The 144,179-nt window shown below is 36.7% G+C and overlaps 7 protein-coding genes and 1 non-coding gene across 14 annotated transcripts in view; 6 read left to right on the top strand and 2 right to left on the bottom strand.

The window, feature by feature from the left end:
- cebpg (CCAAT enhancer binding protein gamma) overlaps positions 1-1,599 on the top strand; it is a 3,731-nt gene extending 2,132 nt beyond the window's left edge. For both annotated transcript variants that reach the window (XM_051114401.1, XM_051114402.1), the window contains exon 3: positions 1-1,599. This exon is cut by the window's left edge and continues 398 nt beyond it. The gene's annotated coding sequence lies outside the window, so the exon portion shown is untranslated.
- A 50,407-nt stretch (positions 1,600-52,006) lies between these two features.
- Positions 52,007-77,378, bottom strand: abcc12 (ATP-binding cassette, sub-family C (CFTR/MRP), member 12). 2 transcript variants are annotated; one of them, XM_051114331.1, is made up of 32 exons: positions 77,227-77,378; positions 74,293-74,519; positions 74,086-74,145; positions 73,792-73,937; positions 73,398-73,544; positions 73,038-73,185; positions 71,996-72,232; positions 71,695-71,868; positions 71,450-71,597; positions 70,599-70,747; positions 70,370-70,477; positions 69,873-70,079; positions 69,710-69,781; positions 69,492-69,616; positions 66,945-67,017; positions 66,592-66,795; positions 65,748-65,882; positions 65,474-65,570; positions 63,093-63,158; positions 62,893-62,982; positions 62,681-62,784; positions 62,408-62,593; positions 61,616-61,842; positions 61,376-61,513; positions 58,997-59,186; positions 58,804-58,893; positions 58,512-58,701; positions 57,704-57,863; positions 56,526-56,604; positions 55,857-55,970; positions 55,614-55,778; positions 52,007-52,552 (listed from the first exon to the last, which is right to left on the bottom strand). In XM_051114331.1, the coding sequence occupies exons 3-32, from the start codon at positions 74,128-74,130 to the stop codon at positions 52,460-52,462; spliced, it is 4,107 nt and encodes a 1,368-aa protein (XP_050970288.1). In that variant the 5' UTR covers positions 74,131-74,145; positions 74,293-74,519; positions 77,227-77,378; the 3' UTR covers positions 52,007-52,459. The 2 variants fall into 2 exon arrangements, with proteins under 2 accessions (XP_050970288.1, XP_050970286.1); XM_051114329.1 differs by lacking the exon at positions 77,227-77,378 and adding an exon at positions 75,508-75,910.
- Positions 77,379-79,324: 1,946 nt separating this feature from the next.
- On the top strand, positions 79,325-81,612 carry LOC127167916 (arylamine N-acetyltransferase, pineal gland isozyme NAT-3-like). The gene is made up of 2 exons (XM_051114332.1): positions 79,325-79,586; positions 80,432-81,612. The coding sequence occupies exon 2, from the start codon at positions 80,439-80,441 to the stop codon at positions 81,303-81,305; it is 867 nt and encodes a 288-aa protein (XP_050970289.1). The 5' UTR covers positions 79,325-79,586; positions 80,432-80,438; the 3' UTR covers positions 81,306-81,612.
- Positions 81,613-82,899: 1,287 nt separating this feature from the next.
- Positions 82,900-85,518, top strand: cnep1r1 (CTD nuclear envelope phosphatase 1 regulatory subunit 1). The gene is made up of 6 exons (XM_051114333.1): positions 82,900-83,045; positions 84,059-84,130; positions 84,303-84,376; positions 84,472-84,581; positions 84,699-84,753; positions 84,867-85,518. The coding sequence occupies exons 1-6, from the start codon at positions 83,021-83,023 to the stop codon at positions 84,906-84,908; spliced, it is 378 nt and encodes a 125-aa protein (XP_050970290.1). The 5' UTR covers positions 82,900-83,020; the 3' UTR covers positions 84,909-85,518.
- A 3,814-nt stretch (positions 85,519-89,332) lies between these two features.
- Positions 89,333-96,839, top strand: gpatch1 (G patch domain containing 1). 2 transcript variants are annotated; one of them, XM_051116022.1, is made up of 19 exons: positions 89,333-89,450; positions 89,601-89,735; positions 89,825-89,910; positions 89,990-90,153; positions 90,237-90,334; positions 90,466-90,521; positions 90,746-90,991; positions 91,092-91,242; positions 91,351-91,430; positions 91,542-91,746; positions 92,985-93,353; positions 93,445-93,623; positions 94,229-94,356; positions 94,914-95,202; positions 95,313-95,595; positions 95,683-95,817; positions 96,089-96,183; positions 96,284-96,417; positions 96,552-96,839. In XM_051116022.1, the coding sequence occupies exons 1-19, from the start codon at positions 89,381-89,383 to the stop codon at positions 96,577-96,579; spliced, it is 2,931 nt and encodes a 976-aa protein (XP_050971979.1). In that variant the 5' UTR covers positions 89,333-89,380; the 3' UTR covers positions 96,580-96,839. The 2 variants fall into 2 exon arrangements, with proteins under 2 accessions (XP_050971979.1, XP_050971978.1); XM_051116021.1 differs by having other exon boundaries at positions 96,281-96,417.
- A 1,401-nt stretch (positions 96,840-98,240) lies between these two features.
- trnat-agu (transfer RNA threonine (anticodon AGU)) lies at positions 98,241-98,314 on the top strand. Its single transcript has one exon. It is a non-coding gene; the product is annotated as a tRNA-Thr (tRNA).
- A 242-nt stretch (positions 98,315-98,556) lies between these two features.
- Positions 98,557-117,054, top strand: lrp3 (low density lipoprotein receptor-related protein 3). 4 transcript variants are annotated; one of them, XM_051114673.1, is made up of 9 exons: positions 98,557-98,642; positions 99,127-99,365; positions 102,672-102,810; positions 106,356-106,561; positions 107,747-108,141; positions 108,222-108,443; positions 110,960-111,432; positions 112,795-112,927; positions 114,679-117,054. In XM_051114673.1, the coding sequence occupies exons 2-9, from the start codon at positions 99,281-99,283 to the stop codon at positions 115,513-115,515; spliced, it is 2,490 nt and encodes an 829-aa protein (XP_050970630.1). In that variant the 5' UTR covers positions 98,557-98,642; positions 99,127-99,280; the 3' UTR covers positions 115,516-117,054. The 4 variants fall into 4 exon arrangements, with proteins under 4 accessions (XP_050970630.1, XP_050970629.1, XP_050970631.1 ...); XM_051114672.1 differs by having other exon boundaries at positions 98,595-98,642; positions 99,105-99,365; XM_051114674.1 differs by lacking the exon at positions 98,557-98,642 and adding an exon at positions 98,649-98,726.
- Positions 117,055-119,075: 2,021 nt separating this feature from the next.
- Positions 119,076-143,544, bottom strand: slc7a10a (solute carrier family 7 member 10a). Its single transcript, XM_051114675.1, is given in 12 exon segments — positions 119,076-120,609; positions 120,697-120,874; positions 120,981-121,130; positions 123,885-123,981; positions 124,067-124,101; positions 124,103-124,171; positions 124,267-124,390; positions 126,384-126,537; positions 129,167-129,292; positions 137,172-137,323; positions 137,629-137,833; positions 143,307-143,544. Coding segments are annotated over 12 exon segments (1,536 nt in total). The 5' UTR covers positions 143,455-143,544; the 3' UTR covers positions 119,076-120,511.
- Positions 143,545-144,179: the final 635 nt, after the last annotated feature.

Genomic DNA, 144,179 nt, shown 5'->3' with positions numbered 1-144,179 from the left:
TGGTTTGCAGTGTGCTATGCTGTGGGCTGTGTGGAGGCTCTCTAGGCAAATCATTTTACTTAATCGTATTATGCTTTTCTTCCCTCCCGATCCTGGAATGTGTACTGTCCGAAGTGTTTAACTTGTGCGTCTTCAGTTTGTACACTCAAATTCGGGTTTTTTTTCCACTCGTATTATCTCATGCAGAATGTTACGATCACCATAGCAACCCAGAAACTCCAACCCACGCTTTGATTTGATGTGCTGGAGATAACTTTAATAACCGCCTTCCGTTTGTGAAGCAGCATGTTTCAGTGTCTTGAAACTTGAAAGCTTTTTCAATAGACAATTTTGAAATCTGGCCAAAGCAGGTCTTTTAACAGTAAATATAAGAATAGTAAATGTGCTCGCTCAATCCACTCTAATGTCTAAAGAAAGGATTCAGAAATTGAACTAATAGACCGTACTGCAGTCAGTTATTATGACTTGGAATTAGGGCTACCAAAAATGATGTAAGGATGTCTCCAAGTGCACCTATTTTGTATTCCTGCTTTTTTGCCTGTCAGCTTGAGTTGATTCAAACTCTTATTTGTTGACCATGTCTTATTATAGCAAATACACTGTTGTATCTATGGTAACAGACTCAAGACAGACTAAACGTATTGCATCAGACTCCAGACAGTGTCTGCATTACCAGTAGTCCTCAAATCCCTACAGTTAATCCTTCAATTTCGACAAGGGTGGAGAAGAACAGATGGAATAGAAAATTAGCTCTAGTGTACATGTTAAGGTTTTGGTAGGTAATTAGGTAAACAAACTTATTTCATAACAGTAACTCCTCTGTCTTTGTATATACTGTTAACATTCAGAATGACTGGTACCTAGACTGGTGCTGATCACTGAAAGTCATCAATCACCTGACGTGCCCTAAATTGATTAAATCATGAGTTACGCTGAAAAATTTCTTTGTCAGAATAAGCTCTGTATCTGACTGTGTCAAATTTCGGCCATTTTGTTTCCCTGATCAATCTCAGAGCAGTATGTGTGAATGTACATCTGCGGTAGCAGGTGTTATTTAAAGTTATTGGAGCAGCCACATGACCTTTGCCCTCATTGAGTCTCATAGAGCTATGTGTTCTTGGAGTCGCTGTAGATAGACTTTTGTACCTCAGGCTATATGTCATAGCCTCACCAGACAGCCTTTAAGATCTATATTCCTGTTGAGGAGGAGGATAAGAAAAGACAAGGCAATCTTGTAAGATGTCTGAAGCATCTTTAATTCTACTGTATATTTTCATTTTCTATATCTGAAGTTTTAAACATTTAAAATAAGCATGGAAGGCAATGCATGATTAGCACTATTTAAACAACTAATTAAAAGTTATGCTCTATAGAGGAATAGCGAAACGGCGACTGCGTACCTTTTGTATTGTTGTATCAGGCTGGGCTAAAATAAAGCTATTGTGTAAAAGTTCTTAAAAACGAGACTAAAGTCAATATTTCATGAATATTTGATTGGCACATTTTGCTTAAGTATGAGGGTTGCTGGGCAACTTGCTTTTTTACATAATGTATACTGGGTTTTTGTGCATTGTAAATTAAAATTGAATACAAAATACATTCCTTGTGTTTGTACTAACTGTGAAGAGGGGCACAAAACCTAGACATTCATTTACCAAGTCAGCTGAGGCGCCGGCACAAAATTCTGCTGCAGTAAGTAGAACTACATGTGAATCTAGGTAAGCTTTGTTCTAACTGAAGCCAACCTGAACTCAAGACAAATTTCAGAACTGCCAAATTCAATCACATTCTGTCTGAAGTCCTCGTCACAAACAAACCATTTTATAACTACAAATATAGAATCACAAGACCTTGCCATATAAAATAAAAGCTACTTCTCTGGTTCAGAGTTTTATATCCCATGTAGTGCTTCAACAATCAGTGTATATTAACTGTTATGCCAAAATTCTTGCAAAACCAGTCCACAACAGTAATTCACAAACTCCTGACTTAATTCTTAAACGTAGGCCATAACATGGTACACTGTCAAAAAACATGTGCAAAAATTGTACTTTTGCCCCAGTGACAAGCTAATTTCTGCACAATTTCTCAATTTTTTTGTCTGACAGTGTGCCATGGATATGAAACTGATGCCAATACCACTTCTGTAGGACATTCTGTTTTACTATACCACTGCACGTTGGGGTGATAGACCTGTTACGCAATGTTGCATAGTCAACTTAGTCAAGCACATGGTAAACTACTATATAAAGGAAGAGCTGAACTGGATCAGAGTTGTCTCAAGCCAAGATTGTTTCCTAATGGTTTCTAAGATGCAAATGGCAGGGATCTGCTTAAGCTTGCAATGCTTTCTGGGCCTGTCCTATCCTTCCAAATATCTGAGAAGAACCACTAACATTAAAAACACAGCTGACTTGAATGAAAATTCTGTCATCAATGACTCACCTTCATGTTCTTACAAACCTGTATGCATGACTTGCTTCAGCAGAAACAAAATATTTAAAGAACGCTGGGACCAAACAACATTGAACCCTATTGACTTTCATTGTGCAGACAAAAACAAACAAACAAAAATACATTTTCAGAATATCTATTTTTGTGTTCCACAGTATAAGAAATGGTTACAGGTTTGGAATGACATGGGTAAGTAAATTATAAAAGAATTTTCAAGTCTGTTTGATTGCAGGGGGAACAGAACCTCATTCATAGCAAATCAGCTATTGATAAAAAGAGAAAAGAACATGGTGGAGGCAAAAAGTTTGAATATGACATTGAATAAGAATGATGGTAAGATTTTCTGACTGACAGAAGGTGTGTCATTCTGTACTTGGACTCTGGACTGCTGTATGTGAGTTCATGCGAGTACATACCCTGTTTAGATAAGATGTATGACGTGTATTGGAACACAGACACAGTTTCCCAGTAGAGAGGAAGGATGTAGAACACCGAGTACTACAGCTCACACCTCTCTATGTTCTCCTTCCTCTTTTCAGTTTTCTATAAACTTTTTTTCTCTTTGACACATCCTCTGAGATGAACAGTTTTATAAATTATCTTTACAGCCCTTTCAGTAACTCCAGCGGGTGTACATATTTTTCATAGCACTGAATTTCTAGATCTCAAAGTTCTCTGAGAAGCCAACAGGTTACTTCTAAGGCCAGTGCAATAAAGTGGCTTTCAAGATGCTGATGTGTTTGGTGACCTGATTTAGGTGGACAAGGCCGCAGACACTATGTCATTCCAGCTGGCAAATGGATAGAGACAATAGATAGTAAAATGCTGATTCAAAAGTGAGGGACATTTACATTGCTGAGGTTACTGTAATAATCTGCCACGGCCCATTCGTTCGGTAGTTAATCTATAACTAACTGACATCAGCATCATCCGACAGGCAGCAAGGCATCAAGGTAGAAGCGAGTATATTAACAGTTGGACTGACTCCAGTTTGGATATGCTGATAAGGTGGAGAGGCATGTAGACAAGCTCTCAGGGGCCCTACGTAACCTCAAGGCCAAAGAACATAGATGTCAGGCTACAGATGCTGGTATTTACATTTCTTAACTTGAATTATTATGCTGCTGCTGCTCCCACACCCACGGGTTGTTTTTTTAGCTAACACCATTAGCTAAAAATAAAGTCTGATATGTTACATACAGGGTGAGATAATGCTTACTCTTTAATGAATGAATATGGCACATAAAGAACTATACTTACCTCCCTTACAGACATCCTCCTTGTGCAGCCTTCGCTGCAGACAGTAAAGCTTTTAGTTTAACTTCACATCTCATTAGTGAAATGGGAACATCACTAGTTTTTAAACTCTCGTATTTTTAAAGTAGTTTTTCGGTTTAATTAAATAACGGGGTAGGGATGACTAAAGTTATAACGTTCTATTTCCCATTCAACAAACTTTTCTTTCGACTGTTTCGAATCTGAACTAGCGCTGTCCGATTCGCAAAGGAATCACTATTTTGAATCAGTTCTTTACAGCGAATAGGTCACAAGGGCTAGTGAAGCAGAGTCGATTCTTTTGAATCATTCACTCTGAATGATTCGAACAGCTCACCCACACAATTCGGCGCGGTTTCATTTCGAACAACGAACAGTAAAGGAAGCTTAAACAAAACAAAGGGCAGAAATGTCGCTGAATGAAGTGAGCATTTGTTAACTTCAACACCTGCTTGTGAACAGGCATTTTCTGACCAGAAAAGTGTTGAAACACGGTAAATGCAAGCATTTTAAGTACCAAAAATAGCATGTTATTGCGTGTTTTTTTGTGTTTGTTTTACATTTACCATGTGAAATCTGGTAAAAACGTTGCATCTAGTGCCGTTTCACATGTAAGTCTATTAGATATTCTTTGTGCTGGCTAATATGCTTTTTTTTCCTCCACAATAATTCATACTTTTTCCACATGGTTTTAAGTAGGCCGTAACTAGGTACTTTCAAAACAATAGTTGTCTGCTTAATTTAGATAATATTTTTGAGTAGTTGGTAGCTTAGTTTGCCCAACACTTCCAGCCAACACAAGTAACCTGTTTAGTTCATCCTCACTCAGTGTGAATCAATCATTCAGTGCAAATAAGACGGTTCTGTGTAACAAAGACTTAGTTCAGTTCAACATTTCCATTCTGCTCAACTGCGCGCTGTCCTGCCCAACTAAACTGAACAAAACCATGATGAGGTTGGCTCAACTCCACTGCGCTCAGCACAGCTAAGATTAAGTAATGTTTATTCATCCTCATGAACTGTTTGCATCCATCATGCAGCCCGGGATAGATGAACTTTAAGTTGGCCGTCAACCATTGAAACACGTGCCATGTGCTTAAAAGTACTCTATCACACCACATTGGCAGTTCCTAGAAGGGTTAATGAAAAAAGAAGCGGGTGTTTTAAGGTCAGAGTCAGCAGTCCGAAATTTATGGCTCAATATATCTCTTTAGGGTATTTTTTTCCCCTTCTGAACAGTGTTGATTTCTTGAACTATGAATGAGTGCAGCTCTTAATCCCAGTAAAAGACTGCAGATGATCATGTAAAAGGGAGGCAGAGAACAAACAGGGCTAGAGCAGCACTGTTCTGATTCATGTAGAAGAGTGGAATTCAGTGGGTTTACTCTAGGAATTTCAGCTATGCTGAGACTGTTTACTCTGTTGCTTCTCTCTCCATCTCCTGTTTTAATATGCTCATTAATATCAGCCACCGCATCCTCCTCCCAACAGACTTGACTTTATCTGACGCTCTGGACTGACACTGTTATCTCCCTGTTTACTGCTTCACAGTATTCACCCATCGTTATACAACAAATTCATCAATCAGTCTCATTACCTCACACTCTTATTCACATACCATAGCTTAAAATTGTTTCAGTTGCATGTTACCAAACAGGAGCTTTTCTGTAGTTGATGATGTTTAGTGAAAATGCTGATTTAAACATTACATTTAAAAAAAGTCTTCCTTTTTTAATATATCAGGGGATATTGTGTTTGTCGTATGCATTTAATTGTGACCCTGGACCACAACACCAGTCATAAGAAGCATGGGTGTATTTTTCTTTAATGCCAAAAATCATGTTCCATGAAGATATTTTGTAAATTTCCTACTTAATTAAAACTTTTTGATCAGTAATATGCATTGCTAAGAACAGAACTTGGACAACTTTAAAGGCGATTCTCATTATTTTTTTTTTTTCTTCTTTTTTGTTTTTTCACCCTTAGATTCCAGTTTTTCAAATAGTTGTATTTCAGCCAAATATTGTCCTATCCTGACAAACCGTGCATCAATGGCAAGCTTATTTATTCAGCTTTTCGGACAGTGTATAATTCTCAATTTCACAAAACTGGCCCTTATGACTGATTTTGTGGTCCAGGGTCACAATTAGTTGTACTGATGAACATATTTGTATTTATCTTTGTATTGAGTTATTTAAATGCAATTATTCAAGCAATGGTTGTTATTTATTTATTTATTTAGTTATTTTACTTTTCTTCGTAAATATGAATCTATATTTTTTTGGTGGGGTCCAAGGTTTTTCTATTTATTATTTGATCTTCAATAATAAATGCATATATAAATATTTTATTAATAATAAACTATTTACTTAATTATATTAATATTTTATTATACAGTAGTATAAATGTATACATTTACTTCCTGATAATTTAATTTATTTGTATTTTTATTTCTATTTTTTAAATGCCGTAAAATCCAATTGATTTCTTCTGCTTCACCAATTTGTCAGATAATTGGAAATTGATACACAGCCTTGTGTTTGTAGGATGGCTTGTTGGCTATCTGAATGCAAAAGTTCATTGGCTGGTTCAGGCTGGTCAACAAAAGGTCATTGGCTGTTGGCCCCTGTCGGACGATATTATTGGCTGTTAGCCCGCGTGGGAGAAGGTCATTGGCTGGCCATGGTGTTTTGGTTGCCAGGTGTCTCTGGCAGAATCCTCCCCTGATAAACAAGCATATCAGATTCCTCTTCAATCTTCTGCACGTCGCACAACTGCGTTCAAACTTGACTTAACACTTTAAAGCACCACGTCAGTGCTCAGGGAACCTCATTCAGCTATTCTGTTCCTCAATCCTAATATTAAGACTGGGATTCCTTTGATTTACTTGCATTGTTAGTACGAAAGCACATGTTTTGCTTTGACAGCCATTAATGACCCCATATGTCATAATAATGGCCTGGGAAGCAGTTTAAACAGTCTTTGGTATTCATAAATGAGTGACAGTGGTTTCCGCATGCTAGTTGTAATGGAAAGAAGACAGCATGAGTAGTTATGACCGTAATACAGATTTTCCTCAGCAGAGCAGAATAAAATATATTTTTCCCACAAACTGCAAATATTGACATTATGTTTCACTTCGTGTTGCACGTTTCCTAACAGATGGACGGTCGAAAGCATCCAAAACCTCCACATAAAAATGAGCGATGAACCTTTTGTAAAATCACCCTCCTTTTCCTTGCTGAGCAAGCCAAGATACGTTTGTTTAAAGTAAACCTCCTCGAAGAACTTGGCGAGAAACGTCCTGCAGCAGCACATCTGGAAAACATGCCCTATAGAGAGAGATTTTATTGTTTGTCTTTTAAGCACCAAAGCCCCCTAATGGTTTTCATAATTTAGCATAAAGTAAAGGATATTAGTTTCAATAATCTCTTATTCATACAATCTCCCCATAAAACACAGAGCGGCGGAGATGTCAGCTGTGACTGAGCACCGCACATGCGCCAAGAACATTCAGCCTCATTACGACAGGTCAGATAAGGCAAAAGAGAGAAAGGGAGCAGGAAAAAAAAAAAAAAAAACTTGCGCTTTTTCACTTTTCCAGATTTTGTGTCATCACACGCGATACAGAGTTCAGATACGCCATGCAGCCTTCCATATTTCCTCAGGGTGTGTGTGTGTGACGGAGAGAGACTTTGTGAATCTCTGTGTGAGGCTAGTGTTCTCACTATGCTTCTTTGTTTTTTTCCCATGGTTGTTCCTAGTTTGTGCATGTGTTCACATTTTCCACGGATTGGATGACTACAGAGTGACTGCTGCCCTTCAGAAACACCAGACTTTCAAAATGAAGCATAAACAGCTCTTAAATAGAGAGATCCTTTATAGTATGCTGTCAACATGCATACTGTAGGTATACACACAGTCCCTGTGCTCATACATAATCATCTGTCAAGAAAACACTTTCTTTCTCACACACTGCACGGACGGACACACACACATTCATTGATGTGAGGAAGAATATGTGCACTAAGACACACACCACTGGGCCTCTCCTCCTACTGTTCCACTGCCAACAATGTAAAATTTGTGCAGGCACAGCAGAAAAGTTTGGGAAGGATGGATAAATCTGATGCAAGCTACTTTCTCTTTCCTTTGCTGTTTTTCTCATGCTTTCCTTTCTTTTTATCTCTCTTTTTGTCCAGGTTTTGACAACAGAGAAGAAAAAAGGAGTCTGATCTCAACACATGAGAAAAGACAGTGAGAGAGTGAGAAACCGAAAAGGGGAATACATCTGAAATGACAAGAAGCATGGGATCGACATTTCACATCTGCTCATCACCCCCAGGCGAGACTAGCTTTTTTTTCCCAAATATCATTTTTGAGTGTGTTTGTATGTAAGGCTGCGTGGAAGTACTACAGTCTGTGTTTGAGGTCACCACATAGACTGTCTAGTGCTTAAGGATCTGAGCTGCTAATTAAGTGGATTAAATTAAATGTAACATTAAGGAGTTCTTGACGTTACGTTATCCTTTAGTTATTGGGTGCTGTAGAACACAATTACAGAAATGATTTATGGTAAAAATAAATGCAGCTGGAGTTGTCAGAAAATCACAAAAAATACAATGCCATGTTTGAGGTAATATGGTATGACATATTGGTGCTTCAATATTTTAATTAAATATTCAAATATTCAATAACTGAATATTTTATTATTAAGTCATAATGTATGTATGAATATATCAGTCTACTTGCATTTTCAAAAGCTGCTTTTTGCATTAACCCTGTAAAGGGTTAAATAGAACAGTTTATTGAACCTTTTGACATAATATAAAACAAAATTTTTAAAAAGTACAAAAGAAGAAAGTTAGTACAACATAGCGAGAATATGGAGCTCACACATCAATTTAATTCAGGCTCTGTGTACACTAGTGCGTTTTCGTTTTAAAACGACCCTTTTTAAAACGGCCTTTTAGCATTTTCACTGCGTTTTTAGAAACGATCATCGTCTACACTATATAACCGAAACGAAACGCAACCCCAGAGTTTTTAGAGTAAAACAATGTCTGCAGCTTTTTCGAACGTCAGTAGTGTAAACGTTAGGCGCAACCGTAGCAAAAGTTATGTATTTTAAAAACGAAAACGCACCAGTGAGCACAAATATGCAATTTGGTGGAAATGTTATTTATGTGGCCAAAAAAATATTTTTTTTAGCAAAAGGGGAGAAGACAGTAGATTTTGATCCGGTTGATCATTTAGAAGTCCTAAAAAATCATAAATCAAATGTTACAGTTGACTTTATATAGGCTTAACCTTTTACCTGCTGATAACCACCATTATAATGCAAGTCGAAAGACAGAAGGTAACAGTGGTGGGGTAGAGTTCATATAAGTGGCCTGTTTATAAAACGTGGCCAATACTCGTGTAAAGATGGTGTACAGGGTCATACACACAAAGAGAAACACAGTCAGGGAAACATGCGTGACACAATAATGCAATAAACATGAACTCAGTAACTAAATATAGAATAAATTAAATTATTTATAGAATATGTTATGTGTCATGCAGGGTATGACTTCTGGGAATGTCCTTTTACCTTTTGTCACTGTAAGTCTTATGTCTATTTACAAGTTACTTCTGTTCTATTTTACATTATTTTACAATAAAATAGCATATAATGAAATGTTCAACCATGTGCAGTTTTTCACAGCATATTTAAACAATTAACATTTTTTGTGTAGCATTTTTATTTTTTTATTTTTTTCTTTAATTTACATTCCTTATGATGCAAAGCTACAGAATCAGAGCTCTTTGTTGAGCTTTTTCCTGTAGCATCGGACTGTAAAAACATCTTCTGGTTCTAATCTTCTGTTGCTCTGTTGTTGTGTTGTACTGTTAGGTGCTCCAGGATAAATGCTGGTTGTTTTTGATTGACTGTACATTTCTTTGAAAAATCACAACAATATCTTATCGTTTATTATGAAATCAAAAGTGTAGCGTAAACACGCGTGGGAGTAGTAGACCACTATTATACGAGTGGTCCAGCTTTCTCATGGCAGTGGTCCTGACTGAGTAATGTGTTCACAAAATTAGGAGACAGAGTTTCAAATGCCTCAGCTTCATTCAGCAATTCAGCTCTTCTTTTTTTCTGGCTCTCTCAACTTAAATTGAGAAGCTGGAAGCAAATTATTTAGAACAGCCAATACCTGCCAGGAAATAAGAAAGTACATCTCTCCAGACAGGCTGTGTATATGAGCGAGAGAAATGAAAGAGAATCCTATTTCTGTTAAGTTCTTTGTAGTTTCTTGTGTGTGATGCTGATGCTTTAGTGCCGCAAACACATTCTAGCCATTAGTGTGAAGGACAAGATAAATGGGTGTGAAATTAATATCAATAAGACAGTTGACTGTGTGTCGAAATTAAAGACTTTTCCTTTACAAGAACACAATGTATTCTCCTGTGAGTAAATTGCTTTAATCCATGAGTGTCTGTTCTAAATGTGCTTTAGAAGGAAACTACAAGTGAGAATCTTTTAAAACAAAAGTTTGTTCTCAGGGTTTGTCCCAGCGACAGGAGAAATGAGTGCCAGTATTGACGTCATATGTGAAGTCTCCTTTGTGGTCCATTAGAGAACAGAGAGGAGAGGCCAGAAAAAGTATTTTGGATAAGTAAAAACATTTTAAAGGAGTCATGACAAAACCTAATAGAAACTGCACTGAAAACACTGTATTTTATTGATGTGATTAAGAAAAGCAGACAAAAGGGAGAAAAAATGAAGTGGCAGCAGTTAATATGCAAGGTCATGAATCAATGCCAGTAGATGTCAGTATAAAGTCCAAGACCACTGGGGAAAATAAGATCTGGTGTGCTTCAGAAAGCAATCTAAATAATTACCTTAATAGTTTAGTATGCCATTAATCGAAGTCTGATAAACTATAGATAAACAAATAAATCACTTACTTCAGAATGGCGTGATTCTACTCTATATATTTCTGGCACATATGGCCACATATTAGCATACACTTCTTATTACTGTAACTATTTCTGTAATGGTAAGGCTCTACACTTACTTGTCTTTTTAGGAGCACAGTGAAAATTTCAGGAGCACCTTCTAATCAATAATCAAAAAATCTGATTAGCCTGAAAAATTAGCCTTTCCATTATGAGGTGATTTACATGGGAATTTTGTTTTTACCTTTGTAATGTCATTTTTCTAACTTTATTAAAAGTATGTCATCTTTTTAAAGCTTTTTAAAATTTCTAATTAAAACAACAGAATAAGAACATGTAGAATAAGAATCAAATGAAATCAGTATTAGCAAAACTAATTTGTACTACAGAGGTGGCACAGAAGAACACAAAAATGGCTTGTAGGTGTATTTTCATACGTTTAATGAGACTCAGAGGTGGCATGAGTGCAATCAAATTCATAACTCATGTTGAGATTAATATTTTAAATATAAAATTTTGAATAGAGAAATACTAAATGATTTAAATAACTGAAAAGATACTTTTAAAATTAAACTAAAACTGCCAGTAGGTGGCAGCAAGTCACTGATTTAATTACGAAATCATTCATTTATTTCATTCGTTTGAACGGCTTATTCGTTCAGGAATAAAGCAAGTGACTGTCTTTATGAATGGGAAATTGAATCATTGACTCACTAGATTCGTTTAACAATGCACATTCACTCATAAACGAAACACAGTTGTAATTGAATGGAGATGCGCAGCGGCTTAGTTGTAACTTGTATCAAATATTTGATGATGAAATAGAGCAAAATCAGGCAATAGTGTTATAGTCAGAAAATGTCACTTAATATTAACTTTTTGTTTATTTAACTGTTGTATTAAATCAATATTTCATTTACAAACTCCTTTAAAAATCATTAAAATGAGCTGTCAATCATCTCAGTTTATCGCAATCGCACAAAGTTCCATTATAATCAGTGAAGCTCTCTACACTGCAATGATCATTATTACTGCAGAACATCACAGTTATATATGATATGAGAACAGTAGGGCCTGTAGATATGGAGTATGTGTTATTTAATAAAAATATAATTATATTTTCAGATTGACATATTTTTTTTCTCAAACATAGTGGGGTAAAATGCCCCACAGAGAGCAGTGAGCAATTACTGTAGTTACTCTGTTCTGAACATCAAATTCTTTGCTTTTCCATCAAATGAATTCTAACTTGTTGGTTGACTGTACATATTTGGATTTTATATTTAAAAATTGCCTCAAGTTAGCATCAGGTAGCTAGTTAGCTAGCCATTTAACATCAGCTAACAAAATGTTTCAAATTGGCTATTATAATTTTGTAATTAATAATTATTAATTATATTCTTTTTAATTTTAAGATAAAACTGCCTGTACTTTGATTTTGCTTGGGTGGGGTAAAATGTCCCCTTGGTACAAATTAAATGTTTGTTAAAAAAAAATATAATAACATGAAAACTCTGGACATTTTTCAAACTTTGTTTATAATTTATGTCATTGTCATCAAAACTATGATAACTTTTCTGAACACATTTACCTTTTGTTTCACAGAAAAAAAATTATTCAGTCTTTAAGAGGGGCGTTTTCCTCCACTCTACCCTATAACTGAACAATTAAGCGTAGAATACATATACGTATATGGCTGATATGCTAAAATAAGGTAAATGGCCAAATGGTTTTCATTCATTCAAAAAATATTTTCACATAATCAAAGCACACTTTGAAGAGTGCTTTTTGATCAGGCATTACAAACAACTACTTATTACTTTTGGGCAGGATTTTGCATGACACCAGTGAAACAGCTTACCTTAAGTGCACCTTTAAAGGGTTAGTTCTGTCATTAATTACTCACCCTTATGTCGTTCCAAACCCGTAAGACCTTCGGTCATCCTCAGAACACAAATTAAGGGTTCCATGGGTTTTCTGACCCTGCATAGACAGCAATGCAACTACCACGTTCAAGGTTCAGAAAGGTAGTAAGGACATGGTTAAAATAGTCCATGTGACATCAGTGGGTCAACCGTAATTATAAGAGAATACTTTTTGCACGAAGAAAGCAAAAATAACAACTTTATTCAACAATTTTTTCTCTTCCGGGTCACTCTTTGACATACATTCGTGTACCACGGCAGAAAGTACTCGTAGCTTGAACCACTGTCACATGGACTGTTTTATCGATGTCTTTACTACCTTTCTGCGCCTTGAACATGTCAGTTGCGTTGTTGTCTATGCAGGATCAGAAAGCTCTTGGATTTTATCAAGAATCTCTTAATTTGTGTTCCAAAGATGAACAAAGGTCTTATGGGTTTGGAACGACATGAGGGCGAGTAATAATGACAGAATTTTTATTTTGGGGTGAACTATCCCTTTAACATATCACCTTTGTTTGTCACTCTCAGTAAGACAAATAGTCAAAGGCTATTCTCTCTTCTTCGTAACAGTGCTAAATTTTTGTGTCTGTTAGTATATAATGTGCTAGCGTCATATACCTTGGGGTAATGGACTTCTAATCCTTCACCCCCATTTCAGGGCTAAGTCAAAGTTTGTGTTGGCTCTACTCCTTTGTACACCCCCAATGGATGCATGCACATTAGCATTGACAACCTTACCAGTTCATGACTACTTGTTCAGTTTTTCCAGAAAAGAACCACTCCCAGAACTGAAAAAAAACCCAGTGGCAGAAAACAACCAGATATCCAGCTACACTAGTCTTACACACACACACACACACACACACACACACATAAGTGAACAAATTAAAAATAAAATATATTCATGCACATCCAGCTCATGGCCTCACACACAACATGCATGATGTTCTTCCACACCCTGTGGTTGTGCACATGCGAGTATAATTAGAGATGTACCCTGGAGATTTGAACGTTCCAGAGATAGCGAGATTTACTGTTTGAAGTGAATTTGGCCAAATCGGGGCTCTTAACCCCCTTAAGAGGGAAAGAGTGAGGATCTAGAGATGCAGGGGGAGGGGAACTTCGGCCACCCCAGCCAAAATCGCATCAATACTCGATGTTCTCCTCTGCTTTGTGTGTGCATGTCCACAGGACGGGCCGATCTGGAACCTAGCTAACCCCGGCGGCCGTCCAAGTGTCTGTAAGCAATCACATCTGACTTGATTGACATGCCAGAGCAAAACAATTCATGCTGATTGTCAGAGTGAATTACAATACGATTTTGGGGTAGGTAGGGGGGTGAGAAAGAACATGAGCAAGGGAGAGACGTATACTGCTGTCTTTAATCATTAAAACACGCATGTTTTAATGATTTATATTAGCTCATAATGAGCTCTGATCTGGTGCTGTGTGTTATCTCTCAACTCCGTATGTGTACATCTCTTTCCTGTGATTTACACTGCAAATATACTCTAAAACATGCATGGACGCGTTCACTTACACTCTGGCACGCTTCCATTAGCCAGCTGCTGATATGGTCCTCCTCGCTTGCGTTGTGCTGAGGTTGTTTAAGGTTTTGTGCTTGCTGTGTCAGTTTAACTGTAAATAAACTTCATTCTCAGAGCTCCATGTTTAAGAGCTACACCACAATAATACACACACTTGGTCTGTTTTCACAGAGTTTCCTTCTAAACTTTAATATCCGTTCTCATGAGCGTCATATTCAGTTAACTTAAGCAGATTACTTCAGGGTCAAAGGTCATTTGTGAAGCATTTCGCTTTTTAATCATCTGTGTCTTGACTGGCAGTGACCGTATCGTGTTTATCTTATCAGTTCATTATTTTTTGTGATAAGGAACCGCTCTTGGGTTGGTTTATGCTACTCTTGTGATGCAGATTGTTCACACTGCTGCACTTGGCATGGCATCTTAAAAGGCTTCTCTCTGGCAGGTTAGCCATCCCGGATTTCTCTGGCAAAGGTGGTGGTCTCCTTGGATTCACTAAACACTTTCACTGATCTGCTTTCACATCTTGGCCTGGCCTGGCCTGTCAATCTGTCTTTGTCAATGTGAACTCATACACATGGCGATATCTCTCAACGTCCATTTTTTGCAAGTTAGCTTAATATTCAGAAAATCACCAAAATTACTGATATTATTACTATTATTATTATTATTACTGAGTTATGTACTGAGTTACACACCATAAATATAAAATTAATTTCACTTGTCCCTGGTCTACCCTAATTTTTATGAGATTTATTTTTAATGAATATTTTGAATTCACTATTCACTTTTTTTTTTTTTTTTTTTTTTTTTTTTTTTGTGTGCTTTCAGTTATTTTGAGGTTTCATATATGTTTTGCGCAGACTTCTTCCTTGCTGTTCCTTCTGGCTAGAGAATTAGGTCCCAAATTTTGGTTTTGTGTTTTCCCCAATTGCACTATATGTAAACACCACATATTGGTCATGTGGCCTTTTATTTATGTATAGTGGCCATTGTGGCTAAAAGAAAATAAACTTGTCTCCAGCAGAGGATATTCCCTCTGTGTCTTGTAAAAGGCCATTTGTGTTGAAGGCAGTTTCAGTTGTCACGGATACTGTTTATAGTTCATCCCCCTGAGTTTGATTCCACATAGAGGTGATGTGATCAGCAGCATAATGACACCCAGCTGACACACACAAACATGAACACAAGCTGCAGCTGGAAGAGATCTAACACAGCCTGTGAGGAAATAGAGGAGTGGGTTTTGCCAGACCGAACTGACCAAACGAGGGCAAGAGAAAGAGGCCGAGAATAATGTGTGACCTTACTGAAATCTGTACAGACGTGCAGCCAAACAGACAGACATAAAGAGCGAAAATGGGAGTGAGAGGTTGAGGATTCAAGGGTCTGTAATTGATAAAGATAACAGCTGTGAGAGAAAGCAGCCATGTCTGGAAGATGGGACGTTGTCTGTCTGTGCTTTTCTGACATAAAAAAAAGTATTGATTTAATGGCTATTGAAGGAACAATAATCTCAGTATGTTTGAAGAACATCGTTGGGTCGTTGAACTGCTGGACAGTTTCTTGAACTGAAAATGCAATGCTTTTTTACATTTTTAAAGTTTCAAGACCATATTATTTTGCAGTAAAAGCAGAATGCTTTAAAAATCAAAAACATGCTTTTATGGCAGTTGTCTCTCTCAGTTTGTTATCGCACACTTCCCCAGGCACAATCCGCTGAGAACAAAGCATGTCAATGGCATTACGTCACTTCACATCTAGTCACAAATCAAATAATGTCATTTATATTTGAATTCCAGCAGGCCGCAATCAGCCGCCAAATGTCAGAAAAATTATCACCAAGTGACAGACCTCAGTGTGATGATTTTCTTACTGCGGTGTGTGGTGTGAAGCAGCAGCTAGGCGTGTGGCCCAGAGGATCCTGCTTCTTATTTGGCCTTCCAGCGGTGTTGGAAATATCATTATTTTAGGTTTAGGCACATAGAAAAAAACAAGAAGTGCTGCATTTCAGTACAGTTGGGTCTTGTATACAACAGAACTTTTAATCAACTAATTTAAAGCTAATGACTTACCTTTTGTGGTTTGCTAAATGCAAAACTAATAATTCATTTTGAGGTTGTGTAAAAGGAATGCAGGTGTATAGGCCAATTTGGAGCACATATGTGCACCTGCAGCCGTTTGTGTGATGTGGTGGCAGAAAAACACTGGTAACAAGTGGAGGGAAATCCATGAAATATGAGAAAAACTTTTTATAGAATACTTTCCTCAAAGATCCCATTTGAAGCTAAATGCAGACGTTTAAAAAGACACTATGAATGAAACCTTCTGTGATTGCCCTATTTTTAAGGAATAAATTTGATTTAAACTGTAGGTCTACATAATATTCACATATGCTGTTCATTTAGGGAACATATTGTATTAGCCCTAAGTAAGCCCAGTTAAAACATGAAATACTGTTGAAACCTATAACATTTTGCATAACATTTACCTATTTTATCTCACAATTCAGACTATTTTTCTCACAAATGCAAGTTTATATTTCGTATTTTGGACTTTATAACTCAATTTAACTCAACAATCGTAAGTTTGTCAATTCTAAAGAAAAAAAGGCAGAAGTGTAATATGAACTCATCAGCCGAAAGGAAAAGAGAAAATGAGGAGTTGATTTTACTTATCAGAATTGTGAGAATAAAGTCAGAATTTTGAAATATAAGATATAAAATTCCTTTTTTATTCTTCCATAGGCTTGCTGCTTGAAAACTATTAGTTTCTGCCACCAGATAGGCTCCGCTCACATAAAACAAGTCATCACTGTTTGCAAACACAAAATTGGTGTATTCAGTTGTCTGTGTTCATCCTTGTAAATCCCTTTTCTTGCACTGTTTTTTAAAATGACCAGATTTTCAACTTTTTCAGCATGTTGTTGTATTGTTTATACTTATGACAAAATCTTTTATCTGTGAGTGTTTATGTCACTGATTACGTGTTTGTTTTTGTTTTGGCGAAATCCGTACTTTGTTTCCTATTTCAATAAATGACACGGCATAATAATGAACGACTGCTTGCCAGATGGACACACATTCAGTATTATTCTCCACCTCATTTTTTTTTTCTTTTGGTCATGTTTTTTCCTAATAACATCACAAACATTGTAACTTCTCTGGTTAACACATAATTTCAATCAAGAATGTATATTGTTTATTATAAATAAACTTTTTTTTTTTTTAAAAAACTATCATTGATAGAACCTTGGAGTAACCTGAAATGAATTCTTGTTTAGCAGCAGCAGTGATATGGTTCTCCCTGTAATTCCAGTTTAGTCTCCTCTCAAACCTGATGTTTGCATCATTAGCCTAAAGCCTCAGCCACTATGCAAACAAAAAAAACTTCAAGAAACAAACTATTATATAGCATTTAAATAGCCACTCTGAAAAGTGTTTTCTTTGTGTCTTCCACATTGTCAGCATTTTATCTTATCAAAAGTGTAGTAGTATTATGTAACATGCTTTCAGGATTTTTTTATTTGTGTGCCTTAAGGGTGATATACTAGTAAATATGAAAACTCTGGCAACCGGATTTTGTATTATCGTCTCTATCACAGTTATGCTTTTTTTAAATGGTTCTTTGGCAAGTCAGTCTGATCCTTTAATAATCATGCTCTGTTGATCGCTTTTGTTATTGTTAAATCTTACCATTCTTTTCATTAAAGTGCAGCGTGATCTCATGTTGGGCTTGAAACTAAAATCTTTTTTTTGCATTATTTCATGTGTCAGGAGAATTAAAGCAGCTTTAGATGCACTTCTGCTGAATAAGATATGATCCTGAGACTAAAAGTAAAACAATTTACAGTTAATGTGTAGGTGACTTTTTCACACGTTACAGTCTCTTATCTCAGCAGAACTTCAGATCTAGGTCAGAGAACCCTCTCCTTGTGTCACAGGCCTGGTAAAACAGTCAGCTGCTGAAAGTGTCCAGGCCATGGAGTGCATGTGCATTATCTGTTCCTCTTTTGACTTTGTTCACACGTACACACAGTTAGACAGCCACCAAACAAATGCACTCCTGTCAAGTTTTCTTTTGAGGCGAGATAAGTAAATTGTGCTCTCAGAGGTCTCAGGGAATAATTAAGAGGAACAAACACACACTGAGCACACACATGATGTCAGTGGACAAGCGTATTTCAGTTTAATCATGCACATACACGTGCACTCAGGCAAACATGCTGAACGCACTCACAATGTTCAACAGATGAGTAGTTTTAAACTCCTGGCACACAAATTAACACACTGCGTTAAACAGAAAAGTTCTATTCAGATCTCTTTCATATCACATATCGCTATAATAAACATACACTGACCTCAATGATTTTTCAGTGTGTTTGGACTGAGTAAAGCAGTGAAAAAAGGAGAACTGTGTGTATTATGCATTATAATGTCCTGATTTCATGCCTGCCTGGAATCACTAAAATAATGACTTAACTGTTCAGATGACTACTGCGAGGTTTCAGTTACATCATAAACTTTGTTTTCAGAAGCCTGTCAGCTGCACAGCCGCAACTTATTGTTACTTGTTCTTGATCTCAAGAGAGGTGCAGGACACTTAATTACAGAAACGACTTCCCAAGAGCAATCTGGTGTGTTTTTTTTCACTGGCATAGTGAATAGTTAACATGCGTGATTGTGATTACAGTTTCTTTTGTCACCCTAATTGCCCTTGAGGCTGAAACCTTATGGTTAGCAGCGAGGAAAAACACCTATCATTTGATTTCAAAATTAAATACTATTTTTTACACAATTTTTACTTTCAAACCTGATATACAAGATATTATATTAATGGCTAATAGAAGTTATGTAAAATTAGAGCTGTTCTTCTAGTATTTGAGGATTATGACTGAGTTTATGGAAGATAAATATTTTTATGTATTTAATTTTATAAATTACAAAAAAAATGTAATTTTATATTTGGCAGCGATAGAGGCTATTTACGCCAAGTGCAAATAGCGATTAGATGCTATTTACACTGTTAAAATAGCAGGATTTTATACCTCAGTATTGTAGTACATTAAAACAGTTTGCAGTAATTACGTATTGAGTGTAAATTATAGTTTTAATTCAATTTATTAAATAGATTCTGCCTTATTGGGACAGTAAGCCCTCCCTACAAATACCCTAACCCTAACCGATAATTCATTTTCAACTTTTCGATTATTTCTTTTCGATAACTTTTTCGAAAATAAATTCCTTTCCAATATGATATGAGATTTGCAAAAGGGATAAATAAAGTTCGCCAGAAGGCGGATTCGAATCCATGTCGATCAAGTCGAAAAGAGCAGAACATGCACTTTATCCTCTGCGCCACTGGAACTGACGAGAAATAGTTGTCTTTTGTAGTGTTGACTATCCCAATCACACGTTAGTTAGCGTAAGTAGCCTCTGCTAACAAGCCAGGCTGTTTTCACTTAATGTAAATAGACAGTCTAAATATATTTTATATTTGTGTATTCTGTAACTTGATTCTGGAAATCAAAGTGATTACATTACAAACATCACAAGTATTTGCAGCGAGGGCTGTTTCTTTTACGATTATGGAACTTGAGGAAATGATTAGAAAGATTCAGTCTGTGATATATGCAGAGGAAAAAAGCGAAATGAATCGGAATATTTGATTACAGGATGCTGGCTATGTTTGCTCTTTCATCACCAACAAATTCCACAGCCAAAAGAAGAAACAAAGCGTTGTGCTCTTGGCCTCTACTACCCCTTTAGAGTCCCCTCAGTCTTTCCACCCCGATGTTACACCGTAATCCTCAACTTACTTGAGGAAATCTTTAAGCCAACTGGACGACCTCATCCTGCACCTCCCACCCCCGTGCCCCCAACAGGCCCGTTGTGAGAGCTGATTGGGTAATCGGGATTTGTGTGTCTGACAGAGTTCACACATTATCAGGAGAGTCTGTGGAGGATTCACATTATTAAATGTAATGTCATAGTTACCAAGAAAAAAAATTGTTATAGAAATGCTGAATCAGGACTGTTGAGACCTGGGTAACTGAAAAAGGCAGGGTTATGGGGGACAACAGGGATTGAGGTATGGGATATAAAATAAAAAAAAATCCCGACATTTACTTGCGCTAATGTCATTCCTAAACGGTATGACTTTCTTATGCACCTTTTTACATTCTTCACAATAACTAAGTTATACAGGTTTGGAACGACATGAGGGTGAGTAACTGATGGTGAACTATGCCATTAACCAGACAAGACTAGCATATACTAGTGCTCTCAATAATCATGGCTCTTCAGTAGGAAATCAAGAAAAGCCGAACCACTGATGTTCCTAGGATCAGCAGTCCTCCGTGTTGTCATTTATCTTATTGGTTTTAGTTAAGCAGGAACGTGTAGACCCAGCTTTTGACAAATGGGCTACTGATTGAAGCACTCCAGAACTGGGTGGTTAGTGTCAGTGTCACTCCTTTCAGCCCCTGCTGGTAGATGACATAACTACACCATTATGATGACAAAAAGTCTGTTTTGTTTTGGGGTTTTTTATGCAAGAAACATGCAGATGAGTTCAAAAGTTTACATACACCTTGCAGAATCTGCAAAATCTAATTACTTGACCAAAATAAGAGGGATGATACAAAAAAAGAATGCGCGTTTACATATTAAAAGAACACGTTTACATATAATCCAAAAGAAAATAATAGTTGAATTCGAAGAAATGACCCTGTTCAAAAGTTTAAATACACTTGATTGTTAATACTGTGTTTTTACCTGAATGATCTACTGCTGTGTTTTTAGTGATAGTTGTTCTTGAGTCCCTTGTTAAGCAGTTAAACTGCCTGCTGTTCTTCAGAAAAATCCTTCAGGTCCCACAAGTTCTTTGGTTTCCCAACATTTTTGTGTATTTGAACCCTTTCTAACAATGACTATGATTTTGAGATTCATCTTTTCACACTGAGGACAACTGAGGGATTCATATGCAACTATTACAGAAGGTTCAAACATTCACTGATGCTCCAGAAGAAAACATGATGCATTAATAGCCGGGGGGGGGGGAAACATTTTGAATTTGAAGATCAGGGTAAATTTGACTTATTTTGTCTTCTGGGAAACATGTATCTTCTGAAGGGCAGTACTAAATGAAAAAAATATCATATATAGGCAATTTAAGAAAAATGTACACATCTTCATTCTGTTCAAAAGTTTACACCCCTGGCTTTTAATGCATCGTTTTTCCTTCTGAAGCCTCAGTGATCATTTGAACCTCCTGTATTAGTTAAGTATGAGTCCCTCAATTGTCCTCAGTGTGTAAAGATGGATCTCAATTTTTTTTTTTTTTTTTTTTTTTGAAGAACAGCAGGCATTTTAACCGTTAAGGACAAACAAGAGATTCATAAACAACTATCACTAAACAACAACAACAACAACAAAAAAACACAGCACTGGTTCATTCAGGTAACAACAAGAATCAAGTGTATTTTGAACGGTGTCATTTTTATAAATTCAATTATTATTTTCTCTTGTGGACTGTATATAAACGTCTTTTATGTGAAATATCTTATTCAGGTCAGTCCTAAAAAAAAAAAATGCATTTTGTATGATCCCTCTTATTTTGAGAAAAAATTTTTTTTTTTAGCAGATTCTGCAAGGTGTATGTAAACTTTTGACATCAACTGTATTTGGCTCCTACAATTTTAACTTAAGAACTTCTACTAGCCAGAACAAATCAGTAGTAAGAATAAACCACATGATCAAAATTACAACATAGATTTAAATATATTTCTAATCATATTGAAATATTTATTTACGGCACAACACCAACTGAGTAACTGCCATGAAGATGAGATGAATAAGAATGCTAATGGGTAGCAATCTACAAGTATTATCAAACTGATTTGTCTTTGATGCCTAAGAAATAGTTAAAAATGTGCAAGACCTGGCTAACAAGAGAGACAGAGAAGAGAAAAGAAACTTGGAGAAAGAGAGACAAAAAGTCATGTTTTTATGCACATTTTGAAGTATCGCATTGCCAAATTTCAGGGGGAAAAAATCCCTTAAATTGCAAAAAAGTTTTTACGCTCACTTGAGGTGGTTTTTGACTTGTGTGAAAAATGATTAATCCGAACAATGGGAGATGGAAACGCATTTTGCCGACGGCTTGACCTGACTAACCAACGGACAGATCTTGTTGCACAGCATCTGAAATGTTGTTATGGTCATTCTCAAATGCCCAAGCAAAGTCTGCCGTCAGAAGTATTTCTGTATAATTGCCTCCCAGAACTCTTACACGACTGCGTTCCCAAACAGCAGGCATCCACCTCCGAAAGCAGTAGCCGCATTTATTTTTTTATCTGCTCGCTCTGAGGTGCAAGTTATTTATTATATATGAAAACATTACATTCAGTGGCTTCTCCCACTTTTCTTAGTGATATTTAGTGCCAGTTTATCAGGAAGTAGTGATTTTGTTCTCTTTGGATGAAAACGGTTCTTATTCACGACTCTTTTATGCGTTAAATTCACAACTTTACAAGGAAACCCAGCTAGTGACATTCAACCTATTATAACTAAATAAAAAGATGCTATATTTGTTTGAGAGCTAGGTTAAGTGAAAGGGAAGATTTTCATTTAATACCAATTTAAATGTAGTCGTCATGTTTCAGAAGATAATACGTGAGTCGTATTGATTACTGTAATGAGGGTTGTATTTTCTTCTTTAGTGCTTGACAGACAGGGAGTGAAGATTGAAGTGAAGATACTTCAACAATTCTCATGTTCAACGGAAAATCTATTAGCATAAAGGTTTGCAACAACATGAGGTTAAAGGATTAGTTTACCTCCAGAATGAACATTTCCTTATAATTAACTCTCCATTTCATCCAAGATGTTCATGTCTTTCTTTCTTCAGTCAAAAATAAATTAAAAACATTCCAGAATTTTTCTCCATATAGTGGACTTCAAAGGTAATCAACGTGTTAAAGGTTGCAGTTTCAATGCAGCTTTAAATGGCTCTGCACAATCCCAGCCAAGAAATAAGGGTCTTTGTGTGGTCATTTTCTAAAAAAAAATAAAAATGTATATACTTTTAACTACAAATGCTCATCTTGCACTAGCTCAGCTTCACACATTACATAGCCATGTTGGAAAGGTCACAAGCTGAAGTACCAACCCAGTGTTTACAAAGTGAATGTGCAAAGAAAGTCAAACGCCCTTTCCAAAAAAAGGTAAAACAGCAATGTTGGATTTTGAAGTTATTTTTAATAAAATGACCAATTGTTTCGCCAGATAAGACCCTTATTTCTTGGCTGATCGTGTAGAGCCCTTTGAAGCTACATTGAAACTGCAACTGGGGTGTTTTCCTTAAAAATCTTAATTTCTTTTTGACTGAAGAAAGACAGACATGAACATCTTGGATGACATGGGGGAGAGCAAATTAGTGAACTAATCCTTTAAGTGATGACCATTTTCCATTTTGGGGTAAACTATCACTTTAACAAATGGTAAAATGTATATACTAGTACAAAATGAAAGTTCATGCGTAATGTAAAGAGAGAACATAAGAGCATCTGTTGGAGCATTTATATAATTATAACCAAGTTCACAAATTTCGCCTAGTTGGGCTAGAACTGCTGCATGGCTAGACAGTGTCTGACACATGCCAGAGACCAGAGAAGGAAAAAAATTCAAGAATTCCCCACTCTGGTTAGGGTCTCCAACATGGTGACCTTTGACCATGGTAATGCAGATATAAGGGGGAGAAGCAATTATAACAACATCCAAAGTAATTAGACAGCTTGGGTTGGGTCTTGCTATGGTATGTCTGGCTGCAGAGCCAGAACAACGGTCAGTTACAGGACAGTGAGTGCCTTCTACAGCAAACACACTTAGCCAGGGAGGGTAGAGTGTCTTTGGGGACAATATTGTCTAGGCCACAGACGTACTTAAATGGGGAAAAAGTTCAGCACCAATCCTCAAAGCACGCAGTACAGGCACGACTCGCACACGCCTATATTACCCAATAGAGCAAAGGAGAGAGGGACCGTGTATAAGAGAGGGAGAGAGAAAGAGACAGACTGAGAAGGGAAAACGCTGGGCTCTTTTGCAATGCTTTTGTTTGGAATGAAGTGCATGTTTGGTCTTTGGATTGTCAGCCCAAATGCTTCAGCTGGCATGATGCAGATGCACGCACACATCAGCCACTAAAATGTACTTAATGGTACCACGCGCAAAGGTTACACAGTTCAGCTCAAACACAGGTGAACAAGTGATGTGTTTAATATATAGTATAATAAACTGTAACTGCAAAAGCAACTTCTTACGTTCACTAGCATTAGCATTTCAGTTAGAGGGAGAGCTGAATGACCAGACTTCCAAACAATGAAACAATTTTTTGGAAACTTTTTCTTTTTGGCAAGTTCAGTTGGAAAAAATGGAAACGACAGACAGTTGCTCACCATGCTGAAAAAGGCACCTGGCTAAAAAAGCAATGGCTTGTAGATGTGTAAAAATTCATGTAACACTGCATTTAAAGTTTAGTAAAAAGAATTTTTAGTGAATTTTAGTTTTAATTCATTCAAACACGCATGCAGACAAAACCAAAATAGCAACAAATACGAATTCCAGTAACTTTAAAACCAACTTTCTCATCACAGTTTTTCTTTTCACTCTCACATCCCCTATTTCATCAGATTAGAAGAGGTATTAGATATTGCAGCATTCTTGCAATATCTTACTCTCATCTACTATAAGCTTTATGCTGTGGAATATGCTCCATACTCCAGTCTTTCATGTTTTTGTGAACTCTTTCTGTGCTATTATTCCACGACACAGGCCAGAAGAAAAATGTGAGAGACAGCTGACTTCCACACATCCTGTGAACTCTCCTCAGTGTTGCATAATAAAAATATGAAACTCCACTGTCAATATAGCACAGGAATGCAAAGGTGGGAAGGCAAAGTAAAAATAGCAGAGGGAGATTAAAAAAAAAAAAAAAAAAAAAAAAAGAGTCAAGGGAGGAATAGTAAAGATGGGATTAAAAGTGAATGAGGAACTAAAAAATAATTGGAGAGGGCAGTAAAATAAAAATGTCCGAAAGGGAGTCAACGAGAAATGAAAACATTTCAGTTCTTCTACAGGAAGACAGAACAAATGTTCATGGATTTGTGCTTCCAGGAGATGACTAAACGCAGACAGTGGGATATAATCCAAACAAGCCCTTTCCCCTGCTCTGGGCCATCTCTCTGAAACAGCACACAGAGCCAGAGGGTGCTGCGATGTGCCACAGAAACTTCAGAAACTAAACAAACGCTGTCACTGTATGCATAACACACCATTTACACCCACAGTAAGTGCAAGATATGTTGATCTTTTCCTTCAAGGCTCGAAGGATATGCTTAACCCCTCGGGTTTAGGGTTTGAGGCACTGTTGGGGTCAGTTTGAGGCAGCGTTAACCCTTGCGTCAGGCGTAGGGATTGAGACAGTGGATTAAGGTTAGGGAGGAGTCTGAGGTTACGTTGGGGTTAAAGATAAATGATTAAAAAGGAGGAACATAAAGTTGCATTAGCAGCAATATACCGTGTTGCATCAGCATAAGCTTGGTTTTAAAAGTTGTGGCTGGGATTGATAGAAAATAAAAGATAATACCATCTCTGTTTCTGTTATTGTGGTTTGTATGAGATTTAACATTCTGTCATGATCAGTTCTTCAGCACAGAATGGTCATAAAAAATACACCTACACACAGAGGTCTTGCATATATCTGGTAACACACCATTGAGGTAGATTTTTTTTTCAGTGACTGTGAGGACAGTTCTTAGTCTATCTTGTTTTATTACACCAGCAGGAAAAGAATATTTCACTCATTCTTGCATTCTGAAAGGCAGAGGTCATCCAGAATGATCCATCTTTCTTCTGAAGAACACGAAGGACATTTTTAAGAATGTACTACATTATAAGTTTGTGTGAGGAGCAAACCAGTGTTATTGTTAACTAAAATTAAAACTATTACAAAAAGACTAAATGTACATATAACATAAACAGCTTAACTTTGAATTGGAAATGTTGCCTTGACAACTTCTGAAATACGTTTTTTGAAGTACTAAAATAATTAAAACCTAAACTGAAATAGTTAAATAGAAATATTTAAAAACGAATAAATAAATAAATACTATAATAGTATGCAAATAACATTCAAATAATACGAGGTGTTATTCACTGTTAATCTTTCCCCACAGTAAAAAAAAAAAAAATAGAAATAAAAGTACATAATTCAAATCTTCTTTTGTGTTCCAAGGATAAAAGAAAATCACATTTTTTGGAATGAATTTTGTGAGCAGGGCCTACAATTAACACTCCCCAGGCTCCAAATGCAAGTAAAACTTTGTGTTGGCAAGCATATGAAGCAGTATTACTCACCAGTTGGCTGGTAACTTTTTTATATTAGTTCTAACAATGCCTGAAAACGTAATATGTTTCAGTGCAATTATCAAATCACAAAGATTCTGTTGTAATTATAAAAACATGTATTCTGTTTTCAGCGTTTCAGAGCAGCTCCATTTGCAGTAAATGCTGGTCCGCATAAACAACTCCTCTGCAACTGCTACAGATCAATAATATTTACACTGCCATTCAAAAGTTTGGGATAAGTAACATTTTTAAAGATTTTTTTTTTAAAGAATTCTCTTCTGCTCATCAAGGCTGCATTTACTTGAGCAAATATACAGGAAAAAAGTAATATTGTGAAATATTATTACAATAATGTTTTTTGTTTTAATGTACTTTAAAATATAATTTATTCCTGTGATGCGAAGCTGAATTTTCATCAGCCATTGCTCCAATCTTCAGTGTCACAAAATCCTTCAGAAATCTAATATGCTGATTTATTACAGTTGTGCTCATTCATATTTTTTGGAACCTGTGGTTCCATTTTTTTTTTTTTTTTTTTTTTGCAGGGTTCATTGAATAAAAAGTAAAAAAAAAATAAAAAAAACAGTGTTTATTTAAAACTGAAATCTTTTCTAACATTATAAGTCTTTGCTATCACTTTTTATCATCCTTGCTGAATAAAAGTATTAATTTCTTTTAAAAAAAAAAGAAAGAAAGAAAGAAGAGAACTTTACTGACCACAAACTTTTAAATGGTAGTTTATATTATATAGTTTATACAAAAGATTTCTGTTTTAAATAAATGCTGTTCTTTTTTTTTTACTTTTTGTTTATTAAGGAATTCTAAAAAAAGTATCACAGGGTACAACTAAATATTAAGCAGCAATGTTTCCAACATTGAAAATCAATCAGCATATTAGAGTAATTTCCGAAGGATCGTGTGACAGTGAAAGACGGTTCAGCTTTGCATCACAGGAATAAATTACTTTTTAAAATATATTCACAATAAAAAGTTATTTTACATTGAATTCATATTTAACAATATTACTGTTTTTTTTCTGGATTTTTGATCAAATAAATGCAGCCTTGATGAGCATAAAAAACTGAAAAAAAAAAAAAAAAAAAACATTAAAAATCTTATCTTACAGTTAAGTGGCATTACAGTGTCTTTCCTTTACTGACTTATTTTTTAAAATATAATAATATTAATAAATTATAAATATGATCAGTGGTGATAAAAATTGCTAATAGATGTTTTTCCCCTATCACTGTAAAAAACAATTTGTTGAGTCAGCTTAAAATAATTTGTAACCTGGCTGCCTTAAAATTTTAAGTTCAGTCAACTCAAAAAAACTTTATTCAACTTGAAATGTTAAATTATACTAAGTGACAACTTAGATATTTGAGTTGAATCAACTTAAAATTTTAAGGCAGCTGGGTTACTTACCCATCTGTTAAGTTTAGCAAACAAATATCTAAGTTGTTACTTAGTACAACTTAACATTTCAAGTTGACTAAACTTATTTTAGTTGACTGAACTTAAAATTTTAAGGCAGCAGGGTAACAAATTATTTTAAGCTGACTCAACAAATTGGGTTTTTTATTTTTTACAGTGAGTTCTGCCTGTTTTTTTTTTGTTGTTGTTTTGTTTTTTTTAAAGAAATACGGCACATACAGTTAATTTTGTCAAGTCTCTGGCAGGTGTGCAACAATGTTACATTTAGACCCTGTGTGCACATAATGACAAAATGATGAGTTTTGTAAGAACAATCATTTACTAACCTATTTTGAATTGAAAACTGCAGTGTTTAATCAAGTTTTTGCAGTTTAAACTGTTTTGTGTGGATGTAGTAAGTTCTGCTGGATTTCCTGTGCGATCTGCACATCCCTTCCCTAGGCCGCTGTATTTCACACATCTCTGAAACTGTCCTTTAACTGTCCTAACTGACCTTTATCCCCTTCATGGGTCTTTCCATAGCAACAGCCCAGGAGTGAGCAAACTTTATTCTGAATTATTTTGCACCAGAGCCTCGTTTAGGATAATTCAACACAGAAATCATGACATTTTGAGAATTCCCCTAGTCTGAACTCACCAACAAGATTAAAATTAGACATCTTTTTTCACTTTCAGACTGAATTGCACACACGGTTGCATAAAAACAAACCGCAATCATCTTGTTCGGATGATTTAGGATGATATTTAGTGCCTAACTGGAAGATGTTTAAATATGAGATATTATAATATTGTGAAATTCTGAGGACAGAACAGCATTCCCAAACTACCAAACATCTCATAATTTAAGAGTACTAACTACTTCAGGGTGAATCATTCACATAGTGGAATATGGCCTCGAACACACTGAAACCGTAAACTCTAAGAGAAACATTTATCACGTTCTGTCGCATTTTTCTTGCTTTATGCAGACTAGCAAGCTACTGGAGTTTTTAAAACTCAAAGCCAAACGTTATCAAAAGTAGCTGACTTTGGGGCTTTCCGCTGACTTAAATAATTGTCTTTTTCAGCTTAAAAGAGATATTAAAAATGACTAACAGCCACTCAGACTGAACCGTTCAACCATACTTTGACAGAGATGTTCTCGTCCTACATCTTCTGTAGATTTAAGATGCCAGGAAGCTTAATCCATGCTGCAGCGTTGCTGTCAGAGCCACTGATTGCATATCATTTAGGAGATGCCTTTTTAACAAAGCTATTTTATAAAAACACTTCTGAGAGTTCCCACAGAGTGTCCTGGGGTTACGTGTCTTGTTTGATGGCACTGGTGATAGCGTTCTTGCCACTTAACGTTAACACAATCCAGACAGCAATAACCAGCAACGGATGAAGGATGGCAGTGGTTAAGTGAACATGGAAAGGGAGGGTGGACAGACATTAAGATGTGAACACTGAACCACTAGTCCTGAACTACAATAGCTACAGCTTATTCAACAGTTTTTCATCACATGACTAAAATGTAACTGCTGATATTTTAATTCACAAATCACTTAAAGCCATGACAAATTCTCCCATTTGCTTTTATGGTGCCTCTGTGCTTTCTCAGTGTATTCTGTTTAATTCTTGCTGTGTTGATTGCCCAGTATGGGGTTATGTACATATATAGTACTGTAAGATTTTTGTCATGTTTTGATAGTCATTGCATTTATTTAGTAAAAAATATAGTAACATAAATATAGTATTGTACAACTATTTTTACTGTAAAATATTTTAAAATGCAGAGTTATTCCTGTGATGCAAAGGTGAATTTTCAGATGCCATTACTTAAGTCTTTTGAAGGGATAATTCACCAAAAAATGAAAATTCTATCACTCACCCTCATGTTGTTCCAGAAGTTCTGCGCCGCATCCATCTCATGCCTCATCCACACTATAGTCACTGTCCTGTAGGACATATGCTATTTTAATAATACTGTTCAAAAGTCTGAAGCTGTAGGATTTTTTTTTTTTTTTTTGAAAGAAATGAATACTTTCGTTCAGAAAGGATGCATTAAATGTTTCAAAGCTGACATTAAAATCTTACACTATAATACTTTTACGAAAGATTTCTATTTAAAAGACCTTCGTTCATCTTAAGAACACAAATTAAGATATTTTTGATGAAATCCAAGAGCTTTCTGACTCTGGATAGACAGCAATGCAACTACAACTTTCAAGGCCCCCATGTGACATCAGTGGTTCAACCTTAATTATATGAAGCTATGAGAATACTTTTTGTGCACAAAGAAAACAAAAATAACTTCTAATAATCTTCTCTTCCATGTCAGTCTTCGACACATGTTCACGAGAGTACCACGACGGATGTGTGTGGTGCTACAGACACAGGAGCCGGTGTTCTGACGTAGATCCTGGATGTGCTGCGCCTTGTTTATAAGTAGAGGAAGATGCACGGTAGAGCTGCATGATTTTTTTTTGTCTCAAATAGAGATCATGATTATCTAACGATTTTGAACAAAACAAAATAATGCGGGACATAATATTGTCTATTTAATAGTGTTTAATTAATTTGAATGAATTAAACATTTTAATATATATGAAGATTTTATTTGCAAAAACAGATAACACCATTTTTTTTATTTTCAAAAATCTTTTTTTTTTTTTTTTTTTTACTGTGCATTCCAATTAATCTCAATCAAACTGCAGTTGGGTTATTTTGATCAATTAAAAATAACTCAAAAATACAGCTGACACAATAAAACACAATAAAAACATAAGAAAAGTTTTAAAAAATGGAGTTATCTGTTTTTGCAAATAAACTCCTATGTATTTAAAATATAATATATTTAATACACCAATATATAATATTAAAATGATGAAAAAGTGGTTTCAATAAATGATTCAATCAATGACTCATTCGTAAATACTTCACCTGTTTCCTTACTGGATGAATCAGCGTTTTTGAACGAATCTCTTGAATGAATGATTCAATGTCAAATACTTAACAGTTACTTGTTGCCACGTAGTGGCGAAACAATGCAATCGACACAACCATTATTTGAAGTGCCAATTACTTTCAAAAGATGACCTGCTCTGTTTAGATCACTACCATTTCAATGTTTACATCCGAAACAAGTGTGGCGCACAAGTCTTGAAAAGACTTGAAAAGCCAGAACGTTTCGATCGCCCCCAGGTGGCTGGTCCCAGTATAGGCCATAAACCCTGCCCTCTCCATGTAATCTAATGAGACGTGAGACAAAATAAATAAATTTCACTTCTAATAATTTTTTTCCAAAGATGTTTTTTGTCATTTAATGTAGTTTTTAATCACACTGATGTAAGTTAAGTGTTTTTAAAGAAGTTTGGTTTTAGTTAGTTCTGTGATGCTAGATCGGGATCTTCAGGAGGAGATTGAATTTGTATTTACTTTATTTTAACACAAGTATCTTGTATGGCAATCAGCAGACAAAAATTGGAGCAGCCAGGCAAATTGAAGGCATGTGTGCGATCGTCTCTGCGAGAGTGTGGACTCGGCTCCACTTTGCTCGTTTCTGTGCAGATTCAGGTCTGAGTTCACTACTGCTCAGACTCTGGTCCCAATTCAGCACAACTATTGGAACATTGGCGGCCTGAGTGAAGGTGCGTTGTCCATATTTTATTTTATTTGTTTTTTTTACAGTCTATGATCCAAACTATGACCTTTAATCCCAGTATTTCTGTGACAATGACTATATGACAGAAATAATACTGGGTAGTTACATCAGTGTGAAAAGGCTGTTTGTGAAGCTGTTTCTTACCTAAACATGGTAACTGTCTACTCTCTGTGGCAGCCATTATTAAAATTAACCATGGTTTTATTATAGAAAAAATGTAGTAACCATGGTTTTTTGGCATATTGCTTACCATTTAGAAATTAGATTGCGTGGGTGTTAAGATCGCAATCTTTTAACAATTAATAGTGCAGCTCTAATGCACACTATACATAAAACAGTCTTCGTAAACATGTCTGAATATTTTGACAGAGAGGATGACTTTCAATTTTTTCCAAAGCATTAATTATTTGACCTAGAATATACAGACAATGAACTAAGATAGATGGATGCTCTACGTCAGAACGCCAACTCCTGCATGAACGGTGGCAGAGGATGACACGGAAGACAAGACTGTTGAAAAAAAGTCATTATTTTTGTTTCCTTTGCGCACAAAAAGTGAACTTGTAGCTTCATAAAATTACGGTTGAACCACTGATGTCGCATGAACTATTTTAATATTGTCCTTACTACCTTTCTGGGCCTTGAACGTGCTGTCTTTGCAGGGTCAGAAAGCTCTTGGACTTCATCAAACTCTTGATCTTCATCAAATCTTAATTAGTGTTCCGAAGTTGAGCGAAGGTCTTTGAAGTAGAAATCTTTCGTAAAAGTCTTATAGTGTAAGTTTTTAATGTCAGCTTTGATACATTTAATACATCCTTTCTGAATGAAAGTGTTAATTTTTTTCAAAAAGAATTTTAAACAGTATTATTAAAATAGCATATGTCCTAAAGGACAGTGACCATAGTGTGGATGAGGCATGAGATGGATGCGGCGCAGATCCCTGAGGGAGATTTGCAATGCAGTGCACAGTAGAGAGTGAGTGCACCCTGGATTTACAGCGTCTGGCACTCAGTCTGTGGCCTTCACAGCTGCCTTATCTGTTTCCAGCACTGAGAGACTGCTGGGGTTAGTTCAGGACAGACACTAGCACTTGTGCACGCATATGAAAGAACACACTTTCATGTAAGGACATACACACGTGCTATCATCACATGCTCTTACAGTGGAGTACAAAAGTCTGGAACTGCTAATAATGATGCTTCTGTTTTATCTGTTTTATCTGTTTATCTGTTAAATTACAAATGTGCTTTGTATTTAAGTGTTTTTGTTATTTCTCTTAAATGACAGTTACACAAGAGCTGTATAAACTTCACAAGTTTGAATAAAACTTATTTAGTGATCACCTAGGGATCATGTGATTCAGCATGATTAGAGATTGTCCAAAGAGCATCTTGTCCTTCAGTGAATGCAACTGACCTTTTGTACAATTAACATGGTCAATGACACAAATGTGGTTATTTGATAAGTGCTCTAAAAATAGTATGTTTTATGTCATCATTTTTTTTCCAGTTTAATCAAATCTTAAAAATTGTACTTTTGTATATATACTGACAATTATTTATATATATATATATATATATATATATACAGCCCTATATATATATATACATATACAGCCCTATATATATATATATATATAGGGCTGGACAATAAGGAGTGTCCGATGGCCTGCTGCGTCGTCACGAAAGTTTATAGTTTGCATGTGTTTTTAAGCCTTGTTCATTTAAAATTTCAAGCGATCACAGAGAGGCACGTCTCTAATGGACAGATAGCCTATAAAAGTATGTCAAAACACCCGTCATGACGAGTAACTTGATTTTTAACAATGACTACTCTATATTTATACAGTGGAGTGCAGATGCACCAATCGACCAGACATATTTCAACCATCTTCCGGGCTTGCACACGAACTGCATGCAATAATTTTTCACAGGGAAACACTGTATAGTCATTCCATAAGCGCCACCTGCTGACAGAGACTAAAGACGTCCATTCAGTCCGTCTGCTGTAATAAAATAATAATAATAACAAAAGTTTTGAACAAACAAAATTTTTTGAACTTTATATTTGTTAGGCTAGTAGATTTTGCTGTGATATCGAATTGGAATCGCGAATTGTACAATTGAATTGGTATATAAAATTTTGATGTCATATAAGCTTATTTATTAAAATAAAAGATAACATGGCTCAAAAACAATGATAACAGCAACTGTTTAGCTTTTTTGTGGCAGGGCCAGTGAAAAATCTTTAGTGTTGAGCCCTATATTTAAGTGTGTTAATTTAATCCAGAAAAAAGCTCCATGGCTTCATCGCATACTGTTTTTGTTGCTATTATTAAATTGCAAGTAGTCATTTAGCAGACACTTGCTGTACATTACAATTGTGGCAGGAACAATTCTGCCTTAAGCAACCTGAGTGCACTGTTCAAGGGTGCAGTAATGACTTCATGACTACTTCTTCATGACTTGCTCCTTGTGGGTCTTTAGTGTGGTTTCTGAGGTTTAGCAACTATGCCACATTATTCCACCATTATCAAAAGGCAGAATCATTGTACTAAACATCCTATCTTCCCTTTTTCCTTTTATTGTCTTTCACCTGTCACAGTGATCTACTGGTTTGTGTTTCCCTGAGTTTCATCCTCGGCCTCATGCTGTTACCACCCTCTGCACACCCACTGTTTTCTGACAGCTCATTCATCGATTTTGAAACTTCTTTAGGGATTTGGGACACAATCTAAGGGAGAAATTAATGCCAGAAATTAATATTTTCCAGTGTGTTTGCTGAAAGAGCACATACAAGGAAAATAAACCGCTTACAAACTGATGTTCTGATTAGTCCACAGAAGAGATGGGGGTCTTCGGTGAACCTTGTTGCAACAGTGAAAAACTTTGGTCCACTTTGTCAGTTTATGAGGTTTTGCATATGCGTATATACTACTGTCTTATTATATGGGGGAATTTGTTAAAGGGGACATAACGCACAAAATTTCTGTCAATCTCATGCTGATCTTGAGTACCTATAGAGTAGTATTGCATCTTTCATATCTCCAAAGAGTTTTTAGTTTTAGCAGATTTCTTAAAGGAAGATACAGCTGTACCCCTTCTCTCAAAAATAGTCAAGCTTTTGGAGGCATAAAGAGTCACGACCATGCAAACCTTTCTGCATAAATATTTCTCTTAATTCTGGTTTCTTTGGAAAGCTGAACAAGGTTATCTTTCCCTCACAACCAAAAACGCACTTCTTTGGTGACATTGCTGATTTCATGATTTGGAAGCAAAATGACAAATCCTTCTCGAGGATGCAGACAACTTCCATAACCCAAATAAAGCAGTTTGATGGGCGTGCTCTTGCTCTTGCTCTGGTTGATGCGTGTGCACGAATTCCACCCTTTATGACATCATACAGAGCAATACATGGGAAAAAAAAACGTTCCGAAACTTATATAAACCCTGAACGAGTGTTTTTTGCACAGAAATATGTCCTAATCATGTTTTGAAACTTTGGCCATGTTTAGCATGAGAATCCAACTCTTTAAAAGTGCAGATAAGTCAGAATGCATGAAATAGCGTTAGACCTCCCCTTTAAATGTTTGTTTTTCTTTGAAACTGGGAAGTTCAATGCAAGTCTTTATTAATATAAGAGGTTATAGATAGAAACATCAGTTGAGACTGCAAAAAGATTACTCAACTCCAGTTGAGTCCTGATTCAAATTCTTAAAGAATTTTTACTAGGATCTTGATATGGAAGCAAACCCAAAACTGATCACAGTGTGAGCAGCAGCACTGATTTGTTTTTAGCACTGTTCATTTTAAAGAAAAATAAAGTTACACATAATGATTTGTTAGAAGGCATTGAGTCTGACCGTTCTGTTTGACCTCTTGTTAACTACAAAAAATGACATAAAAGCAAACAGTCAAAGATCAGACAGGGCAGGACCTGTGCCTGATATAACCAGACAGTCTTACCTTCAGCCCTATGCGTGACGTTGCCATGAGTGCAGTAGTTTTCCATTGGTTAGTGTAAATGTATATCATCTGAGTTGTCTGATTCTGAGTAAAGTCTGTATGCTGTCAGGAAGAGATAAACTCTAATGGCCGCTTATTAAGGTAATTTGATAAGTTGAGAGGATCAGTTCCTTTCACACTTTATTTTTATTGCATTATCTACATTATGGTGATTGAGGACTTTTATGAGTCTTAATGGCTGATCTGCCATCTGATGTCATTGTTTCACACTATATTGCTTTAAGGGCCACATCACAAGATTTCTGAGTGTCATTTGAGCTGGTTTGGAGACCTTAGTGGCATCAGTTCAACATTTTCTGCATTAACATAACATTTTATGTGAAATGAAAGTATGAAATGAGCAGAGAAGCAGCAAATGGTAGGTCCTGTCCATGAAGATGGAAGTCTTTTATATTCAATTTGAATTTTTTTATCTGAATTATTTTATCTTTAGTATATTAAAAGTCTCTCATCTTACTGTGTTGAAACAAATATATATATATTTACAGTTGAGGTCAAAAGTTTACATACCCCATTTACAATGTTAATTATTTAAAAAAAAATAAATAAATAAGAGGGATCATACAAAATGTATGTTATTTTTTATTTAGTACTGACCTGAATAAGAAATTTCACATAAAAGATGTTTACATATAGTCCACAAGAGAAAATAATAGTTGAATTTATATAAATGACACAAAAAATGTTCAAAAGAATTACACTTAATTCTTAATACTCTGTAGTTACCTGAATGATCCACAGCTGTGTTTTTTTTGTTTAGTGATAGTTGTTCATGAGTCCCTTGTTCGTCCTGAACAGTTAAACTGTTCACTGTTCTTCAGAAAAATCCTTCAGGTCCCACAAATTCCTTGGTTTTTCTGCATTTTTTTGTATTTGAACCCTTTCCAACAATGACTGTATGATTTTGAGATCCATCTTTTCACACTGAGGACAACTGAGAGACTCATATGCAACTATGACAGAAGGTTCAAACGCTCACTGATGCTCCAGAGGGACACACATTGCATTGAGAGCTGGGGGGTGAAAACTTTTGAACAGAATGATGTGTACATTTTTCTTATTTTGCCTAAATATCATATTTTTTCATTTAGTTCTGCCCTTCAGAAGCTATAGAAGATGCTTACATGTTTCCCAGAAGACAAAATAAGTTATATTTACCCTGATCTTCAAATCCAAAAAGTTTTGACCCCCGGCTCTTAATGCATTGTCTCTTAAGCATCAGTGAGCGTTTGAAACTTCTGTAATAGTTGCTGAGTCTCTCAGTTGTCCTCAGTGTAAAAAGATGGATCTCAAAATTCTACAGTCATTGTTGGAAAGGGTTCAAATACACAAAAATGCTGAAAAACCAAAGAATTTGTGGGACCCGAAGGATCTTTCTGAAGAACAGCAGACAGTTTAACTGTTCATGACAAACAAGGGACTCATGAACAACTATCACTAAACAAAAAAAACACAGCTGTGGATCATTCAGGTAACAACACTGTATTAAAAATTAAAATCCATGTAAAATTTTGAATGGGGTTATTTTTATAAATTAATCTATTATTTTCTTTCGTAGACTATATGTAGACATATTTTATGCAAAATATCTTATTCAGGTCAGTACTAAATAAAAAATAACATGAATTTTGTACAATCCCTCCTATTTTGGTAAAATAATTACAATTTTACAGATTCTGCAAGGTGTATGTAAACTTTTGACCTCAACTGTATATAATAAACTCCAGTGTTCAAAAGTTTGGGATTGGTAAAGTTTAATATATTATATATTTAGTATATTATTTTTGCTCATCAAAGATGCATTTATTTGATCAAAACACAGTAAAACAGTACTAATGTAAAATGTTGTTATATTTTAATATGACTGTTTTCTATTTTTATATTCTTTTTTTTATTGAACTTATTCCTGCAATGACGAGGCTGAATTTTCAGGAGGCATTTCTCCAGTCCTGTTCTGTGTGTACTGTATAAAGTAAAAAAAAAAAAAATTGTCTAAAACGTAGTTTAAAGATGCAATAATGAATCTTTAAGCTATATTTTAATATTCTGTCTTTATTGCAATAATAATATGGTTCATTGGTACAGAGGTCTGATGGACTGCTCTGTGCTAAATAGTTATGAAAAACATCGCCAGAAGGTAAAAAGTACAGTGAATGATCATGAAATTTGTGGGGGGAAAAACAGTAATGGCTTTCTCAAGGTCATGTTTCACATATTTAATCTATAATCTCCTTGCATGCACTCCCCCACCTGTATGAATGAGGTTATTAAATCAACTGCCATGATCTGAGTTGTGTTGAGCATTTCAAGTTTCATGAGAAGCCAGTTTGACTCAAGCAGAGATCTTACCAAAGTGACAGGTTTATGGTGATGCAAGCACACATACACACACTCATACACTCATTGCTCCTTAATTTCCCTGCACAACACATTTATGTTCCACAAAGGATGAATGAATTTCTGTGCTGGAAGCAGAACGCTAATGTATTCTGTGGAGTGTTCACTAGGTTTAAAACATAGCCAAACTTATCTTTGAATAATCCAAATTCAACATTAAGTATATTTGTTGTTATCCCAGTAGGTTTAATTTTATATTTCAAAACTAGTTCTACTGCTGAACACACTAACTGCAACTCTTGCCCTACATAGCTGTTAACCATGTGTGATGGTCATTTTTTACACTATTACAGAACTGACTATTACTCATCAGACCTTTATCTCTAATGGGACTCAGTTTGGCCGTCATGCCAGCGTTTCTTAGAAGCTTGTGCCATGATGCCACCCCCTGGCCTGTCTTGCCAAGCCCCGCCCCCATCCCTCAGAGGCTTTCAGGGACAGACCTTCAGGTCATATGGGCTCTGGCTCAACTGCTAAACCATCATGCAAAAAAAAACTACAGTATTCATGGTTGTGTGCCCATTTTTTATGTGTTCTTATAACGCAATAGAACTGATGTTGCATAACACGCAAATAAGACCCCTGACAGTCATTAATCTAGACCACACTCTCCTGATATGACACAATTTTTAAAAATAATTTTTTGTTGGTACTTTTTGTGGTTGGGTGCTGTTATTGTGCAATGGCCCAGTTTCTTGATAGTGCTGATAGTGGGCTCAGGATACTGATATTGTGAGGCAGAGAGACTGAGGTGGGATCCAAAAAACGGAAGAATTGGATATTGTGTCCAGGTGGTGCGCATTCAGTTGTCAGGGTTTTAAACTTGATCAAACAGTGTGAATGAAGACCAAAGTCCACACCCGTGGCTTGATCAGGAAACAGCTCATCATAAACTGTAACTTTTGATGGCCAATTCAGTCTCAGTGAAACAGAGCATGTCAATATTTTAGTCTGATCCATTTTCGTAGGCAGCTTTTGATGCCTATACACTACATGACTTTAAAAGTAAGTGTTGTTCTAACTGTCATCACATTTCACACTACAGGACTTGGATCACAGACAGGTCAAGATATTTCATATATGAAAAGTTCAGATGCAAAACCAGCTAAAAGCCATCTCGGTCAAAAATGAGATAATGCTACTGAGTGAATGCTCCTGACACACAGTATACGTCCATCAATTTTTTTTTTTATTTCAAACTCGCAAAATTCCAGCCTCAGCCCAATCAGAAGTACCAGTACTTACATATAAACCTATACAAAGTAGCCAGAAATAAATGCTAATTTTAAAGAAAATGCTAGATGGATTTAGAGGCTTTTGCTTCTGAACTCTTCATATATAACATCTCTCAGGCATTGTCGATGCCTTTGCTTCTCTCAGCACCCATTCGATTTTGGGCTTTTTGTGACAATCTCCATGAACTGTTGGTAAAAGGAAAACCAGGGCCAGTATGTGGGTGGCATTAAGGACATTTATTTATATTACTTATTAATCTTGATGGTAGAGGTATAGGACATTCCGTATATATATGGAAGTATATTATACTTCTTTAAATGGCACTGTTGAATAATTGAATCTGATTGACTGATGAACATTCAAAGGTGTGCTGTATTTTCAGGGAAATGCATGGCAAAAGTAGATCCAGGCAGGTCTTGACCGCATTACGTATTCATATCGCTTCACTAAATTATTTCAGTTATTTCAAAGGTCCTCACAGCCTACAACAGCAAAAGAACCAAAGCCCGCAACGACACTGACCAAGCAAATAAATATAGTAAACAATAGAATAAAAACGCCAAATGTCTTTGCCACAAATTACATTTTATTATGTATATAAAGCATATTCTATTTCTCCCACTCTCTCTCCTTACAAATGCGCACACATTATAATATATACACAAACACAAAAACGTGTCAGTGCTGTTCTGTTTAGCATAATTTAGCAACTTACTCACTAATAACGGCGCTGTTCTTGAAGATAATGAACTTGCAGTTTCGCTATTTTTTGCTATTTTTGGAATTAGCAATGGAGGTGTTGGCATGTCCTGATTTTGCTGAGTTAGATGTGTTCCTGGGTCAACATATTTTGTTGACCCTGGAACAACATTTTAATCCAAAAATGTAATCTTGACCACATCCCTACACCTAAACCTAACCTTACCCATGAGTAATCCCTAAAATCAGAGGAAATAATAGATGAATGACACTGATGTACAAGAACCAAACACTGATTGTAAGCCTAAACTTCACAAAAACTATAAACTGATTTGTCAGATCTGATTGGTTAATCACAGTGTTGTTCCAGGGTCAACAAGATGTTGATCCAGGAACATGTCGTACTTGGTAAAATCAGGTTCTGCGGAGGTGTTGTATGAGATGCGTAACAAATGAATCATACTCACAACAAAAATTAGGATTGCGATTAATTGCACACAAAATAAAAGTCTGAGTTTGCCTAATATATGTGTGTGTACTGTGTGTAATTATTATGTATATATAAATACAAGCACATTCATGTATATATTTAAGAAATATTTACAAGTATATGTTTATTATAATTTTTATATAATTTATATTATATATAAATAAAAACATTTTGTACATAACATATTTCTCTTAAAGTGCCCCTATTATGCCATTTTAAAGGTTGCTAATATTGTTTTAATAGACTCCCAAAACAGGTTTACATGTATGCAAGGTCAAAAAACACTTCAGTTTTCTCCAATAATAGATAATTTTACCCCATTTCTAAATGATTCATAAACAACTCGTGCAAAGCAGTTCGAAGAATCAGTCTCTCTAAACCCCTCCTTTCCGTGAGCCCTCACTCCTGTGATTGGTCAGATGGCGCAGTCCTTTATGATTGGTCTACCGCGTACAGCGTGTCGGAAAACGAAACGCCCATTGCCATAACTGACTGACAGCACTGGATACTTGTCAATACATAGAAAAGATGGCATTGATTTTACCATAACAATTCCAGCCAGAGTCTGATGATGAAACGGCTGAAGTGACTGATCGACAAGTTAGCACGGACTACCGTGGAAAGTGCTCGCAATTTGCTTATGTAAGTGAACCGGGCACACCTTTATGTTGTAAACTTCAACACTGTATAGTGCATTAAAGCTATGTTTACACTTGGCGTCTTTTTTTCAAACTGCCAACTGTTTTTAAAAAAGTCCTGAGCGTTTTTTTAAACGCCACCGCCGGCGTCTTTTTCTGCAGCTCAGAGCGTCTTTTCAAGTTGAAAAAAAGTTCAACTTTTCTGAAAGAAACGCCCTACGTCAAGCGCCTTTTTGACAGCTGACCAATGATAAGCGAGTAGCCAGAACTGATGTTTCCATAACAACATTGTTGTTATGCGCCATTGTTAACTTTTTCTTGTCAAAAAAGACGCCAAGTGTGAACATAGACTAAGGCGGCTTTTACACCGAACGCAGAAAGCACTGCGCTGTGTTCAGTGCAGCCCTTCAGAGCGCTGCGGCAAAAGTTCATTTGAACAACTCATTTGAACTTTGTCTGTGGCTTTGGTCGAGGCAGAAACAAGCGTCCTCGCGCAGCGGAAGCAATTGAAACGAATGGGTTTCATAGCGCAGCGCTTTCCGCATTCGGTGTGAAAGCCGCTTCGTGGGCCATCCTTTATCATTACTGCAACTAATGAGACAGACAGACAGTCAAGCTGCATCAATCACAAATTGTCAGAATACAGTGGGTCCACAGCTGAACAACAGAACTACAGAAGCGTGGTTTAGCCGGTTAGCAAGACACGTGCAGGGTTGTTACACAACATAACATACACAACTACATATTTTGAACGATCGCTAGAAAATACAATCTTTGTAGATTTTACTCACAGCAAAAAGTTTTACTCACAGCGTAGGATACAGCGTCTTCTGTATAATGTACATGTAAACTTCCATGTGACGTAAACCACATGGAAATTTTACCGTTTGTGGGCGGGCAAGTTGTTCGCGACGTAGAATGTGGGCGGACATTATGCAAATATGTTACTTCGTGACGTGTGGCTGTAACAGACAAAGATTCGAATTCCTGACGACTCCTTCAGGCAAATGTGAGCCGACTCTTTTTTTGATAGACAGTAACTTTATTTATCGTGCACTGTCGACTTCACAACTTTGCAGATAGTTTATGTTCACATACAGCTACATGACACACTGCATGAAAGACCATATTTGAAAAGCCATAATAGGAGCACTTTAAATATATACATTAATTTGTGTGTATTTATATATACATAATAATTACACACAGTACACACACATTTATTAGGCAAACTCAAACTTTTATTTTGTATGCGATTAATCGCGATTAATCGTTTGCCAACCCTAATAAAAATACAATATAAATGGCACATAGTATGGCTTATACACCACACTCCATGAATTTTTCATTTATTTGGTTTATTAATTTGTCAAATATAATAATCTTGTTTCCTAAATATAATGCAGGTACAGTTCCACATTTGTAGACTCTTTACCTAACAAGAAGGTTGCCTGAGCGCTGAAGATGAGCATACATCTGCATTCACTCAGAGGTGATTTACACAGCTTATCTGTTCATATGGAAGGTTTCAGTAGGGGAAAGGTTATTGCATTGTAGTCAATCACTTCACACTGTTAAGGGCGCCAATATGTCATCAAATCTTGCAATGTAAAAGTCTCGGGTAGGTGAAAGGGTCTCATCAGACCCTGTGATTAAAAATGCGGTCACTGAAATATTCCTGCTTTACTGCCTAGTTAGACAATGACTTTACAGGCCATAGTTTTTTGTATGAAGGCAACTTGTAAGGAAACTCATGTCTAATGACCTAGAATAGCTTAGATTAAGCATTAGACCAAACAAGTACTTAGCGATTACAATTAAAATTTCTCTGTTGAGTCAAAGTTTAGAAAAATGGGCTTTAAATAAAGTAAATGAAATAAAATAACTAATTTCATTAAGTCAAGATAAGATTTGGTTGTGCTTTGATGTGCCTTATTTCAATATGCTGTTGTATTGATGACCTTAAAGTATCATTAAGGCTTTATGATACTTTATGGTGTATTGCATCCTTTTTGGTGCTAGAAAGTTTCAATCCTATTGTAATTATGGAAAATAGTGACCAAAATTGTCTTTGGAATTTCTCCTTCATGTTCTGGCATATGATGAGTTTGGATGATGTTTAAATAATGACAGTTTTTTTTATTTTTTGGGTGAACTAATCCATTAAGGGAACCCGGGACAGATCTTGTGCTTACACAGGAAGAGCGGCCTCACAGAAGTAGAGATGCTATGCTGGATTTATGGCAACAGTGACGTCATTAACTTCAGGTGCTCGTCCTTGCTTGCTGCCAGCAGTGTTGCGCTTTCAAATGGCAGTGGTGCAAAAGCATACTGATGCTTTTGTACCTTTGCCATTTACATACTAAAGATCCAGCCAAGTCCCGGAAGGCCAGTCTGTTCGAGTGCAGAAGAATATCAGTGGATTAGCTTTATCAGACACATACTCAGCATAAGAGCCGGTGATATATTATCACCATCAAACTTTGAGTTTAAGATTCAGGAGCAAACCACAAGAAAAAAGAGATAAAGACGAGGGTAAAAGAATGTCCTTTGTGTATAAAGTCCACAGAACAATCTCAGTCCTTGTTAGGTTCAATGGTCTAGTTTTACAGCTCACTGACTACCATATCTTATCCAGAGAGAGCAAAAATGAGAGAGCGAGTTTTTAGGTGTTCTTAGAAACATTCCTGAGGATTAACAGGTGTCGTTCATACAAAGCTGAATGTGGCGGTATGAACTCTTAATACTATTTGGTCACGGTCGTGAAACCTGTCAAACAAACGTGTCAAAAAATCTGATATCTAATGTGAGATTTAATCATAGGAAATTTTCCTGGTGTAGCAGGTAAACAACCTGGTTCCAGATATACCTGATTTAGCTGACTCAGATTGGGAATTCTTTCCTCGTAAAAGGGTGAGACAGGAAATGCCGTGTTACCGCAAGTACATTCTGCTGCTGCAGAGTCATGACACTGGATTTGATTTCATACTTTGAATCCACCTCAATATATCCCACACATACCACACCCAGTATAGCTCTGTGCGTATTCAACTGGCTGAAAGGTAATGTAAACCAGGACTTGTCATTTATAAGCATCTTCTGTAAATCACAATGTGGGACTTTTTTTTTCCAGTGAAACCACGTGTCATTATCACCACCACAACTGGTTGACAGAGATGGGAGTGATGTGCCTTTTAGGCTGTTGTTGTGTGCATGTTGATGTGCCCACGTGTGTGTGTGTGTGTGCGCGAGAGAAAGAAAGAGAAGTAGAGTAAGAGCGACAGGGCTAATTATGAAAGGAGACAGTCTGAGGGTGTTTATGCATGGAGAAGAAAAAGCATGAAGGACAAAAAAACAGAAGGCATAAACATACTGGCAAAAACCAAGAACAAACAAATGCTAAACAAGAGCTAAACAATGTCTGCTCCCATTTAAACAGCTTTTAAATGCTAAATAATGCTTGATGGGTGTGATTTGTCAGTATTATCCTCTTCTTCCAAAGAGTCTTGAACAAATACTCGTGGAATGTGCATGTCTGTGATGGTAACATCTAATGTTAACATTTTATTCTTAGTTGTTAGAAGCAATGTAGCAATAACAACAACCCTGATTATCACCTAGTATCCAGATGCATAACAATTTTAATGTGAATTAAAGGGTAGCTGACTTTCATTCAGTAGATTGAACTAAGGATTCTGGAGTGTGATTAGCCAACAATTCAGAGAATTGTTTCTAAACACATTTTAAATGTATTGCTGAAAACACGTTACAAAGACTGTTAACTGTGTAGTACTGAATTGTGGAGTTGAACACATTTTCACCATTTTTGTCCAATGGTGCTCCCCAGTTTGAACTTCCAAAATGCAGTTTAAATGCGGCTTCAAATGGCTCTAAACAATCCCAGCAGATGAAGAAGGGTCTTAACTAGCAAAACAATCAATCATTTTCAAAACAAATTGACAATTTATATACTTTTTAAACTCAAACGCTCGTCTTGTCTAAGTCTGTGTGAACTCTGTTTTTTCCATTTTTCAATACGGTCAACACAGTTAGGGTATGTTGAAAAACTCCCATCTCATTTTCTTCCCCAACTTCAAAATCGTCCTAGATCGCTGCAAAAGTACTGACCCAGTGTTTACAAAGTGAACATGCAGAGAAGATGAAACGTCCTTTACAAAAAGGTAAACAGCGATGTAGGACGACTTTGACGTTGAAGAAGAGAACGAGACAGGAGTTTTTCGACATACCCTAACTGTATTGACCCAGATTACAGAGACTGTGCATCGCAGAGACGAGACAAGACGAGCGCTCAAGGTTAAAAAATAAATAAATTGTCAATTTGTTTAAAAAAATGACAGATTGTTTCACTAGATAAGATTTTTCTTCTTCGGCTGAGATCGTTTAGAGCCATTTGAAGCTGCATTTAAACTGCATTTTGGAAGTTCACACTTGGGAGCACCATTGAACATATGGAGAAAAATTCTGGAATGCTTTCCTCAAGAAACATAATTTCTTACTGACTGAAGAAAGAAATACATGAACATCTTGGATGACAAGGAGTGAGTAAATTATCTGTAAATTTGGACTTCTCTTTTAAAAGGTTCTTCACAGCAATGCCATAAAAGAACCATTTTTGGTTCCACAAAGAACCATTCAGTCAAATGTTCTTTAAAGAACCATCTCTTTCTTACCTTTTTATGACCTGAAGAACCTTTCACCACAAAGAACCTTTTGTGAAACAGAAAAAGTTAACGATTCTTTATGAAACCATTTAGACAAAAAAAAGTTTGTTCTAAGCCATTTGCTTTTCACTTTAAGACCAGGTTGGGTGCTGAAGCCGGCATTCTGGCGTAGAACCCAGAACCCAGGTGTTGCACCTTATTTACAAGAGGATTGTTTATAGAGAATTGCACACTGTACATAAACAGTGTTCGTAAACATGTCTGAAGATTGTGACAGAGAGGATGACTTGCAATGTTTTGCCCAGCCTTAGTTTTTTGAACCAGAATATACAGACGATGAAGTAAAAGAGATGGATGTTCTACTTCAGAACGCCCCCAGCAAACAGGGGACGTCCCCCCGGACGTTGCGAACGTCGGTTTAGGTCCACAGTACGTCCGCTTTGTAACGTTCGCTGGCGGACGTTTGGAGGACGTCCGTATTTGGTCCGCTTTATAACGTTCGCTGTCAAACGTTCTGATGATGTCCGGATTTGGTCCGCTTTGTAACGTTCGCTCACGGACGTTCTGAGGACGTTCACTTACGTCCGCATTTGGACCTCTTTTTGACGTTCGCTGGCGGACATTTGGAGGACATTCTTCCGAACCAGTTTGTGAACGTCCCTGTTTCGTCCCTTATCTGCCATTTCCATAAGAACACTTGAAAAATCCAGTCGCCCATGCTTGGACTTTATCATCAGACCTGACACCTTGCAACTCAAGAGTTAATTAAATTAAAGACAAATAAACAAAAAATAAACCCACATTGAATTTTAAAGGGTATTATTCCATAAAATAAAATCCCTTTTTTAACTGTGATAATGGAATGCAAAATGCAAAGATTGACATTATTATTATTAGTAGTAGTATCATTATTATTATTATTACTACTATATTATACTGTAGTATAAACAATAGATTTGAATTCATTGTAAAATGATGTTAATATTAATAACTTTCATTACTGCAAAAGAAAAAGTAACTTCTGTAATTCAAGATGTCATCAAATCACGAGTCTGTTTTCAGCATTTAAACATCAAAAACAAGATACACTTCAATAATGTAATAGGCTACAATTAGGCCCTATGTATTCCACATACATAAGTAAAATAATGTTGAATCCCTGAAGAGTGATGAATGCAGCCAAGGAAAACATGACGAATAGAAAAGAAAGTGGAAAACACAGGTAAGACAAATAAATTAATTCTTACTTTTTAATATTTACATATCAAACTGTTGGTAAGCTGACAAGAAAAGTTATTTAGGAAAATTATTTTTTTAGTTGTTAAATTTAAGACTGGTATAGGTGCAGCGCAAAAATAAAAGTGTAATATAGCCAATCAAATGAGCTCGTGATCGAGTGACATCACTTTAGTGTACACGCATGTATCCATGGCAACGCTGAGCCGCTGAGTGACAGTTAACGGTCTTACCGGTGATTTCCTCAAACACGGCCTGAGTTTTCGCTTTTGTCCGGTCAAAAAGGTATTTATAATTTTATATTTGTAGACATTAGCTACCGTAACCACTGCGTATCTCGTAATACTTGTATTTTATTTAATAAAAGTTTATCTTTTGCTGAGGCTGTCCGTCGTATACGGCTGCTGGCCGTTAGCCTAAACACTTTTGCAACTAACGTTAGCACGTAAAGTTGAAACGATTAAAGGTATATAATACTGACAGATATTTAACCAAAATATTGAATTTCCATATGGTAAAAACACACACTGAGACTCACATGGGGCAAAAAGCCCATTTGGTACGGATATCTTCCTATGTGCGCTAAATTTCAGACCGCATGGTCTAAATCCAAATTGTCAGCAGTATTTGCAAATCTTTTGCAATAGATAAACGATGGTAGACATATAAAATGATACTACTACTGAATAAGTTCATTTTGTTGTTTTAGGTTAGAGGACAAGGGGAAGAATTGTCATCCTAGCAAACGGACGTTGCGAACGTCCTATTAGGTCCGCATTTGATCCGCTTTGTAACATTCGCTATCGGTACAAACAAACATAAAAACACCCTGAGCTGAAATTGTAAAAAAACAAACAAAAAAAAAAAACTAGTAAAAAAACCAAAATTCTACTGAGATACAACACAGCATGCAATCTGGCAAAAATGACAATTATTTTGATCTGTTCATCGGTTAATTTACTTATTACATTGGGAACTTCCCTGGTACGTCCCACGAACGAATTTGCGACGTCCTCATGACGTCTAAAAAACCCTACACGATGACATCCAGGGGACGTTCGCAGATGCCATTCAGGGGACGTTGTGGCGACCTTTTTTTGTTAGCTGGGCCGGCTCCTGCATCAGCATGGAAGATCACACGCACAATCATGATACTCTCATGAACGTGCATTGAAGACTAATAAGGAAGAGAAATTGTTATTGAATAAAGTGATTATTTGTGTTTTCTTTGAGCACAAAATGTATTGACTGGACAACTAGTTGTCTGTCACGTCATTCAGTGCTATAGAGCTGCTCTGCCGCACAAACGCGCGTCTACCGTGTGCTGCGTTCTTTAATTTGTGGTTTCGGTAACTTACAGTGACGGAGAAATGAGCTGCGTGTCATCTGAAAGTTTTATATCCAGTCTCCACCAGAGCCGCTCCCTCCTGTCAGTTTTGTGTTTCCACGCGGCTCAAATGCTTCGCTCTGCTCTCAAATTTAAAAGCGGCTGTTGGTTAATGATGATTTGATGGATGAACTCACGGCTCGATCGGACTCTTGTCGTGTCAGAAAGTGATAAGACCTTCAGTTTTATGGATTTCTCCATCTTGGATATTGCTTTGGTCTCTTTTGCTATGGTTAATTGTAAGGAATGCGGGCTTAACTCCTGTTGCACATTCATACCCACAGTATTCGAAATGTGACTGTAAGCTGCTGTGTGAACGGGACATTTCGAGACTTACACCTGTGAGTAAATGCGGTTGTCAATCCCAAAAACTGACAGTGTAAACGTGGCCTTTGTTTCTTGAGGAAAACATTTCAGCATTTTTCTCCATATAATGAACTGATATGGTGCCCCAATTTTGAACTTCCAAAATGCAGTTTAAATGCGGCTTCAAACGATCCCAAATGCGATTGTAAACAATCCCAGCCGGGAAAGAAGGGTCTTATCTAGCGTAGCGATCGGTTATTTTAATAAAAATAATACAATTTACATACTTTTTAATGCCAAACGCTCGTCTTGTCTTGCTCTGCTTGGACTGTTTTTGTTCCAGGTCATGACAGTTAGGGTATGTCGAAAAACTCCCATCTCATGTTCAACTTCAAAATCGTCCTATATCGCTGTTTTAACTTTTTTGTTAAGGGTGTTTGATCTTTTATGTTCACTTTGCAAAGACTGGGTCAGTACTTCTGCAGTGATTTAGGGTGATTTTGAAATGATTTTTGAAGTTAAGGAAGAAAATACGATATATACACAGAGTTCAGGGAGAGAAAGGCAAGACGAGCGTTTGAGATTAAAAAGTGTTTAAATTGTATTTTTTTTAATGAAAACAACCGATTGTTCTTCCTCGGCTGGGATCATTTACAACTGCATTTGGGATCGTTTGAAGCTGCATTAAAACTGCCTTTTGAAAGTTCAAAATCGGGGCACCATACCAGTCCATTATATGGAGAAAAATGCAGAAATGTTTTCCTCAAAAAACATAACTTCTTTACGACTGAAGAAAGAAAGTTATGAACATCTTGGATGACAAGGGGGTGAGTACATTATATGTGAATCTTTGTTTTGGAAGTGGACTTCTCCTTTAAAGACGATTATAAGGATTTAAACAAAAAATTTCTTAATTTGTGTTGCGAAGATGAACGAAGGTCACACAGTTTTGAAACAACATGAGGGTGAGTAATTAATGACAGAATTTTCATTTTTGGGTGAACTGTCTCTTTAAGCCTTCCGCTATAAAAAATATTGTGCAACAGTAGTCTAACTAAATTAATCAGCTGTTCAACAGATTTAAGTGTTTGCCTGAAATAACTGTCCTTCACGATCATCGCTCATAAGCGTCTGGTTTAAAATAGACTTGATGAGTTCAGCAGAGCCTAAAACGTTCCATTACATTTTAAACAAATGACTATGATTATGATAATGATGATGAGTATTATTATTTTTTTGCTAATATTATTTTATAAGCAGAAAAATATTTAAAGTTCCATCACGTCAAAGCTGACAGATCACAGCAGGACTTCACAAACAGGCTGAGAGGTGTAATGATTCCTTTTTTTTCTCGTATTGAGGAACAGCTTCACCGCTGAGTGATTGAAGACTTCCTCTGCTAACATCACTGGGCCAAATTCTCCAAAAGGGAAAACACAATAATGTTGCGATCGCTGTGCATGTGCAAAGCTTTAGGGACTATTACAGGCACATCTGGTGTTACCGAGCATGTCTGCTTACTGTCTTTATCATCTTCAATTAAGCCTTGGCCTGATCAAAGATCCCTTTCACTGATCAGAAACAATGCATTCAGCTTTGTCCAACAGTGTTAGGAAAGAACTAGTTAGGGCCAACTGTAATACAAGGCTAAGAATAGAGTTCACATTTGTCAATGATTTATTGTTCTTGCAAACTACCAACCGGATAGGAGAGAGAGAGAAGGAGAGAAACAGAGCCTTGTTATAACCTAAATTAGTTTTAGTTCAACAAACGTTTGTAAAACAACTCCAGATCTTTACATCATTGGTTAGTCTTGGCATTGGTCATCATATTTCCACTATTTTGGATCCTTTAGACACCACTTTTCTGATGCAGATTAATCTTGAGTTTTATAAATCTCCCAGCATGCTTGTACGTACAGTATGTACAGTGGACCCAAAAAGTGTTGGGACATTAAGTCACAATTAAAATATCAAACCAAACAACATCTGCAAACTATTAACTATGGACATGCTCCACTAAGTTTGTTAACAAGGTGTCCAAATGCTTTATTTAAACAGTATCGAAACGGTTAACAAACTTGTTTTGCCTGAAAAGTACACTCGGCTGTCTTTCTTGAAAAGAAACGCCACTTGGTTTGTCGTTTTATCAATAAAACAAATACATTTTAAATCTGACTTAAGTGTCCAAATACTTTTTGAGGCCACTGTATGTCTTTCTATGCCAAGATACTTGTGCTTTCAGTTTGTGCGGTAAAGTTTTCCACTTTTTCAGACAACACTGCGCCCTAGTGGGTGCAAAACATCTCAAAGTTGATGGAAGAAACTTCCGTACACCATCATAAAAAGTTACCTTGTATTTTTATTCCGTGAAGTTGCAATCAATCGCTAAAGCTTTGTATGTTTGAAAAGCCTTTGAATAAAGCCTTGAATGTTTAAAGGTTGAAGATTCGATACGTGGTTGGATTCTAGGTTAAAGGGAAGTGAAACTTTGGCGTTGTGTCAAAGAATATTTGATTAGATGACTCATATACTGACACAGGTACTGAAACCGTGTTGGTGTGCATGTTCCCATGTTTTTAGAGTACAGTTTGTTCACTAGTGAGTAAATCTGCGGCTAAAGTGTAAATCATGACTAATGCTATAGTTAAACACGATCCGCAAATGACGGGAAAAGTCTTTGACAGGAAGTTAAAGGGGTTGGTTTATCCTGATGACAGAGTGACAGAACAGGATGGCAGTACAAAAACAATAAGTGCCAATGGAAACTCAGTGTACTCAAACAAGACTGTGTGTGTGCGTGCGTTTGTTAAAAAGGTGCTGGCCTAAATAAGTGTTGATGGTGGTGCACTGCTCAAAATTGCTCTGAATACAAAAATATGATTTCAGATACAAAAGCGTCTCTGAAAGAAATTGTTTTAAATGACGCGTCATATGGGCGCATGAGTGTCACTGCAGAAGTTGTGCTTTAGAATATTGGACACAAGCAATAAAAAGTCACTGATATCTGATTAATGTCTTTCACGCTGTCTCTTCACTGAGTTAAAATAATTCCCTCAATCCCTCATCAGTCTGAGATGCACGCTGATGCTGAAATTTCAACACATTTCATCAGTTAGTGTCTCCACTGATGCAACCATGGCCCAATAAGCTCTGGTACTGGAGGAGGAGAGAGACACCCAGTGTCCGAGATGAGAAACACACACGTCAACTTAACCAGAACATTCTGCATGCATTATTTACATATCTACTATATAACTCATGGTATGAAGTGAAATAAGAGCTTACAAGAGAGAAACAAGGCTTTATTTGTGCATGTGTTGTCCTTTGATATTACATCTGTTTCATACGTATAAAAATCAAATAAATATTTTAAATATATACATTTGATGAACCTATGAAAAGTCTCATGCATGGGAAGATACAAAATATAAAGAACACAGTAGACATATAAAGCACATGAATGAAAATGTGCAGAGCCCTCGGAGGTTTTGCAAGAAAAATTACACTAATAATGTGAAGCGCAAATAAAAAGTGCAATGTGTTTTTACTTATAAATGTTGAAAGGCTTTGTGGACCTGTGCCCCAACCATCCCCCCGCACCTTACCGATTTCTATCGAGGTCCCTTTTAGAAAAATAAATGCCCCCTAGTTTGTAAGCTCTGGCACAGACTCTGCTGGTAAATTCTGCAACAACGTGAAGGTCTGTGAGTTTGTGAATGTTTCTGAGTGCCTCACGAGTTCACTTTATTAGCTGCTGCTAGAAGTGATGCAAATAAAGAGTTCGGCCTCTGTACCAGGTCCTGTGGTGGATCAAACTCAACCGCCTGGAAGAAAACAGAAAAGAGGGCTTATACTGAGTACGATAAATTAGTGCTGTCAATTGAAATGAACTAATTAATTAATTTTTTCTGAAATTTATTGCGATTATTCTCACCTTACAAAGTTTTTAAATATTCTTTAATATTGCAAAATTTCACATTCAATCTTTACATTAATGTACAAACACCGAGGCAGTATATTTTTAATATTTGTTTAATGGCATCTTTTTTTTTTACGACTAAAGGGGAGCATCACTGATAGCAGTACTACTCTAGGATTTTTTTTTTTCCTAATATTTAACCATTGACTATAGCCGTTCAACATTACAGTATAATTGAGAACTATCGATTTTAACATTTATTAAAAAAATAAATAAATTAAAAAAATAACTTCATAAGCAAACTTAAAACTATCTTTACATAAACCCATTTTTTACCGGTGCCCTTCAGCAAGTAAGAAATATACAAACGTTCAATGAAGTTATCACCAAATACTAAATTATATACAGTTGAGGTCAAAGGTTTAAATCCCATTTCAGAATCATTAAAAATGTTAATTATTTTACCAGAATAAGAGGGATCATTCAAAATGCATGTTATTTTTATTTAGTACTGACCTGAATAGGATATTTCACATAGAAGACGTTTACATGTAGTCCACAAGAGAAAATAATAGTTGAATTGATAAAAATGACCCCATTCAAAAGTTTACATACACTTGATTCGTAATACAGTGTTGTTACCTAAATGATCCACAGCTGTATTTTTTTGTTTAGGGACAGTTGTTTATGAGTCTCTTGTTTGTCCTGAACAGTTAAAAAAATTCATTGGTTTTTCGGTTATTTTCGGTTATAATATTTTTTGGTTTTTTTGTGTATTTGAACCCTTTCCAATTTTGAAATCCATCTTTTTACACTGAGGACAACTGAGGGACTCATGTATTCTCATGTAAAAGATGGATCTGAAAATCATAGTCATTGTTGGAAAGGGTTCAAATACACAAAAATGCTGGAAAACAAAGAATTTGTGGGACCTGAATGATTTTTCTGAAGAACAGCAGGCAATGTAACTGTTCAGGACAAACAAGGGACTCATGAACAACTATCACTATACAAAAAAACAGCTGTGGATCATTCAGGTAACAACACAGTTTTAAGAATCAAGTGTATGTAAACTTTTGAACAGGGTCATTTTTATCAATTCAACTATTATTTTCTTTTGTGGACTATATGTAAACATCTTTTTGTGAAATATCTTATTCAGGTCAGTACTTAATAAACTTACATGCAAGAATGTATTTTGATAAAATAATTAACATTTTTACATTCTGAAAGCGGCATGTAACTTTTGACCTCAACTGTATAGATGAATCCTTAAAGCTACAAAAGTTATTGATTTCCTCTTATTTTCTTTTACTCTTTGACTAAAACGTTCTGCAATCAATCTCAGTATAATGCAGGGTTTCTGCAGATCTTAAGTCTTAAATTCATATGATCATGGCATTCATTTTCGTGAGGGATTGTTTTTTCATGTGTTTAATTTTACAGTGAAGCTTAAAGCATAATTGCTGTGCTACATGGCTTAGGTCGCTCAATATTTATTAAAACAATACGGGGTGGATGGCGGTATGTGCTGCTGTTAGTGACTGTTAGTTACCCGAAGAAGAACTTAATTATAATTTTGTTCAGTTAGGGAACAGACAATACAATTTAAAACTGGAGGCGGCTGCTCAATGCAGTGTGCCGAACGACAGTCGCATCACATTTCATTTATCCCTTGAAGAGAGTGAGTCGAGATGACTGACTAAGAGTGAAGTGAGAAAGACACAACTATGGCGGAAGAATTTCAAAACGAAATGCAAAGCGCCTGTTTTAAATATATTTTGGATTCTGAAAAGCCTGTTGACTTCTGCTATTTATCTAAGCTGATAGCGGAAGTTTCAAATTTATTTGGTTCTACAGTGTATTTTCTTTATTTAAACTGTGCAATTTATTTTTTATTTTATGTTACATCAAGGTGTATGCCATGCTTCCAAACTTTCTTATTCGTTTTGCTAATAAACATTTCTTATTCTTATTTATGTTTCTTATTTATTTGGTTAATGTACAAAGAGTTTACTGGTTTTCAGTTTTGCATGCCTATTTAAAGCGTTACTCCACCCCTGAATGAAAATTTTGTCATTAATCACTTAGCCCCATGTCGTTCCAAATCCGTAAAAGCTTAGTTCGTCTAGCTTAGTTCGTGTAACCCTTTAAACTTGGTATAAGTTATTATTTTATATTAGGCATATAACATGGTGTATTGTTATTCATTTTGTTAATAAAAGTTTGTTACGTTATGTTAATACCGCTAATTTAAAAGTAAAAGTAAAATGTGCACAACGCTTTTACAAGCTACGTAAAACCAAAGGAAAGTAAAGAAAAGAGGGAAAACTCAAATTAACTAATAACAAACCATTGCTTTACGCTGAATTGAAAGTGAAAGTAAAATGTGTACGCGCTTTTACCGAAGGAAAAGAGGGAAAAAGAGTAAAACTCGAACTATACTTAGAGAACATACTGCTGCATTGTTTTTCCTACGATTTTTTTTTTTTCTTAAATTTTCTTTAGTTGGTCTTAAAAAGGTCTTTAAAAAGTCTTTTTTGCCCTCATAAAACCTGCAGAAACCCTGTAATGGCTGACAGGACAGGAAAATTTGTATTTACTGGCATATGGCCTGACAACATTTCATCTGACCACAGTTCACTGTTGTTCCACCCAAGCTTCCTCGTCACCTTGAGCTCATTAGACAGACTAGCGCCTGTCACTGAAGTAAAGTTGGAGTGCACGTCTGAAAAGTCTCCTATTTGATGTGGTCATAAAGACTTCTGCGACTAAATTATTGCACTTCTTGTCAATTAAAAAAGAGGCAGAAGCAGCAGTTTTTAGGGGGATGGCCAACCCCAGCCCCGCCACTGCATTATTTTTAATGCCGTTAAACTGGAAAAAGGTTTTCACCAGAGTTTTTCAAAATATATATATTTAGTTACTTTCAATGTCAATTTATGTATAGGAAAGTAGTGGATTACCTTGCCCTGGTCCATTACGAGTATCCGGTCACTCTCTAATACCGTGTTGATTCTGTGGGCGATTGTGAGCATAGTGCAGTGCTGGAAACCGTCTCTGATGGTGTGCTGGATCATGCTGTCAGTCTCTGAGTCTATGGACGCTGTCGCCTCGTCCAGTATAATGATCTATGACCACAATTTTATTAGACTCTCTAAGAACAAAAACTATTTTCGAGGGGATTCTGGGTGTGTTTTCGTACTTACTTTTGAATTGCGGAGCAGCGCTCTTGCCATGCACATGAGCTGCCGCTCTCCAACCGAGAAATTCTCTCCATTCTCCACAACTGGAGCTTGCAACTTCTCTGGCAGCTTAGAAATCTGAAAGAGGGAGAGCAAAAGAAAGAGAGGTGTGGATGATTTAACACCTGAATGCCTGAGTGTTTCTTTCATATTCTATGACTATTATATTCTATTGCTGTTTCTCTATTCTTTTTTATGTTACCGTGGCCCAAAGTGTGAAAGGTACTGAGAGGAATTTAAGCAGATGTTACGTCTATGTTTCATCACTATCGTGCAGCTCACAGTAACATGCCCACTCTTATATTGTGATTTTTCTTTGCTCTCTCAATAAATTATATCCTCACATAAAAGGCTAGATTAACTTAATGATGTTTGAGCCGCTCCTAGTAGAAACCGTGACTGGTGAAATCACAATGAAATCTTGGCACCCAACTGATCACCTGAAAGCAAACTTTATCATAATGAGTGAATGGACTGAAGCGCCAATTTATCAAATGCCGACTACTTATACAAACAGGTATTGTTCGTCAAGTCTGAAACTTCAGAAGCCTGTAGCTTAAGAAGCGTGAGCATTTAAGGTGTTTTCTACTATGTACAACATGCATTGCTTGTAGGCCTTGTTTAAGTCTTTACCGTTTCCTTCATGTAGGTCTTTTCTAAAGCCAGCCAGAGCTGCTCGTCTTTGTAGTTGTTGAAGGGATCCAGGTTATACCTGTATAAAGTGACCACACACTGAAGTCACTATGAAATCTAAAACAACAATTCTTGGAAATTGGAAATGATTTATGGAATGCTGCAGTGTTTATTATAAATGACTTATCTGTGCAAATCATATATATTTTTAAACCTATTAAAATAAAAAAAAATGTAAAAATGATGAACTGAAAAAATTATGAAACGTTTATTTAAAAAAAAAAAAAAAAAGTGACACAAACTGAGCTAAAATAATTAACTAGACATTTAACTATAACGGAGAAAAAGAAAATATATAACTAAAATCCAAAATATTAATAAAAATTATAATACACTCTCAGAATTAAAGGTAAAAAAAGCACAAAATGTACAAGAATATTTTTTTCTTTCTTTCTTTCTTTCTTTGAAAGAAATGACTTTGAAAGAAAATACTTTTATTGAGCAAGGATGTGAAATTGATAAAAACTAGTGATAGTAAAGACTTATTTTGGTAGAAAATGTTTCTATTTTGAATAAATTGTTTTGAACTTTTTATTCATTAAAGAATCCTGAAAAACTATCACAGGTTCCAAAAAATATTAAGCAGCACAACTGTTTCCAACTTTGACAATAAATCGGCATATTGGAATGATTTCTGAATTTCATGTGACAATGAAGAATGGAGTAATGATGCTGAAAATTCAGCTTTGCATCACAGAAATGAACTATATTTTAAAGTATTTTAAAATAGAAAACCGTTATTTTAAGTTGCAATAACATTTCATAATATTACTTTTTTCCTGTATTTTTGATCAAATAAATGTAACTTTGTTGAACATAAGAGACTTCTTAAAAAAACATTAAAAATCTTACTGATCCCAAACTTTTGAATAGCAGTGTAAAATAAGGTTTTGAGTGTCAAAGATAATAGCCTTTTTTTTTTTTTTCATAACTGCAACTTCTTGTAATTGCAAATTAATTTTTGCAAAAGTGATGTGACTCACAATGGCTGTTGCCAGTTTCAGTTTAAGTAATTTTTGAACAAAAACGTAATTCAGTGAGGTGATTCACTGGTGGAATAAGTACCTATTTTAAATAAAACAGTAGGAGAGTAAAAGAGTTGAAAGGTGAGAGGTCACCTGACAGTGCCGATGAAGAGTACAGGATCCTGTGGTATGACGGAGAGTTGGCTGCGAAGATCTCTCAACCCCAGCTTGCAGATGTCCACATCATCTATAAATATAGTGCCCTCAGCCGGCTCTGCCAAACGGAACAGTGCCACACCCAGAGAGGACTTACCTGAATCAGAATGAGAGGGACAACGAATGAAACCAAGACAAAGAAGAGACAAACAGATCTGACATTCGTAGTACAAATGCCTTTACTGATTTCCATCATTAATTACTCTCCCTCATGTTATTCCAAACCCACAAGGGTTCATCTTTGGAACACAAGTTAAGATTTTTTTTATTAAAATCCAAAAGCTTTCTGACCCTGCATAGACAGCAACACGCCAGAAAGGTAGTAATAGACATCTATAATATAGAGAGGCAGAGACTAACACGGAAGAGAAGAAATTGTTGAATGAAGTTATTTTTGTTATCTTTGCGCACAAAAAATATTCTCGTAGCTTCATAAAATTAATTTGGAACCACTGATGTCGCATGGACTATTTTATCAACGTCTTTACTACTTTTCTGGCCATTGAACATGGTTATTACATTGCTTTCTATGCAAGCTCTCAGATTTCTTCAAAAATATTTGTGTTCTAAAGATAAACAAAGGTCTTTAGGTTTTCAAATGAAATGAAGGTGAGTAATTATTGACAGAATTTTCATTTTTGGGTGAACTTTCCCTTTAACTGACAATAATAAGAGAACATTAATCTTAAAATGTAAATATAAAAACATGAATTAAGCTTTGCATGAAACATATAGTCTCTCTCACCAGAGCCAGTGCGTCCCACAATGCCAACTTTTTCCCCTGGTTTAATATTTATGTGGAGATTATTGAGGACTATGGGCGTGTTGTCCCTGTATCTCATACTGTAGTTTGTAAAGGTAATGGCGCCATCCTGTGGCCAGCCGCTGGAAACATTTGCGTTCTTGACACTTCGTGGACCCTCTGATACACAAGTCTACAGCACACATGCAAGCAGGGATAACAAATCAAAACTATATTCTAAACGGAATATGAATGCATGATATACTGAGGTAAACTTAATGTTTATGTCTCTTACCGTAATGTACTCTTGCAGCCTCTCCACACTGGTAAACTTCGCTTCCACCTCAGTGGACAGTCTCACCACAAACTGAAGGATACCAGTCAACTGCAATGACAGAAATGCAGGAGATGTGCTCAGACTTCCAGCTGAATTTGACATGATATAAACTTTAATTTGTTAACCTACTGTTGCAGTCTGTGAGAGTTACCTGTATTGTGTAAGATAAAGCCAGGCCCTTCATAGAAGGGTTTATGACCTCATTGGAGCTAAGCGCTACAAAAAGTCCCACTATCAGAGTAACAGTAGCTGACAAGAAGTCTAACCAAAACGACAGCCAGCGAGTCCCGCAATTATACAGCATAAAGTGGTTTGAGTTGGTGTCGCTCAGAATCTTAAACCTGTCATTGGAAACAAACAAACAATATGTGATTTTTCAATTCATTGGTTTGCTCTCTACATTCTTTTAATGTGAAGTCAACATACAGTCAGTTGGACTGAGCTATTAGTGACTACTGAGTTCACTTTAAGAGCCACAGATCTTATGGCCTACATTTTATTCCAAATTACACAACAGTTAGCTCTGGTCTTTTAATCTTTTTTGGCCTTTCTGTAGGTCTCTTAGTGTCTCTTTCTGTAGGTCACATATTACACCAGTAGGTGGCAACAAGCAGCTGTCTTAACTGATTTGTTTAGAAAAAAAAACACCTATTCTTTTCATTTTTTTGGCCTAATTGGTGGAGCACAAAGAGACAAATAAACTGGCAATATTGTGTCTAAAATGTAAGTTACAAGTTAATTTTGGTTTCAGTATTAACTTTGGACTGTTGCATAAAAGCAGTGTATCACACTTGTAATCATGCTGTGCGTCTAAATATTAACACTCATGCTTGCCTGCTATTGGTTAGGTATGCTGAATAATGCTAAGTCATTCTGGTACCTGGTTTATGAGGGTCATAATGATGTATCATGTTAATTTAAACGAGAATTAAAAGATTAGTTCACTGCTGTTCAACCCCATATCATCCAAGATGTTCATGTCTTTCTTTTTCCTCATTTGAAAAAAAATCGAGGTTTTGGAAGAAAACATTTTTTTTCTCCATATAGTGGACTTCAGTGGTGGCCAGTGGGCTGAAGGTCCAAATTGCAGTGTCATTGCAGCTTCAAAGAGCTCTACACAATCCCAGACGAGTAAAAAGGGTCTTGTCTAGTGAAACAATCAGTCATTTTCTAAAAAAAAAAAATTTAAATACATTTTAACCAGAAATGCTTGCCTTGCACTAGCTCTGCGATGCACATGCACTTTTTCAGCATTATGTAAGCACATTGGAAAGGTCACACGCGGTTAGTGTGTACTTAGGTTCAAAAAGGTAGGGTAGGGCAAAAAACTCCATCTCACTTTCTCCTCCAACCTAAAAATTATCCGACGTCGTTTTACCTTTTTTTTTTTTTTTTTTTTTTTGTACAGGGCATTTGACTTTCTTTGCATGTTCCAGTGTTGATATTGACAGCGAACTTTGATTTAGTCTTACTCTCGACTAAATAGCCATTTAGTTTTAGTTATATTTTAGTCATCTGCATTGTTTTTAGTTTTAGTCTAGTTTAGTCCAGTCTAGGCTAAAATCTAATGGGGATTAGTTACAGTGTAATGCATTTATTGAGCATTTCTCTAAAAATTATGCTGCTGTCTGAATGCATGGATACAATGTATCAACACACGTCCGATATTCTCCCTGCTGTTTACGTTCACCCAAGATGTAACTAAGTGTGTTTACATATATACTTGTCAAAACGGACAGTTCAACATCATTTTGTGTGTATTTCTCCGTTCATGAGATCTGAAAGAGTACTTGTGTACTGTGTGAGAGGCTCTGTTTCAGCGTTTGTGCTCAGAAACCAGACTGAATTGAGTTCTCTTTTGTGTTGTCAAATGTATCCAAATGACTGCTCTTCTCTTATTCCCAGATAATCACATTTTTTAATGTTTTATGAGACGTACAGCAAATGTATGCTAGCTTATGTCCCGCCAGATAGATTGGTAGGCTATGATACAGTTCGAATGTAGGCATCTAAACTCCTAACCACGCAGCAGATTCATTCTGAATGAATCTCTTCTCAAATCGCCACTCCCTAACATTTTTATACACTGACGAAACAGATTTTCATCAAAGTTTTTGTCATTCAAAACGAGTTTTTGTTTTGCTATCGTCTTGTTTTCACCTGTGAAAAAATGTGGTTGAGTCAGTACTTACAGTTAATTTAATTAAATTTTTTTTTTAGAAATTAACTGATCATTTCAATAGAAAAGACCCTTATTGCTTAGCTGGGACAATGTAGAGCCCTTTGAAGCTGCACTGAAACTGCAATTTGGACCTTCAACCCGCTGATCCCCACTGAACTCGACTACATGCAGAAAAATCCTGGAACGCTTTCCTCATTAACCTTCATTTCTTTTTGACTGAAGCAAGAAAGTCATGAACATCTAGGATGACATAGAGGTGAGTAAATTATCAGCACATTTTAATTCTGGAGTGAACTAATCCTTTAATATATTTTCATAGATCCAAATACATTGATGGTACTATCTTACTGTTCAATATACTGCTTCCTTTTGTCATAGGCGTGGATGGTGCTGAGTCCCTGTATGGTAGAGGTGGTGAGAGAGATCCAGGGAGAACGACTCACATTCTCCATTCTCTTCATCTGACGAATGCTCCTTTGGAAAACACTAGGGCAAATAGAAAACACAAATGGTTTGTACATTTCAAGGCATTAAAACCTGTTTGGTGGATCTGTCTTATGATGTTAAGGTGTAATATTTATGTCTCACTATAGGATTGTGGCAAAGATGACTGCGAGAACTGCCACGGCGATCAGGAGGTATGGGAACACTATGCAGATGGTCAGAATGGTGAAAGCGGTGATCAACACGAACTGCAAAAAGTTCTCCATGTTGAATGGCAAAACTGCATCAACCTCATCTTGATCTTTACTGAAGCGGTTCACCAGGCGGCCAGTTGGAGTTGTGTCAAAAAAACTCATTGGGCTGCCAAGGATCTGATGAAAAGTACAGTCACATGGTTTCATAATGCTGCAGTTCTCATTTTACTGAACAAATAGTAGCACAATGCTTGCATTCAATTACTAAACCTACTCTTTCATATTACGCTTGATCACTCACATTATAAAAAGGAGTTTCTTTGCCATTAGGAGGGTTTAGGTCAACCAATAATAATATGTTATTAATATAATAAAATAATAAGTCTAATCTAAATTAAAACTTAAAAACTATTGCTTTTGCTGAAGAACAGTACAGTTCTTGAAACTTCTGGAATCATAAAATTATTCTTTTTTTTTTAAAGACTTATTTTTGGCATTTTTGCCTTTATTACAGTAGGAAAGTGAATAGACAGGAACTGAAGAGCGAGAGAGAGGGAGACAGGATTCAAAGTCAGGACGCTCAAACTTTGGCACTGACATAAAAATATTTGACAAAATGAATCATGGTTAATTAATCTACTCTATTACTAATATATTCTAATAAATCCCAGTTTCTTTAAAAAAAAAAAAAAAAAAAGCAGCTTTGTCATTAATTACAGCAGAAATAGTGGAAATATCTTACCCGTTTGAACATGGTGTCATGAAGTTTAGAAGAAGCATGCAGAGTTACTTTAGTGAAGGCGTAGCCCTTGGCAATACTCAGCAATACCATAATAACAATAATAATGCCATAAATCATTTGGTAGAATGGCAGGTCTGGATTCTCTGAGATATTACCACTGCTTGAAAAATTGGAACTGGAGCTGTTCTACAGGAACACACACAGAAAAAAAGATGGTAAGATCTTGATGTATCAGGTGTGTGTGTGTGTGTGTGTGTGTTTGTCCATATTTACCCCTGATCCCTGGTCTAACCAGTAACTCAGCCACCAACTGCTAAAAACAGTCGATCCCACGAGAAGTATGAAGAGAAGAAGAACAATAAACACCAGTATATACCCTATATAGATATATAGACAGAGAAAGATATAATTGAGAAACAGTGTTACAGCATTTATAAAGTACAAAAAGATAAGGGTGGAGAAAAAAAGGAAAAAAGGACAAAAACCTCCAGCAGCTTTGCAGTATTGGTGGTAAGTCCTCCACGTAACTGAACCTTCAAGCGACGCTTCCCGTGTTACTAATTGATTCTTTTTCTCTGTAACACACATACACCATTGTGTAAGTCATATTTAAACAGTGTGAATGTAATGGATATTTTCTTGATTATATTGTGATTATATATTGTGTATGTGTTCATTTATCTACCTTTTGTTTCTGTGGAGTCTTTGGGTAATTCATCTGTTACATCTTTCTCATCAGACATATCAAAAGCTAGAAAGAGAAAAGAAGAGAAAAGACATCCATTTTACCAAAAGATTTAAGGACATGAATTGCTTAAAAATGCATGATCATTAGAGTTCATAATACACTGCCCACACACTGTAATATTTCATCGGACCCACACATTCGCCGTGGCATCATTTCGATAAGCTTCTGCAATGTCACAACATTTATTCCCGTCCAGAGTTGCATTAATTTTTCGCCAAGATTTTGTATTGATGATGGGAGAGTTGGACCGCTGCGCAAAGTCTTTTCCAGCACATCCCAAAGATTCTCAATTGGATTAAGGTCTGGACTCTGTGGTGGCCAATTCATTTGTGAAAATGATGCTCCCTGAACCACTCTTTCACAATTTGAACCCGATGAATCCTGGCATCGTCATCTTGGAATATGCCCGTGCCATCAAGGAAGAAAAAAATCAATTCATGGAATAACCTGGTCACTCAGTATATTCAGGTCATCAGCTGACCTCATTCTTTGGGCACATAACATTGCTGAACCTAGACCTGACCAACTGCAGCAACCCCAGATCATAGCAATGCCCCCACAGGCTTGTACTAGGTATGGCACTAAGTATGATGAGTGCATCACTTCATCCTCCTCTCTTCTTACCCTGATGCGCCCATCACTCTGGAACAGGGTAAATCTGGACTCATCAGACCGCATGACCTCCTTCTATTGCTCCAGAGTCCAATCTTTATGCTCCCTATCAAATTTAAGCCTTTTTTCCAATTAGTTCACTGATAAGTGGTTTTCTTAAGGCTACACAGCTGTTTAGTCCCAATCCCTTAAATTGCATTCGCACTGTGCGTGTGGAAATGCTCTTACTCTCACTATTAAACATACCCGTGAGTTTTTTGTTGTATTTTTACGATTTGATTTCACCAAACGTTTAAGTGATTGCCGATCACGATCGTTCAAGATTTTTTTCCCGACCACATTTCTTCCTTGAAGATGATGGTTCCCCACTATCCTTCCAGTGTTTTATAATGCATTGGACAGTTCTTAACCCAATTTTAGTAGTTTCAGCAATCTCCTTAGATGTTTTCTTTGCTTGATGCATGGTGCCCAATGGAATGAAGGTCCAAACTGCAGTTTCAGTGCAGCTTTAAAGTCCCCAGTCTCTCACTTCCGCCAATATGGATCAACGATTTTGATGACATCATGGTGAACTTCAGCTTCTCATCAAACCTTCTGTCCAATCAAATGCTCTCTAGAATCCGTCTATAAATAAACGTTGAATCTGCGGCTGAGATCAGTTGCTTGTTCACAATGTTAGTGTTTACTGTGTGGTGAATGTCATGTAGTGCACAATGTAGGAGATAGGGAAAGATTCAGACAGTGTAAATATGCTTTCCATTGGGGCAAAGGAGTTCTGGATTCACGTTGTGGCACGCAAACCGCAGCAGCCGTCTACTCCGGACTTTGGCTCCGGTCCAGGCACAGACGCGATTGCACATAGCAGATCATGTGCGTGAGTCGACATGAATTAAGCTACACAGCCTCAGCATGATTATGATCACTATTTTGTTTTAGTTAGAGTTTAATATTGAATCTGTTGGGTAATCTATTAGACTGTGTCTGTCATAAGCTGTCAAATGAGGCTTTACCGAGCTCAACGGCTCTGGCCAGAGCAGATATAAATGGAGTGCTATTGGCTATTTTGAAGGCGGGGCTGTTCAATATGTCCCGCCCTGTTTTCCTGTTTCAGTTCAAATTACGTCACCGCATAGAATAACGCTGCATGTTTCAAGGCACATCAGTGGACCTTTAAAGAGCTCTACACAATCCCAGCTAAGAAATAAGACTCTTGTCTACCGAAATTATCGGTCATTTTCTAAAAAAAAACAACAACAACAAAAAAAAAAACTAAAATTTATACACTTTTTAACCTCAAATGCTCGTCTTGCACTAGCCCCACCTCACACATTACTTGATCACGCACGTGTGATGTAGGCTGAAGTACAAACCCAGTGTTCACAAAGCAAAAGTGCAAAGAAAGTCAAACGCCCTTTACAAAAAAAAAGGTAAAACAACGATGTCAGTCAATTTCGAACTTGAGCTTTTTGCCCTATCCTACCTTTTTGTACCGAAGTACACAGATGAAGAACTAACCATGCGTGACTTTTCTAAATGTGTGAAGACATGCATGCACATTGCAGGGCTAGTGCAAGACGAGCACTTGTGGTTTTAAAAAAAAAGTATATCAATTTTATTTATTTTTTTTTTTAAATCAGTAAATGACTGATCGTTTTGCTACATAAGACCCTTATTCCTTATTGTTAATAACGTATTTAACCACTAACCTGGGTTTTCGATTCCGTTGGCTTTGGGCTCATCTGGATTGGTTTCTTTAGAGTCATTGTGTTCAGTATGTGTTTTGGAATCAGACAATGCATTTTCCTATAGAATCCAAAAATGAAAATTCAGAAGAAATTTAGTGCACACAGATTATTCTGTTTGCAGTATTTGTTTATGATTAGTATTGAAAACTGGTACATGTCAACAGAGAACAATAAGTTGTATTATTTGTATTATAGTATGGCCCATTTCATTTATTTGAGAAGAGTAAGTGGTTACATTGCTCTGTTCCAGCTGGAATTTGTTAATCAGGTGAGCGTAGCGGCCTTTATGTTTCATCAAATCACTGTGAGTCCCTGCCTCCTTTACCTCCCCATTATCCAACAGCAACACCTGATCACAAAACTCCAAATACTGCAAACGCAAAAGAGAGAAGCAGCTGAAGACATAGGTTGAGATGAGCACACAAAACAATCTGGCAATAAGTTGATTTTAAAATCATTATGTAGAGTTATACATTAAAAGGCAGCTGTGCTGAGTCAAACTGAATGACTAAAGCATGCTGTGTGACATGAGTAAGTTAAAGGTTTAAGCTTTCTCTAATGTTAAACTTTGTGAACGCATGTGAAACAAAATGTGCTCCCACCATTACATAATCAGTGAGGGAGGCATAGATAACCCTTTTCCAACCTGAGGAGGTTGTACATTATATATGTTACGACAACACAAATTAATCATTACTGTTTACTTCATGAAACTGTCAACGTGATGTTTATGTGCATCTCCATGCATTTTTTTCTATTGTATCAACCTCTGGGACACCGGTTATATTAACTGCACATACACACAACTACAACCTCTTAATCTTGGAAACCTCTGTTGACAAAAAGCAACTTATAACTCAATCCTTTTAGTGCAAGTCATCTTTAGCATTTTTCTTGCTTTTTTATTAGATATTATAATGACTCTAAAGATTTTATTGATATCCATGACTTTTCCACAAACCCTGTTTAAAATTTCCTGATATTTTCATGTTTTCAGAAGCTACTAGGAATCACATATCTATAAGTTATCTGCAAAGCAAATAAACAGAATGTAATGGAATAATGTTAGAGTAAATTACCTGCAGCTGATGAGTGACCAGAATGACTGATTTGCCCTTCAGCTCTTTCTTGATGCATTCTTCAAATATGTGCTTCCCAACATGTGCATCAACAGCAGACAAAGGATCATCCAAAAGGTAGATGTCTCTGTTAGAATACACCGCTCTGGCCAAACTGACCCTCTGCTTCTGACCACCAGAAAGATTAATACCCCGCTCTCCAATCTAGACACACACACACACACAAGTAATATTATCATCCTCATTTGCTATACAACTGTACTCCTTAGTATTACGTTACTGGTTCAATTGAAAAAAAAAAAATATTAACATCTAATCAGAATACTGTATGTTGTCAAAATGTGGTAACATACCTCTGTCTGGTCTCCATATGGAAGTATTGCCAGATCAGGTTTCAGAGAGCAGGCATGAATAACCCTGGCATATCTATAACACAGTAAACACGTACCACATTTTTTAGGATGCAGCAATTAAGTACAAAGGATCAATGTTCAACAACATTTTTACCTTGATTATAAAGCAGCTGTGACTGTGACCTAAACCAGAAATGTACCTTATCCAATAAAATTCATTACAAGCAATAAAAAACACCATAAAGCAGTTTACTGTCTTCTTGGCACTAGAACATGACCTGGTATATTACATGTGTTAGAAAGGTGAGCGTCAGCTTCCTAGAATGACTAGTCTGACACTGAGGTAAATTACTACTTGCTATATCAGTTATTTCAAGATGAATGGGTTAGTGGTGTCTAAACCTTTCTTATTAAATTTGGCTGTTTAGGCTAGTTCACTATGGAGTTTCATACTAAACTATTCTTTTACACTCCAGTTGTGATGGTCTTTCTGTCTTCCAATCCGACCATCTAAAATTTAGATCTGACAGACTAAAGATACAGTCACGTTTGCCATTGTCTTTCTGGGCCTTGAACTTGGTAGTTGTGTTGCTGTCTATGCAGGGTCAGGGTCATTTTGGATTTCATCAAAAATATCTTAATTTGTCTTTTGAAGATGAACAAACGACTAATGGGTTTGGAACAAGATGAGGGTGAGTAATTATTGACGGAATTTTCATTAACCAAGAGAAAGCTGCTCAGTGCTGTGCTAAATGCATTGCTACACTGTTAACAACAGGGAATTTACCTTTTCTTGCTGCAGTATTGTACCAAAATTGTGATCGCACCTTAAAGAAGAAGTCCACTTCCAGAACAACAATTTACAAATAACGTACTCACCCTCTTGTCATCCAAGATGTTCATGTCTTTTTTAAATTTATTTTAAATCAATTTTTAAATCATTTTTAAATCATTATATCAATCAGTTTTTACATTTTACATTTTTTGTTTTATTGTTGTGATCATTGTTTTTATGATTGTTCTACTTCCTTTTTTGATTATTGTTTTTATTATTGTTTTTATGATTATTCTACTTCCTTTTATGTAAAGCACTTTGAATTACCTTTGTGTATGAAATGTGCTATATAAATAAACTTGCCTTGCCTTGCCTTTTTTTCTTCAGTTGTAAAGAAATTATGTTTTTTGAGGAAAACATTTCAGGATTTTTCTCCATATAATGGACTGATATGGTGCCCCGAGTTTGAACTTCCAAAATGCAGTTTAAATGCAGCTTCAAGCAATCCCAGCTGAGGAAGAAGGGTCTTATCTAGTGAAACGATTGGTTATTTTCATAAAAATAATACAATTTATATACTTTTTAATGTCAAACGCCTGTCTGGTCTTATTCTCCCTGAACTTTGTGTATTCTAGCTCAAGACAGTTAGGGTATGTCGAAAAACTCTGACCATATTTTCTCCCTCAACTTCAAAATCACCCTATATCACTGTTTTACCTTTTTTGTTAAGGGTGTTTGATCTTTGCATGTTCACATTGCAAAGACTGGGGCAGTACTTCTGCAGTGATGTGGGATGATTTTGAAATGATTTTTGAAGTTGAGGGGGAAAATACAGTCAGAGTTTTTCGACATACCCTAACTGTCTTGAGCTAGAATACACAGAGTTCAGGGAAGAGTAAGACAACACCAGCGTTTGAGATTAAAAAGTATTTAAAATGTATTTTTTTTAAGGAAAATAACCAATCATTTCGCTAGATAAGACCCTTCTTCCTCAGCTGGGATCATTTACAACTGCATTTGGGATCGTTTGAAGCCGCATTTAAACTGGATTTTGTAAGTTCAAAATCGGGCACCATATCAGTCCATTATATGGAGAAAAATCATGAAATGTTTTTCTCAAAAAACTATTTCTTTACGACTGAAGAAAGAAAGACATGAACATCTTGGATGACAAGGGGGTGAGTACATTATCTGTAAATTGTTGTTCTGGAAGTGGCTTCTCCTTTAAGACTATGGAATATTTTTCATTCATATACAGTATCAGCTAAATTTGTACGTTACATATGCTAATCATTTGAGATTCGATCATCTATAAATCACTACATCTTTATGAAGATTTCCCTCTTCGCCTTTTATGTAGGTCAGGCTGTAGAGGTTTTATCAAGATTTATTGTAGCTAAAAAACTCATGATAATTTATAAGGTGAATGGTTGTGGTCATGAGTAATTTCATTGCTTCAAGACTTCCTTCTAAGTTCAGTTTAGTGTTGTTTACTACCCTAAATCTTCCTCTGTTCTACATTCATCTGTCTGGCCAATAAAGATGTTGACATGATACACTTGGTGTTGGCATTTGGCCTCCATTAAAAAGTCTCCATTAAAACATTAAAAATGTGGCTTTGTGGTTTAGAAAAGCTCTGGCAACCACACTGCCTGTTTTTGACTGCAAATTTTACAAAGCAGAAATGAGAAATGAGTTCTAGTGATACAAACAGGAAGCTGTTGACCAAAGTCTATGACCTATTTAGTCTTTGATGTTCTTCAATAATTTACCTGGTTTGGTCAAATGGTTCTCCCATGAGGATGTTGTCTCTTACAGTCCCGTGGAAAATCCAGGCTTGCTGGGAAACATATGCTAATGTTCCATTAGCTGATACAGACCCGCTCAGAAGATGCATCTGCAGGAATAAATCATTGCACTGTCAGTCACATCTCATCACATCATATGTGAAACTGTTCGTTAGGATGCAGAAAACACAGAGGCACCACACCTGCTCGAGAATACTTGATATCAGAGATGTTTTTCCACTTCCAACATTGCCACACACCCCAAGCAGACTTCCCTATAGATTAAAAGAGAGATTTATTAGTCACGTTGTAGTGCTAGAACACATCCTGAATGTTATCAACTATCAAAATGTAGTCATATCACACCTTTGCAAGAGTGAAGCTGATGTTTGTGAGTGAAGGTTTGAGGTCTGATTGCTGTGTGGTTTTTTCAGAGGGATCCTGAGGCTTCTCAGTGGCGTTCATGGCATCTGGCAGGCTCCAGGAGAATGAGGCCTTTTCCATGGCCAGCGCCAAGTCCATATTCTTATCCTGCGTGAGATAGCCTTTGGGGTTCTGTATCAGCATAAGCTTCTGTAGAGATAAAAACATTAAATGTGTTTTTATATGCATTGTACTGGTGAGTAAAATGTTCATATACACAGCATGTGTATAATACTCTTAAAATATGTTTTGTACACACTTATCCTTATGAGTAACTTGTATAAACAATATTTACATCTTCCTCAATATGTCCTGAACTAATGGCAGATTGGAGCAGATAATGGGGCCAAAGGTACAAAATCATGAGAAGGAGAAGACCTTTTCAACAATGGTTTAGGTATGGTTTTGGATAAACTGAGAGAAAAGTGAAAGAGTCCAACCCTGAGTCGTGTGAGAGCCACTTTTCCCTCAGCCACTGCTTTAACAGAGAATGGTAACAAGCCCAGAGACATCCTCATGCAGTTAAATACAGCGATGATAGTGTAGGCCTGTAGAGAAACAATAATGGTTAGAGTAAACCCCACAGTGCAAAAGTAATGAAGTTGAAATAATCACATTTATATTAACAGGAGGCAGAATATAAGCATATTTTTGGTTTTTTGGACTCACAGTAGAAGGTAGAAGAGGCAGTTTCAGTGAAGTGTGGACAATGAAGGTGAGGATGGTTGCTAGTGTGGGAACTATTGTTGTAAAGGAAGCGTTCAAACTCTGAACATAACCAGCCTTTTGTAAAAGTAACTTCTCATTTTTCCTGACATCTAGGTTTGGAAAAAAAAAAAAAGGTAAGAGAAAATATTGCATTTCATAGAATCAGGAGTAAATACACTACCAGTCAAAAGTTTTTGAACAGCAAAATTTTTTGTTTTTTTAAAGAAGTCTCTTCTGCTTATAAATGTAATTTATTCCTGTGATTTCAAAGCTTAATTTTTAGCATCATTACTACAGTCACATGATCCTTTAGAAATCATTCTAATTTACTGATTTGCTGCTCAAAAAAAAAGTTGTATTATGTTGAAAACAGCTGAGTAGAATTTTCAGGTTTCTTTGATGAATAGAAAGTTAGGAAGAACAGCATTTATCTGAAATAAAAATCTTTTGTAACATTATAAATGTCTTAATCTTCACTTTTGACCAATTTAAAGTATCCTTGCTAAATAAAAGTATCAATTTTTTATAATTCTATAAAGGTTTCTTGAACAGCAAATCAGCATATTATAATGATTTCTGAAGGATCATGTGACACTGAAGACTGGAGTAATGATGCTAAAATTTTTCCTTTGATTTTAAAATATTTTAAAATATAATAAACAGAAAGCAGTTGTTTTAAATAGTAACAATATTTCACAATATTACTGCTTTTGAGCAGAAGAGAATAATTTAAAAAACATTAAAAATCTTACTGTTCAAAAACTTTGGACTGGTAGTGTAAAATAAAATGGATGGATAAAAGGATGGGCAACCTGTGACTGTTTTCTCAAAAGACTCCTCCCATGCATACATCTTGATGAGTTTGATGCAGGTCAGAACCTCATTCATAATGCGAACCCGTTTGTCCGTCACAGATACAGCCCGCCTTCTAAACACACCAATCAGTTTGGCAATTGAGAACTACATAAAGACACACAGGGAAAATCAACAAAACATTACTGAGACAAGCAAATATCAAATGCAATCTCAAAACTCATTATAGAAAAGACCAACGCACCTGTATTGGTAGAAAGATCAAGTAGACCACAATTCCAACAAGTGCTGTGTATCCCAGAATGATGCAGGAATAAATGATACATATGATTAGCAGGAACGGAACACAAAGCAGAAAAGTTCCAAACATGGCTGCCTCGAACATCCGATAGCCATCACTCGTCAACACGTTTATTGTCTACACCATAGAGAAACAAAGCATGAACACAACAACATTAAAACATGAAAAAGTTATTGGTAAAAGAGAGTAAATAAATACAAATAAATCCTCTATACAGATTTAGCGGCATTATAAAGGAGCTTACCTCTCCTATACTAATGCTGGTTAGACTCCTGAGAGAGATGATTTTGTTGAAAGCGAGCATTGAGAAAGCACCCTTCACTCTCATAGCGGTGCGCAAGTTCACAGCCCACAGGCACGATGCAAAAAATGCCTTGCTAAATTCAGTCAAGAACAGGGCCACACACAAACCGGCCCCATGTAACACTGTAGATGACTCAGGCTGCTCAACGTAGCTCAGGATTTCATTCACTAAAATAGACTAGAATACAGATAAAATGTAAAAAATTAACATTCAAAACAAAAAAAAAAAAAAACAGTTTATAATACATCAAATCATGCAGTAGGTTAGGGGTTTTCAAACTTAATTAGAATTTCAATCTACTTCATAGATGGCTTTAGTACAGTGACAATATGCGACCCTTGACCACAAAACCAGTCTTAAGTAGCACGGGTATATTTGTAGCAATAGCCAACAATACATTGTATGGGTCAAAATGATAGATTTTTCTTTTATGCCAAAAATCATTAGGATATTAAGTAAAGATCACGTTCCATGAAGATATTTTGTAAATTTCCTACCGTAAATATATCAAAGCTTAATTTTAGTAATATGCATAGCTAAGAACTTCATTTAGACAACTTTAGATTTTTCGCCCCCTCAGAGTCCAGATTTTCAAATAGTTGTATATCAGCCAAATATTGTCCTATCCTAACACACCATACATCAATGGAAAGCTTATTTTTTCAGCTGATGTATAAATCAGATGATGTATAAATCTCAATTTCAAAAAATTGACCCTTATGACTGGTTTTGTGGTCCAGGGTCACATATAATGATCTAATTTAAGTAACAATTGTACAATATTGCAGTTGGGTTTTTTTCTCACAAAATATAAATGGGTATTTATACATAAAAATATACAGTTGTTACTATATTTTGTGGGTCCCTCAAAAGGGGATTATATTCAATATAAAATATAGAGCACTATAAGGAACATGAAAGTAATATGTTTTATTTATTTTTTAACTGATTGATGCTGTACCAGCTAAGCCATTTTACATACCGGACCAACAAATGCTCCGAAAGCAAACAGGACAGAAATGAAGAATGACACTATAAATCTTGTCCTATGGAAACGCATGACCACTGCAGAAAGAGATGCCTTCTCTAGGCCCACACGGGCGACTTCCTCATCCCACAGTCTTTGAAACCTGAACAGAACAGAAATCACAACTTATTTGAGAAAAATAATTACATTTTCCCAGACTCAACCTGGATATGTGACAAAAACATTAGACAATGACTTGGTTTCATGTTCTCCAAGTGCTAAACTGGAGCTACTCTTTCTGCTGAGACTTCCTAAACTAAGTGAAGATTTGAATGGAAACCTTATGAAAAGTTTCCAACTTGTTGTCATATGTACCTCTCTCCATTGATGTGCGCTCCATCATAAGGTGAGATATAAAGCGAGTCCTCATCTAACCGATTCCTAAAGATCTTCCACATCATGGGTGACATCCATGCAAATGATGTGAAGGAGAAGAAACCAGCATCATCGACTGGGTGTGAGCTGTAAAAAGTTAGAAAACGAAATTTAAGATTACATTATGAATTTAGCACAAATTTGAAGATGATACATGAATTACGGACTTGTTGATTAAAACAGAAAAACTGTGGCACTTTCATTAGCTATGACAGAAACAAACTTTTACATTTTTCTCTGATCTCTTAATGAAATGGACAGATCACTTTCATTATTGATATAAAACTTAAGTAATATGCTTATAATATGTTCAGAAAGCTGGTGAATGTCTTACTTTGAACTAAAACGTAATGGGATGAGGGTTTTCAAGCTTTGCTGGTACTTGTGCTTCTTAGGAGGAGGTTCAGGTTCCCTGTAATCTAGAACCGCAGGACCTTCAGGAAATGAACTCATGGCTGAAGCACTATCTCTTCTCTGTTTCTGAACAATAAGAGAGGAAAACAAAGAGATACGGATATCATAAAATAAAAGTGACTTTAAGTCAATTAAAAAAAGAGAGTCAAAAATATCTAGAGGACAAATGCTTTAACAGAAGAAAAGTAAAATATTAAGTCAGCATCTAACTTACAAAAGAAACTGCTTCTACATTCTGTTTCTCTGTGGAGTTCCTCATTTTTTTCAGCTGTTTCTGTAGGTTATTAATCAGAAACTTCACATGAACATAAGGAAAAATAAAATATAATGTTTCACATGAACAAATGAATAAAAACAGTATGATTTACATCAAACACTGTAATACTGTTATATTAATAGTAGTTATATAGTAGTTACTTACCCTGTAGCTGCTGTTTAAGCCTGTGTACTGGTCAGTGCAGTTGTCACGCTAACCACGAATGCTTTAATACTCTAAACCAACGTGCTTTAAAGTCCTGACACTCAGTTACATCACTGTTTTACCAGGCTCAAAGGTTAAGACGAGCAGAGGTCTTGACACTCCTCCTCTGTCTCTCTGTCTCTCACCACCTGTTGGATGCTACAAATCCAATCTCTTTTTTCTTCAGCCTGTAAAATAAACCAAATTCAGTTTATAACAGCTCTGAGGAAACTAGGTGAGAAGGCAAAGGAACAAATAGCTTCTTTCACCTCTGATACTACTTTTTAGGTAGATGTTATGTTACTGTTTATGAGTGTCAGTCACCACATTTAAGGCCAAAATGAGATTCAGTTTTGACGCAAATTTTAACATCTAATTGGCATCTAACTCGACAGCTGTTATTTCTCTCAGCAACAGAAAGGACACTAGAGCAAATAATGTTACAGGACAATAAATAACAAACTGGTCATTATTTGCCTTAAAACATATTTCTACAGCAATCTTGACAACTTATTGAATCCTTACAGCTTTTTATCAATCAAAATACAGGGTCTGTTCTGTTCGTCTACATATTAACCATCATCCTTAGTAGGTGATGGTGCACCTGACCTCAATACTGCTTTAAAACCCTTCTGACCTTTGAACTCCTGTTTCTGTTGAGTCAGTTTTGTTGACATGACAGTTAGCAAAGTTTACTATCTATTAACCTGCACATACCCTGCGTCATTAAGTTACATTTATCATAAACACGGTCTAAATAAAATAATATTATCATTTTATAATTTCTTATTATCTTATCTTTGGCTTGTTCATGCGTTTAAAAGTTCTGGATTATTATTAGCTGAATGCAACAAAGCACAAAAGGGAAGCGCAGCAGTCCAACAGTACTAACTACACAACATTTCGTAAACTGTGTAGCAAAAGGAAAATAAAATCAAATTCGAGGTTTTTAGACCATCAAGCAATAGCCAAACCAAATATCGCCAACATTTATTTCTGTAGATGAGCGACAACACGCTTAATACCAGATTGTTTTAGTATGTAAATATTTCATAGTATGTAACAATGCTTTGATACTTTATTTAAATTTTAAATTATTTATTATTGATTTACTTAAACATTTTTTTAATTACATTACAAAAACAAACTGTTGTACATTACTGTTATCATAATCACCTTTTTTCTTAAGATTCGTCAACAAATCCTCCTGCGCATGCGTTCTTGACATAATGTAATTTGTGCAGCAGGTCATTCGATTGAGAGCGTTCAGAAAGCTCTTATGTATTAAATTCAGCCGTTTTGACTCATTCCCCCTCAACTGGAAAATCAAATGTATTGTTCAGCTCCTTTTGCGAACAAGTTCAAAAAGATTAACCGAAAAGTACCGATTCAAAATAAAAATAAAAATCATCCACGTAGGCTATTAGATATCTAACGTCACTTGGATCGTGGAGTAATGAAAAATTATAATTAAAAAACTGAAAAATACAAGTGAAAATTGGGTTGCATCTGTCTCAAAATGAAGAGAATCGCTTCAACCTGGCAGTGAATAAATGAACAGAAAAAGACTCAGCATAAGCTGTGGCCACAGACATCAAAGCACGTCCGAAATAATGCAAAACTTGCGTAACATCCTGTCTCCTTGGCATCCTGTCTAAAATCCCTTTATCTGATGTTTTTTTGAAAAATGAACCCTTCGCTCCTATGCAGTAAATGATTTCATAAATGTCCCATTTATAAGCAGATACAGCCAATAAATAGGTCTGTTTGCTCAGTTATGACCAAAACTCACTGTTATAAACCATTAGTGATTTTATGGTGCTGTTAAAGCTTTTAGAAATCAGTTTCAGAAAAAGCTGTCTGGCTGTGTAAATACATATGTATGGACATTTATGTTGTTAATTTTAACCTTTGTATAAGCCAAAATATCATTCTCATACATGAAACTCTAAACACTATCATTTAACATGCTCATTATCAAACATTAGCAATATAACATCATCTTATTTATATAAAATTTAGGTTTTTTTTTTTTTTGTTTTTTTTTACTTCTCATTGTCTTGCATACAAGCCAGGAGCAGATCCTATTTTAAAGAGAGAAAATTAAACAGAAAATGGAAAATACCTTGCGTGACTTAAAACTTCTCATTTTCTGTGCAAGAACACAGGAAAAGGGAATTTCCTCCTTTCTTTTTGTAACTCCTGATACAGCACGTTTGTCCTCTAATTCAAGCAACAAGTGCTTCAGATACACAAGCCTTGGAGTTTGCTCAGTGATGCATGTTTTTCCACAATAACAGCTCTGTATCTACTGACCAAACCATGTGAAACTCTCGCTTGCTGTTTCTGCTTTTCTTCAGTGTGTGTAACTATAACAGAACATGAATGAAGATTAAAAAAAACTGTCTGTGAGTTCTATGCGCATGAACTGTCTACCACCCCTTTTCTTGATTTGTGCTTGTATGTGTTATAGACATCCATGATCAATCCAAAAAAAAGAAAAACAGCTGAAAAAGCAAATATAATTGAATGAATTAGGATGATAGTATTGGCAGAATAATTAAAACTGCTGGATATGCTGTGTAACTGTGTTAATATACAGCTCTGGAAAGAAATAAACAAGACCACTTCATTTTTTTCTTAAATCAGCATCTCTACATATATGGCAGCCATTCAATTCCAGTATCTGTTGAATTCCAACACAGACAAGCCTCATGCTGCTTAATAAAGTATTAAGTCTTATTAGATGATCATCTCAATCAAATCTTACTTAATGAGGAAAAGTATAAAAACCCTGCTGTGGCCATCATTATCCTCTTGCAATAGGACCAGCTGAATGGCAAAAACAGTGCTAGTATCTCAAAAGTAACTGTAAATCAAATAATCACCACTTACCATGCCAAAAGACTTGAAAAGAAAAGTTTTGAGTAAGAAAAAGAAGGGTTCAATTCTGGCTTTAGTGGCAGAAGGATACAGTGAACGTCAATCCTTACAATTTCAAGCTGCAGGCGTTGGGGACAACAATGCTACAGAGTCGCAGAGGGCGAAAACATGACTCTCCACTGAATGAATGCCAAGTCATTCAGTGTCACTCAACAACCATAGGATGACATCAAGTGACCTACAAACAGAATGGCAAACAGAAAAGCAGCTGGGGTGAAGTGCATGCCGTGGATGGTTCGAAATATGCTCCTAGGGGCAAGGCTGAAGTCGTGCAAAGCTAGAGAAAAAGCCTTTTCATGATGTGACGTTTTATACTTATGCTTAGGTTACAGAATACAAAGACAATATTGCAAGATGATAAAATACAGAGAGACAATAATAACATGCAGACAGTCTACACCGGCATATATAAAAATACAGACAAAGTAATCCAGAAACACACTGTCAGATAAAAACGTACAGTTCTGTCACTGGGACGGTACCTTAAGGTACAAAAGTGAAAAGGTACATCTTTGTACCTTTAAAGTACATTAAAGTACATTAAAGGTACATTTTAGTACTTTGAAAGTACATATTTGTACCTTTTCACTTTTGTACCTTAGGGTCCCGCCCCAGTGACAGAACTGTATCTTTTTTTTCTGCGAGTGCAGAATAAATAAAAAATAGACTAAGGGAGGTATTCAACATAAAATTGTATGAACAATATAAGTTTCAAATAGATTCAGGCTGATGTTTGGTGAGATTCATCTATGAGTAATAAAACCATAAAAGTTATAAATTTACAGATAAGGGATGTGGTCATCTTTTGTATCAGCCAGAAGATGCCACTGAAACCATTTTAATCTGATGCACACTGTGTTGTACAATCATCACAGTCTGCGTGTGATTCAGTTGCAATGTCACACACTGTTGGAAACGGTTAATATCAAGTAAGTACTGCTCGTTTTCTTGTTCATTTTATAGAGGTTTACACATATATCATGCTGTTATTTGCACAGTAAGGACAGTAGGACACAAGCACTTAATAATATGGTTTGATGGAGATGTCTGATTTATCATAGAATTGTATTTTATAGCACATCATAATTTGGAAAATGCACTGTATATATTATAAAAGAGCTATTTGGGCATTGTGTCAGGAAAAGAGACAAATTTAAAGCATTTTCCCTCAAGAACATTACTAGTTTGTTCATGTTTTTTTGTTAGTTTGGATGAATATCAAACTGGTGTTGCTTGAGAACATCAGAATGTATAATTATGGTCACACTTTACAGTAAGGTTCATTAGTTAACTACATTAGTTAACATGAACTAATAATGAACAATACTTCCACAGCATTTATTCATCTTAATTAATGTTACAGCATTTACTAATGCATTATTAAAATCACAAGTTGTGTTGGTTAACATTAGTTAATGCACTGTATTTTTATCAACCAACATTTAAAAAGATTAATAAATACTATAAGAAATGTATTGTTCATTGCTCGTTCATGTTAGTTAATACATTAAGTAATGTAAAGTGTTAACATATTTATTAATTGCATATGGTACACTGGTGTTATTTTGTAGCAGTTAGACCTTTTATAAGCTGTTTTTTGAAGTATGACACTGCTTCAAGTATACTGAGAAAACTTTCTGAATCTTATACATTGGCTTAATTTGACCACTTGAGGACGCTGTAAAACATTAAAAAAAGGCTTCTGATTTTAGCCCTATTATTATTGTACTTCTACTGGTGTTCATAAGTGCCCTAATATACATTTCTAATTTAGATATCATAAGTTTGCATGACATTATGTATCAGTAACATGAAAAGTTTTGAAGTAAACATAAACTTTTATATTTTGTGATGAAATTTACATCTGGGACATTATTTAAGGTAGTAGACTGTGAGCAAGTCAAGAAATTTAAGAAACACTATGTAGCTATTCACAGTCTGTTCTAGTAGAGACATTACACTAAAAATTACGGATCGTACTGTATCTGCCAAACTCATTTTAGCAACAGTCACAAGACAGGAAGCATGTTGTGTAATGGGCGCCAGTTAAAACAAACAGATAAGCATTCCAGTATCGGTGACCAGACAGGCTACTCTGTGAAACAATCATTTGAATAGCAATAGTAATGAACACTGTGTGTTGACTTGTACAGACAGGTTCGGCTTTGTGGATTTTGCCCTGTCTTTATCATTTATACTGTAGTTAATTTATTACTCTGGGGTTCAAGGGTGTGTTACTCAGTTCCCTCATTTTGCAGACGTTCTTTTTGAGCATTGCTGTTCCTTCAGCTCTCACTGGATTCATCTTAACGGTATGATTTTCTACATTTTACAAAATAATTTTGTATTTAGGACACTTTTTGCAGTTGAGATGACTGGGAAATATGTCTCAGTTAGACTGAATGTTTTGTCTCAAAACAGAACCTGAAACTAAATTATGTATGGCAACGATATATACATTTATCATATTTACTTATAAATATTAATACATTAAAGATATGCAAAATGACTAAAACATAAACTAAAACTAATTTTTAGAGCATATTTTCAATACATTTTAGTTACCTAAAAAATCTAGATGTACATGTTTATTTAGATGTACAGTTTATTAAAGAATTTCATTAATCTGAAAAGTATTTTAAGATTTATAAAATATTCTCTTGCTACTTGAAATATATTTTGGCTTTTGGAGGAAATTACATGTAATAATATTTTTTGTTATATGGGTATTCTCCTCTATTCATAAGTTTTATCTGCTCCCACATGCTTTGCTTTTCCTAAATCTTTCTTTCTTGTTCTCCTTGGCTGCAGTTTTCACAGTATGCTAAACAGTTATCACTTTCAAGTTACTTACATTAATATGCTTTATTAAATTGGAAGTCCTGATTTTTTTTTTTTGTTTTTGTTTTTTTTCATAGAGTTCCTGTTGAAAAAAAAACAGTGCTGGTCCTAAGCTGGTCCCACACATGAGCTAGTTGTTTATGACCAGATAAGGATGATCTTAAACCAGCTCAAGACCAACTAAGGACCAGCTTAAACCAGCTCAATCCAGCAGCTATGCTTTAAAGGCAAATGCTGTTTTTTTTTTCAACAGGGGTATAACAATGTAAAATGACTGCATGATATATGTTAAAACTTTGTACGTTGTTGCTTGTAGGGATATAATGGACCTGAAAGAGTACTTGAACAGAATTAGGTTTACTGGCCAATATGACAAAGCCGACCTGGACAATTTGTTCACCATTCACAAACTGCATGTTATGAATATTCCGTTTGAGAACGTCGGCATCCATTCTGGCGAGAGGAACACTATGGACCTGCAGATTATCTATGACAAAATAGTCAAGAGCAATCGAGGAGGCTGGTGTTGTGAAAACAATCTCTTGTTCTCATGGGTTCTGAAGGAGATGGGATACAAATTCACCATACTAGGCGCCAGAGTGTACAACTCTCAGGAACAGCAGTTTCTCCCCATAGACTGTCATTTCATCAATCTGGTAGAGATTGATGGAAAGCAGTACATTGCAGACGTGAGCTTTGGAGTGTCGTGCCAAATCTGGCATCCCTTAGAGTTGATATCGGGTAAAGACCAGCCACAGCCTCCAGGCGTATTTCGCCTCATAAATAACGGGATGAAGTGGGTTTTGGAGAAGACTAACAGGAAGCAACTGGTCCAAGATCAGGCCTTTGCCAATTCCAGCCTCGTTGACAAACGGCTCACCAAAACATTATACTCCTTCACATTAACACCCCGTGATGCAGATCATTTCCAGGAGGCGTCAGATTTGCTGCAGACTAGTCCAGAATCTCTGTTCATGCTCAAATCCATTTGCTCCCTTCAGACACCCACAGGCTACAGAGTTCTGATTGGATGGACGTACAGTGAGGTCACATTCAAAGAAGACTCAGACTTGGTGGACATGAAGATTATCCCAGACTGTGAGATAGAGGCTTTACTGAGAGAAAAGTTTAACATAGTGCTGGTTAATAAATTCACACCCAAAAACAACAAAGCTGATTATTGCATCTAGTACTCAGATACTCCACTCATCTAATACTTTTAGTAATCAGTGTGTTTTGTTTTACTATTAACATTAAAATTGTACTTTGTAAAGGCTCTCAGTCATTTATGTTTTATCTTTCTTTTATTATTTTGTTATCGAATCATCTTTAGATACATATGTTATATAGACTGTAAAACCGATGTCTTAATGTTACAAATGTCACAGGACAATGTGGAGCAATAATTTTCCACTGTATTTGTTTGACATAATACTTGTTGGATTTGTACTTGTCATGACGTAACCAACATTATTCAGTAAACTGTGCTCATGATTACCTTTGTCTACTTTGTCTCCAGATTCTTGTGCTGGTAATATACGATAATGGTAATTGTTTGAATATCAGACCAAATGTGATGTTTAATGATAGAGAGAGAACTAAAAAATAGAATAATCATCACAGTCATCAATTTTTCCTGTTTGTATCCACCTTTTTTCCATAAGAGTTGGCTCCATTTGTCAATTTTATGGGTGTAATCGACGTCTAGCTATTTTTAGCTATACAAAACTTGTTTTGCTGCTTGATATTGCAGAATGGTGTGTCTTACCATATTATTTTAATGTATTACCTTAATTATGAACACACTGGTATGTAGTACAAACAGTTTTACCGTTTACTGCACGTTTTTATTATTCTCGTCATTTCCCTATAGCAGATAATGAACCAGAAGTCCCATAGGCTTACTTTTGCATTAAAGAAACAGGTGGATAGAATAATAGCCTAGTTATTTATAATATTCAGGGGCAAAAAAAAAAAAATCTACAGACAAATTAATAAATAAAGTATGATGTCAGATCCATTTCTTATGTTGATCTCACGAAACACGACTATGAAAGAGAAAGATGCTGAGATAATTAAGTTTCATATTCATCGCTGTAAATTTAGTAATCAGAAACCTCTTTTTCTGTGGTACTTAAAGAATTAGATATTTATAGAAGTACTAATAAGGAGAGTACAAACAAAAAAGCTATAAAAACTCTGTGTTTGTTTGATTCATTTAAGTTATTGTGATTTAGCAAGGCCTGTCATTTCTTTTTTTTTATTTATTTATTTTATTTGTTGGTTCTTTTTATTATTGTATAGTTTATGTATTTATGTTCATAATACATGTAAGTACTTGTTATATTTTATATGTATACCCTTGGCACTTTTGTACATGTTGTTCAAGCATTAATAAAAAAAAAATAAAAAAAAGATGCTGAGATAAAACTTTTAGAGGAGGGAGAGAGAAAAAAGCCAAAATTTTGTTTTCACAACAATATACTTTTGGTAGCAAATATCCTTTGAACACATTAGACATGCAGTGTAAAAAAAAAAAATCTACCTACATGAAAATGTAAGTTTAGCTGCATTACATTTTTTTTATTATAATCAAATTGGCTGTCATTTAAACTTCATTTTTTCAGATCATGAAATGTAATTGTAACAGCTACAACAAGAAATGTAAACGACAGTTTTGGAATTTATTCAACTGAATGAAGGTGTCTGGTTATTGAATATACTAAAAGAATGGTACACTAAAACATCGAAGCATGCAATAAATAAAAGTATTTCTTTAAGATGACGCCCTCCTCTCTAGGAGCCAATGAGAAGAGAGCTTCCGCGGTTGGCTCGCGCACGCTGACGGCAGCTGCGTGTGTTTGCAGGCCTAAACTGATCAGCTACACCACTTGGGGGAAGAGCAATGAATTCTTTAGAACAAGCCGAAGGTATTTTTCAATAGATCAATTTTCACTTTAGTGTACTCCTCTCCAAGTGTCATAGCCAAATATTAGCCCAGCGTACATGTGTTTGTAATGGCAAGTTAGATGTATAATGTTGACACCGGGCTGCTAGCATCTTAGCTAAGTTTCTAAGACTCTTCAGCTGTTAAAACCGTGGTTTATTTTGCTGACATGCTTTGCAGCAACATCATGAACTTGAGAAAGTTACGTGAAACGAAAACTCGAAAGACTGATACGTCAACAAGGAGCGCAGCTCTTCTGTCATTGTAAAACCCGGGTCTTGGCTTTTAAACATCGTGTTGGCCAATCATAATGTCATCGTATCACACTGACGTGTAATACATGCAAAATGGTGTACATCTTCCACAAAACGTAAAGCCTGTGCATTGATATACATGGTACAGCTATTGTTTCTGACCTATAAACTGAGTCGATGTAATTGAGTCTCAAATCAGTGTATTGCCCATCTATATGTTTAGCTTTTCTTCATTGCGCACTTCTCAGAGTGAAACATAGCAAAATAGTGTCTTAAAGGGGTAATTCACCGCTGACACTATGGTCTTTTAATAAAACTTGGCTGTCTATACAGTAGAAAGGCGAAATGTTTTTAAAAGAGGTGATACATGGACTAAAATAAAACGGAGAAAGGGGGCTGTAGCGTTCTAGTTTGCTAAAAAAAAAAAAAAAAAAAGAAGTAGGAAAACTCCAACACCCATAATGCTCTGGGCTCGATCCGCCTGTCCAAGATCAGGAATATAAAAATGCGGAAGTACGATGTGTAGTTTTAATAAAAGCGCTGCAGCTGTCAGAAAATCACTTTAGCTGATAAAAGAGGCAACATGGGAAATACACATTGTTCTTTTATATGCACTAACAACAATGTAATGATACAAAGCTGTCTTTTAACTTGTCCCTTAAGTGCTGGTTAAATTATAAAATAGATGTTGCTTACCACACTGCCAGTCCTGTGCTGATACAGTTGTCTTGCTCCTCTGCAGACCTGAAGGCTTTTGAGAGGAGACTAACAGAGTATGTGTCTTGTTTGCAGCCGGCTACAGGTCGTTGGCGCAGTAAGTCTGGACAAATCTTTATTGAATCTGTTTCAAGCAGTTTGAAATCTGAGTTATGTCTCTGGTCTAAGGCAAGATCCGTACATGCTTATCATAATAATCAGCAAGGACTGAAATTAAGCTTATTGTGAAAACCTGATTTTATTTTATGAATTCTGTCTTCTTTTTGCAGTGATTCTGATCGTGGTGTCTGTATGCACAGCCACAGGCGCCTGGAACTGGCTGATAGATCCAGACACTCAGAAAGTATGAAATTTAGAGGTGCCAGATTGGCGTCAAATGCTGCATTCTGCTTGTTTGCACTTATAGTTGTTTGTCTGTTATGTCCTTTTTTCCCACAGGTTTCTTTCTTCTCATCTTTATGGAATCATCCGTTTTTCACTATTAGCTGTGTGACGCTGATTGGCCTTTTCTTTGCTGGAATACACAAACGAGTTGTAGCACCATCTATGTATCCTTCTTAATACAGGAAATTTGTACTGTCTTCATTGTTTTCAGCCAATCTGTTGACTATTGACAAAACTGCAGATGATCAGTGACTACCGAATCCGTCCTTAACCATTTGCAGTATTGCAGCACGCTGCCGGACAGTACTAGCAGAATATAACATGTCCTGTGATGATGTGAGTACTTGTGTCCTTTGAATTGCCCTTTGTGATCTCTCAGTTTCACTGCTTCAAGAATCCAGAGTAACTTTCTTGTGCAAACATTTCTATTTTTCCCTTTCACATACTAGACGGGGAAACTTATCCTGAAACCACGGCCTCATATCCAATAGCACCTTGAAGAGACATAAGTAAAAAAAAGTATTTCATATCAACAGTCATAAAGATTGCACATAGGCCTCAATGCCAGGAGATTACCCAAAGTGTGTGAGGGTCGACCTCCCAAAAAGGACTCTAACTTCCTTCTGCAATTTATGAAGAAGCAATGGGAGCTCAAAAGGAAATCCCCAACATTGTTTCTGTTATTTTTAGATGACATCCTTGTATTTCTGTTGGAAATTTTTAGTTTTATTTGATTGTGGAGTTTGATATCCTCATTTGTAAAGCTGTGTCCTATTTTAGATGCGTATGGTGTATGTATTTTTAAGTAAATTGCTGAACACATAATAAATATTAAAGTGTAGATATTTGTTCACCTTAAGTTGACTTTTACATATGTAGGCAACATTTGTGGAATGTTTATGCCTCTGACATGATGCGCTGCTTTTTGTTGTTTTTAAAAGTACTTTTATGCGACCAAAGGCTGCACTAGTAAAGGGAAACAGGCAAATGCGTCTTTAATGAGTGTCATGGTTGGTTGAGATTTTATTTACTTTAACAAAGTCTACAAGAAGATCTTTCAATGAGCTGTGTTGGCAATAATAAAAGTTGTTTGTTGTATAACATTTGTTGCTATTATTATTAACTTGAAAACCAGTTAACATGAAGGCCAGTGTGTGTGCTTATCAAATTCCTGTAAGGTAGGTCACTGCCAAATGCATAAATGTGAAAATATCATGCTGAATTTACACTGCAAATGTACCACAGATGCTTCTGAAGTGGTATTTAGCCGTCTGTTTCAAAGGTGGTATAAATGCATTTACACAGAAATTGTAATCGTGTACTATGATACTGGGGGCTGAGCAGGCATAATTTTGTCTGGCTTTTACACAGAAATGTTAAACTTAATTTTGATCAGGCACAGAACGGCCTTATCTCGGCCGCGTAAATATATCTCTGAAAATATCAGTTAGGAGATTCATAATGAGTGGTTTGCGTGATTACAGTACTGAGCCGCTGCAATGGAGCAATTTCATGTTATTAAATTGAAGATGATGTACCATAGAGCAAGAAAAAAACAGTGAAAGTAACAAAACACATTTTAATGGGCTTAATTAAGTGTAAAAATAAAAATAACTGAGGGATATATAGTCAACCCAAAAATTATTCAGATAGCAGATATACACCATCTTTTGATAATTTTTGATTTTATTTGATTTTTTTATTTTTTTTTACTAGTGGGTGCAGGACACAGTTTATGATAATGTGTTCTAAATACATTTTGGTTTGACTATCTATTTGATAAATGAAGTTGACCAACTAACATTATACATATTCTTTTAGTTTCTTTACCCTATATTTTACAAATCCACTGGTAAATTTTAAAATATCGGCATCGGTACTCTGAATCGGCAAGTACCAAAAATAAAAGTATCGGTATCGGGCGAGTACTGGAAAAAGTGGTATCGGTGCATCCCTACTAAAGGTGATTTGAAGTCTAAACGTCATCACGTCTTCCTAGTGGTATATTTTATATTTAAAAATGTTCCACATGTATGCTCACTTTAATGTTACAGTAATAATAAAATAAGTAATTTAATAAGAGGTTGGTATTATCCAACCAGGATAATATGTTAGTTAATATACTAAAAATATACAAAATAATAATAATAAAACGTAATCAGTCAAATGCCTTATCACTGCTCTTACCATCGGCTCATTATAAATCCCAGTAGGGGTTCGATCTTCAACTGGCTGGCAGGAGCCGCCACTGACAGGTCATGTGACCTGTCAGTGGCTGGTGGCAGCTGCCAGTCTGATTCTGGCAGGTCACGTGACCTGCCAGTGGCGGGCTGATGGCTGGCAGTCTCAACCGCTTTAGATCTGTGAGTATCACGCGTTCTCTGTCACTCTCGCTGCAAGGAAATACACTATTTTATTGTTATGAATGTATTCTTATGACTCTGTTCTTTAGTATGATTGACGTTTTAGTTTTTTTTTTCACAATTAAAAAGCTCAAATGAACGTGATCACGACTGGTTGCTTACTGACGCTTCGCCTAAACTCGGAGCGCTCTCGCGGCTGTTAGAGCTGCCAGTGGAAGCTACAATAAGCTGCCAGTTGAGAACACGGCCATTTGAACACTTTATTCATAATAAACCTCATAAAATGTCGACAAATTAAAAGACTAGACCCATAAGAATATATTAATGATCATGAAGTAATATATTTCCTTGTAGCAAGAGTGGCAGAAAACGCGTTACCTCGGAGCGCTCTCGCGGCTGTCTGACTGACTGAACTAGTAGTGGAAGCGACAGTAAGCTGCCAGTTGAAACCACGGCCATTTAAATACTTTATTCTTAATAAAACTCCATAAAAGGTGGATAAATTAAATGACTAGACCCATAAGAATATATTAGTGATCATAAAATAATATTCTTCCTTGAAGCAAGAGTGGTAGAAAACGCGTTACCTCGGAGCGCTCTCGCGGCTGACTGACTGAACTGCCAATGGAAGCGACAGTAAGCTGCCAGTTGAAACCACGGCCATTTAAATACTTTATTCATAATAAAACTTCATAAAATGTGGATAAATTAAAAGACTAGACCTATAAGAAAATATTTATGATCATGAAATAATATATTTCCTTGTAGCACGAGTGGTAGAAAACGCGTTAACCGCGGAGCGCTCTCGCGGCTGAATGACTGAACTGCCATTGGAAGCGACAATAAGCTGCCAGTTGACATCACGGCCATTTAAACACTTTATTCATAATAAGACTCCATAAAAGGTCGACAAATTAAAAGACTAGACCCATAAGAATATATTAATGATCATAAAATAATATACTTCCTTGTAGCAAGAGTGGTAGAAAACGCGTTACATCGGAGCGCTCTCGCGGCTGACTGACTGAGCTGCCAGTGGAAGCGACAATAAGCTGCCAGTTGAAATCACGGCCATTTAAACACTTTATTCATAATAAAACTCCATAAAACGTGGATAAATTAAAAGACTAGACCTATAAGAATATATGAATGATCATGAAATAATATATTTTCTTGTAGCAAGAGTGGTAGAAAACGCGTTACCTCGGAGCGCTCTCGCGGCTGTCTGACTGAGCTGCCAATGGAAGCGACAATAAGCTGCCAGTTGAAATCACGGCCATTTAAACACTTTATTCATAATAAAACTCCATGAAATGTTGATAAATTAAAAGACTAGACCTATAAGAATATATTAACGATCATAAAATAATATACTTCCTTGTAGCAAGAGTGGCAGAGAACGCGTTAACCTCGGAGCGCTCTCGCGGCTGACTGACTGAACTGCCAGTGGAAGCGGCATTAACCTACCAGTCGGAATCACCGCCATTTAAACACTTTAATCGCGCTAAAAATAAAGAACTGAACAGGTTCACAATAAGAAATTAAGCACAAAACACAAAATCTGCCGAAAATCTGTTGTCGCTGAAACTTGTTGAGACATACTGCCAGCTGGCAGCTGCCAGTCAGCCCGCCCAAAATCAGACTGGCAGCTGCCACCAGCCACTGGCAGGTCACGTGACCTGCCAGTGACGGCTCCCGCCAGCCAGTTGAAGATTGAACCCCCCTCTCATAAATCGTTTATGTCAGTGAGTTGACTAGAGAGAACCACTCGGACCGATTTAGTCCGACTCCTGAAACAACTGTTCAGACCGGTGAACCGGTTCAATTGAATCATTTGAAAGATCCGAGTCAAAAGAGCGATCGGTTCACAAATCAGACATCGCAGGCGCTCAGTGAGTTGACCAGACAGAATCGCTCATACTGATTCAGTCCGATTCGTGAAACAATTGTTCAGACCGGTGAACCGTTTTAAATGAATCATTTGAAAGATCCGAGTCAAAAGAGTGATCGGTTCACAAATCAGACATCGCAGTGAGTTGACCAGACAGAACCGTTCGGACCGATTCAGTCCGATTCGTGCAACAATTGTTTAGACCGGTGAACCGGTTCAGTTAATTCATTGAAAAGATCCGAGTCAAAAGGTTCACCAGTCAGACAACGTAGGGGCTCAGTGAGTTGACCAGACAGAACCGCTCAGACCGATTCAGTCCGACTGTCAATTGATTGAATTAAAAGATCTGAGTCAAAAGATCGATTGGTTCACCAATCAGACTTTGCAGGAGCTCAGTGTGTTGACCAGACAAAAACGCTCAGACCGATTTAATTCGACTGAACCGATTCAACTGATTTATTGAAAAGAACCGAGTCAAACGAGCGATAGGCTCACCAATCGTACATCGCAGGAGCTCAGTGTGTTGACCAGATAAAACCGATTGAACCGGTTCTTGATTCTCAGACCGATTCAGTCCGACTCGTGGAACAATTGTTCAGACCGGTGAACGAGTTCAATTGATTCATCGAAAAGATCCGAATCAAAAGAGCGAATGATTCACGAATCAGACATCGCAGGAGCTCACGCGGCCACCGTACTTGTTGTAAACATGGCGTCTGATGAAGATAGTGACGAGGATTTCGTGACTTTTGGAACTCCTTTAGAGCCTCTGGAAGAAGGTACTATATGTGTGCAGTGAAGCTGGCATTTTGCGTCTATTTGCATGCTTTTGATGTATTGGAGCTGTGAATGTTTTAATGAAAACTGCAGGCGCAGAAAGGGCACACTCCCCTACTCAGTTTCACAATGTTCGTATATGTGTATTTCAGATGAACCCATCAGAAAGCCGGTACCTGTGCACGAACAGACAGTTAAAGATGAGAAGGGCCGTTACCAGAGATTTCACGGTGCTTTCACTGGTGGCTTCTCTGCTGGTTACTTCAACACAGTTGGCTCTAAAGAAGGTCAGTGTCAGCCTTGATCAGTGCACTAATGCTTTTAATTTTGTTAACCGGTTCTGGTGGTAGTTTAACTAGTCTGCTGTGGTCTTTAGGCTGGACTCCATCAACATTTGTATCATCACGACAGCAAAAGGCAGACAGACAAAATGTTAGACCAGAGGACTTTATGGATGAGGAGGTTTGTGTCTGTGCTTTGATACCTGTAAAGTTCTTGGCATGTAAGTTTTTTGTCTAATAAAGAATATGTTTTCTTAAAGGATTTTAGTGAGCATGGTATTGCCCCTCGAGAGATTGTCACTACAGATGATTTTGCATCTGAGAGGAAAAATCAGTTAAAGGACAAGGCACGAGCAGTCAGCTCTCTTGCTGCTCTGATACCTGGAGACACTGGACTGCTCGAGGAGCTTATTGCCCCTGCAAGGTATTCATCACTCTCTAACTAACGTGGTCTAACTAAAGTGTAGTTGTAAGCTGAAGTTTTTGCATTGCATTGTGTGATTCCAGGTCATCTATTGGTGTGGAGCTGCTGAGAAAAATGGGCTGGAAGGATGGCCAGGGAGTCGGACCAAGACTCAAGAGAAAGCAACGCAAGCAAAACAGTGGTGATGAGAACTTATCATAAATGTTTTGTTTCAGCTACAGTGGTATTTTTAAATTTTAGATCTCAGAAGGCTCATGTGCGGAGCACCATGTTAACACTTCCAAAAGCTTAGCTTTACTCTTTCTCGTTCAGATGCAACTAAAGTTTATGGCTGTGCATTGCCACCCAATGGATCAGAGGAGTCAGAGGTACATTTTTCAGCTTTTCATCTGCTGCCTTATGAATACTGTGAATTGAGAAACGCTGCTGTTTTCACATGCTGTTTTTTTCCCCTACTGTATAGTAGGAAAGTATCTGGCTACAGCCTATGTGATTTACTATGGGAAGAATAGACTTATTTACTGCTGATTTCAGTTCAGTCAGACTGAAAAACTTATATACCTGTTTTTATTTTTATTTTTTTCTCCCTTAGGAGGATGATGATGAATTCGCTCCAGAGAATGTGACCTTTGCCCCCAAAGATGTGGTCCCAGTGGACTTCACCCCTAAAGTAGACTCCCATGGTCTGGGTTACAGAGGACTCAACCCTCTTCAGGCCTTGGGTGGCGGATCAGAATTAGGACATTTAAACCTCTTCACGCTTCAGTCTGATAGAACAGCCAGCTTATTTGGAAACAGAAATTCAGGACAGCAACGCAGGGGTGGGATTGCAGGACAGGTAAGGCCAAAGTGCCCTACGAAGTATAGTAATGGCCTAATTTAATTCAAACACTTCTGTTACGATACACATGCTGACAACAAAGCATGCCTGTGTGTAGGCTTTTGGTGTTGGTGCAATGGAGGACGAAGATACCGATATTTATCACAAAGACTCCATGTCCAACTATGATACTGTTCTGGGAGGAGAAGAACCAGGGGATGGACTCTACGGATGGACCGCTCCCCAGCAGTACAGCAGGAAGAAGAATGGTTGGTGACAGGAAATACTTTGCAATTGCATCAGGATGTCAGAACTTTATGCTGTTAGAGTGTCTTGGCATGGTTTCTCTATGACATATGTATTTGCTTTTGCTCCAGCAATAAAAAGAGATGTGGCATATTCGGGCAGGATTCTAGATGGGTTTACATTGGCCTCTGAAGTCACAGAGATCAAAACGGTAATGCACTCTTTATTCACACTGACAATACTAAGCGTCACTTCCTTTATGACTTTATTTGCTGTGAATAAGTTGTGCAGTTAAAGTAGGCTCATTGGTTTTGTTTTCTAGGTCTATCCTCCACCTGATTTGCCCCGCGATTATCGGCCCGTACATTACTTTCGTCCTCTGGTTGATTTATCCACCGTCAGCCCCATCGTTGCCCAGGCACTGCAGACTTCACGTGGACACCTATCACAGGATGCACCACAGCAGGGCCGTCACAGCTTAGACTCTACTCAGAGACGTGACATGCTGGGAGAAACAGCTCTACAGGGTAATGATGTCCCTGCATATGTGTTGAGGTTGTTTAAATGGTTAGTTCACCCAAAAATAAAAATTGTCATTATTTACTCACCCTCATGTCGTTCAAACCTGTAAGACCTTTGTTCATCTTCGAAACACAAATTAAGATATTTTTAATAAAATCTGAAAGCTTTCTGACCCTGCATAGACAGCAATGTTATTACCATGTTTAAGGCCCAGAAATGTAGTAAGGACATTATCAAAATAGTCCATGTGACATTAGTTCAGCTGTAATTTTATGAAGCTGCGAGATTATTTTTTGTGTGCAAAGAAAGCAGAAATATCAGTAGTTTCTTCTTTTACGCATTTCTTTGCATTTCGCATTTCTTCTTTGTCCTAACTACCTTTCTGGCACTTGAATGTGGAAATTACACTGATGTCTATACAGGGTCAAAAAGCTGTCGGATTTCATCAAAAATATCTTAATTTGTATTTTGAAGATGAATGCAGGTCCTACAGGTTTGGAATGACATGAGGGTGAGTAATTAATAACAGAATTTTCTAAAGGTTGTCATTACACAATAACCAAGTGTGAAAGTGTTCACGATAATAATCTTATCATGATATTTAGAGGAATAATCAGTCAGATATTTATTTCATACTTTATTTTATAATTTTTGTATCACTCAAAAACGTGTGGGGAGGGTGAGAGGGGAGTTTGTAACCATAACTGTACAAAAAGATCTTGCTTCTTGCAGACTTTGGTGTTGAACAAATGTGACCCTGGACTACGAAACCAGTCATAAGTGTCAGTATTTTGAAACTGAGATTTATACATAAAGCTTTCCATTAATGTACGGTTGGTTAGGATATGATACTATTTGGCCGAGATAAAACTATTTCAAAATCTTAAATCTGAGGGTGCAAAACATCAGAATATTGAGAAAATCGCATTTAAATGCATATTACTAATCAAAAATTAACTTTTGATATATTTACGGTAAGAAATTTACCAAATATCTTCATGGAACATGATCATGATTTTTGGCATAAAAGAAAAATCAATAATTTTGATTCATACAATGTATTTTGGCTATTGCTACAAATATATCTGTGCTACTTAAGACTGGTTTTGTGATCCAGGGTCACACATATGAATTTCCGTATGTTTTGAATGTGAGAGAATATGAATGATCACTTCTTTTTTTTTTTTAAATACAGTTTGTAACCCAAACTTCATTTAAATATGTGTTTGTTTATGTTGCGTAGGTCCAAGTTCTGTGTTTGAGCTGCTTGACAGTAAGGACAGAGAGCGGCTGAATGAGATCCGCAAAGCAGCCGGGGAACAGAAGAAGTCAGTGGGAAACCTTTCCTCAGCTGAAGATCGAGCTGCGGTGGTGGCTTCAGCTAAAGCTGCCGCTCTACAGGCCATGTCCAGCCGTTTCCAGTCAACTACCTCACAACCTGATTCCCACACCCTAATCAAATCTCAGGCTTCCTCTGAGACGCAGATGGCTTTGAATGCTTGGTCTGGCCCCACTGCAGATGCTGGCAAAACCTTTAAACCTTTTGCAAAAAATCCTCAGAAACAGGCTCGCTATGATCTGTACATCAACAAACTCAAACAGGGTGATAAAGGTGAATTGGATCAGTTATGTTTGGTGTGATTTATCCTAGACTTTGCTCATTTGTTCTTGGCTAAATACCTCATTTTTACCTACATTTGTAGATGCCCTGGAGTTGAGTCTAGACTCTTCTATGACGGAGTGGGAGAGAGGAAGAGAAAGGGAGGAATTTGTGCGTGCTGCTTTACTTTATAAGCCCAGCAACTCTTCTCTCTCCTCACGTTTTACACGTGGCAAACATGAGGAAGATACGGACAGTGTAGAGGTCACACGGGATCAAGAAGTAAGGAGTTACTTACTGTTTGAGTAGTCATCTTTTCACATTTGTGACCCAGGACCACAAAACCTTAAGTAGCATGGGTATATTCATAGCTGTAGCCAAAAATACATTGTATAGGTTAAAATGATCAATTGTTCCATGAAGATATTTTGTAAATTTCCCACTGTAAATATATCAAAACTTATTTTTTGATCAGTATTATGCATTGCTAATAACTTAATTTGGACAACTTTAAAGGTGATTTTCTCTATTTTTTTTTTTTTTTTTTTTTTCTTTCTTTCTTTCTTTCTTTCTTTCTTTTGTTTTTATGAACGCCCAGATTCCAGATTTTCAAATACTTGTATTTTGGCCAAATATTGTCCTATCCTAACAAACCATACATCAATGGAAAGATTATTTATTTTGATTTCGGATGATGTATAAATCTCAATTTTAAAAAAATTGACACTTACGACTGGTTTTGCGGTCCAGGGTCACATTTACATTTAGTAATATGTTTAAGAAATTTTTTTGGCTGAAGTGGAACTAAAAAGGTGCTTATGGTTCAAGTATAGTCATCGTGTTTATTATAATTGTACTTTCTTTGTGATGTTCACTTTCTTTTTTAGAATGATGTGGATGACAAGCAGGCCGCTGTGAAGATGAAGATGTTTGGAAAGCTGACCAGAGACACATTTGAGTGGCACCCTGATAAACTATTGTGTAAAAGATTCAATGTTCCAGACCCTTATCCAGGGTAAGACACAGATTTCCGGTTTTAGTGGATCAAATCATATGCTGTATCTGAAGGTATTCCTTTACTACTGGAGTAGTAAATAGTTCACCCAAACATGAAAATTCTGTTATTAATTACTCACTCTCCTGTCGTTCCAAACCTGTAAGACCTTTGTTCATGTTCGGAACATAAATTAAGATATTTTTGATGGAATCAAAGAGATTTCTGAGCCTGCATAGACACTAATGCAACCGCCATGTTCAAGATCCAGAAAGGTTTTAAGAACATAGTTAAAATGTGACATCAGTGGTTCAAACATAATTTAATGAAGCTATGAGAATACTTTTTGTGCACAAACAAAACAAAAATAACAATTTATTCTTAAGATTGTAGTAAAAATAAAATAAAATAATTATTTTATTATAAATAAAAATTACATGTAGTGATTTTTGCACACATATTTTTCAATTAAAAAAGTGTAATTGGATTTTACATTTTTATCATTGGAATAATAATTTTTTTTAATAGATTTTTTTTTTGCCTTCATTTGTATCATTTATCTTGTCTGGCTTTTGCAGGTCCAGTACTGTGGGAATGCCTAAAGTAAAGAGAGATAAGTACTCAGTTTTTAACTTCCTTACAATAACGGATGGCAACCAGGTCAGCAGGGAGGCCCCGAGTGCTCCCAAACCTCCAGAAGTCTCCAATAAGAAATCCAGGTGGGATGTACCAGGGCAGGTATCTGAACCTAAAGACCCACTCAGTGCATTCCTCAGTGAAACCCGCAGTGAGGTTTCAGCAGCTCAGCAAATTGAGGCTGAGACCAAGACCCAGACAGACTCTCCACATGCTTCTGCTACTCCAGAGGTACCAGTGGATGCTTAAATATATTCAGTAAACTCTATTTATTAAAAATTCTCCCTAAAGAATACTATATACAGCAAAACTATAATGTAGCAATCGCTCTTTTTTTGCAGGTAAAAGTGGTGCAGTCCGATGGGCAGCCGACTGAGCAAAAGACTGAAGAGGAGGAGAAGGAAGAGGATGAAGAAGAAGAGGTGAGGCCTCCTATGGATCTTTTTAAAGCCATCTTTGCCAGCTCGTCAGATGAGAAAAGCTCATCTTCATCTGAAGATGATAGTGAAGAAGAGGAAGAGGTGGCCCCTCCACCATCTGAACCAGTCCAAAGCAGCGCAGAGACACTGAACCCACCCATCTCAGCTCAGATCACTCCTGCTCCTGACATCAGCAAAGTGCCAGGTATAATCTAAAGATGTGAATCTTTCATTCAGATGTTAGTGTCAAATTGTCATAATCATTTATTGATTATTTTTCTCTTCCCCTCAGATTTACAGCAGCTTACAGTCCAGAGCATGTCATCTGCTGAAACTACAGCACAAAATACTCAGTCCTCCCATAGTGCTCCTGCTAAATCTCAAGGGCTGGATGAGGAGGAGTTTGGCCCCAGACTGCCACCTCCTGGTCAGTCAATCAGTGTAACCACTACAGTAGCCACCCCCCCTTCAATTTAAATTTTTACTTCAATAAATGTCTAAAGCGTGAATGTCACTAGACATCTTAAAATGATGGAATTCATTTTAGCTAAATCACACAAGACATAGTTTCTTTATTACTTGATGGTTTTGAATAATATTAGTAATATTAGAGTTATTATTTTTCTCATTCATCCAGGACTTTTCACTAGCCTGTCTTTTAAATGAACAAAGTTTTACATTGTGTGTCTCTTCATCAGGGTTTATCCCGTCTGCACACTCACCGCAGCTGAAGAAACAAAAGAAGAAAGAGAAAGAGAAACACAAAGCCAAGAAACACAAAAAAGAGAAAAAGGTGAGGTTCTTCTGGAGCCGATTGACCCAGTCTGAGTACTAAACATCTTTGCAAAAGTAGAAATTACAATTCATTTAACTTTCTTTTTTTCCCCCAGAAGAAAAAGAACAAGAAACACAAACATAAAGGGAAACAGAAGAAGAGGGTTGAAGAGACTAATAGCAGCTCAGATGACACAGACTCCGACAGTGAAGATGAAAATAGAGTTGTGTCTGCTAGTGAACTGCTCCAGAGGTCAGAGCTCATATTTTTAAGCATATAGCTTTTTACAATGCATCTTGTAAGTGGTAAAGTTATCTTGCTATACATGTTTGTAACTTAAAAGCTTGAAAGATGATTATTTCTCTTTTTCTCTTTCTCTGGCTTAGGTTAAAAAACATCAGGAACAAGAGATAAAACATATCTGAAGAACCGAGGGCGAGGGTTTTGTCTTACAGAAGCTTCAAGATGAATACTAATTGTGTGTATGTGTGCGCGCATGTGTGCTGGTGCATTTATTTTAGAGTACCTAATGGCAAATGTGTTATGATTGCAGATATTTTTTAATAATAAATGAATAAAAACAAAAAGATGGGTGATTTATTATAATAAAATGTCAAGCAGCTACATTAACCTTATTATAATACAACAATAATTTGACAGAGTTACTGTAGAAAATAAAAGCAATTACACCACAACAAACAAAGTGTGAAATAATTCTGTGCTTTGCTTTATTAATTGAAAAGTTGCTGGCAGTTAGGGTGCCATAAGTGGAGCAGATAAATTATTCCAGATGCAATGAATGAACTAAAGAAGGACAGCTCAGAAAATCAACTTTAATTTTAAAACCCTGAATTAACTGTGGGTCAGAACTATACTCAGTTTGAGAATTGTTTAATTAAGGGGATCAGGGTGTTTAATCAAAACAGTTTTATTTGTTTATAGCACCCCACCCAACCACAAAAGAATATAAGAATACAGATCTGTAATCAAATGCTATTCTTTTTAACTTTTTACTTATTAAAAAATCCTGAAAAAAGTATCACAGGTTCCAACATAATATTAAGCAGCACAACTGTTTTCAACATTGATAATTAGAATTATTTCTGAAGGATCATGTGACAATGAAGACTGGAGTAATGATGCTGAAAATTCAGCTTGGCATCAAAGGAATAAATTACATTTCAAAATATATTCACATAGAAAACCGATATTTTTAATTGAAATAATATTTCACAATATTACTGTTCTTATTTTTCCAAATAAATATAGCTATGATGAGCATAAGAAACTTAAAAAAAAAAAAAAACATTAAAAATATGAATGATCCCAAACTTTTGATAGGCAGTGTATGTACTTTGCGATTTTTGGGGGGATTCTTCGTCAGGATTAGAAAAGAATCCACATGATGGGATATGTAAAACTATTTAAAATCTCTCTAGATCTGGTCACGATCTGCTTTGTGTTCTGTCAGGACGTATACAGTAAAAGTGACATGGATACCCTTACGAAAATTAACCATGGCTTTACTATAGTAAAAGTGTAGTAACCATGTTTTTTTTTTTTTTTTTTTTTTTTTGGTATTGACTATCATTTGTATAACTACTGTTTTACTACAAATACCACAGTCAAACTTTAGTTAGTGTGACAGAACCATTGTTTGTGGTTACCGTGATTTAACTATGGTAACCATGTTTTATTATTATTATTATTATTATTTTATTTGTAGTAAAACCAAGGTCAAGTCTTGTGTCTTTAAGGGATATAATTGACACGCACACACGCAAAAAATACATTGTCAATTATTCACCATCACATTTGTAAATTACAGTGTTCTCTGTGAGCAATCGATACCAGATCGTAGCGCACATTTTGATGCGCAAAAATGTTAAAAAATTAAAAATTATACAACCTAAACAAATGACCAGAAATAGTGTCAATGCTACATTGTTTCAACGCGCTGTGTTCAAAACAAAAACATATTTGCAACCTTTCTGTCTTTTCCTATTTTACATACTGTAACTTTACCGTATATTAAGTGACGTATATATACGTCAACTAATGACCAATCACACAGCGGCGCCGTGGCTTAGTTGGTTAAAGCGCCTGTCTAGTAAACAGGAGATCCTGGGTTCGAATCCCAGCGGTGCCTTTTGTTCTACGTAGGCACAGAAATATTTTAAGGACATGACACTAAATAAAACAACAATTTATGCAATAAAAATCGGATTCAAACTGCACTAATGCAACAGGAAACGTATCGCAAAGAACATTCTATTCGAACGTACGTTGGAGACAATGAGCAAAAACGTTTGAATGTTAAAACCAGTCGGTGCGGAAATCTTTAAAAATGACTCCAACACGATACATTTTATTGCTAAGTATGTAAATAATAAAATGGTGCACACGCCATGGTTTCCAGCGATGCATCCCTCCGTCCACAAGAGCGCAGGCTTTCACTGCCACAGTCCTTAGAGCTGGTAAGACTCTCAACCATGAAAACAAACCAAAGCAAATTTACGAAAAAAAATTCTGTAAACATGATTACATCAAAACATTTACACGTGTGTACCCACACTTTTGTATTAAGATGTTACATTTAAGTAAAGCAGTGTGGCGTTTGCATTAGCATCATGCTAGCTTTGTGTTTTGAATAATGATCTCATGAGATGCGCTCCATCAGTCTTCGATGGACAGAAGTCCACTGAGCTGCATTGCCGCGATTACTTCACCATACATAAGATATCATTACATAATTAGCACACTGTGTAACTATATGGAAGTAGTGGAATGATATATTGCGATAAGTAAACGATGTGGTGATTAATAAGTGAATGTCGCAGGCTTAGTGATCTCCTCTAGAAAAGCAATTCATTGATGAAGAATCAGTGTGTGTCCTGTGTTGTCCCCACTGAACCTCCAATCCCGTCTCTCCTCTGAAGGTCTCTCTGCCTTTCCCTCCAGACAGCGCAATGAGCCTCTCGGAAAGAAGGAGAGACGTTGCTTTTGATGCTTGTGGAAGACGTTAAATCGAGCGTGAGCGTGAAACCGACATGAGATGCGTTGCAAAATCTGTCTGGATTGTGAGGAAATGACCTGAGCTGAGAACAAGAAGAAGATGCTGGTGATGATGGAGAGAATCGGGGCGATTCGGCTTTACCTTGTGAAATGGATTTGTCTACGCTGGGCTTGGGTTTGTGTGGGTAAGTAGACTTCTTGAGGATTGTGATATTGTCACATATGTAATTGTAATTAAACAAAAGAGTGAGGCGCACGACTGGTTTAGATTAGACCAGAAGTCAAGCTTTCACTTTTTATTGCATTTTACCTTTTTCAGCCCACGTGTCAGAATAATATCACGTATGATTTCATTCAGACCTATGGCAGGTGATTATAGGTTTAAGTATGCAAATGGCAGCGATGACAATGAAAGGTTAAGCGGCGAGGGCAGGTTTTGCAGCATTCATACAGGGAGAACCGAGGAGGACAGATCCGCGTTTGGCTTGTTGCCATGGCAGTTATAAACACGGCAATATCAGTCTGATCTCCTCGAAGACCGACTGGCAGATTGCGAATTTTTGTAACAAATGTGTATTATTGTGCAGCCTCTCATGGATAAAAAGAATTAAGTTGTTGAAGTGCAATTCTACACTCCTTGTCCTAATGTAAACATTACATGTTACCACTTACCAACTATGCTAAACTGGTTTGCTGGTTTCCCAAGCTAGTTGGTTTTAGAAAGGTTTGGGACACTTTTAAGTCAGTCAGGGTGATAACGCACGTGAACCTAAGCACCAGCATCTTCCAGGCTTGTAGACCAGATTAAACCAGTCCAACAAATGCACAGTGACTTTTTCAACTTCATCAGAATTCTGAGCATCAGTTTTGAGCATAAAATGTATGTTCACGACTAGACCGTATCAGAACTAAAACTAAAGCAGTGCTTTCACCAGGCATTGGGCATCTGATCTCACCCGTAATCTGTTCCTAGATAGCACTCTAGGCTTGTTTGAGTAACACATGATCTCTTGAGGTCGGCTGAATGCTCAACAAACAACCGCAGATAGAAAAGAGCGAATATGTGAGAAAGAGACGCCTGCTTTTACTCATATCAGAGACAGAAGCACGGAAAGAGAACGAATGGCTGTTGTATTGGAGGTGGTCTCCAGTGAAGGGGTGGTGACAAAAGAGGGTTTGGTTGGGGGTGGGGACATGTTGATAGTACCAATAACACCTAGAGCTCTTCATCTCTCACACACAGACAGACAAAGGGACCTTGCTCTGTCTTTCTTTATCACTCCCACACTCCCAAATACAAGCTTTTCCCTTTGACTAAGGATATTCTTTGTCCAGACATGTTTTCGCCACTAATGTGAGTGTGTATCGCTGATATTGTCACAGCCTTTAGAGGATGCTCCATCTGGTTAACAGCCATTGTAGACTGTAGTCTATCCCTCACAGCCTTATTTTTATCTGTGTAAAATTCAATATGGCATCCACCCTGATTAAGGTCTATGTGTGCTGTATGTATCTGGGGAAGTATAAGGATGTCAGTGAGGTGAGCTTTCAGGCTCAACATCATAAAATGTTTTGTGTGTATATGTTGGGATTCCCCTCATCTCTGTCCTGTTCTTTCACACAGAGAACAGGGTCAGTTTCTTCTTTTTTAGCTTTGCCTAAGGCATTCAGCCACTCATAGGCATCATCATATTATCTGTAGAGTAAAAGCAGTCCTTGGGCATATAAGAGATGCGTTCTTCACAAAAATCTTTCAGGTTCCACAAATTCTTTGGTTTTTCAGCATTTTTGTGTATTTGAACCCTTTCTAACAGTGACTGTATGATTTTGAGATCCATTGAGAGCCATCTCACACTGAGGACAACTCATATGCACTCATATGCAACTATTACGGAAGGTTCAAATGCTCACTGATGCTTTAAAAGGAAACACAATGCATTAAGAGCCAGAGGGTCTTAATTAAATCAGGGTGAAGATGAGGGTAAATTTAACATACTTTGTTTTTTGGGAAACAGGTAAGTCTTCTGTAGAGAAGGGCAGTACTAAATGAAAAAATGAAAATGTACACACCTTCATTCTGTTCAAAAGTTTTCACCCCTGGCTCTTAATGCATCGTTTTTCCTTCTGAAGCATCAGTGAGTGTTTGAACCTTCTGTAATAGTTGCATATGAGTTGCATAACTATTACAGAAGGTTCAAATGCTCACTGATTAATGCATTAAGAGCCGGGGGTGAAGACTTTTTGAATTTGAAGATCAGGGTAAATTTAACTTATTTTGTCTTCTGGGGAACATGTAAGTATCTTCTGTAGCTTCTGAAGGGCAGTACTAAATGAAAAAAATATGATATTTAGGCAAAATAAGAAACATGTACACATCCTCATTCCGTTCAAAAGTTTACACCCCTGGCTCTTAATACATAGTTTTTCCTTGTGGAGTATCAGTGAGCATTTGAACCTTTTGTAATATGAGTCCCTATATTGTTCTCATTGTGAAAAAGATGGATCTCAAAATCACAGTCATTGTTGGAAAGGGTTCAAATACACAAAAATACAGAAGAACCAAAGAATTTGTGGGACCTTTCTGAAGAACAGCAGGCAGTTTAACTGTTCAGGATAAACAAGGGACTCATGAACAACTATCACTAAACAAAAAAAAAACAGCTGTGCATCATTCAGGTAAAAACACAGTATTAAAGATGAAGCGTATGTAAATAAATTCATCCATTATTTTCTCTTGTGGACCATATCTGAATGTCTTTCATGAATATAATTTTCCTGTTCAGGTCAGTACTAAATAAAAAATAACTTGCGTTTTGTGTGATCCCTCTTGTTTTAGTAATATAATTTACATTTTGCAGATTCTGCATCAGGTGTATGTAAACTTTGACTTGACTATATATATATATATATATATATATATATATATATATATATATATATATGAACTTCCTAGACATTTCCAATATGTGTGTGTATATATATATATATATATATATATATATATATATATATCTAAGAAGTTAATGTGTCTAAAGGTCCATAAATAGACAGTTCTTAATTGTCTGTCATTATTTCTCTTTCAATAGACTTTAGCATAGATGAAGGGAGGAAAAAGTGACCAAAAAAAAAAAAAACAGTGAAATGTTTATACGCTCACTTGGAATTTCTGGACTATTTCGGTTGCTTCGTAGGCTATTTCTTCCTTGCCTTATTGTATTTCTATTGAAATTCATAATCATTAACACACACTCTCACACACCTCCCCACTAAACTGAGTATCATGTGTCAGTGCAGTTCCACAGGCTCTCCCTGATGCTTCTTGAGTGAGTGGATCAAATTCTCGTCATATATACCTGGCCTGCACTCAGGAATCCATAAAGTCTGGTGTGATGTGTTGATGTCATCTCAATCACAGTCTGATAGCTGTGGTCACTCATGAGTCACTCTGCCACACACAAACAATGCACATGTCTTGTGTGTGTGTTCCTCAGCTGCCTGTGGCGGTAAAGTGGAGTTACACACAGAGAGGAGAGGAGTGATCTACAGCCCATCATGGCCCCTCAATTACCCGGCCGGAGTGAACTGCAGCTGGAATATACAGGGAAGCCGCGGAGATGTGATCACTATCAGGTAGACGCACACAAGCAGTGTCTCACAGCGGTGATTAAATGAGTGCTGACTTATTTATTTCTATTACCATAGTACATAACAAGATGTCCTACCGTTTAAAGCCTATTCAGCATCTGTCCTGTTCATGGTATCTGTCCTTTTTGTATTTCTCCACTGTTCAAGCATAAAAAAATGCTGCTTTTCATAAACAACAGTTAGTCACAGCAACTTTCACACTGTTAGAGTCTCCAGCAGCTTTTACTAGTCAATTGTGTGAAAATATGATATTTCCAAACTAAAAACCAGTGCAAGCATTTTCCAAACTAATTAATTGTTTTTTGCATTTCAGTGTTTATGAGCCTGTTTGTGAGTGTAAATTGGTTTGCGCATTCCTCCGTATGAAAGCGCTTAGACTGCTGTATGACTAGAGCTGACTGTAGGGATTTTATAATGTACTTGTTCTTGCCTCTCTTGCCACTGTTGTGCGTGTATGTGTGTGAGTGGGCTTCGTCACCGCTTTAATGATATTATCTAAAAGCATGACATCATCTCCTCAGAGATTTGTTTTTAGAGGAAACCTTAAGGTGGAAAAGGATAATAGTTCTTATAAAGAGAATTTTAATTTATTTTCTTTTGTGGATCCAGTTTATTTTCCTGCTAATATTTTCTCTATTCCCATTGCAAGAAATGTTTTATTTGATGTTTTACAAAGAAAAATAATAATATTTTTAGTTTTTAAAGGTAACTAATGGTTTTTGATGTTTTTTAAGTAACTAATAATTTATTATGATTTCAACTTAGATTTTTAATTTGCAAGAATGTAAACTAGACTACTATAATGTAATCCCATGTATCTATCAGTTGAAGGAGACCTATTATGCCGCTTTTTACAAATATGTAATATAAGTCTCAAGTGTCCCCAGAATGTGTCTATGAAGTTTCAGCTCAAAATACCCCAGAGATCATTTATTATAAAAATTTGAACATGCCTATTTTGAGAGGAAGCAGAAACACACTGTTTTTGTTCATGTCTCTTTAAATGCAAATGAGCTGCTGCTCCCCGCCCCCTTTTCCAGAATAGAGCTGTGCTTTTACAGCTCGTATCTCAGATAATCTGCCAAAAAACATCTGTTTAGTTTTGATTATCATGTCTATCACGCTAAAATCATGCGTTTTAAAGTCGTCTTAGTTTAAATTTCTGACATACGATTTTCTGAACGCACACATCCGAAGCACACACACTTAAAGCGGCTGTCACATGGCATATGAGTACTAAATTAAATTCTCTTTCATGTCTCATAGCGCTTAAACAGTCAAATACATGCAAGTTGAAACTGGCAATTAAAATGGCATTAAAACAGGCACACTATTGTCGCTTACAAAAATAAAATGACGCCATTCTGGGTGGAGACATGCAGATTAAGGGGTGGTAATATAATACAATCTCCTTCCTACGTCACAGGGCCAGCGAAATCTGAGCGGCTTTCCAAAACAAAGTTACTGGGTTGTCCTTTTTCACATTTTCTGGGTTGGTAGGGACCCAATTTTAGCACTTAAACACAGAAAAAGTCAGATTTTCATGATATGTCCCCTTTAATATATTTTTGCTGGAAACTGATGGTACTGGATGATTTGTTTAGAATTTTCTGAATTATTTAATGACTATCACAAGTTATTATTTGCCTAATCTTGCCAGCCAGCCAGTGTTACCTTTATTTAGTTCTGCCAATTTCACAACAATGTGTGATACATCACAAAAAGCTAAATAGTGATCACTGAAAAGAAGACATTGTTGCAATGCAGCAGTGCTTTGATAGGTGACAGTGACAGTTCTGCCAACTGACCCAAAACTCTCTGGCATTGGCCTGAGGCCATCAGGTCATCCTTAATGCAAGTCCTGTTGGAAATATTCAGAAGCTTTGCATATTGTGTCTGTGCTTGTGCATTTGACTGAAAGCCAGAAGAGATTTGAATGTCTGTATTTTAATGACTATCACTATACTGCACAGTTTAATGTGTATTTTATCATATAAATTAAATTAGATTCTGCAGAGCTATTGGGTCACACAGTAGCGGTGAAAGTCATATCTTCTGCATTCTGATGAACAATCTTTTACCATTTATTTTTGCACATGCTTATTCTCGCTTATGGCTGAAATATATTTGTTTTATACTACCTCACAAATGTAAAATCATTAGGAGAAATCTGTTCAAGAACACCTGAGTGTGTCTGCATCTGACATGTTTTGGCACTTAAATAGTCATGAAATATCTTAAAAAAACAGTAGAGGAGCCTTTGTTTAAGCAGCGAGATTTGGCGAGTGTATGGGAAAAAGAAAGATAAGAAAGAGAACAGACCAATAGATGTGTAATGTTGTCAAGTTATTGGCTGCAAATAGCCTGCTCTTCTGTAATGGTACTGGATGCTGATTTTATCTCTCACTCTTGAGTATTTGTGTTAGTGTGTGTGTGTGTGTGTGTGTGTGTACTCTGATAGTACTGTGTAGTCTGTGTAAAGTGATAATAGTTCCACTGCAAATATTATTAGTTTCACTTATGGTCTCCCACATCTTGGTATTGCTGAAATATTTTAGGGCCATTCCTATTATGTGGAAAAATGAATGTGAATGTGTAATTTAAGAAGGTATCACAATGGAAACCACAATGAGTATCGCAGGAAATACTATACTGATTAAAACTATTTCCAAGGAGAGATATTAAAGGGATTGTTCACCCAAAAATAAACAATTCTGCCATTAATTACTCTCATGTCATTCCAAACCTGTAAGACCTTCATTCATCTTTAGAACACAAATGAAGATATTTTTGATGAAATCCGAGGGCTTTCTTATCCTTCATAGACAACAACACAACTACCACGTTCAAGGCCCAGAAAGGTAGTAAAGACATCATTAAAATAATCCATGTGGTCTGCACCAGCTACAGGCGCCCCCTAGTTCGAATCTGACCTTTCTAGATCCTACCCCCCTCTCTCTCTCCCACTTTGCTTCCTCAAAGCAAAAAAAGCAAAAAATATACTGCTTTGTGAAAATATAAAACTGATTATTTTTACAAATAATACAAATATCTTAATATTAACATTTGAATATAATGTAAATATCTTGATATCAAAATGTAATAACTTACATTCAAATAAAAATGATGGGGAGATGAAAATGGCTGCAAAGTAGAAAAAAATGAGAAAAAAAAATAGTCTTCCATTTCATTCTTTTAATATTTTCCAATTTACTGTTCAGCTTTTACACAAACAGAACTGTCTTATATTGTCATAGCAGAAACCTTGAAAAGAAAACAAAAAAAGGTTTACATAATGAGAAGAAAAGAAAACAGAGCTCTGCTATGTTCGGATAAAAGCTGTTGTATTTTTTAGAATGTTAATTAGACATTTTCTGCTAATCTTCTTTTCTATTGATTTATTGTGGCTCTGACATTTCTTTTGATAATATTGCTCTAGAATACTTTATGTAGTATATAAACTTTTATACAGTGGTAGTGCTGAAACAGCAGAGAATGTGGATTAAGCACTATGTGTTTGCTGTGTCCAGTTTTCACAGCTTTGATGTGGAGGACACGGGGAACTGCAGGGGTGACTGGCTGCTGCTCGGCCCCACATGGAAAGCTGAGTATCGGTTATGTGGCTCTGTTCTTCCTCCTCCCTTCATCTCCTCCAGAGGACGAGTCTGGGTCTATTTCCACTCTCAGGCTAACAGCTCTGGACAGTCACAAGGCTTCAGACTATCTTACATACGAGGTGAGTGAACTTAGAGCGTGCATATGTTCATTAGAGCCTCTTTTGTGTTTTGTAGTAAAAGTGGTTAAAACTTGTGCCCTGTATTCCAAGTCTTCTAATATTATAACTACACTACCAGTCAAAAGTTTTGAACAGTAAGATTTTTAATGTTTTTTTAAAGTCTCTTCTGCTCACAAAGCCTGCATTTATTTGATCCAAAGTGCAGCAAAAACAGCAACATTTTGAAACACTGATACTATTTAAAATAACTGCTTTCTATATATATATATATATATATATAGTAATGATGCTAAAAATTACATTTTAAAATATATTGAAATAGAAAAAAAGTTATTTTAAATAGTAAAACTATTTTAGAAATGTTCTGTTTTGCTGTACTTTGGATTTAAAAATATAAAAAATCTTACTGTTCAAAAACGTTTGACTGCTTGTGTATGTCATTTTCTATCATTTTCATTTTTTCTCATTTTCCGTACTGCCAATACAGTTTTTTTCTTTTAATTTTTGAGTGAACAAGACTCCAAACATGTACATTGGGGATACCATGTTATGTTAGTGTTCTACGGTTTAATACCAGTTGATTGATATTTTTATCATACTTTATGCATTTCCTTTTGAGTTGTAATGTTTCATCTGATTTAGTTGTTTTCCTACATTAGAGAGGCACTAAATCATAAAGACTGTTTCCGTGGCATATAGATTTACTGTAAGTACAGATTGACCAGGCGAATGCAGGCTTAGCAGATCAATAGTGTATGGCCACAGAGCCGTGATGAAACGCTAATGCTTTGCAGCACTTCTTACATAATGTCCTGTGAAAAGTGATGCGCATATTTGGATTGCACTACTGTCAGTGTGTACTAGACAGATCTCTGCTGTTGATTATTTAGTTAGATCTAATATGTAACTAATGAAGATGAAGGAGATAATTGGCTGTCATTACTCAACTCCACGGGTTGTGTGCATGTCACTGAGTGAGTGCGTGTGAGGGGTGAAATGCTGTGTTTGTGCGTTTTCCTCAGAGGTGCAATTCAATCAATAATACTGAACGGCTGTGTTTGTTAAGCTGTCACCAGGCAAACACCATCTGCAGAGTGGGTAGATTTGATTAGCTTATTTCAGCAAACTGTCAGTGTTACGTGTGCAAAAGACTCTCTTTGTCTCTGTCTGTTCTTTACTCATTAGGTCGACTGGGTCAGAGCAGTTGTGAGAACGATGAATATTTATGTGGAAATGGTAAGTGCATTCCACGTTCCTGGCGCTGTAACGGATTGGACGAGTGTGGAGACAATACTGACGAAAGAAGCTGTGCTGCCCCACCAACACCCGCCCGGGTCAGTCTGTGTCCGCCTGGTACCTTGCAGTGCTCTGATATTCAATCTACCCGCTGTCTGCCGGTGTCTCTGCGCTGTAATGGAGCCCGGGACTGTCCTGATGGATCCGACGAGGCCCACTGTCCTGACACGTCCTGTGGAAAACGCTTAGTCAACTTCTACGGGACGTTTGCCTCACCTGATTTTTTCCGTCCGAACAGGAGCGCTGGCACAGATCTTCACTGCACGTGGTTCCTAGACACACAAGTATGATAAGAACCTCATTTACTTTCATTTTGAACGCATTAAATCACTTACAGTGTTCTGTTTAATTGTTTTCACTTCAGGACCCAAAGCCGCTAGTGCTGCAGGTGGACCTTCAGCTGGGTGTGGGAGACTCTGTTCGTGTTTACGACGGATTGGGAGAGCGTGCAGAACGTCTTCTGCAGAGTCTCTCTCATCATAATAACCACAGACGAGCCCTGCTGGAGTCGTCCCAGGGACAGATGAGCATCTTCTACCGCGCAAAACCACACAGCCCTGGACACGGATTCAACGCCACCTACCAGGTTGCTAATTCTTGGTGGTTTGTACACTTCCCACTGATATGCTCTCCATTTTGCATTGACATTGTGTGTTTTGTCTGGTATCAGTACAGTGTAAAATTGTCTTTTAAGACACTGTTAAAAGCTTGGTTTTCTTCATATGAAGATATCATTAAGTTAGTAGTTTTTGTGTTGACAAGTTTGGGTAAGAAGATTTTGAAAGGTGTTAATACTTCTATTCATCAAGGACATATTACATTAATTTAAAGTTACAATAAAGGCAGTTAGGTGTGTGTGTGTGTGTGTATATATGTGTGTATATATATATATATATATATATATATATATATAATACATGAAAGGAGGTAATACTTAAATTCATCAAGGACATATTAAATTTATTTAAAGTTACAATAAAGGCAGTTATGTGTGTGTTTGTATATATAAACAACTTGCTTTATTGTAACTTTAAATAAATTACACATACACACACATGCATATATATAACACAGAACACACACACACATATATATATACATATACATATGTGTGTGTACTGTGTATATATATATATATATATATATGTGTGTGTGTGTGTACTGTATATTTATGTGTTTGCATGTGTACTGTGTGTACATATAAAGAGTTCAGATGCAGAAGCCTCTAAATCCATCTGACGTATTTCTTTAAAATGAGCATTTCTTTCTGGCTACTTTGTATAGGTTTCTATGTAAGTACTGGTACTTCTGATTGGGCTGAGGCTGGAATTTAGCAAGTTTGAAGTAAAAGTATTCGATGGACGTATACTATGTGTCAGGAGCATTCACTCATTATCATTATCTCATTTTTGACCGAGATGGCTTTTAGCATTTTTTTTTTTTTTCAAGAGATGTTGTTATTTTGAACTTTCAGTTTTTTGTTTATTATATTATTAAATATGAATGTTACTAAATCTTATTATATATATATATATATATATATATATATATATATACATACACACGCACACACACACACATTTAATGACTTTAGTCCAATTAGGACCAATTCTCACTATTAACTAACTATTGACTATGACTTTTGCCTCAATAAACTCCTAATTTTCTGCTTATTAATAGTTAAAAGAGAAGTCCACTTCCAAAACTAAGATTCACATATAATGTACTCACCCCCTTGTCATCCAAGATGTTCATGTCTTTCTTTCTTCAGTCATAAAGAAATTATGTTTTTTGAGGAAAACATTTCAGCATTTTTCTCCATATAATGGACTGATATGGTGCACCGATTTTGAACTTCAAAATTCAAACGGTCGAGAAAGAAGGGTCTTATCTAGCGTAACGATCGGTTATTTTAATAAAAATAATACAATTTATATACTTTTTAATGTCAAATGCTCATCTTGTCTTACTCTGCCTGGACTGTTCTGTTTTGGTTCATGACAGTTAGGGTATGTCGAAAAACTCATGTTCTCCCTCAACCTCAAAATTGTCCTATATCGCTATTTTACCTTTTTGGTAAAGGGTGTTTGATCTTCTTTGCATGTTTACTTTGCAAAGACTGGGTCGGTACTTCTGCAGTGATGTAGGATGATTTTGAAATGATTTTTGAAGTTGAGGGAGAAAATACGATTGCATTCTTTCAACATAGCCTAACTGTCTTGAGCCAGAATACACAGAGTTCAGGCAGAGCAAGGCAAGACGAGCGTTTGGGAATAAAAAGTATTTAAATTGTATTTTTTTTAAAATGAAAATAACCGATCGTTTGGCTAGATAAGACACTTCTTCCTCAGCTGGGATCATTTGAAGCCGCATTTAAACTGCATTTTAGAAGTTCAAAATCGGGGCACCATATCAGTCCATTATATGGAGAAAAATGCTGTATTGTTTTCCTCCAAAAACATAATTTCTTTATGACCGAAGAAAGAAAAACATGAACGTCTTAGATTAGGGGGTACATTATATGTAAATCTTTGTTTTGGAAGTGGACTTCTCCTTTAATAAGGTAGTAATTAGGTTTAGGTATGGGGTAGGATTGAGGGATCCAAAATATGGTCATGCAAAATAAGGCATTAGTATGTTCCTTATAAGTACTAATAAACAGCCACTATGCTAGTAATATGCATGTTAATAAGCAGCTAGTTAATAGTGTGAATTAGTCCTTAAACGTACGTGTTACAAACAATCTTACTAACCTCCAACTTTTTAAAAGCATCGTATACCAAAAAAAAAAACTAATTCAAAAAGTGAAAAATGCTTTTGTCTCGTTGTTTCGCTATGGTATTAATCAACAAGGCAAGAGGATAACAGCACAAGGTATTTTAGGAGGGCTACATCATTCGTTCTTGCAGTGCCGAAGCATAACCAACAAAAAACAACTATTCAGTTTTTTAATGTTTCCAACACAGATGGTGATAGAGTCCAAAGTTCAGCAGTGCAGCTTTAACTAGATGTCCACACGCAAAACTGAAGTAATCTGTACTTACTACAGTTTATGATTGGGACTGATACACTGTGATAGCAACAGTGTTCCTTTCTCTGCAGGTTAAGGGGTACTGCTTTCCAGGTGAGCATCCATGTGGCACAGACGAGGGCTGTTATTCTGAACTGCAGCGCTGTGACGGTTACTGGCATTGCCCTGGGGGACGAGATGAGGAGGACTGCCCGCTGTGCCAGCCGGGAGAGTATCCCTGCGAGGGTGGCAGTGGGGCGTGTTACTCAGCTTCTGAGAGGTGTAACAACCAGAAGAAGTGCCCCGATGGCTCAGATGAGAAAAACTGCTTTGACTGCCAGCCTGGAAATTTTCACTGTGGAACCAACCTGTGCATCTTTGAGACGTGGCGCTGCGATGGGCAGGAAGACTGTCTCGATGGCAGTGATGAAAGAGACTGTCTTGCATCCGTGCCCAGGAAGGTGATCACAGCGGCTCTGATTGGCAGCTTGGTCTGTGGGCTGCTACTGGTCATTGCACTGGGTTGTGCCTTTAAACTCTATTCGCTCAGGACAAGAGAGTACAGGTGAGGTCATTCCCATCTTCTTCCTGCCTGGAATTACACTGAAAGCAAAGTGAGTCAGGAAATATGTAGAGATTCAAGACTTTTTCTTTATTTTTTCCCAAGGTATACAGGTTTTCATTACTTAAAAATCTTCATTACTTAAAAATCAAAATTGTCTTTATTTTTTTAAACTAATTTTTGTTTTTGCTTAAAACAAGTAAAAAATGGCTATATGACTGTAAAAGAAGTATCTTATGCTCACCAAGGCTGCATTTATTTAAAAAAAAAATACAGAAATAATAATATTTTGAAATATTATTACAACTGAACATAACTGGTTTCTATTTTAATATATTTTAATGTGAAATTTAACAAAAAAAGCTAAAATAAGCAAAAAAGACATAAACAAAAAAATATTGATATCTCTTTTGTATTGCTTAGAATTTTTTTTACTGGAAAAATAAACAAAATGTTAAAGGGATAGTTCACCTAAAAATGAAAATTCTCATTAATTTTTTACCCTCATGTCGTTCCAAACCCATAAGGCCTTCATTTATCTTCAAACCACAAATTAAGATATTTTTGATGAAATCTGAGAGCTTTCTGACCCTGCATAGACAGCAATGCAACTAACATGTTCAAGGCCCAGAAAATTAAGGTTAAACCACTGATGTCACATGGATTATTTTAACAGTGTCCTTACTCCCTTTCTGGGCTTTAAACGTTTCAGTTGCATGGCTGTCTAAATATCAAAAATATCTTCATTTTTGTTACGAAGATGAATGAACATCTTATGGCTTTGTAATGACATGCGGTGAGTAATTAATGACAGAATTTTCATTTTTGGGTGACCTATCCCTTTAAGAAATTATTATTTTTTTCTTTTTAAAGCTTGTCAGTCTTAATAGTTTCTTTCCTTTTTATTGGTAAGTTTCCTTATATTCTGCTAAATGGATTCACAGTTATCCAAATAATTTACCTCCATAATAAAACTATTGTTCAAAGCTAAAAAAGCACAAATTTATTCCAACGAGATAAAGAAAGAAAACACGATGTGGTGTATGACTTACTCTTTCTTGTTTCACTTTAAACTTAATTGGATCTGCATTAACGGCCCATATGCTGCTCTGGGAGGTGATGCACAGTTTTTCTCCAGTTAGCCTTGTAAAGACACAGCAGCACCCAGAATACCTGCACTTCATCAAACTGTCAAAGTACTGCTGGTTAAGTAACAGCTCTTGGAGATTCTCAAGAGATATCCTGCCTGGATGTGTTTAGTAGTTCCCCTTTTTAAAAAGCCATTGTTTTTAATTCTTACTTTTTTTTAAACAGCATCAATCAGCAGCTTTATAAAGCTCTTTTTATGTTCCTCTTTCTCACTAGAGCTTTTGAAACCCAGATGACCCGGCTAGAGGCAGAGTTTGTTCAGAGGGAGGCTCCACCCTCCTATGGTCAACTGATAGCTCAAGGTCTCATACCTCCAGTTGATGACTTCCCAGTGTACAACCCAACACAGGTGTGTGAATATGACATTGAATTTGAATTGAGGTGGCAATTAGGATTGCAATTCAAATTTGTAAACATAGCTGCAAGCAGCGACTACCAGGGTTCAAGAGCTTTAAGGCATTTAAGCACATAAAAAAAGACATTACATATTATTATATAACAAGCCTGTAACCAATGATTAAAAAGGCATTTTTGTCAAATCCAGAAAATGTACTATAGAAATATGTTTTTAACATTTATGACTGTTGTAGCACCAGCTGTGGTCTGATCTCCCTAAAACTTTGCATGCTTGTTTAGAATCACCTGTCGTATGTGCTCACTAGGTTTTGTGAAGTTTTGAGTTTTAATTTTGGCTTTATAGGATTTTAGGTATGTTTTGAAAGGCCCATTTTTTTAAGTGACCCCGTTATAGCTTCCCAAAGGGTAAATTTCAACATTTGTTTGATAATTATTGACCTAGAGAAGTGTACTGCAGTGTTGCAGTGTCTAGTCTGGAGAATTGTACTGCAGTGTTTTTTTCCAGATTGAGTGAAAAACCTAGGACTAGTTCGCAAAAGTAGGTTTTTTACATCTTCTTAATCATTTAACTAATGGTTTGATTGACAGCAGTGTTTCCAAAGGCAAAGTTGTTCAGAATGAGGAGGTCTATTGTACGATACAAATATCGTGCATATGTGTGAAAACCTCGCAATGTACAATCGTTTACAGTCTTAAAAAATGAGATATCACTCCCCATCCCAGTGGCTGACTTCTTTAAAGTCAAACAGGCCCACCAAGTTTAGTTTCTGATCGACCTCCGTTAACCTTGTCTAACTTTGTTCATCTGCCTACGGCAGGCATGTTTTTTGTGATACGCAAATGTCCTTATAGCTTGTTGCACTTTAGACCAAGAGCATGCGTACTGATCACGTCGATAGGACAAACAGTTGCATAGTTATGGCCGTTTTTATGTTTTTTCCTCTAATAGTGCCACCAAGTGGATGAACTCTGTCTTTTTTCATGTGACCTCAGATTCAGCTCTTACATATGCATTGTGAGTTTGGCGAAGATATTTCATACCATTCAAAAGTTATAGCTGTTTTAGTGAAGGCGGCCCTGCCCCTTTCAAATGTTTTGGTGTCCCTTTGCAACAGAGAGTCGAAAGTTCAACTTTTTGTTTTATTATTGATACTCAGTCTTTCTGCGCTGGTTTGGTTTCAGTGGGGAGAAAAACCTAGGAAAAACTAGGTTTTTCAAAAAATGCAAAATACCCGAAGATTTCACGAAAATCTAAGAGCGGTGATGAGCGGTTCAGGAGTTATGAGCAATTTTGTACTTTCACAGTAGCGCTCCCGTCAGGCCGATTGGGGCGAGCCTTGGTCATGTTATAGACTGTGAGTACTACCATCCGTCCAAGTTTCAAGTCTCTACAACTTACAGTTTGGTCTGCCTGATCAGTTTTACGTGGAGATTGCTGATCCTCGCCATTCTAACAATTACAATAGGGTTTCAGCGCTACACGCTTGAACCCCTAATTACAATCAACGTACAATTAAACTGCAGCAAAAACAGGTCTGTTTTCCATTGTTGGTAGTGTAGAAATGCACGTAGCGCTGCTGACACAGAAATCACTTTAAAGCCAAACAACTTTGCATTGGTGAATGCAGTGAATTTAATTGAACACAAGCAAATTCTGCATGGGGAACATTTTCGCCCTCCTATCCCTACTGAAATGAGAGGATTTGTGAAATTTTTTCTGCTTTTTACCTCTGTCTCTCTCAGGCATCTGTTCTGCAGAATCTCCGTTCAGCTATGCGAAGGCAGATTCGTCGTCACTCTTCGCGTCGCTCCTCGTCACGCCGGCGACTTGGCCGTCTGTGGAATCGCCTGTTCCATCGCGGCTCTCGGTTACGAGGTCAGATACCTCTCCTCACGCCTCCTGGTCACACGCACACAAACACACACCCTGACCTGAGCCTCCACAGCTACAACACGACAGAAGATGGCATTGAGGAGTCACGTGAGAGTGCGGGACAGACTCCGCCACCTTGTTCGACAGTGGCGCTGGGACTGGCCTTGCAGGCTCACACTGAGGCCCTCTGTCTACCTGACAGAGAGTCTCCATCCTCTCCTCTTTCACTACCCTCCCCCAACTCACCCCGCTCCAGCTCTGATACCCTGGAGGACGAAGATGATGAAGATGACAGAAGTTTAGAGGGGATACGAATGAGATCCAAACAGGGCATTTCCCCAAAACATAAAGATGATGACAGTCCTCCTGGACCCCCCGATAGCCCCAAACGCAGCACGAGCCGGTCGAGATCCTCCAGACGGCTGGTGCAGGAACTGGCTGCGGAGCTCAGAGGAGTTTCTCTATTACGTTACACCTCTGTGGGCATCTCGCCGCTTTCCTCTCCTGAGTCGCCGACGTCCTCCAGCGGTCAGTCTGAGGAGCAGAGAAGCTTTTCTACAATCAGAAAATCACATACAGACTCGCTCACAGATGCTGACGGGCACACCGGGAAGTCTTCAGAAGCAGAAGATGTTCCTGGTGACAGTGTCAGGCTTTGTAGACTCACAACTAGTGAAGAAGAAGATGATGAGACTCTGTTGCACTGAGAAGCCTTTATCACCCTCCCTGTTCTGATTTTGTGCCAACACAGTGAGCCTTACTAGGTTCATCCAACAGCCTTCCATCCAGAGTCATAAAGTACTGTACGTTTACATGCGCAGTTATAATCACGTCTTTTGTTGTCAAGCTACAGTCTTTATCTAGGTATACATGATGAAATGCGTACGCAGATATTTGAAGGAATAAATAGACAGTTGAGCACCACCTTATTTCAGTTAGACTAAAGCATTTACATGACATTTTAAAAGAAAAGTAATTGCTTTAGTTAGACTGAAATTGATCAAAGTGTATGTAAATATACACTACATTCAAAGGTTATACCAGTAATATCCTCAGACTACTGGAGCTGTTGGCTGATTTAGTTATAATCTAAATCAACTTTTTTTTTCTTTGTATTTAAGGTTTGTTTTGTTAGTCTGGCTGCCAGACTGTAATATCATTGCAGGTCCACCACTGACATGAATTAATGTTAAGAAGCTTTTTCCCCATGTAAAAGACAGTGAGTCTTTCTTGAAGGGAAGCAGAACTCAGGGATTGTATAATGGTTCATGAGAGAGAAGCAGTTAACTTGGATTTCCTTGTTAACAGCTGTAGTCTGTAGGTGTACTGAGAAGTACTGCTGCCTCAGTTGAGTTCTGAAGCCATCAGGACATCAAAGAGTCATGGGAAAGTGACTCAGTAATCACATGTGTGTTTGAGCTCACACTGTTTCATTTGCATTCATGCATTTGGCACTTGAGAGACTTATTTGCCAGTAATATTATGTTGCTCTCCTATCCGTGAATGTATGTATGTTCTGTTATTCAGTGTAGTGCCACATCTTCTGTGCAAGTCATACTTGCTGCTTTAGCACACTTGGTCTCGGTCCAAGCTTGGAAAGAAGAACTAATCAAACTAAAAAGCTGGTTCCATCACTGAAGGGTCAGTCTGTTCCTTCATTTCATTCTGTCTGCTGGCCGACTGCCTGGTTTTTCACACATTTCCATTGTCCATGCTCAGACTGCAGGATCTCTTGTCTGATCCCATAGGTTCAAGAATGTGCCATTTAAGAGATTGATGGATTTTATTGAATCGCAGATGTTTTAATACACTGTGAAGCCTTTAGATTCAGTGCCATTAGAGAGGTCATGCACTTTCTGTCTTGTCATTTGTTGGGTTTAGTTGAAATGACTGAAGATTAAAGCACTGCTGAGAGACTTAACATGCGGCGTACTTGTTTGACCTTTTTCATAGTGTCCTTTATGTTCTGTGGAATTCAAGTGTTTCCCATACATTGAATTATCAAAAACTGACCGCCACAAACAGATTTTCCAAAGGTTTTTGACTGAGCACTGCACGTTTTATAATCAAAATGCTGCGCAGGTGTTTTATATGAATGTATCTTTGAATGGAAACAACTACTCAGAAAAGCTTCAATGTCATTTTCAATTCATCTTACCTGATAAAGTAGCATTTGTGAGCGTCACCTGCTGGCAGAGAATGATTTTGCATTTTCAATCAGCCCATCTGCTGGTTTTGTTCAGTCCAACAGGAAAATCAACTTAAATATACAGTGCCTTGCAAAAGTATTCAAACCCCTTCATATTTTTTTTGTTTTGTTATGTTGCTGCCTTACGTTAAACTGCTTTAAATTATTTTTTTTTCCACATCAATCTACACTCCATACACCATAATGGCAAAGCATAAAACAGGTTTTAACATCTAAGCAAAATTATTAAAAATAACAAACTTAAATTATTCCATTGCATAAGTATTCAAACCCTCATCTGGGACAGTTGAAATATTGATCAGGAGCATTCATATTGGATGTAGATGTTACTACACTTTAAGTGGAGTTAACCTGTGCCAAATTCAATTGAATGGGTATTATTTGGAAAGGCACACACACCTTAATAAAAGGTTTATCAGCTGAAATTGCATATCAGCGCAAAAACCAAGCCCTGGTGTCAAAAAAACTGCCTGTAGAGCTCAAAAACAGGATTGCATTAAGCCACACATCTAGGGAAGAATTCAGAAAAAAATGTACTACATTGAATGTTCACAGAAGCTTGTCGGCTCTGTTACCCTTAATGGAAGAAGTTTGAAACAACCAGGACTCTTCCTAGAGCTGGCGTCCTTGCCAAACTGAGCAACTGATGGAGAAGGGCCTTGGTTAGAGTGGTAACCAAGAAGCTCATGGTCACACTAGTTGAGCTCCATGATCATATGTGGGGATAGGAGAAACCTACAAAGGGACAAACATCACTGCAACACTCCACCAATTGCCAAATGCTGATGTGCAAAGCTGGTCACACCATACCAAAAAGATTTGAGGCTGTAAAGGTGCTTCAACAAGTACTGAGTTAAGGGTATGAATACTTATGCAATGTACTTATTTTATTTATTTATTTTTTTATTTGTAGTTTTGTTTAATTTAAGTTTTGACAATTCTGTTTTTGCTTTGTCATTTTGGTGTATGGAGTGTAGATTGATGTGGGGGGAGCAGTTTGAAGCAGTTTAACACAAGGCAGCAACATAACAAAACGTGAAAATGAAGGGGTTTAAATACTTTTACAAGGCACTGCGTATGTATTTCCCCTAGGGTAGTGCCACCGCACACAGAGTTTAGGTCTGTAGGAAACACTGAGATCAGTCGAGAGATAATGCCAAAGGTCCAACACAATACTGGATCACAACAATTAACCACAATTATTGTGTTTCCAGAAGTTTGTTCTTGGAAAAAAAAAAAAAAAGGTTTAATAATAATAGAGACAAAAATAAATATTATTTTGATTTTAGTTTTTTCCCTACTGAAAAAAAAAAACGGCTAAAACCAGCCTTAGCTGGTTGGGTGATCTGAGCTGGTTTCAGCTGGTCTTCCAGCCTGCTGACCAGCTATGAACAGGCTGGATGGCCAGCTAAAACCACCCAACCAGCTTAGACTGGTTTTAGCTTTTTTTTTAGTATTGTTAGCATTTTAATTTTCTATAATATCATTATTTTAGTCATCACATGCCCCTCTTGGAAGTTTACTGAGAACCACTGCCCTAATGCTATGATTGCCTTGAACATATTTTGTAAGTATGTTTAACATTTTATTTTTTTCCCCTTACAGTCGGTAGTGTATGGTTGGTAATGGTCAAGGTTGCTACATGTTTTTTTGAAAGGTTTTGATGTATTTGATGGAAGGATGACAAAACATTTACTTGTACCTTGCATTTAACACACATTTCTTCATTAGATATTCAGTCTAACTTATTATCTGGAAGAAGTGTAGACAATCATAAACCAAATCTTCCCTAAAGTCTGTAATTACACCCTTTGCATATATAGACCAGCAGGCATATGACAGAAACTTCCTGTTTAAAGTCGTAAGACTTTAGTATAATTACTACTAAACAGAAAGTATTCTAAGTTAGTGTGTTTCTGTAATACGCAGTCATGTCTGTGAGGGGATGTCTCAGAAAATTCTTTCTTACTTTTGCAGTACAATGGTTACTTTTCTGAATGGAGGCAGACTCAATGACATATGTGGCTGACAAATGTACACACCCATAGTAACACACAATTACTTGCAATTAAATTTAATGTGCTAATATTGTTATTGATAAACACCTTTTAACATTTCTTTTACAAAACACAAGTATATCAGCATACATATCTATAGTGCATACAATATGGAACATATGTATATTTAATACATACGCCGCACACTTCGCTAATGTCAGGAATGCGATCTCACAATGAATCCCTGATGTATTCGAAACTTTAAGCAATATTTACATTAAGATTTTACTGTGCTGTGATTTTTAACGTGCCTTGCCGCTGTGGGCAGTGAGGGCATGAACACTGCTAGTCTGACGGACATCACTGAGAGACGCTGAGCTGGACCCACGGAAAGAGACGAGAACTGGGGTATTTATAAAGGCTGCGATCGAGTGTCAGTAAACATCTAACCAGAAGGGGGCGCTCAATCGGCGTTCAAGTGCAAAGCCGCTAATCACAACACCTTCAGATCTAAACTCTGCTTAACGGACTTTGGTGGTCAGTTTAAAACGAAGAGATGGATATCGCCGCTGTTGCATAGCTCAGTGGAACGTCCATGATCAGTGCCCGAAATAAAGGCGTCCCAATCAAAATAGGCAAATGCTTTAGTTATCTAAAAGCATTAATCTTCTTTTTGGAAAACAGTTGAAGTGCCTAAGAGATTTTTATTTTTTTTAACGTAAAGCACCTTTTATGTAAATAACGTTATCCGAGAAGAATGAACTTGGAACCATGGTTCCTATCATTAGCATAAGGCTGAAAGACTGGCAGTGCTGATAAGTGCTGGGGTAGAGCCTCTGTTAAACAGTGGCGGGAGATTGTTGCTTATTAAAGAAGCATGGCAATAAGTTTATCGTGCAATATGAGCTAAACATTTGCGAGTACATTAAAGTGCCTAGACTATTGCATAGACATTTTGAGCGCAGCTAGACGTTATTAATTTTTTGCTTGAGGAAGTAAGTAATTAGGAGGACTAGAGGACTAATCCTCTAGGTGAGAAAGTGACTCACAGATGGAGTTTAGGTTTCAGACTGGGTTAAGAGGTAAACACATTCCCCTTTTGCTCACTCACAGGGGTTTGCTAATAAAAAGTCTAAAAAGATAAACCTCAAAAACAGAGCGAGATCCTGTAAGGCACACGAGAATACACCAACAGTTCTCAAAAATGAACGACTCCCAGAGAAAACGTGAAGAGGACATGGGAATTCATCTTCGACAGGACAAGGTGGTGTCCAGGCAAACGTATGTGAGGGGAGAACAGTTACAACTATTAAATGTGGCATCTGAGTGAGAAAATGTAAAACTTCTGTATCTTCTGCTGTGATGGCTGAGTCTCAGAGGAGCTTGTGGGGAGCATCTCCTCACGTACAGCATCAGACAAAGAAAACACTCAATAACGGATGGAAAACAGGTCTTTGCGATTCCAAAAAAGGAGTGCGAGGAGTCCTCTGCTGCCGCTCACAGCTCTGATTTCTCTGTAAGAGGCTCTATTTCAGAAGGATCATCCTGAGGGAAGACCACGTAACACAGCCTCTGCCCCAGATAGGTGACTTTCTCTGAAACGCATGCATATTTACAGATGTCAGACGGTTTTTTAAATGCAAAATGCTAACAAAACAGCAGTTTTGGCTGGTCTTACTCACCCACGGCACTGGAAATCCAGTGTGGTTTGTTTTTCCACTGCACTCCAATGAAGTAGATGGGGACTCCGGTGAGCATGATCACTAGACCCATGCCACACACCACTGGCTCTGAGTACAGACTGAAGCCTAATAACACTGCCCAGAACACTAGATAGCTGCAAGGGACCAACAAGTTTACCTGTGCAAAGTGACAGAAGAAAAGGGTGGTGAATACCAGCTGAACACTCACCAGTCAATCCAAATCAGTCTTACTGATGAAGTTCCGTAGGTGGTGACTCAAGTACCTTGATGGGTCGGACCATTTTGGGTTTCTTCCATCTGTAGTACAGCAACCCAGCTATAGTGACTCCATATGAGAGGTAGTTTATAAATGACACGTAGTTTATCAGGTTATGCGTGTCCCCGATACACAGGATCACTATGGTCGCCGTACACTGTGGAGAAGAACATGTTTTTAGGCCATGTTTACACTTGGTGAATCCATGCTGCAGTTCTCAAAATATTGTGTTCAACACAATATTCTAAGGCCCCATTTTGGCCAGAGATATTTTCCCTGGTATTCTGGCTGTAGTTCTGACAACATTTCCAACCCATCCAAGTATTTATACACAAATTTTGGGATATTCTTTTAAAAACTTAAAATGGCAAGGAATGAAAACGCCGTAAAATGTTCAAGGGATAGTTCACCCAAAAATGAAAATTCTCTCTTTAATTACTCACCTTTATGTCGTTCAAAATCCATAAGACCTTTGTTCATCTTTAGAACACAAATGAAGATATTTTTGATGAAATCCGAGAGCTTTCTGACCCTTGAACTGAAACATTCAAGGCCCTGAAAAGTAGTAAGGACATTGATAAAATAGTCCATGTGACATCAGTGAATCAACTTTAATTTTATGAAGCTACGAAAAAGAACAAGGTTGCGTTGTGGTACTCTTGAGAATGCACAAGAAATTGTTGAATAGAGTCGTTATTATGGTTTAATTATAACGACTTTGGTGAACCACTGATGTCACATGGACTATTTTAACGATGTCCTTACTACGTTTCTGGGCCTTGAACATAGTAGTTGCATTGCTGTCTGTGCAGGATAAGAAAGCTCTCAGATTTTATCACAAATATCTAACTTGATCTCATGACAAAAACGTACGTATCGGAACTTTTTTGCAAGACACAAAATATGTACCGCCATGTACATTTCGTGACATATTCAATGTGAAATGTCCACTATGTGGTGCTAAAAGAGTGTTCGTTTTTTTCCCCCAGAACAGATGAATGTACATATGGTACATGTTATGGTTTTGTCACTGCAGTTCAGACTTGAAATGTCCATTGAGTGGCGCTACAACTCCAGTGCTCTGTGATGTTTTAAAATAATGTACCATCTGCACTACACCTAAAACCAGACAGTATGAACAAAAGCGACTGTGATGTAAATGCGCAATCACAAGCATGCTGTTTTAGCTTGTTTTTCATCGTAAGTCATGTTTTTCATACCCAAGATTCCGTATCCTGGCTAAGCAAACTTGTTACGTCCAAAACGTGAAACATATGGAGTGGTAATCATAACTATGTACGAATTGATTACAAATGCTCAGTGTTTTATCACCTCAAGTGTTAATTTCTGTTGGAAAATGCAGTGATATGTACTTATTGGTACATATTTTGCATCTTGCAAAAAGGTTCCCACAGGTACATTTTTTTCATGAGATCAGGTGGAAAATATCTTAATTTGTGTTCCAAAGATGAACAAAGGTCTTACAGGTTTGGAACGACATGAGGGTGAGTAATTAATGACAGAATTTTCATTTTTGGGTGAACTATCTCTTTAAAATCTTAAAAAATGTGTATGTTTAGCTGGATAATTGCGAATTATCGTTGCGAAAAAGAAAAAAAAAACAATGATAATGGAAACACATTTACTGAATAAATTCCTTAATGTGCAACAAAAAACTGAGTGGATAAATGAACAACCAGTGCACTGATCTCATTGCACACATCATATGTTATTTGAATCATTTTTAAATGCCTGAGTCCATCATTAAAATGATTTGGTATAATTACCTCTAATAACTCTCACAAAAACATCAAGCTTCTGAACGCAAGATAAAATGACAGCGTTTTTGCATTTCATCACCCACAAGTCATTCATTATGTAGGAAAATGGAGCCACAGGCTTTCCCGGTTCAGCAACTTTTATGGCAACACTTTAGTGTAGGGACCAATTCTCACTCTCAGCTAGTTGCTTATTAGCATGCATATTATTAACATATTGGCTGTGTATTAGTAGTTATAAAGCACATATTCTGCATCACCATATTCTACTTCCCTAATCCTACCCAACACCTAAACAACTACCTTACAAACTGCTAACATAGTTGATGGTGTGGTAATAGTGAGAATTGGACGTTAAAATAATTTAATCATTTTGGATTGATATTTTGTGCCAATTTCCCAAAAAGTGACAAATTTGTTCTTTTGAACAGATGGGATGGAACCTTGTGTTTTTCGCAAATGTTTCATGCAATTTTCAAATTTTCCTGCACAAGTTAAATGGACGGAAACATAACTAATGATGATTTACTTAACCGTTATTAATCTTGTGATTCCAGAATATTCAAGATTTTTTTTTTTTTACTTAAATTAAGTTAGATGTTTAATATACTGTAAGTCCTGGTTGTGAACCACTTGTCTAATGTGAATTAAAAAAAAAAACAATCCAAAAAATCTTTAAATCTTTAAATCATACTCTCAAACAAGATGTTTTATGACATGTTTTAGTGCTATATTAACTGAACTTTAAATGTGCTTGATCTGTGTCACTGAATTCTAATGTCTAGCAAATCTGTGAAGTGTAAATAGGCTTTTCCAAACATTTCAGTCAGTTATTTTCATCTAAAAGAGGCACATAACCAGAAATGTTTAAACCATGTTAAAGTGCTGTGGTTGTTTGACAGGTGTGTAGGCGGTTTTTACCGTTGTCCAGAACACAACAGAACAGATTAGCTAGTGTTTATACAACAAACTAAAAACAGTCACATGAGTTTTCCCATTATCTCTGAATGTGGTATGAGTGATCTGTTCAGAAAACATTCGTTTAGACCTGAATCAGATCAACCAAATCATGCAGACTGTAAGCAGTGTTGTGTTGCATGTGCTGAGTGTGCGAATAGCTTTTTCTTTCTTACACAAACGAGTAGGGCAGGGATTGGTGTGCAGCTCTTAAGGTGGATCATAGCCAGCAGGTAGGGCAGGTGACCCTCTCTGGCGCCTGAGAAACATAACCTGTGGAGGATGGATAAATAAATCAAGTTTTAGTTTGAAGCATCCCGTATTAGCCCAGCTTAATAGTACTCAATTGTTTCTTTACCTAGACGATGTAAACAAGTATCCATTGATCCCCCCCAAAGGTGGAAAGAGCTACAGAGATGGGCATCACCCAGGAGAACATTCCTAGCAGCTTCTCTCCAAATGTCTGCAACACAGCAAACAAAAAAAGATACTGATTTATCGATGTACCTAATTGATAGTATGTTGTTTTAGCAAACAGAAGAGGTCACAGAAACTCACCACAGCCACAGCATTCGACTCCAGCAGCTCTTGAGGGGACATGGAGGAGAAGTAGGCAATGTTGGTGAGAGTATAGACGAGCGTCACAAGGGGGATGGAGATGTAGATTGCACGTGGAAGGTTCCTAGTAAAGTCACCATAACACACCATTTAATATACACTGTATGAGTTGCCCAAGGTATTTTATTTTAAGTAGACTTTGTGATGTACATACTATAATGCATACTTTTATTTCAGGAGAAGGTGCCTTGACAGTACCAATGTGTTTATTTAACATTTTTATTTTTATATTTTTTAAAAAATTATTTTAGTTTTAGTAATTCTTTTGTGATTATTTATTTGTTTTAATACTTTTATTTAACTTTTTTTCTTTTTTCGGTTTTACTTTTATCAATTTTAGTTAACTTATTACAGTTAGTTTCTAAAGCAACATTTTTCATTTTTGTTAAGTTTGATGTTTTTGATGTTGATGTTGATTTTGAAGATATTTTAATTAACAGAAACAGTTTTGATAGTTTTAGTGGCGAACAACACTGTATGTACACTACCAGTCAAAAGTTTTTGAACAGTAAGATTTTTAATGTCTCTTCTGCTCAGCAAGCCTGCATTTATTTGATCCAAAATACAGCAAAATCAGTAATATTGTGAAATAATTTTGCTGTTTAAAATAACTGCTTTCTATTTTAATATATTTTTAAAATGTAATTTATTCCTGTGATCAAAGCTACATACACAATGCTGATTTGCTGTTCAAGAAACATTGATTGAAAAAAAAAAAAGATCAGAATTTATCTGAAATAAAAAGCTTTTGTAACATTATGCACTATACCATTAAAAAGCTTGGAGTCAGTATAAATGATTAATTAATTTATTTATTTATTTTAATATTTTTTTTTAGAAATTAATACTTTTATTTAGCAAATATGGTTTAAATTGATCAAAAATGATGACAAATAAATTAAAATATTATGATTTCTATTTCAGATAAATGCTGTACTTCTGAACTTTCTATTCATCAAAGAAACCAGCTGTTCTCAAAATAATAATGTTTTTTTGAGCAGCAAATCAGAATATTAGAATGACTTCTGAAGGATCATGTGACTGGAGTAATGATGCTAAAAATTCAGCTTTGATGACAGGAATAAATTACATTTTAAAATATATTCAAATAGAAAACTTTGGGTCAAATATGCTTGGTGAGCAAAAACATGTCTTTAAAAGCATTTAAAATCTGGTAGATTTTCATTTGTTTTAAGTACATTCCTGGAGCAGAATAAACACACGTAAACTGTGTACACAAAAAGTGGGGCAAAACTGAAATTAACTTATAAATCAGTGAAAATCAAGTGCAGTTAATTTAGAATTAATTAGACCCTACATATATTAGTGCTGTTTTGTTGGTTTTGATTGCTTCTTTTTTCCTCATTTGTTTTACTCATTTCAACATACACCTCTTAGAGATCAGATTGGTTAATGTCCAAAATTAATTATCCACATTTTTGCTCAGAGTTTTTGCATCTTTTTGTTGACAGTCTTTTAATTCGTTGCCCAGAATATTCTTGAGAAAACGTGAGTAGCCTTTGGCAACAGAAGCGCTGTTTTTGCCATCCAAACGTGCTTGAAACACAGAAAGCATCTCAAACAGCCGCGAAGTAATCCTTTCTGTGACCTATTTTGTGCATTTCCGACAACTTGAGCACTTTTGAGGATGTTTGGAATCTGTGAACAATACGGTACTTGATGCTACGCGACATGAATATATTATGCAGATTACAATACTTTTTTGTTTCACTGTTAGCTGTTTTTTATTTATACTGTTGCTGTTTTTATTGTCACTTGGTGTCTGAAGGTGTTTGTCAGTCATTTGGCAAAAGCTTCTTTTACATAGGATTATTTAGGTTTACGGTCATTGTGGTTTGTGTTAAACAAGACCCATGCATGTGTTCCTGTTTGTGCGGCTGTTGTTCCTACTGCATTTTGTTAACAGAAAGCAAAGAATAATTGCTCTGCAGTATCCATACTAAAACAAGTACATCTCCTTACGAGGCTCCCCAGGTGACCGCCTGTATTGCTTGTAAGATGGGCCAGCCATGATTATGACTATAATAAAGACTCACTTGCGAGGCTCAACCACCTCTTCGGTGACGTAGTTCAGGAAGTTCCATCCACTGTAGGCAAATGAGGCCTGCAGGAAGGCCAGAGCAATCTGTCCCACTGACGGATCCTTTATGAACTCAAATGCTGTCTGGGGCTTTAACGCATCGTAGTGTCCTACAGAGAATATAGGATATAGAAAATATGCGTATGACCTCAGGGATGTACCTGTACCATAAATCACTGCATATTTTAAATGCTCTTGGGATCAATCTGTTAATATTCAACTTGACACTCTAGCGTCATCAGTTTGATTTCATTGTTTCACTAGATAACCAAAGCCTCCAAAAAGCCTTTCTCTCTCCTGTCACTCAAGTGTGAAACTGCACTGCTAAGCTCTCTCGTTTACTCAATTCTTTCTCTTGTCAGTTCAGGGAATGCCTGCAGACAAGCTCGCTAAATAAAAATAAAGTCTTCCCATAATGGCCCATAACCAGTAACTGCAACTCTAGACCCAGGACAGTACATAACAGATCACCACTGCTTTATTGTAATATCACTTAGTTGTGTAACAAGTCACACATAGTACACATCACTAAAACTAAATTAGCATTTTACTACAGTCTTAACTTATTGTAAACTGCCTAAATTAAAGTCATCTTCATATTGTATTCCGACACTTTAAAACATCATCCTAATAAGCTAAAGTTTTCTGATTCAGTTAACTAAAGTTCATTCAATTGTTTAGTGTATGGTGTCTAGTTTTCCTCTGTAGCCATTTACAAAGTCTGCAGATACAGTTGAGGTCAGAAGGTTACAAACACCTTACAGAATCTGCAAAATGTTAATAATTTTACCAAAATATATTATGCATGTTATTCTTTATTTAGTACTGACATGAATAAGATATTTCACGTTTACATATAGTCCACAAGAGAAAATAAAAGCTACGTTTATAAAAATGACCCTGTTCAAAAGTTTACATACACTTGATTTCTAATACTGTGTTATTACTTGAATGATCCACAGCTGTTTTTTTAGTGATTCTTTTTGTGTATTTGAACCCTGTGACTGTATGATTTTGAGATCCATCTTTTCACACAGGACAACTAAGAGACTCATATGCAACTATTACAGAAGGTTTAAATGCTCACTGATGCTCCAGAAGGAAACACGATGCATTAAGAACGGGGGATGAAAAGTTTTTGAATTTGAAGATCAGGGTAAATTTAACTTATTTTCTCTTCTGGGAAACATGTAAGTATCTTCTGTAGCTTCTGAAGGGCAGTACTAAATGAAAAAAATGACATTTAGGCAAAATAAGGAAAACGTACACGTTTTCGTTCCGTTCAAAAGTTTACACCCCTGGCTCTTAAAGAATTGTGTTTCCTTCTGGAGCATCAGTGAGCGTTTGAACCTTCTGTAATAGTTGCATATTACTCCCTCAGTTGTCCTCAGTGTGAAAAGATGGATCTCAAAATCATACAGTCATTGTTGAAAAGGGTTCAAATACACAAAAATGCTGAAAAACCAAAGAATCTGTGGGACCTGAAGGATTTTTCTGAAGAACAGCAGACAGTTTAACTGTTCAGGACAAACAAGGGACTCATGAACAATTATCACTAAACAAAAAACACAGCTGTGGATCATTCAGGTAACAACACAGTATTAAGAATCAAGTGTATGTAAACTTTTGAACAAGTGTCATTTTTGCAACTATTATTTTTTCTTGTGGACTATATGTAAACATCTTTTATGTGAAATATCTTATTCAGGTCCGGACTAAATTAAAAATAGCATGCATTTTGTATAATCCCTCTTATTTTGATAAAATAATTAACATTTTGCAGATTCTGTAAGGTGTATGAAAACTTTGGACCTGAAACCTTTTTTGATCTGTTTAGATTTGAAAAATTGTGGTCATTGGTTCAAGTTTTAGAAGGGTGATTTATGAGCCTACCCGCCATTGTGACCTTGAGCAAAGCACTTAACCGCAAGTTGCTTCACTGTAAATCACTTTGAACAAGTATCTACTTAGTAACTATTAATACAATATCTACCACTAGATGTCACTATTGAAATAAATGGAGTAAAAACGAATGGCTTTGCCCAAAATCCACAGAAGAAAAAACAGCATGAGGGCGAGTAAATAATGACAGAAATGTTATTTCGGGAAGAGTATTCATGAAATGTTAGCATTTTCCAAGAGGGTTCAAGCTTTGAAAGCGATGAGTTTAAATGGGTTTTATTACTTGTTGGTGTTACTGGATTATTTCAGTGGCTTGTGCCCACTCAAGGTCAATCTTTTGCTTTTTATTCATTAGCTAACAGGCATCTATCTGGTCTGTTTAGACTGGCAGTAACTGGCATTAATGTGCTGGGCGTGTTTGATGATTCATGGCGTTTAAGTGTGGGAATTATTCACAGATGTAAGTGTCCTTTCTCTCCTTCGCCTATTGCTTATTTCTCTTTGATCTCTTAACTTCACTGTCTGCTTCTGTGGTTTACATGCTTATTATGTTTTTGACATAATAAGCGTGAGAGGCACTGTTTGTTCAGGAACATTTGTTACATTTCTTATCTGTGCTACAGTTTGGCCTATCAACTGAAAGTGAGGGAAAAATCAATACAGTATAGAATTTATGATCCCCTTAATGTTTAATAATTAATGTCACTGCACATTTATAGAATTAAAGGTGCTGTGGCACTTTAATATTGGACAGCTCTGAAGAACTTTGAAGAATTTTTTTTTAGATAATTTCACGGCAAGAATAAAAGTGTAAAATGTGAAGTGTACTTGACATACCTTTGGCAATCTGGATCATTCCCACTACAATGATTAGGACAAGGGCAAGCAGTTTCCCCACAGTGAAAATATCCTGAATCCGTGTCCCCCAGCGCACACTGGAGCAGTTCACCCAAGTCAGGAACACTGTAAACACACACAGTGAACAGTTATTCATTCACACATTCCAAACTCAAGAGTTTTAAAAATAATTTTCTTGAAATATTATGAAAAACACTAGGAGTGTTCCACAGTAAAGGGAAAATTAAAAATGCAATCTAATTAATAAACAATGACATATTAAGAACTAATGTCTCTCACTTTTTTTGTTTGTTTTAACAAAGAGCTGTTTTACACACACATATACAGAAACCCACAAAAGTGTCATGGGGACAAATCAGGTTGTGACAGTAATGGAAGCAGTGTGGTTTTGTTGGCAGAGCAGCTGGTCACATGGTCCAGTTTTATTAGTTTAAAGAGGGGAAATAAAGATCAGATGTAACTTATTTTACTGCTGCAGGCAAAACACTAACCCATTCATGGCTAAGTGGTTATCAACTAACGGGCCGGGGCCCACTCAGCAAACCAGTGTCTTAAATAAGACAAAATTTGCATTCAAATCAGCTAAAATGTCTACAAATCAAGATATTTTTATATTTATTCACCCCCTCAGCAACTTCTCACAGTTTTGGAATACCTGGTTATAGTGTGATTTCTAGACGTGGAAAAATTAAAAATCAACTTAAAAAAGTCTTAAAATTCCATGGGCAATTTTTATGTTATTTAAATTTTATGTTAATGTCCTTTTTTCAAGATACTGTATTTTACAGATCATTTTGTAAAATCCACATAAGGTTCATAGAGTTTTAGTAGAAAATGTTTAAATTTTTTTATGCTTGAGCATTGAACCATAAACAATTATTGCACATGCACCTTTGGAACAGACACTTACAGTTTACAGGCGGTTGGCAATGAAGGTCACAGGTATAGTAACTAAAGACATTAAAGACACATTTCTTTTCTTATTGGTTGGAACGAGTGGGAGCCTTGAAAAACATGCAGGATCATGAAACATGATCTTTACTTAATATCCTAATGATTTTTGGCATAAAAGAAAAATTAATCATTTTGACCCATACAATGCATTTTTGGGTATTGCTACAAATACACCCATGCCACTTAAGTCTGGTTTTGTGGTCCAGGGTCACATATTGTTGTGAACAATGGAGTCAAAAGATTGACAACCACTTTTCTAACCACAGTCAGTGTAAGTGCAGATGAAAAGTAGAGTGATACAATTACCTCATATCACTTCACTTGGTTATCTGTCAGGTAACTGTATCAACCAGATTTATTTAATGTCTTTTTTTATGCATTACAATTGCGATTTCTTTGAAAACAAAAAAGAGCAGTTTATCAAGTGGCATCAATACAAAGCAGACTAAAGCTGACACATTAAAAAAGTAAACCTACTCTATACATTCACGTCTGAAAGTACAGGCATTATAGGCCGTTGCTTCTCTGTACATCAGCGTTTGAGGTTAGTGGCTTCTGTGTTCGGCCGCATTGTGTAACAGCTCCGGTGTAGATCCGGTACACAGAGGTCCGTCTCCAGGGCTTGATGGCACAGTATACCCAGGCATGCCGAGGGAGACACTGGGCAAAGGGGAGACGGGTTACCCCCACTCATCCATCAATGGCCGGAATTACCCGCCCACACACGCAAACACATGCGGGGCATCTGTCAGACCCCCCTAGACAAACAGCTTCCGATGCCCCACAACAAAACGGCCCAGACGCCAGCTGAATTTTTGGCGAGAGTAAGCAGTCGACAAGAGCGGCTCACAGCCTGCAAACTAACATCTAACCTGCCCGACTTCATCCGCTCATGTGATCCCGTGCTTAATACACACCACCTTCATGTCCAGACAGCATTCAGTGAATCTTTTTTTCTTGAAGAGAGCACGGCAGGCTTTAACTAAGATAAAAGGACAAGCAAGCAAACATTTAAAACTGGCATCCACAGTGCATCCTAATGTATTTTTCATATTTTATTCAGAAAAATGTTTAATACGTTGATTGTATAACAACGGTTCTTTCTTGGTTCAATGTGATTAAAGCAATACGCCTTGAGTCACTGTGATTTTTGTTTCACAGGTAGGTGTTCTTAAGCACCTTAAAATGACAGCAATAGCAATCAAAGCCACAATGTTTACTAATAATTATTAATAATTTATTAGTAATAATAATCTGAATTGAAAAAAAATCATTTGGCAGTATATGGGAGCCCGGCATACAACTTATATAAGAGATAGTCCATCCCAAAATATTGCTCTCATGTTGTTCTAAACTTGTATGACTTGTCTATTTTATACGATAGGGTTCCAGAGCACTACAGTGTTTGCTATGAGTTTTGTTTCCTCTTGTTTGGGTTTAACGGATCTGACTCCAGCTCCTTCTGTTTTGTATCACAGTGCAGAAGTGACTAAGGGTGGCCAAATGAAGTTAAATGAACACAAAGCTAATGAGAGGAGAATTCTAATGAAGTGCTAACAGCCTTTAAATCTGCCAAAATACAACCACTCACTTCAAACCCCCGAGAGGGGCATCCCTCTGCAGCTAATTGACCGATAAAGCCAACAAAAGATGCACTAAATACACAGAAATGTGCAAAACACTACAACTCTCTGTAGTCGCCAAAGCCTGAAATAAGTGTTATGTTTTTCATGTTTACCCTGTGTTGTAAATGGCAGGCTTTTTTAACAGTTTTATTTTTAAAAAATTAAATAAAATGAATTGACCAGCATATGTGAGAACGCTTTGGCAGGATTTATGTATTTATACACTTCCCGTCAAAAGTTTTTGAACAGCAAGATTTTTTAGCAAGGGGTCCTATTATGTATGGATAGGCTTTTCCACTTTTTTATTTTAGTCAGTGTGTGGTGTGTATGTTTGGGCATAAAAAAGATCTACAAAGTTACAAATCTCAAAGTCCACTCCAAAGGGAGGTATTTCGTAATCCCTTTTCAAGAACTAAACCCAACGGCTCCTTTGGACTACAGTGTTGTTTTCAGCGTGTTATGAATTAGAGTGCCCATTAGAATATTATTAAGATAAATCCTGCCTATGGAAATTCGTATGGTTGGGGGGTGGGTAGGGAGGAGGTGGGGGATTAGCCTAACTTTAGCGATGCAGTGCAGAGAGCCGCTTCTGGGGCGCTTCAGCAAGTCGTGGCGCGGCTGGTATTAACACAAGCATTGACTAGAGTGGCCGCGATCAGCTCTGGTGGCTGTGTCAGAGCCATAACGCGCCTCAGACATGTGCAGTATAGGGGTCAAAACACATGCCAAGGCATGGCTGGTGTAAACACAAGCATTGAGTAGAGTGGCGTTCATCTCCGGTGGCCGTGTCAAAGCCGTTACTCGCCGCAGACATGTAGAGTGTGGTAAGAGATTTATTCGTCATACAGTGTAAATAGCTTCACTTATAAGTTTTTTTTTTTTAAATGCATAAACTTGCGCTAGACTAGGCTAGGATAAGCAGTGATGACGTTCTTTGATAATGTTAATGTTCTTTGCTCGTTTCTGTAGCTGCTTTTTGTAAGCATTATAATTAGTAACTTACAATGTTTTTATTCAATTGTTGTCATGTTAAATACAAATTAGGTTATTTTTAAAACATTTGGCTGCTTTTAGCCTTATGCTGGAGCTGGTTTCGGGCAATGAAACTAAGCATGTAAATACTTAAATAAATTAGCACGATAATATCATGTAACTGCGATCTGGCAGGCTGATTATAGGACCCAACACTACTGTAGCATCAACTATACCTTAATATATCTATACCTTAACTATAACATAGCAAGTGGAACTTGCTGCTTTGGCAAGGGGTGTGGCAGTACTGAAACACCGTCTAAGCTGTTCGCTAATCATAAAACGCACTGGGACAGCTAACCAATCACAACACATTTCGTTTTTTGAAGGCGGGCCTTCATCAAACCTGGAACTAATCGAGCCATTTGTGCCAGGTTGGGGAGAAAGGTATTGTAATAATGTAAATTATGTGAAAAACAATGCGTTTTTCAAACTTTCAAGCATGAGAGCATGTTCAAAATCAAAACTTTGTAAAAGAGCATAATAGGACCCCTTTAATGTTTTTTAAAGAAGTCTCTTCTGCTCACCAAGCCTGCATTTATTTGATCCAAAGTACAGCAAAAACTGTAAAATTTCGAAAAAATTTTACTATTTAAAATAACTATAGTTTTCTATTTGAATATATTTTAAAAAATAACTTATTCCTGTCATTTCTAAGCTGAATTTTTAGCATCATTACTCCAGTCACATGATCCTTCTTTAATCATTCTAATATTCTGATTTGCTGCTCAAAAAGCATTTATTATTAAGTAAAAAAAAAATCAAAGCTTTTGAATGGTATAGTGTATAATGTTACAAAAGCAATATATTCAAATAAAAAGCAGTTTTTTAAATAGTACAAATATTTCAGAATATTACTGCTTTTGCCCTATTTTGGATCAAATAAACGCAGGCTTGGTGAGCAGAAGAGACTTCTTTAAAAGACTTTCTTTAAACTACCTGCCATTAAAGATACAGTTGTAAAAACATAAAGTCAAATGAGAGTTCAGTTGTGTATTATGCAGGTTAATAAGAAGCTTCACAAAGGTCTGTGTGTTTGTTTATTCGTTTGTGTGTCCAGACCAGCAGGAGCTGTGTGGGTGGGTATCTCTCTGTGTGTAATCTGACTGCAGCAAACAGGGCTTGTGACATTCATTCAGAACATTCAGAAGGGGGGGGAAATGTAACACATGGTGCAATACAGACAAATTCTCACACAGTGAAACTAAGAACACTCACTCACACACAACCAGGGGTTCAAGCAAAGGTTTCCAAATGCATTAGTTTACTATTAATAATATCCACTGCTGCATCAACACAGACTGCTAGAAAAAACCTCCACTTCAGGCTAGGGTTGTGTATTTACATAGCATGTTGTATTTGCCATTGCATTTGATGTACAGTATATTTAATCAAATATCATTCAGTTTTACAAAGAACAGAAAAAGAATGCTTAATTTCTCACCAGTTCACAATTTCGATTTTTAAGTTATCTCATTAAAGATGGAAGAACATTTTGTGGTGCTGTCTATCCAAATTAAAATCTGTTCTTAATTGCTTATTTCTCTGTCTAATCTGTTAAAATCTGTTTTAAAAAATGAATGTAGTTCATGCTTTTTCATACTTCATAACTTTTGTGTTACTACTGTAGCATTTTTTTTTTAGTTTTATTTCAATAAATTTCTCATTGTGTCATTTTACACTGAACAAATTTCCTGTGGGCGTGCCCAATTCAATTTAAATTCCAACTCTGAACTGAAAAGGAGCCAGTTTTTCAATTATGAATTTTATCCAAGCTTGCATCAATCCAACTGACCCAGCAGAGGCTGGTAAAACTTTTATTTGTGCTGGAACTGTATGTGAAAAACCAGTGCTAGGTGTTTTCCTGAGGTCTTTGAATGTCTCATGTTATTTCAGGGTATTTGCTTGGTCTAAAGGTTAATGACAAACGGTGGGAGGGTGCGCGTTACAACTGTGCCCTTCCTTAGCATGACTCACACCGTCCATGCGGCTCATCAAAAGATCGTTATTCACTTCTCATTTGTCAGGTTTAACGGTATTTTAGCGGCATTCACAAATTCCCGCCTCTATGCTCTTGTCCATCAAAGAGCATTGGGGTAGCTAGGGCAACCGCAAAGCCCCCAAACAATACACAATACAGAGGACACACCCACATGTTCCGCCGGCTCAAAGCCTGGCACCATTACGGAGTCTGACGCCACACAGCCTGAGGGTCAGGTGCCCTAATACCACAACATCGATACCAACCCCACCCGGCTATCCAGACCCAAACAAATACGTTCCCCGAATATCGGAAGAGAGCGCAGCGATTTGGGATGCAGGTCTAGCATCCTTGGATAGGGCACATACATGAGGTGTCTTCCTTAAATAGAGCCATTGGCCCTCATTACCCTGCACTTTGGAGTATGTCTGACTCAAAGCTTCAGTTGGCTGTTCATCAGGACAGATTCTAGATTCTGCTGCCAAAAATAGGGATGGATGGCTCAACTCAGCCAGCACTGTCATTAGGACCACTGCCTTCATACTGACACACCCCCAGTACTCCTTGCTGGGAGACCCTATCCAGATCTGACAGGTTCAAACCAGCTGAGTCACAAGGCTCTTCTGAAACAAACACACATACGCACACCGGCCTACATTTGACTGGTTCATCTTCACCAGCTCCAAAAATATCCTGCCACACGCCCACCAGGGTTAAAGTACTCAAATCTAGATTGAACCGAAATAACACACATGACGGAGTGATTGAGAAAGGCAGAATGAAGGACAAAGTAGATTCATCATGACTATGGGCCAGGTGCATGAATATACACACTATGTTAAGACTGTGTCTTAAGAACTAGTTTGACCAAAGCCATTAACCAAGAGGTATTTGTACTTTTCAGATTCAAATTAGACCAATCTACCATTTTGTAACTGAACTGAAAAGTAATTGACCAGTCTTGGTCTAATGACTAACTTTTTAAGACTAGCCTAAGCATGTCTAATAGTCAGAATTAAATTCTGAATGCACTATATATTCACACCATATTAAAAGTTTTTAATTTAACAGCATTGATGGGTATTGGATATATAATTGTTAATGCTCATTACATCCGTTTTTACATTTATACCACCTTTGCTGTCATCAAATTCTCACTAAGGATAATCTTTAGAAAAACACTAAGAATTTAATAATGCTATTACATGTAATCCTCACAGCCCTGCAAAGGATAAAGGATAAAATATCAAATATTCAAATATTCTTTTTTCATTTAATATCAATAATTTTATTTAGAATTTTTATGTCTGCCATTTCTTGCTTATTAGCCATAACATGAAAATAATTATTGGCTAGAATTTTAATTGTATTTCATTTTAATTTTAGTTTTAAATGTGCATCACTAGTATGCCCTGCAGTATATATTTCTACGAAGTGATTTGTTACACACCAGTCAAAAGTTTTTTAACAGTACAGTTTTTAATGTTTTTTAAAGAATTGTCTTCTCCTAACCAAGCCTGCATTTATTTGATCCAAAGTACAGCAAAAACGTAAAATTCTGAAATATTTTTACTTTTTAAAATAACTGCTTTCTATTTTAATATATTTTAAAATGTAATTTATTCCTGTGATTTCAAAGCTGATTTTTTTAGCATCATTACTCCAGTCACATGATCCTTCAAAAATCATTCTAATATTCTGATTTATTGCTCAAAAAAATTATTATTTTTTAATAAATTTAATAAAAACATTTATTATTATTATGTTGAGCTGAGCAGAATTTTTTTCAGGATACAACAATAATAATAATAAATGTTTCTTGAAAAGCAAATCAGCATATTATTATGATTTCTGAAGGATCATGTGACACTGAAGACTGGAGTAATGATGCTGAAAATTTAGCTTTGATCACAGGAATAAATTACATTTTAAAACATATTCAAATAAAAAGCTGTTACTTTAAATAGTAAAAATATTTCAAAATATACTGCTGTATTTTGGATCAAATAAATGCAGGCTTGGTGAGCAGAAGAGACTTCTTTAAAAACATTAAAAATCTTAAGATCATTGCACACGAGTCTGAAATTTGTTTTTTCGTTTTTTTTTTTTTTTGTATTTGTCATTCTTTCCTATCAAAATGCTTTCTACGGATGCGGAAAACCCAGAAAATCAAATGTGGTCCAAACTTTTTTTTATGACAGATGAAAGGCAGTGTGTAATCGTGATTAACACAAGGTCATATTTATTTTTATTTAAAATGAGGTCGTATTTATTTTTTTACATGCGAAAATTTTAAACTCAGTGTGCAATAACCTTTACTGTTTAAAATCTTTTGACTGGTAGTGTATGACAGCTGACCTGCATTATTACTAATGGTGTGTGCTTTACTCACAGACGCAGGTGGTTGAGAGGAGCCGGGTGGCGATGTATGGAGGCAGGCAGTTAGGAAAAGCTGGCTGTAGCACATAGTTGGAGAAGGTGAGAGCAATCACAGCCAGAGTCGTTGGGTACATGATCAACACAGCGCTCCACAGCAACAAGAACCTGTGAAAACACATAAACAAATGGCCATCTTTATCATTACCAATACAAAAGAAAAAAAAAACGTTAGTGTTGCATCTGAGTGAGCAAGTAAACACTTGTGAATCCCTTGTGTGCATCACACAGAAACTGAGACATTTGCATTTAGGCATTTGGCAAACACTCTTATCCAAAGCAATTAATAATGCATCTGTTCATCCATTTCCTGGGAACTGAATTAGTGACCTTGGGATTGTTAGTGCCATGCTCTACTGTTTGACCTACTTCAATGCTTAGTGTAACACTCTGGAGGGAAACAATAGACGTACCCCACCAATCCCCCGAAGATCTCAGTCACGTATGAGTAGTCTCCACCTGACTTGGGGATGGTGACGCCCAACTCGGCATAGCAAAGAGATCCCAAGGCACAGATCCCTCCTCCAAGAACCCATACAATGAGTGAGAACCCCACACTGCCTGCATGATCTAGAACCCCCTTTGGAGAGATGAAGATCCCTGAGCCAATGATGTTGCCTGAGAAAACAGAAAAAACAACAATGGGTTGCAATGTTTAATCTTCATATATTGTTCATATAATCTAAAACAAACTACATTGCTGGACTGAATTATGAGGGTTTCACCTCAGGACATAGAAGTATTATTGCCAATTTCGCCAATTAGAGCAGTTTATGTGTAGTAAGTGCATGGGAATATTTAATTGAGATTTTAATTATTCCATCTAAAACAAATCTGCAATCATGTGTTTTTATCTTTCAGTGCTGCCCTTGCAGCTGTCAAAACAGTGTTAGAGTCAACATCACTTGCGAAATCCAGTAGAGTCCAGTATTCAGTAAAAAGTAAATGTTCTGCTTCACTGCATATACATCGTAGTCAAACCATCGTGAGCATGTTCAGTGCATGAATGATTATGCCTCAGGAAACTTAAACAAAAGAGTTTCAGTTATATGAGGCTCAGCCACAGTTATGGGACGAAGCATTATGTAATCATTTTGGGTTCTCTCTTTGTCTGTGGGTGTTCACATGAAATAGAATTTGGTAGTATCGTGAGTCCATGTGAATGTTTGCTCCTAGCGCTTCAGTACTGCATAGAGGATAAGGCAATGAAGTTGACGAGGCAAAGCCCAGGGCATCTCAAAAACACTCAGTTAAATGAGGCTGAACGTTCCTGAATGAAGTTCATGGGATCATGGGATCACACTACACCGCACCGCACAGACTCTGACTGGTCGTACAACTCACAACATAAAACAATGTTCGTTTAGCTGATTAACAGAAGTATTAACTCCCCCTTGTGACAACTCCCAAATTCACCAGCAGCGTTATCACTGGATATTAAACCATTTTTTGTTTCATCTTTAAGTAAATACTGTCTAAAGTGTTCCTATGTCATTTGCTGTCATTAAATTGCAGTGTATATCCTCTTCCGGCCATTGGTTACCCTGCTCTCTAGATATAGGTAATGCCATCAGCAAACTCTTTCCAGTCAACCACTAGTGCACTAGTTTAATTAACTTTAAAAATTTGGTAGGAGTAAATGAGGTTACATTGTTTCCACATTACCTGAAGTGGTAAAAAGAAGAAACCACACTGCCAAACAAGTGTGTAAAGTAACTGATAAAATTTGTCACTGACCTTGAGTAATATCAGGAGGACATTCTAGAACAGAAAAACTTTCCCATGTTCAGGAGGTAAATAAGTCACCAGTTAAAATTCAGCAGTTATTTTGCCTTTAGGAAATCCTTAAAGGGATAGTTCAAAAAAAGTGAAAATTACCCCATGATTTACTCATCTTCAAGCTGCAAGCTGAATAGATGCACTTTATTGAACTTCAAAATCTCAACAGCCATTCCGCCTTTATGAAGCTTGGAAGAGCCAGGGCATTTTTTAATATAACTCCGACTGTATTCGTCTGAATGAAAGAAGAAAGTCATATACTCTTAGGTTGGCTTGAGGGTGAGTAAATAATGGGGTAATTTTCATTTTTGGGCAAACTATCCCTTTAAGGATTAATCTGCAGTAATCTGGAATTCTGTACTTAAAAGTGTATGGGATAATTTTTGTGCCAATAAGAATGAACGTAACTTTATAAAACTGAACGTAACTTTCCCAAGAAACGATCAAAAATATGCCACTGCAAAAGAAGAAAAACACAATGAAAATGAAAAAATGAACTCAGTCGCACGAATTTAACATGCTCTTCAAATATGCTCCATTCTTTGTTAATGATTTTCAAAGAATCGTTTTCGCGAATCATGGATTCTGAATGCGTTGCCACAACTTTCGCTTACGCTTCGCAAATTTTCGTTTGCTGTTTTGGCACAAACCTCTCGTGGGGGCGGGCTTAACAGCGATCTACTCTGATTGGCTAATGAGCTTTTGATGGACAGTTGCTCTCTGACCTGGAAGCACGGACGGGTGACGTCAGTGGCGCACATATTGGAAAGTTGTTGCGGTGTGCAATACGTCGTGCTTTGTTTATATTAAGTATTAATGTTATTAGTATTTCACCTATGGTCGTCTCTTAGTTTCTAAAGATGAGCTCCCAGGAAAGACACGGAGCAGCATCATCTTCCACCTCAGCTTGTCCCTCAGGGCAGCTTGAAGTAGGTTCGTGTTGCTAAAGTAACGTTAATCAATAACATCGATAAAAGTTTTATTCATGTACAGTGTGCAACAGTTCTGATAGTTTCTATAAACAAAGCACGACGTATTGCGCCACTGACGTCACCGTCCGTGCTTCCTGTTCAGAGAGCAACTGTCCATCAAAAGCTCATTAGCCAATCAGAGTAGATCGCTGTTAAGCCCGCCCCCACGAGAGGTTTGTGCCAAAACAGCAAACGAAAATTTGCGAAGCGTAAGCGAAAGTTGTGGCAACGCATTCAGAATCCATGATTCGCGAAAACGATTCTTTGAAAATCATTAACAAAGAATGGAGCATATTTGAAGAGCATGTTAAATTCGTGCGACTGAGTTCATTTTTTCATTTTCATTGTGTTTTTCTTCTTTTGCAGTGGCATATTTTTGATCGTTTATTGGAAAGTTACGTTCAGTTTTATAAAGTTACGTTCATTCTTATTGGCACAAAAATAATCCCATAAAAGTGCAGTATGTAATATTGACAGCTAGCGGTTGAAATGGGTACTGCAGTCCAAATTCAAAATATTGTTTCTCCCACCCTCTTCCCTCAGACTTGACACTTATGTGGGTTGCCAGGTTGAGGACATGCAACAGGAATGTGCGCAACTGACAATGGAAGATGACAAGCCTTAAAGTGCAAGCTGATGAGTTGATTTATCCGCATGTTAATATGCCTCTGATCATAGAGCTTTTTAGTTGGATGCCTGGCCTTTATAGATCAGGTAGAATGTGTGACCTCTGACCCACTTTGTTTGCTCGCTTCCATGGCTGCATTACGCTGTGTTTTGCGCCAACTGGCAACCGGACTGTCAAAGTATTATTGGTAAAAACGGTCAGTGGGCGGAACGGCACAGACCAAAACAAAAATAGAAATTACGGCACAGAACGCACATGTTCAAAGTAGAATGACTGATTGTTGTTTTTAGGAGAAACAAGCATGTGAACTTAACATGTTTCCTAAATATCTGCAAATGTATTATGGTGTTTTTATGCTTTAGTGCAATCAAAAAGAAAAACTACATACAGCACCTTTAAAGGTGCTTGTCAGATCAGTGTAAAACAGTTCACAAGTGGTGAATTGCTATGAGCTAAATTGTGTCAGCCTTACTGCCCATGAAGCTACTAAACCATAATCATAACTGAAATCTACAGCTGCACCTGTATGTTAATGTTCCACAGGAAAGCCAAGCTCAAAACTATTAACGTTAGTTATATCTAAATCTTAACCTTACTAATCTTTATAAAAACATCAAAGAGAAAGACTAGCCATATAAAAATAAAGACATCATACTATATATATATATCATCTGACGTAGTTTAGAAATAAATATTTGTATTATAGTATGTTGTATTATACAAATATTTGAACTTATACTGTATGTAAAAATGTGTGATCTGGACCTTTTTTCCCAGACAATAATGCTGAAAATGTAGCCTATATGTGACCCTGGACCACAAAACCAGGGTCATAAGGGTCAATTTTTTGAAACTGAGATTTTTACATCATCTGAAAACTGAATAAACAGGCTTGTTCAGATAGGACAATATTTGGCTGACTATTTTAAAATCTGAGGGTTCAAAAAAATCTAAATATTGAGAAAATCGTCTTTAACATTGTCCAAATGAGTTCTTAGCAGTGCATATTACTAATCAAAAATTAGGTTTTGATATATTTGGTAGGATTTGGTTTGGTATATGGTAGGAAATTTACAAAATATCTTCATGGACCATGATCTTTACTTAATATCCTAAAGATTTTATATAATAAAAGAAAAATCGATCATTTTGACCCATACAATTAGCTTTTCTACAGCAAAGTCTGTCTTAAAACTTACATTTAACAATGAACATATGTGACCCTGGACCACAAAACCAGTCTTAAGTCGCTGGGGTATATCTGTAGCAATAGCCAAAAATACACTGTATGGGTCAAAATTATAGATTTTTGTTTTATGCCAAAAATCATTAGGAAATTAAGTAAAGATCATGTTCCATGAAGATATTTTGTAAATTTCCTACTGTAAATATATCAAAACGTAATTTTTGATTAGTAATATACATTGCAAAGAACTTAATTTGGACAACTTTAAAGGCGATTTTCCCAATATTTAGATTTTTTTGCACCCTCAGACTCCATATACTGAAATAGTTGTATCTCGGCCAAATATTGTTCTATCCTAACAAACCAAACATTGATGGAAAGCTTGTTTATTCAGCTTTCAGATGATGTATAAAGCTCAATTTTGGAAAATTGACACTTATGACTGGTTTTGTGCTCCAGAGTCACATATACTAAGAAATAGTCACCGGAGTAAAATGTGTGACAACTAGTCTAGAGACTTCAGGGAGGACTGCCAAATATAACTGACATGGCAGACACATTACAAATTGCATTAACAAAAGTACAAAAGCATAGTGTCAATCTTATCAAAGCTTCCAACAGATGACCTTCATCTAAGCGACAAAATAAATCTCATGCTGTTTTGTAAAACACTGTTCAACGTACAGTCAATATACATAACACACTGATGATTATTCACTGGATGGATGAGCCCAGCACACTAATGATAAACAGGCTGTCTGAAGTTTCACTTTTTGAGGATGCTATACAATACATAAGAACATATGAATTTGAATTTTCCTGTGCAAAACTCATTTAATCTTGCACCTCGACCTTTACATCTAGCAGTGTAAATGATCCTTCAGATATATGACATTCATAACACGAGACTGCATTTGTATACGATCTTGTTTCCTTAAAGCAAAGTCAGCACTTCCGCCTACTTTAATTCTATATTTTCCACCGCAGCGTATATAGCAATGGAGTCTCTTATGGTGGGTTTGTTCAGGGCACGTGAAGGACACAGTGTAGTGGGTTGTAGCCACGTAAGCGCGGAGTTGAGTTTCAGCCTGATTCTCTTCCTCAATGATGCAATCCGCGCTCTGATGAACAGAGTCTGATGGAGACTACTGTAAGTAGCGGCATGGCATGAGACGCTCTTCTCTACGGAAGCCAAGCAATGCTGTTTGTCGTGACTGTCCAGACAAAGTATGACAGTCGTACAGCTTCACGATAGAAGTTTTGGACATGAGTTTTGACACCTAGCGTTTTAAGACTTTATTTTCCACCACGAACCCTCGACATTTAGAGCGAAGCGCATTTCAGATGCAAGCAGATGTGGACAGATATCATCAGAGAGACAGAATATCATAGAGTGCGTGGAGAAGACTGAGATAAATAGCTGAAAGAGAAAGCAGACAGTGTGGAAATGACTGACAAAGGAACATGCTGAGAGACAGTGGTTAGGGCGCACGCGGTGGCATATTTGAATATAAGGAAACATCTCACCTATAATTATGGCGCAGGCGCTCAAGAGTCCGATTTCTTTTTTAAGAGTCACTCTGTCCTTAGATCCACTTTGGTTTCCTCCGGAGTCTAACATCTTCTGTTGCTCCGTTTTCGCGCAGTTTCTCCGGTTCGTTTCGGTTCCATCCATTTGTGCGGCTGTTCAAGAAAGCTGCATCTGTATCCGCGCCCGGTCTCATATAGCGAGTTGATGCAGGACTCTGGGCGCTCACGCATGCGCAGAACTCCCGTTGCCTGCCTCCATAGAGATCAACAGGTTGTGCTGTGCGCTGGCACGCGTTTACCTGCACCACACGCGAACAAAGAGCAGGACACCTGTGGCATTGCAGGACCTCGATATCACAGCATTCAGTGTTCATTTTGGCATTCACAGTCAAGCTGTGTTGAGGATGAGTATAGGTTATCAGGGAGGGTTGGGAAAAAGAGTGGTAGGTACACGGGTTTGAGAGCTGTATGTACGCTATACGTTTACTGTCGTACTTTAATGTAGCTGCCTGTATGTGGGTGCTTTCTTTTTTTTTTTTTTTTTTTTTAACTCAGAATTAAAAAAAAAACCCCACCAATTTAATAACATTTTGTCTTCACTAATTGATTTTACGTTATCCTGCAGTGTAACAAATACATTTGTAAAAGAAAAATATTCAATTTATTCTCAGTATTGATAATAACTACTTGTACAATATATGCACTACCAGTCAAGTTTTTTCTCTCGTCTGAAGTCTCTTCTGCTCACCAAGCCAGCATTTATTTGATCCGAAGTACAGTCCAAACTCTAAAATCTTGAAATATTTTTACTATTTAAAATAACAGTTTTTTTGTTTGAATATATTTTAAATTGTAATTTATTCCTGTGAT

This window comes from Labeo rohita, chromosome 7 (assembly GCF_022985175.1).
Source record: "Labeo rohita strain BAU-BD-2019 chromosome 7, IGBB_LRoh.1.0, whole genome shotgun sequence".
In the NCBI taxonomy this organism is placed as follows: domain Eukaryota; kingdom Metazoa; phylum Chordata; class Actinopteri; order Cypriniformes; family Cyprinidae; genus Labeo; species Labeo rohita.
The sequence above is the reverse complement of the archived record's forward strand: the minus strand, read 5'-3'. Positions and strand labels throughout refer to the sequence as shown.

Coding starts and splice junctions, on each gene's coding strand:
- abcc12 (XM_051114331.1), bottom strand. CDS start 74,130: ATGAGGAACTCCACAGAGAAACAGAATGTAGAAGCAGTTTCTTTT. Junction 71,598..71,694: donor TGATCTTTCTACCAATACAG/GTGCGTTGGTCT, acceptor GTCTTTATGTAG/TTCTCAATTGCCAAACTGAT. Junction 69,782..69,872: donor TCAGCTTCACTCTTGCAAAG/GTGTGATATGAC, acceptor TTTAATCTATAG/GGAAGTCTGCTTGGGGTGTG.
- LOC127167916 (XM_051114332.1), top strand. CDS start 80,439: ATGGACCTGAAAGAGTACTTGAACAGAATTAGGTTTACTGGCCAATAT.
- cnep1r1 (XM_051114333.1), top strand. CDS start 83,021: ATGAATTCTTTAGAACAAGCCGAAG. Junction 84,377..84,471: donor TAGATCCAGACACTCAGAAA/GTATGAAATTTA, acceptor TTTTTCCCACAG/GTTTCTTTCTTCTCATCTTT. Junction 84,754..84,866: donor ATAACATGTCCTGTGATGAT/GTGAGTACTTGT, acceptor TTCACATACTAG/ACGGGGAAACTTATCCTGAA.
- gpatch1 (XM_051116021.1), top strand. CDS start 89,381: ATGGCGTCTGATGAAGATAGTGACGAGGATTTCGTGACTTTTGGAACT. Junction 91,431..91,541: donor AAGTCACAGAGATCAAAACG/GTAATGCACTCT, acceptor TTTGTTTTCTAG/GTCTATCCTCCACCTGATTT. Junction 93,354..93,444: donor ACTCAAACAGGGTGATAAAG/GTGAATTGGATC, acceptor CTACATTTGTAG/ATGCCCTGGAGTTGAGTCTA.
- lrp3 (XM_051114673.1), top strand. CDS start 99,281: ATGCTGGTGATGATGGAGAGAATCGGGGCGATTCGGCTTTACCTTGTG. Junction 99,366..102,671: donor CTGGGCTTGGGTTTGTGTGG/GTAAGTAGACTT, acceptor TGTGTTCCTCAG/CTGCCTGTGGCGGTAAAGTG. Junction 111,433..112,794: donor CTCAGGACAAGAGAGTACAG/GTGAGGTCATTC, acceptor CTTTCTCACTAG/AGCTTTTGAAACCCAGATGA.